A 144,179-nucleotide genomic window follows, 5' to 3' on the forward strand; every position below is an offset into this window, starting at 1 on the left:
AGAAGGAATGGAATAAATAAGATAATGATAAAAACGTAGAAACGTTTATTGCTGTAGCTAAGAAGTACAATCTGACAGTGAACTTGAAGAATTGTAAATTAGCACAAGATACTATATCTTATCCTTGGCTATCACATCAGAAATAAAACTATATGCCCCGACTCGGAGAGATTACAGTCTCTTTTGGACATGTCTCTGCCTCATGATGCTACTTCTCTGACACTTGCAACTTGGATTATTTCTCATACTGCTCCAAACAAATACTAAAGTTTTCAGACAAGATTAGAAGTTTATTAAGCTGTAAAAATTTTTGCTACTAAAACCACCACCTCCTTTGCCGCTATTGTTCCAAAACATTAAGAAGGATATAGAAAGACCATTTCTTGTGAATTTTTAACCAGAAAATTGGTTTGATAGTTGAAAACTGATGATTCAGAAGTTTAAATAGCTGCTACATTGAGCCAAAATGACGTCCACAGTCAACAGCAGAGAGAGAAACACAGGCTATTGTAGAATCAATTAAGATATAAGGTCATTTTTTTAGGGAGGCAATTTATTCTCGTAAAATGATCAAAAAGCTTTTATCATCATTTTCGACCTAATTCATTCTAACAAAATAAAAAACGACAAAATCATGCTCTGGTAACAAGAGCTTTCTCCTTTTTCGCATAGCATTCAATATTTACCTGATAAAGGAAACGTATCTGCAGACGCATTCTCTCGGATCCGTAATGCCTCTACAACTAATAACTAACTTTTTGAAATGCACCAGGCTTTTTGTCATCGAGGAATAACACGTGTCTATCACTGGGTACCAAGGCAAGAATTTTCCAATATTTTTTTGATTGAAATAAAATCAGTGACTTTATCTTGTCCTTTTGTTTCAAAGGTCAAACTTGGTTTTTACAAACAAACTACCAATTTTGATAAAAGTCACTTCATTCTTTGAAAGATTAAAATGAAGTTTATAATGTTGTTTCTCCTCTGAGCTCCTTCATCTAGTTTTTTCCTCGAAGAGAACCAAGAATAAGAAGGACCCCCCGAACGTTTTCAATTACTACCTACTAAATTCAGTTCAAGAGAATGTTGTAAAATGTACTCTTAATAAAACAAAGCTATATCATCTGTTTTGAAAAAATTTAAGTTATTTTTCATACATTGAGATTGTATATTAAGTTTTATCTTGTTGGATTTTTGTTGATTAAAGCCTTTAAATTTTAAAAAGGTTTTCTTGGTTTTATTACCAAGGTTTAAGTCTCACATAAGTAGTGATGGTACACCAAACATGAATATAATTCTCGAGCTAATCATTCCATGATTAGAGAGGTTATATTCCCATGATTCATATGAGTGCCCTTCAGTTTCAGCATGAAATACACTCAAACTGGTCTGTTACGACAACCGAAACGAAGAAAATGAATTATTGTTGAAGTAATTCACTCCATTTCGCAAAAGTATACACAGATAATTCAAATTAACAATATATAGCAAAAATGAACATTAATAATAAAAGGATTTTTATCATAATCACTTATAAAACCTGGAACAAATTTGTAAAAGATTAGATGTAACTATCTGTGATTATCAACCTAGATTATTGTGGCCTCTAAATGTCACAACCAAATCTCACTACATCAGGTTAACTAGGAGTGATCTGTGTTTATGTAGAACTCGGTGGCTACTCTTGCAGTTGTTGTTTGCAGGTTTTCTTAAATTTTAACACTTAATAAACATGTATTTTCTTTGAAGACATACATTGCACCTATATATATATATATATATATATATGTATATTTACTGACATATTGTAGGATTTACATAGGCTAAAAATCTGGTTGTTTTATTTACTTTACTTTCCCGTCGTCTGCTCTGCGTCCTAGTGAGTAGTGCTGCTATCTATCTGACGCATGCTCCTTGAATGTTTACTTCTTGATCATCTGACATTACAGTTTTGTTCCACTGCCCAGTCCCAGTCCCCTCCTCCGTCCAGTGTGTTGTAGTTCGCCATTTTGATCGGGGGTTGTTGTGTTGAGAAGGTTTTGTGCTAAATGTTTTGTGTTTTAAGGTACTTTTTGCATTATGTATGTTTTAAGGTTTAAAATTTGATTATGTTTACCAACCCAGCAAATGTTAGAGTGTGATGCCTGGGAAAGCATTTACGTCTAAATGGGCGTAAATAGCACTTTTGTAGTGAATTGTGTTGCCAAAAGTGTTGTTTATAGGCCATTTAATTTCTATCTGCTACCAGCTCTGTCCAGTGCTAAGAGGATTACATTTTGGATTATTCTACTTGCGAAAACTCTTACGTTATGGCGTTGTAGAAGCTTTCCCAGTGATAAGGTAAGGTAAGGCCAAGTTTTGAAATTATTCATTTCTGTGAATGCTTTTGTGACCTTTATCACTACAGGTAGCCCTAATGTCAATTTATTTGCCTATCTTATTTTTATGCTTGTTAAAATCCAATTGAACTTTAATCAGGTACTTTAAGGCTAGGTTTAATATTATGCAGAGCTACATATTTTTGTCATTTCAAATACCAGTTGTGAATAAAACCTTTTGTCTTACTTTAGCTCCTGTGTTCTATTCTAAATGGAACAGATAGGTTTTTTACAACTGGACAAACTTTGATATGAGGCTTCTTCATCAATTGATACATATACATCCTAGTAAAATGGCAAATACAAATAATCATGAGTACAGAATATGTCCGATCATAAGAGTATTGTTATGCAGGAATCTGTTGTTAACTCATGTATATCTGGGAAAACAATTTAAAGGAAAAAGGGGACATAATGTTAGATAATTCATAAATCATGATACTTAATACAAAAATAAAATTTAAAAACTATACAAAATAACTCTGTGCTTAGTACCACCAGGTTAGGAAGAAACAGATGTATCCCAACTGCTATTTGTTGTGTGCATTAGTCAGTCAGTTGACATATTTACTGGCCTCACTACACACTTATCAATGAGTACACAGGCAATACAACTTTGCCAACTGTACTTGATACACAGACCAAGCATCAGCTTTTGCAATGTTGGAACTGTGCATTTTCATTGAAATTTTGTTATTTTATAAAAATGTAATTTAAAACTTCAAACCGTAGCCTTACTGTAATGTAAGTATTGTAGTGGAAAGTTGTATCCTTAGCTATTAATATTGGATGCTTATCCTGCTGGGTATCCATATATAAAAAATATGTTTGATTTGTCTACTCTTATATTAAGAAGTTGAGTTTTGCATACAAACTTTCTTCTAAATTTTTTTGCAATTACCTGAAAATTAAAATTAATAAATTTAGTAAATTTCAGTTTCTTTATTATTTTAATATGATCCTTAGAGAGTCCTTAGAAGGTAATAAATATGAAAATTAAGTGTCGGACAGCCATTGGTGACCTTGCCAAGCAATAAGAAAGTTCATTCTTCATGCGCTGCGTTGCTTCTTATATTCATTCAAACCTTAAGATGGGTTGATGGTCTCACATGATCTGAGCTTAATTGTTTAGATAGGCTGGGTAGGGTACGATAAGCGGACCCGGTTTTTTTTTATGGAAGAATGTAGTCTTCGATACCTAATATTCGCATCTCAAATCCTAGACTATCAATCCAATATAAAAGTATCTATAGTCCTCAAATAACAATAATATGTTTTAAACTAAAATATAAATTTAATATTTACAGTGATCAAACAAATTATTATATCAAAAATTAGGAAAAACTGAAGACAACCATATTTGCTCCTCTCACAGTTACAGTTGTTTCTTTCCCTCAAATGAGTTCAACATGTTGAAGCCACAAAAACATATTTTATTTATGTCTTATCATCTTTCAAAGCAATGTATTGTAGTTTTTCTAAAATTGAAATATTACCCTACGTGTATTATTTTAAAGTGTTTACAACTGTTGATATAGACTTATTTAAGTTAATAATTCAAAACAATTAATCAAGTTTCAATTGATTATATCGATGGTTATGATTAAGTAATATCGTTTGCCAATTTCAATATAAAAAACCGGGTCCGCTTATCGTTACCCTACCCGATTGGCCTTAGAAAGGGCGTAGTTTTTCTTTTTCTGCCTGCGGCAGTATGCCACATGGAGTTGGATTACTACATTGATTTCAGCCCGCATTGATTTCTTTATTTTACAACGGACATGCATTACATCCAATTATGGTATTGATAGCTGTATCACAGCAATAATTATGTAATAGGTAAAATTTACATTGGCCAATTCTTTATTATCTTTGGATATCCAGTTACCTTTTTGATCGATCTCTATATTTAAAAATTGACTCTACTTTATCCAACAAGTTTTCACTGTCTTCACGGGTTTTTCAGGGCCTTTATTGGGTCCCTATCTCTCCATCTTTGTGAATGATCTCCTGGAGGTAGTTAAGCATTGATGCTTTACAATTTGCAGGTGATCTGAAAGTTTTCACTGAAATTTCTTCACCTGAAGACTCAAAAGCTTCAGGACAGATTTGTAATAGAGGGAATGGTGTAAGAGAAATTAATTGTATGTTGGTGAACCCCAGCAAATGCTCTACAATCACCTTTCATAGCATCAAAGGTCAATCCTAAAATCTCTAACTCTAAGATTCATAGACTCTATAGCATTTAAAGACTAGAAGTTCGTTTCAAACAACGATATGGGATTTTCCTGGGCATATGGTCCCCTTATGCAGTTGGTGCGAAGTAGAGACTGGAGGTCCTGCAGTGGGTGCTTCATCCATTTATTTGGGATCAGGCTTGGCTATAGATTTGTGGGAAGCTCCCTATTGAAATCCTTTCACAAGAACTAGAATGTTCCATCCCTTGCCTTAAGACGTGACATGGCTGATTTACTCTTTGCTTTGGCTACATGCAGTGGTGGAATCTCCTGGCTAAATTAGATTTCAGAGTCGCGATCTACTAAGACACAAGCATCTCTCCACAAACTTTGACTTAAAAATAGTCCCTTTGCGAGATTTGTCCTTCTAGAGAACCAGCTTGCCCCAGATTGTGATTTCTTTTGTGATAGTCTTCAAACAAATGTGGAAGACGAGCCCTTGAAATCTTTACAGACTAATTGTTGAATTTATAGCTTTAATTAAGTACTATCTGTTACTGATTGTTTATTGTTATCTTTACTATTTATCTTATACTGTTTTTATGTTATTCTTATTATTTTTTTGGTCCTATTGTTAGGGAAGGAAACAAGATTTTTTCCGAACATTTACCATTGTTCAGTTGAAACAAAACATCAGTAACCATTACGTTTCGAGATCTGCAATCTGATCTCTTCTTCAGGTAAAATACTGAAGTAAAATCTAAATTTACCTGAAGAAAAGATCAAATTGCAGATCTCGAAACGTAGTGTTACTGATTTTTTTCACTGAACAATGGCAAATGTCCGGAAAAAAAATCCTGTTTCCTTCACAATCCTTCCATCGTAAAAAATGAATTCAAACAAAGAATTGATTCTCGGATACGGACTACTGCTAGTCATATTATTTGTTATTAATTGTTATAATATGCTCTACCACTACTTGTTATTGGCTGTTATATTGTCATTCATATTATTCATGTTAATTATCGTTACTCTAATTATTTATTGTTAATGTACTATAACCCAACATGTATTATTTATATAGTGTACATCTTGTAACTTATTTAGCCTTTGTGAAATGCATGTTTGTCTTTAGGACAAGTACTCATTGTTAATGCATTTACTAATAATATTTTTAATAAGTTGGCAATCAAGAAGTGAATTTATCGTTCTTCGATAGCTGGGATAGCGGGATTGTTTATTCTTTCATTTGATTTTTTTTTTTCCCTTGGGGCGGCCTACTGCCATGCACTTAAGCTCAAGGGCTTTTTGCGCACCCGGTGGGGAAACACACCATGATGGCCCACCAGTCTACAACTTCAGCAGTTCAACAAACCGCCGAAAACAACCTATCAAGTCCTCCTGTGGGAAAATCCCACCACCCCTGTCCAAACTACCAAAGATGGCATACCGCCTCTCTTGCTATTGCAGTACTTGTGATACTATACTCTTTGTAAGGACTGTTATATTATTCTTGCTATTGCTTTTTTGTTGAATTAATTCTTTTTCGCTTTAGGTACTTGTATCTTATGGGTTTTATAATCGCTATCATTTCTTTCTTTCTTAATCTGTACATTACATTAAACAGCATGTATTCTTCTTGCTATCTATTTTTATGATTATGTATAAGTTGGACTACTGCCGGTTGATAAATAAATAAATAGTTAAACATAGTTCAGTTGTTTTATATATAAAGAAGTGGACTGCAGTATAATAAGCCAGTTCACAAAAAGGTTCTAATAAATCAGTTCCAAGGCCTTTAGGTAATGTTCATTACATTACCTAGAAATGATGATTCAGATGATGAAAATAACCATTACCAGTGGAAATTGTACTCAGCAGAATTTATTATGTATTAGATGTCAGTGGATGAATTAATATTAAATTTCAATTGTTGTTAACATTATGTTTTTATTAGGAATTTTGGTACTTACGTATTCATGCCACCCCAGCAAAAATATAATGGTTATTAAGTAGTAGACAATCTAAACCTACATGTATTTTTTTATTTTGGGGTACATCTTGTAAATTATTTAGCCTTTGTGAAATGCATGGTTTTTTCTTTAGGACAAGTACTCATTGTTTTTAAAGCCCTTTTCTTTAAAAATATTTTTAATTTTTGGCAATTTAAGAAGTGAATTTAAACGTTCTTCGATAAACGGGATTGTTTATTCTTTCCCTTTGATTTTTTTTTTTCCCCTTTGGGGGGGCCCATGCCATTTCACTTAAGCCTCAAGGGGTTTTTTGGGCCCCGGGGGGAAAAAACCATGAGGCCCCCCAGTCTACAAATTCGCAGTTTTAACCAAACCCCCCAAAACAAACCCTTTTAAGTTTCCCCCTTGGGAAAAAAACCACCCCCCCTGTCCCCCAAAAACCAAAAATTGGGTACCCCTTCTTGTATTTTCAGTACTTGTGATAAAAAACTCTTTGTAAGGGCTGTTATATTATTTTTTGCTAATTTTCTTTTTTTTTGAATTAATCTTTTTTTGCTTTAGGGACTTGTATCTTAGGGTTTATAATCGCTATCATTCTTTTTTTCTTAATCTGTACATTACATTAAAAAAACATGTATTCTTCTTGCTATCTATTATAAATTTTGATAATTTGACTATGCCTTGATAAATTAAAAAAACCCCCCCCCACCCCCCCCCCCCCCCACCCCCCCCCCCCCCCACCCCCCCCCCCCCCCACCCCCCCCCCCCCCCACCCCCCCCCCCCCCCACCCCCCCCCCATCATTTTAACAGACCAATAGATTACTTTGAGTACAGGCCGAGAGATTCCATGTAGTCCTCGTCCCGACGATGCGCAGTAGCCTACTGGTCATGTGGAGTGGAGGGGGAAGTCGCGAGCTCCGTCATCACTCCCCCTCCTTGCCAGCCGCGGTTCCCCTCTCGCGCATCTAGGAGGCCACATATAATCTCTCGGCCTGTACTAGTTGAGTAAAATAATCAACTAGTCGACTGCTCCAACGCCGTGTGGCTAGAGATACGATAATTATCGTAAACGTGCTATAATTACATGCCCCCCACACAAAGTGTCATTTAGGAAAGATCGCGGAATTAAAATAAAACAAATATACTCTGACTATAGAGTTGAATGACACAATTACATCCATAAAGTACGTTGATGCCGATCCAATTTATCACTAATCTCTAATGGATTCTGGAAAGATCTTCCGTTTTAAGTATTTCTAAGAATTGAAAAGTACTCACCTTCGAACGATGATTGAGTGGGAAAATCCTCTCTCCTTTCCCGCTCATTCTCTGTCTTCGATTTCGAAGTTTGGCGAATTCAAAAATCCAACCATGGACGACAATTTAAGAGCCCCGGGAAATATCTATCTCCAAACTGTTTTAAAAACACAGTACAATTTTCTGACAAGGGTACAATATTCTACTTTTAACTCTTATAAAATAAATTTGTACGTTTTATGAATTTTATAAAATACTTGTACTAATTTAGGAATGATAAGTTTGCATTAGCTTTGACTTTCCAGAGAATATACTTCGCATCTATATGAGGATTGTTTGGCAAAATTGTGTTCGTTAAAGCTAGTTATGTTCCTCAAAGCATAGTCAGCGTTACTATAGTTTACTAAATCTTTTGTTCAGTCCAATGTCCAAATCAGAGTTAAGTCCATTTTAATCTTATAGTATTACCTCTTGTATACTAATAAGATTTATTTGTTAATTGTTTCAGAGTTTGCTCAATGCAGCATGTCTGCAATGCATTTCTGTAATATAATATGTGTAATCGATGTTTCCTTAGTTTGCCGCCAGATAGCGCACAACCACAATATGCAAAGTGGAACAGATTTTAGCGTTAGATGCAATATCTATATTTTCACAGATTAACACATAAATAATAAAATGCATTAGTTACTTACTTCCGGCCCTGAGACTTAACAAAACACCGATCGCTTAACGTTTAATTATACACGTGATTTGTTTGTACAGGGACCGACTGTCCTTCAGAGAAAATCACAACACACTGTCACATATATAAGAGTAGGGAACGTAATGTAATTACATTCTTAACTTATATTTTACATCACTATGTATAGGGACATACTTCATCGCTTTATTAGGTGATAAATACCTCTAATGATAGAAGGAGCTGTGTTGTTTCTGCCCAGTTTCTTCTTTCTTGGTATTGAAATTGGTTTAGGCCTATCTATCTCTTAAAGCGTTGATCCACGTTTTCCAAAATTCTGTATCTTTAATACGTATTAAAAAGCTAGTACAAAATTACTTTCATGATTATACCAGGATTTAGTGGAGACACCGAGGTAAGGTCATACACGGGCTGATTCTATTGTGGTCAGCCCTCGTCTATATCGTAGTGCTTTATACTGGTTTATAGAAAGTGGGAAGTAGAGAAGTTGCTGTGGAATCAGCGGTAGCTGTGAACGAAAAGTTGTATAAAGCTTAAGATGAAGGAGTAATGTTGCTTTAGACCTAATTAATTACTTACTATTTTGTTTGTATTTCCGAAATAAATAATTAGATAAAAACACTAAATAAAGGTAAGTGTAACATAATTTATTAGATAAAACTAACTTAGTTTTTACCGAAATGTGCATGGTATGATATTCTTACTTGAAAGTACGATAATTTTTCGTTAATAGTGCGATAATCTGTTTTTTTTATCTGGTAACACTGATCACAGCTGATCTGTAGTCTACTGTTTGTGTTTAGTCTTTGATAAGACGTGGTGGTGATTGAACTTGTTTCACAGTAGTTAGGCAAAGTGTTCTAGTAAACGATGTTAATGGATTTTTTACGTGGGTACTAACTGGTGTAAAGGATTCAGTTTAAACTCAATGCAGTAAGCTAAGTATTATATTATTAAAGTCACTAGATAATAACACTGTAAATAATCCTATTAAATAAAATATCACCACGCTACGGCACTTTCTAGGGCTGACTTCACACGATTATACACATCAAATTATTATTATTTATTAGCACACTGAAACTTTACTTATTCCGAAAATTAATAATTGCCAGACTTCCATCGTGATTATCTTGCTAATAAATTGTTCTTTCTTTTATGAAGGAAATTGATTATTCCAGTAGAATCTTGTAGAATAAGACAAGAGAAAACTTGTGCATGTGAAACTGCTCGTAGATTCCACTAATAGGCATAATTAACCCTTTATGTTTGTCATTTATTGAAACAATCCTAACCTAGTTCACTTCATTATTGATGTCACTACGTGGAGTTCTCTACTCAAAGTTCTAAAGTAAATGCCATATAACTTAAGAGAATCTAAATATGTTATAAGTAAAAAATAAATTTTCTTTGTGAGTTTGGACCTCAAAATTTGCATTATTACTTAATGGCTTGGTTCTGTAGCCATGGACCTCTTTCTTTGACTGAATTACTTTTGAAGCTATATCAATTTTATTGCTTGAAAATGGAAACTGATTCGGGTTGAGTACGATCAGCGAACATGGTTTTTAATTATTATTAATAAACACTATTCCTTAATTATAACCATCAATATAATCATCTGATACTGATTAATTAGTTTGACAACAAACACATTTTCAGATTTTAAACAAAATTTCTGATTTCAAAGTGATTTCATCTAATGAAAAATGATAGTTAACTTTAGTAAATTAAACTACATAGTCTTAATTGTTTGTTTTGGTTTTATGGTTTCTTTATTATTCAAATGAGATTTTATCTAATTTTCTGTCATAATTGTTTATTTGATAGTTATGGTTAATTTTGGGTTTTATGAGATTCTCATTGTATGTTACCTACATTAATTCTTGAAATTTGTAAATGTTTTTATTTAGTTAGATACATTGATCTTGATTGTTAATTCTGTTATTCAATATAATTTATTAAATATTGATAATTATTTAAAACTGTATAAATTGGGCCTGCTTATCATACTCTATCCATTATTTATAGCGCATTGACATGATTATACTTTCATGATAATTGGGTTTAACTAACTCATTCCAAACATCGTTTAGTTTACAATTGAAGGTTGTTGTTGGAGTTTATTGCTACCACTCCGATAGAAAAAAACTTTCAATGAATTTTATAGTGTGTTTTAAAAGTTTTTCTGTTTCCAGCACAAATGCCAGTTTAAAAGACAACCATGTTTCCAAAATTTGTGCACCAGAAATATTTTAGCCTGAAACAAACTACATCAGACATAGGTGTACACTTTTTGACCGAAATAGGTTTATCTGTCCTACATACTTGCATATATATTCTTGATCGGGTTATAACCCAAAATCAACTTCAGTTTAAAATGACATTATTCATTACATCAGGAGTGTTTTTACTGAAATGCTAAGAATTTAAAAACTTTAGGGTTCCACTACACTGGTCTAAAATAATTTAACTGTTACTGAAATCGTTTATGATGAAATTTTTGAGAGAAATTTGAGTTTTTTTCATGGTACTTAACTCCTAGAATTGGCAAAGTTGTAATTTACAACTCACTTTTCCCTCCGGGAGTAAGGACTTATGCATATTACAATTTGCGTGTTATTGTACTATAAATGGTTTTGAACTCTCAAAACCTATTATTATGGTGATGATTCAATGATAAATGTCTTGTAGAGTATAAAATAAAAATAATTCCAAGTGGTTTTTTTTTTTTTTAATTAGTGAATACAAAAAAATGCAAAACGGGTTAATTTAAGGTGGACCCTACTGCGTCCGAGAGTAGCGCCTTAGATCTTACAGCCATCCTGGATGTCTTTCATATGCAGATAACTCACTTAGGACATCCTGCTGCTGTAGTGCTTGCCGGTTCTAGAATTAAAACTGTTTCACGCTCCAACTAGAGGCTCCCAAACCACTGCTTTTAAAATTTTAATCTAAAATAGACTAGAAAATTGGTACATTTCTCAGGGATAATCACCTAACTCAGGAGAGTTTACAATGTCATTTAATAAGAATGTGCCGACAATGTCCCTGTTTTTCAGTAGGAAAATGCTGGGGTTAAGTGCTAGTATAAAATAATGAGTAAATATCAACATAATTATAAACAGCTGAAAGAATACGGCTACATGAATAATTAATAAATAAATTGTTGACATTCAAACAAAATTCTTTACCAAACTAATTTCTATGAATGGAAAAAACAATAATTGATGATTTTTATTATGTTTTAAATGTGTGCACACTTTACATTGTGCCTATGATGCCTGTGTGCTCTGTGCTGTATGTACCTGATGCTAAGCCTTTGTGTACAGGAAGGATTGCAGATTAGGAAGTACCACCTCCAAGCAACCAGATGACTGATCCAAGTTCAAGGTTTTTCCACCTTTCGATCAGCCAGGTCAGTCCGAGGCTAGCACTGACAATATCGATGTCCAAGTGATAAGTCAGTCGCACTTTTGATATATTGGCCTGAAGGATTTATTTTCATAGTTTTAAGTATTTTTAGGCATTTTAATTCTTTTAACCCTTTTAGTGCCAGCCAAGTATTTCCAGGAAATATTGTAGTATCCCACACCGGTTTATAAACATAAGCAATTAGTAAGACTGCCATGTAAATGTAGTCATGCACAATTTTATACTTATGTTTAAGTTATAGCGTCTTTATTTTCAACAATAACTTATTAAATTTAGACTTCCTTGATTTATTTGAGTATGAATTGCTGTAAATAAAACATTTAACCCTTACGGTTTTTTGGCACCCGAAGAAGAGGATAGACCCCAATTCTCGAAAGTTACTGATCTATTTTGGAACTTACAACGATGACAAATTTCCGAAATCCTGTCAACTTTTCAATACCATTTTATTGACTTTTAACACTGAACATATGTTAGGTGCAATCTCATCCTCATAGTCAGTAACATTGTAGAGCACTCAATTGTGCACCTGATGAGACAATGAGAATGCTAACTCACCTGAATTACTGTGTATTTTATATTTTGTAATCTAGATGTCTCTGATGTCGAAAAAATTAAAATTATTTGTTTTGTTTTTCTTTGTCATTGAATTTCTTTGATCTCTTCAAACGAACATGACTCTAGATTCCAGACGCTACATTAAGAGGAAGGTGAACTGGGGCTAAACTCAACATTCATAGCACCAGTTGTTTGCCTTTACTGATATCTTTCTCAAAGCAGATGGGAGAAGAAAAGTAAGTTCTTATGTGGTCTGAGAAAGCCATAAATGATGACAAAATTTCATAAAACTTTATTATTATGTGATATTGTTAGCATTATTTTGACTACCGGTAATCATTATTTGTCACATTTTCTATTGCTTATTTAGGTAATTATCATTGGCTTCCCATCAATTTATCCTTGCATTTCTTCCAAGTAGTAATAACTAGTAAATAACTATTTGTCCTTAGGTTATGCTTATTGTGCTAGTAAAGAACTGTGCTTATTGCATTAAGTAAATTGGTTTAACAAATCGTGGACATCTTTTTGTTGAGTTCAGAGTGAATACAGTGCATTTAGCAAGTACTAGAGATTTGCCTACTCAACCGTATTTATTTTATTTGAAGACAACAATTTTTTTTCAATATATAAAACATGAAAGGAAGAAAGCTTTCACCTGTTCTTTGTCTGAAGTTTATTTTTGACGATGGAATTGTGAAGGAAACAGGATTTTTCCAGACATTTGCCATTGTTCAGTGATACTAAAAACTACAAAAAAACCATTTATCACTATGATTTTTTGTATCACTGAAAGATGGCAAATGTCCGGAAAAATCCTGTTTCTTTCACCTGTTGATCCAATTGATCAAAATCATAAGTTTTACAGAATCCCTGGATACATAAGTAGATGATGATTGACTTTGTAGGATGAGAAGAAACTGCACATTGTCTGGGAAGGTATACTGGAGTGTATCAGTTACATCAAGACTCCTAGTAAAGTCCACAAAAACTTGAAACCAATCCGAGCTCAGATCTCCATGAAGGTGAGGGATGTGATCAGGGGTGAAGAGGAACAAGTGTAAGTTGTTACGTGCAATGTTGCCTCTCTTATCCTCAGATAGCTAGCTCATCACCGTATGTGTCTGGTTTAGTTCTCTATGTTCCATGTTACAATGCACCAAGTATTGACGTCCATTGACAATGCTGTTCCTCTATTAAAAGCAACTCATTTTAAAAGTTTGATAGAGTTCATATTATTTTTTATTATTCGTGGACAGATATTTTATTATGTCATGTTATAGGCCAGGCCGATTGTTTGTAAGACTGACACTCCAAGACAAACATATTAATTCACCAGTGCAAATAAGTATTGGCTCAGCTATTTTAGTTTGACATATTTCCGCCTCCCTATTTCAGATCATAGAAATAGTTGTAATAATTATAATATATTATAAATAACATGCCCATCTTGGAATAAGGAGACAAGTTTAGCAAACTAAAAACAACATTAAATTATAAAAACGTATGACAATATATTGTCACCACAGATTTAAAATGTCTCAGAAGTTTAATATTCAGACTGGGATTTGAAATGATAACTTTTAAAACATTTCTAATATCTTTTCATAATGAAAGTTTAACATGGAAGTTGTGTGTGATAAGGCATAAGAAACATCCAAACACAAAATCAAAGATCAAGATAAAGGTGATAGATCATATTCCTGGATTAATCATTGGTAAGACAGGAATATCCTTAAGTATTTACTTTAATTCATTATAGCCATAAAATTATTTAAGCTTGTTGAAAGAGAACTAGGAGAGCCAACTTTTATTGCTGTAACTGATTGATGTGTTTTGAAAAATCTGATGTTTGTCTTAATTCTCGTAAGTTTGTAGAGTTTCACGACAGCCTACTATACATTCTTTTGTAGTAACCTTTGGAAAAACACTTTGGGGAGGCAGTAGTAAAGCATACAGAGCTTTTATATGGCAAATGAGAGCTGTAAGGGTTATAACAAATGTAAGTGATAGGAGTTCGTGCTTACTATTTTTTAAAGAACTTAAAGTTGTAACTTTTTTGAACTGATGTATGTATATTTATAATAATTGTGTACTGAATGTTAAAGAAAATTTAAGTAATTATGAAAACCGTCAAGATATACATAGTTATAGTACAAGGCAGAGACATATGCTTGACCTATAAGATTACAGAAAACAAAAATGACCCACATGTACCTGAAAATTAAATTATTTAATAACTTGCCTGAAAGTGATTGGGAAGTTACTATTAATATGTTAAAAATTATTATTCTAAGCAAATGGCTAAGAGAAAAGTTTTTACAGCATTGATGAGTACCTGGTCTGTGATATTAGTGACTTAAGATTTTAATTAGTATTAGGTATTTATTATTTGTGTGTATTTATTAATGTTTTGCTTTAATCTTGTTATGACTTTGTTCTGCACCTGTTTTTGACTGTTTTTGTTGAATCCATGTTGTTAGATGTATGAGTATGAATAGCTTTTAAGACATTGACACCATAATTGTAAAAATTTGACCATATCTATTGCATTATTGTTGCCTAATGACAAGAAATATCTGAATCTGAATAACCATTTGTAAATTTTAATTTCAGTGTCTGGTTCTCAGTGACTTTTGTAACAGTTGTTACAGTTAGTTTCTAAAATGATGACCTGAAGTCAGTTTATATTGATGTAATCCGTGAAACACTTCTTATATTCCAATACTAGAGTCTCTTACCGTACCTATACCTAGTAGATTGCTGTATATGTCAGGTGCTGTGGAATGTTCCTGTTACACAGCTGATCAGAGTACACAGTAAACAGAATGCCAACTGTAACACTAGTGGAAGTTCATCTGAGGGCTTCCCACTCATGTTGCATTGAATGGAGTTAGCTGTTTAGTAACTGTATATTGAAGTCTCTGACTTTAGTATTATTGTATTTGGAAGCAGGGTGGATTTTGCTTCAAGTTTGGAGATTGTCACAAGTAAAGATTGTGGAATACTTCCTATGGAACGTGGAATCTATTGATCCTCCCCCAAAAAATTAAAAAAAATCATATCTTAAACCACATTTTTATACATTTTAGAGTATAAAATCTTTTTATATGCAATGAAAACTAAACAATAACTATTTGGGAAGGGATCATGTTTTCTGTGACCTCCCTAAATCCGCCACCGTTTGGAAGCGTGTTAGTTTCCAACAACACTGATTCGTTTTCAAGTCCCTGCTTTTATATGTTTTTTGAATGTTTAGGAAAGCTGAGTTCTGGCCTCGGAAGATATTACTGCAGCTGTTGCCGGATCATGTGGTATCAGAAGCTATGCCTGATGCCTTCTTTTTTTGCAAAAAGCTTTTTTTACATCCGCAGGATTGTGAAGCTCTCGGGGCTATCAGTGAAATATTGATGAACACTTATGTAAGTACTACCCCTTTTAGTAATATTCTGAGTACATATGTATTCATAGTCCCATAATGTGTTTTTGATTAAAAAATACACATTGCTTTGTCAACCTCGGAACAATGTATTCCTCAAGTAGCTTTATCATATGATTAATCTTCATATTTTATTCCGTAAATAAGACCTTCTGTATTATAAGACAGCTGAGTCAGTGTTGCTGCACTGTTCTAAGTCGTGTTTTGTTGGCAGGTTGGCGTTCTGCACATTAACTGTCAGTCCAGTGACACGATATTGATGATCCTTCTTTACACGCCCTGCAATGAACGGTACGACTGTTTCATCCCCAAAAACCAAACATTATTCTATGACACACTGCAAATGATCATTCAGTACCAAGAGGAAAATTCTCTGCCTCTTAACGTTCCGATTGTAGGCTATACCTGGTTTCACAAGCTGGTATGTGACTGCTATTTTCTGTAAATACTATAGATGGAAGTGGAAGTGTACTGTGAAGGGGCTCAGACTTTTCTAAACTGTTAGAGAATAATAACAACATTTTTTGGATGAATAATGTCTACTTTTACTAATAATTGTAATATTCACATGTATTTGCAGATCCTTTCTCACTCCTAACCCTCACCTGAATGAGTTTCCTGGTGTCTCTTTGATGAGCATGCATCTCGTGCTGCTGCAATGTTTCTGTGTTGTCGTGGTGTTGTGCTACTCTTGTCTTTGGATCTGGTTATCAAGTATATGTTACATCTTTTTATGTACAACATTTATGTTGTCTAATATGTCTTCTGTGTGGTTATCTCCATGTTTTTGTTGATTTGTTGACATAAAATACATTTTAACTTAATGTCTTTAGATTTTTTGTATTTCTGTCCTGAAGAAATTTTGTATTTCTTGAAACAGTGATTTAATTGGCTGAGCTTTAGCAAAGGCTATCACTCCTGGAGCTGAAAAAATTAAGTTCTGTCTGTTTGCATTATATCTGGAAAACAAGCTTGCCTATAGACTTGTAATTGTGAATAGCTTCATTTCCATGTGAAGAACTCTGAGTTTGATGATGGTGAATGACACTCCATGGGATTTGACTGAGCATTAACAATTTTTGTCACATTGGTCTTATGGGTAACCATGATGGCAATGAGAAAGTCACAGAATAAATATATTTATAAACAAACTGATCACAATCATATGACATTGTAATATGTGACACAGTAACACACGTGACCTCAGTGAAGCTTGTCATGCAACACATCAACGAGGTACGTTGGAGTGGACACAGGAGTACAAGTATCCCAGCTACACACAGACAAGCACGTTTTGCAATATAGAAAATATAAACCGTTTATAGGCTGTTTGACAGATGTAAAGAATGGTTGCCTCTGTAGGTAGGACATGAACTGCAGACTACCTGGCGAGGTACGTTGGAGTGGACACAGGAATACAAGTATCCCAGCTACACCCAGACAAGCACATTTTGTAATATAGAAAATATAAACTGTTTATAGGCTGTTTGACAGATGTAAAGAATGGTTGCCTCTGTAGGTAGGACATGAAGTGCAGACTACCTGGTGAGGTACGTTGGAGTGGACACAGGAGTACAAGTATCCCAGCTACACCCAGACAAGCACATTTCGTAATATAGAAAATATAAACTGTTTATAGGCTGTTTGACAGATGTAAAGAATGGTTGCCTCTGTAGGTAGGACATGAAGTGCAGACTACCTGGCGAGGTACGTTGGAGTGGACACAGGAGTACAAGTATCCCAGCTACACCCAGACAAGCACATTTTGTAATATAGAAAATATAAACTGTTTATAGGCTGTTTGACAGATGTAAAGAATGGTTGCCTCTGTAGGTAGGACATGAAGTGCAGACTACCTGGCGAGGTACGTTGGAGTGGACACAGGAGTACAAGTCTCCCAGCTACACCCAGACAAGCACGTTTTGCAATATAGAAAATATAAACTGTTTATAGGCTGTTTGACAGATGTAAAGAATGGTTGCTTCTGTAGGTAGGACATGAAGTGCAGACTACCTGGTGAGGTACGTTGGAGTGGACACAGGAGTACAAGTCTCCCAGCTACACCCAGACAAGCACGTTTTGCAATATAGAAAATATAAACTGTTTATAGGCTGTTTGACAGATGTAAAGAATGGTTGCCTCTGTAGGTAGGACATGAAGTGCAGACTACCTGGCGAGGTACGTTGGAGTGGACACAGGAGTACAAGTATCCCAGCTACACCCAGACAAGCACATTTTGCAATATAGAAAATATAAACTGTTTATAGGCTGTTTGACAGATGTAAAGAATGGTTGCTTCTGTAGGTAGGACATGAAGTGCAGACTACCTGGCGAGGTACGTTGGAGTGGACGCAGGAGTACAAGTCTCCCAGCTACACCAAGACAAGCACATTTCGCATGCCTTGTGAAATCTCTTGCTTCAGCAATAAATCGGAGGCAGAAATGTAAGTTTCTATCTATTGGATCCCTTTTAAATTTCTCATTATATCCTTTTTATAATCAAAGAACTAATGGGCTTCTTTTCTTGATATATAAATAAATCTTGCTACAAAATGGTTCTCTGTTGTTGCTTCCAAGTGCTCTTTTAGTTGTTCTACTTAAAACATGAATTGTACTTATCTCTTCACATGTGCTCGAAACCGAGTCCTTACATCACATTGGCAATAATCATTGGCTAAGATGTCAGGCAGCAGACTTCTTTAAAGTTGGGATCGAACAATTTGTGTCACACTACGATAAGTACCTCAGTTTGATTGGGGATTGCATTGAAAAATAGCCTAGGATGTTGCATTGAAATATATATAATAAAAGTTTTCTTCAAAACGTGTGTTACTCTCTTGTATAAAAACTACTGAGTTGATTTGTCAAGACATGGTGTGGAAGGATAAAGAAAATGTGCCACCAATCCTCTTGTTCTCTTCTATAGTTGATAAAGATTACTCAGTGAACAGAAATACTAATTGTAACACTAGTGGACAAATGAAGAACCTTTATTGTCGTCCCTCAAAATTGAATTGTAATGACAAAGTCCTCATGCCAAAGGAGTTTAAATGTACTCTATAACAATGAACATAGACAAACAATACATACAATACTTGTTGAAAAGTGTAAGTCAGAATAAATTATAAGCTAAAAGGCCAAAGTATCTATACTACATTTTCTCAACACTACAAAAGTCTTGTTGTTTTAGCCATTTAATTACATCACTCTTGAGGTTTTTCAGGTAGCATCTTTCACAGCCACACTGTAGGCAGTTAGTTAAACAGTGTAATACCAATACAAGAGTATCTGTGCTGAGTTTTATTTAGCCTTGGTGTCTAGTGCAGTATTCTTGATTTGAGCCTCTAAGTTTAAGTAGTTGTAAGTTTTTTTTAATGAACATCAAGCTTTGTAACATCGGAATACAAAGAACAGTGAGTATATATTGTGCTTTACAAAAATTGGCTTGCAAGAGTCACATTATGCACAAGGATCTTTTATTGGCATAGGGAAACCTCTTAAGCCCCACTTGAATTTCCTAAGAGAGAAGTTGCATACCAGAAGTGTGAGAAGGATAGTGCATAGTATGCTTTCATTACCAGCTAGAGCTGGTACAAGTTTAGTTATTTTTAACAAAATTATATCTTTAGACAGCCGAGTACAAAGCGCATCTGTATGGTGTCTTCAGATAAGCTTTGAGACTAGATTGGTTCTAAACTGCTTGACTTATTTAGTTACAGGACTGGTGCTTAGGCTAAAGCTATTGCTTTCTGTCTTATATTTATTTGCACATAGACCATTGGCGGAAACTAGGATAGTTCATCTGTGGGCTTCCCACTCATGTTGCATTGATAGTTTCTCATGATGAGCTGTATACCGTAATGAGGAGGTGAAACAGAAATTTGTATTGTATTGAGTTAGATTTCCAAAGTTAATGGAATAATGGGTAATGGCATCTTATAATTGTCCACTTTTTGTTTTCAACAACATATTTTGTACATATCTTTGTATGTTCAGAGACGGTTACAATTGGCCTGAGAAGCTGACTATGGAGCTTGTTCCTGCTCAGGTGATAAAAAATGTCGGTGAAAGTTTCCAGAAGAACAGCAAAACAATTCTGTTACATCCCGAGCCGTCCGAGGCTCTCCATTCTCTCACTTCACTTCTGATTTCTGGTTTTGTAAGTATCACAATGATCTTTTATAATGTTTTTTAATTCACATTTTCACTGTCCAATAACATGCTTTATACTGAACTATACAAATGAATTATTTAAATTTTAAAACTTCTCTACCCAAGTTATTGTATTGTGTGATTAACCCATTGTAGGTCCCTTTGTTTGGCCTCACGTGTCTCAGTGGGCATGAATTAATTATTGTGTTGACAGCAGAACAGTAGGTAATACTGTGACACACATCGAACCGCTTAGTGTTTATATTGTTATAATTTGTAGTATTATTATTAACAACACATAATAATACACATAACCGATACTGTAAAATGTTAACCAGTTGCTGTTGTAAAAATAGCTGAGGATCAGTAGTGCAGCAAAGCGGAGAATAAATTACGCTGATTTTTCAACTTCTACTTTGTACAACTGCGATCTATAAAATATTTACAAAAGTGTTTGAGAAAACTAAAGAAATATTGTAAAAACATTCAGTAGACTAGTAATGGCGCCCACACAGTCTAAAAGACATAAATAAAACAGTTAAGAGGTTAAATTAAAAGCAGATTGCCACCAGGCTCAGCTACTTCATGATGAGTTTGCCAGTGCTACACAATGGGTTTTTCATCATATTTGGAAGTCAGTTACAGTTAGTTGGCTAAACAATAAATAAAAAGCTGAATAAGCAAATAGTATAGTACATTTTTTCAAGTATGATGCCTTTTACATAAATTAGTATCAGTGTGTATTTTTGGCAGGCCGGCTGTGTGCACATTCCCAGTCAGCAGGATTCCCCCAATGACATCAAAGTGATGGTCCTCATGTTCAACACCAAATGGAAGGGACTTTATCAGGGTTTCGCCCCTAACAACCAAGAGGGATTTGTCAACAAACTGTGCAATGCCACCCAGGACGATAATACTCCTCAGACCATGAAGCAACAGAAACAGGTATGTAGCTGCGGTATATCAGGCATGTATTGTACACAGATCCCAGTCAGCAGGTCAATGACATCAAAGTGATGGTTCTCATGTTCAACACCAAATGGAAGGGACTTTATCAGGTTTTCGTCCCTAACAACCAAGAGGGATTTGTCAACAAACTGTGCAATGCCACCCAGGACGATAATACTCCTCAGACCATGAAGCAACAGAAACAGGTATGTAGCTGCGGTATATCAGGTCTTCCCCTTCCCCCACAACTCATGTATTGTACACAGGCCGGCTGTGTGCACATTCCCAGTCAGCAGGATTCCCCCAATGACATCAAAGTGATGGTTCTCATGTTCAACACCAAATGGAAGGGACTTTATCAGGGTTTTCGTCCCTAACAACCAAGAGGGATTTGTCAACAAACTGTGCAATGCCACCCAGGACGATAATACTCCTCAGACCACGAAGCAACAGAAACAGGTATGTAGCTGCGGTATATCAGGTCTTCCCCTTCCCCCCGCAATAGATTAGTTGTTGATTAGTTGTAAAACATTTCATTGTTTTGTTAATAATCTCACTTTTACTATCATGGATACATTAATTAGATTACCAAATAAATCTGTCATAATAAATTAGTGTGCTTATTATTTTGTATTAATACATTGTGGATTATTTAGAGGGACAACATTTTTATTTCACCTTCAGGAACAAGAATTGAGGCTTTACTTAGAAGGACGCACACACACACACACAAGTTTATAAATAATTCTTCACACATAGAAACAAAGCAAAAGGAGATATACAAAGCAGAATAGGAATGAATAATCCAGTTATTGATTTCACAAGGTTTCTCCCATCTTAAGTGTAATATTGTGAAAAGGAGATTTATCTTATCTTACCCCTTCCCAAATAGTAAAGCATATGATGACTATGAGCTCTCCCATTTCTAAAATTTAATCTTGCATACCCTACAAGGTAGAAGGTTCACAGTAAAAACTTGTATTTGAATCAAATATTTACATCCATGGAATTTTGTCCATATTATTATAGTCCTGCACTGTTTATAAACAATTAATATTAACACATCAAAACAGTTCAAATTGTAAACATATACGCTACTGTAGTACTGGCGTTAATAAGTATTTATTTAGGATTATCCAACCAGAGTTGTCATGCTTAATAATTTACAAACACAGTACAAAACACGAGTAAATAAATAAACGAGACACAACACTTGATAGGACTGTCAGCATGACATGACATCTCAGCTGGCAGAAGACAGGACAACTGACACTAGATGATCAGTCAGTTGATGAGACACTATTACGATTGAGTATTGTGTTGACCAAACTGTTGCTTCCCCTTTCACACGAATCTGCGTAAAGCATTGTTTTAACATTCTTATAAATATCATATTCTTTTTAGATGTTTAGTTTACTGCCTTGGTGATATTGATGCAGAATTTCCCAATTGTCAGTTATTCTATTTATTGTGTTGTTGTCTTCCATCAAATGTCAAGTGAACAATTAAATCTGTTTCTATATTTTAGGTCAGACAATGCATTTTTAAATCTTTGGTTAAATGCCCTGCCTTGCACCCAAGGAAGTTTGTTCTGTTACTTCTGTATTGCTTTGCATCCAAGAAAGTTTGTTCTGTTCTGTACTGCCTTGCACCCAAGGAAGTTTGTTCTCTTCTGTACTGCCTTGCACCCAAGGAAGTCTGTCCTGTTACTTCTGTACTGCCTTGCACCCAAGGAAGTTTGTCCTGTTACTTCTGTACTGCCTTGCACCCAAGGAAGTTTGTCCCATCAGTTGTGTACTAAAAGATTTGAGGCAATATGAAAAGCTCCTAACCCTCGCCCGAAGCGCGCAAGGTCCTCAATACATCTGATATCATCGGGGCGAGCGTTCCAAAGGCGAAAAGCCTGAACAGTAAAGGACTTATTAAAAATTGTTGAATATTAAATATTCAAAAATTTTTAATAAGTCTTTTTAATAAGTAATTAAATATCAGAGATAAAGTTGAAATGATCGGACAGATAGACAGTATATTTGGTTTTGATCATTAAATGTAGAATAGAAAGAATGTGGAATTTACGTAGTTGATGAAGTTTCATGAGTGACAATTTTTGAAAATATTGCATAACTCATGACGGCTGAGATTAAAAATAAAATTTGTCCAGTAGCTCTGAGCACGCTGGAGTCTGTCCGATTGCTCAATAGTCATGTCATTTATCACAACACCATAGAAGTCAAAGTGTGGTTAGTATAAGTCGTAATGAGCATCACCTTAACATTGAATGGCAGGTACAAGGCAAATCGCTTCAAACCGTGGACGCCAGCAAAGACTCTTTTGCACGTTATCGTAACTTGGTCAGTCCATTTGAGATTTCTGTTAATAGTGAGTTCGAGATTTGTCAGTTTGTTTTGGTAATTTAGTTCAAAACTGTTAAGTTTAAGTTTCGGTGCGGTATCAAGATTAATTCGGTTTATCATTCTCGAGTTACCAACTATCATTGCTTGGGACTGGTACTACATTTAATAACAGAGTTGCCCAGCAGTGAGTGAAAGGGTCAAATTAATTGTGTTAGCAAGTCATTAGTTGTCTTTTAATTATTAAAAATACTGATCATCAAGTTTTCCCTTTGAAGTTACGTTTAAAAATTGTTGTCACTATTTGAATTTTGAAATATTTTATTTTGGTCTAACATTGTTGACTGATGATAGTTCTCACTAGTAAGGCTGAAATATTTCTAGATTTAAATTGTGATAGCATTTTTTCCATACAATTTCAAATGGAAAACTATGATAATCATCATGACACTAGTCATAAAGAATAACATATAAGTCTAATAAATAAGTATACCATTAAGATTTAAAATTCAACTATCTTTCCAAGTTTAATGTGTGTAATGCATTTAGCCAATAATTTAATTTTTCAAAAATGGGCTTAATTGCTTTCAATTTTTGTTTTCGTAAGACACAGAACATCTTCATCTCTTGATATAAGTAAGGTTTTATGCTTTATTTGGATATGTAAAAGAATGAGTTCACTTAGTAACTGCCACCTTAGGATTCAGAAGAGCGGGCAATTATCTGGCAAGGTGTGTTGGGGTTTCCTGTGTTGATCAACCACTGGCAGACCACCTTAAGATCAGCAGTCTGCCAGGTCTCTGCCAAGAGCAACAATGGACAACCAGAAGTGTAAGTTGTAATTATCTACTAACTGTATTTATACCTTTATGCCATTATTACGATTACTTAATTTGTTTATTATCATAATAGAATAACTATTGTTTCTCTTTAGTTGTGATGTGTCAAAAGTAGACAAAAATATTTTTTATCAATGTATGTGAAATTGCAAGCATTTAAAGTAGGCAGTTTAGGCATGTTTTCAATGAATCACAAAATTAAATTAAATGTGAAATGTTTACAGAATGTACATGTGTTATAGCATCAGGGAGTATCATGTTTTTTTTTTTATTTATGAAACTTAAAACTTAAATTAATTTTGTTAAGCTTTACTTTATTAAAAAAAGATATAACTTCCTTGAATCATAAATTAATAACAATAAATTTTGAATAACAAGATATTTATTTACACTTTTAGGAATCCATTAAAAAAAAGTAAGAAATAGTATAGTTTGTACATTAATTAAGAATTATAATTTTTCTTTCACGATATATTTGGAAAGCTCTCTTAAAACTGAAATAAATAATTAAAAACATGATTTGATGACTTATTGACAGATAAGCCTAAAAATAAAAACTGTCCACTCACTTATTGCACTAAATTTACTATTAACTACAAATTTCACACATTTACAACACTCAATAGCGCCTTTTAAATAAAAAATAACACTAATTAATTATTATTATAACATATATACAAACTAAAGGTGCAGTTACTCGTAATGACCAGAACAACATTGGTGCAGAATGGTGTAACACAAATAACAGCAGACAGGAAGAACGCCCAAGACTCAGAGTGTAACAATCTGTTGGTGTCAATACACTGCCTTAAATAGAGCTCTGCTGCTACTATTCATGTAAATACCTAATGTGGACTTGTTCTTAATTGAGAATATTAATTTTATGGAGGGAAAGATCTCCATGATCTGGAGAATGCATTTACAAAATTAGATTTTTACAATATTAACCCTTAAGCCTCAGCAGGCCACTAAGTTTGGCCCTTACTGATATTTCACAGAACTCAGTTGAAAACGCTAGTTACTCGTAGTTATCCTCTCAGCTCAGTGGTTGGCGGAACATCGTTTCGGCATCAGAGACACCTGTATAAATAGGCGAAGTGGTAGTCTCATTGGAATGAAAGGAAAGTGAAGGTGGTGTGGGAGTATAAAGAAAATGTTTTGCTGCTCACCTTATTCTGTTATACAGAGTATTCAATGAACCGTAACACTAAGGGATAGTTCATTTATGGGCATTCCACTCATGTTTTATTTACTTTGCTTGATAGTTTCATGTGATCAGTTGTATACCGTAATGGAGAAGTAAGAACAGAACTTATTTTTATTGTACCGTGTAGGCTTCCCAGAGTTGTCGTGTAAAGATGTCACTGATTAATTTCATCTGGTAATTGTTAGTTCATCATTTCCATCATTGTTGAATTCTTGTTTCAAGTCTATGAGTTACACATATTTTTGTATGTTTAGGAGAGCTGAGTTATGGTCCCAGAAAGTGATAATGCAGCTGTTGTCGGGAAGTGTGATTAGAGAAGTCTGTACAGCTTTCTTCAGGAACTCCAAATCAGTTCTGTTACATCTCCAGCCCTGTGACGCCCTCATGTCACTGAATCAGGCGTTCATGTCCGGTTATGTGAGTATCGTATTGTCTCTATAGTCATAGTCATAGTCATAATACTTTATTTACATATTCGTCAAAAACAGTAATTGTGTCAAATTACACATAGGTTCAAATATCTTAATACAAGATGTAAAATAAAGTAATTGAAATTACATAAGTATATAAAATTGTATTTTATCCAGTTTACGCTTGAGTTCCTCTCCAATTGTAGAATTCTGCGAACGGTCGGTCCTGAAGCCATGTTTTTACTCGCTGAGCAAACTGTCTCCTGTTAGTCCTTTTCAGGTCTTCTGGAATGTTGTTCCATATTTTCGCCCCCATGTAGCATGGTCTCTTTTCAGTTGCACTGAGGGTGTGTACAGGAAGGCAGTAATTGGTTCATGTTGTGTGTTACAGTCATGTATCTGGGCATTCGTTCTGATTTCTTCTGGAGCCATAGTATAGATGTACTTAATGGCTTCGAAAATGTAAAGGTTTACTATTGTTAGGATTTTTAGCTGCCTAAAGGTCTCCCTATAAGATTCTCTGTGCTGGAGGTTTCCTAGGCTTCTTATTGCTTTTTTCTGAAGAATAAGGACTCTTTGTATTTTTCCAGCTGTAGTACCTCCCCATACTACAATTCCATAGTGAAGGTGTGACTCAAATAGCGTGTAGTAGGCGGTTTTAGCTGTTTCCATGTTGCTTATGTTCTTCAGTCTCCATATTATATAAAGTCCTGAGCTGAGATGACGACACTGGGAATCAATTTGGGGTGTCCATGTAAGACCATCATCAACTGTTACACCAAGGTATTTAGCCGAGGCAGCCTCCTCTAGACCAGGTATTTTTCCTGTGGTGTCTCTTTGTAGTCCTAAAATCAGCTGCTTGGTTTTCTTTTCATTCACAACCAGATCACTGCTGTGACAATACTGAATTGCCATGTTCAAAGCTACATATGAGACAATTTCCAGTTGTTTGGGTTCCTTTCTACTTAGCAACAGTACCGTGTCATCTACATACATCACCGTTTTGCTGTAATTCTGTATGTATTGTGGAAAGTCATTTGTGAATATAATAAACAGCAAAGGCCCCAGTACAGATCCTTGGGGTACTCCACGGGTGATGGGTTTAATTTCTGATTTAATTTGATTTGTTTTCTGTCTGATTGTGTGCTTGATTTCTACCATTTGGCTTCTTTCGGTTACATAACTTGTAAACCAATCTCTTGATGTGCCCTGTATCCCAAAGGTTGTCAGTTTTTTTAAAAGCTGCTGGTGGGCAAGGCTGTCAAAACCTTTACTGTAGTCTAGTAGTATGGCTGTAGTAGTATTTCCTTTTTCATATTCTTCTAGCAAGAAGCCTACTAGGCTTATTAGAGAAGTGATCATAGATTTTCCTCTTAAGAAGCCGTGTTGATAAGGTGTTAAAAACTGATATATTGATAGGTGTTCAAGTAGTCTTACTAGTGCCACTTTTTCTATTAACTTTGAGAAAGTAGGGATCAGTGAAATTAGTCTATAGTTTGATGCATTAGTATTTGAGCCATTCTTGAATTTAGGATAAATTTTGCCAGTTTCAATAATGTTGGGAAAAGTCCTGAACCAAATGACTTATTAGTTATATCAACCAGAGGATTCATAAGTTCTTCTTTGCAGGTTTTTAATAGCTTAAAGGAGATCCCATCATATCCTGCTGAGGTCTTTGTTTTTAATGAGCTAATAATTTGGTTAATTTCTTGTTTAGTTGTTGGCCTTAGGATTAAATTTGGAATATCCATATTCTGGACTGGAAGGTTTATTGCTTGCTTTACATGTGGTCCACTTTTTTAAATTATATCTTCAGCTGTATTGACGAAGTAGTCATTAAGATGGTTCACAATATCGTGTGGGTTAGTCATTTCACGTCCGTCAATATCAAGTTTCGAGGGTAATAATCTGTCTTCTTTTTGCTTTCGTTCATTGTTAATTACATTCCAGACAGCCTTTGTTTTGTTTTCTGCGTCGGCAATCCTTGAGATATTTTCTTGTTGTCTTAAGTGTTTAAGGTGAAGGTCATACTCTTTTTTTAAAAGTGAAGCTCTTCTTTTGTGTTCCTCTTCACCTGTTGTATTATAAAGGTTTTGAGCTGCACTAAACCTTTGCTTTAAATTAACTGCTGTGGGATCACTTAACATATAATTTTGTTTTCTTTTTGAATTTTTTGTTTTAACTATTGGGCATGATAGATTTATTGCTTGGTTTAGAATGTTGCTAAACTTGTCATATGCTTGATCTGTGCCAGTGGAGTTGTAGACCTCTGTCCAGTTTTGTGGTTGAAGTAGATTTTTTAGCATAAGCAGGTTTCTATTACTGAAGTTTCTCCTCTCTGTTGTAATGGTTAAAGCAGGTTTTGTGGTCCAGTGGATACTGCAGATTTGCCCCATGTGATCAGAGATAGCTGTGTTTACTACTTTAATGTTTACAGTATCCGGATGTTACAGCACACACAGTCAATAGTCATGTGTGGGAGGTCGGAGTTATCCGTGTGGCGGGTAGATCTAGTCTATACATGGTGCTGCTCATTAATATGTCATTCATTTGTGCATAGTCTTGTTTCTTGACAGTCAATATTGATGTCACCCATAAGTACTACTGAGTGGTTCCCAATTGGAATGTAGTCAACAGTCTCAGATAAAACTTCAAGGCCGGATTGGAGGTTCATTGGTGGTCTGTACACTCCAATAAAAAAAGAGTATTTCTGCCTTCCTTTAGCTTAATGGCAGCCACTTCACACGTAAGTTTAATACTTAAATGACTTATATCAATCATTTCAGCCTTGGCCTTCAATATGTCTTTAGTAAAAATGGCTACCCCTTCCTTTAAGTGTGACTTTCTGCTATATTCTGCTACTAGTGTGTACCCTATTAATCTTGTGTTTAAAAGTGTTTCTTTCTTCTGTCCATGCCACTATATCTGATTCTAATGAAGATAAGAGTGTATTTAATCTTTAAATTTTATTGGAAACTCTGTCTACATTCTGGTCAAAGATAGTGAGAGTTTTTTTAACGTTTTCTTTAGGGAACGCCTGTGATTTTATGTCCCACCTGCTTTTATTTTGCTCTTGATTAGGCTTGCATGTTCTAAAAAATGTTCTGAGTGATGGGTTTCTTGAAGAGACTGGTTATTAGTGTTTAATGGGGATAGAGACTGCAATGGTTGAGTGTTTAATGGTTTAGTAACAGAAGAGGCCAGTGATAGGTTTGCTTGCTTAGTGTAGCCATAGTGTTGTTTCATGTACTCCTTGTTTAATGTGTTTTAAGAAGAAGTCTTCATAATTTTCATCATTTCTTTTTAATTTAGCATTCTATGTTATACTCCAAATCAGTTCTGTTACATCTCCAGTCCTGTGATGCCCTCATGTCACTGAATCAGACGTTCATGTCTGGTTATGTGAGTATCGTATTGCCTCTATGTTATACTCCAAATCAGTTCTGTTACATTCAAATTCAAATATCTTTATTACATGAACATTAAGTACAGTAATTTTGTCAAGTTTTACAATAGAATATAAAGTAAGATATACATATACATATAGAGAGAGAGTTTATACAGCTTCTTTGAACTCTTCTATGTTGTAGATTGTCTTCTTAAGAAGGAAATTTTTAAGTGGTTCCTTTAGTGCATTTCCAGTTAGACTTTGTAAGTTCTCCGGTAGTAGATTTCTAAATTTTCTTCCTGCATAGGATGGTTTTTTCTCAAAAAGTGCTGTTCTATGCTGAGGCAGTATATATCTAGAGGCGTGGCGGGTAGGGTAGTTGTGGACATCTCCAAGGGTTTGCAGATTGAGTCGGGAAACATGTATGATAGATTCATAAATATAAAGAGCTGGTACAGTGAGTATCCCCAGAGTTTGGAATGCTTCTCTGCAGCTTTGTTGAGGCTCAAGATTGGCAAGGGATCTAATTGCTCTTTTTTGCAGTATCAGAATCTTATTCAGATTTCCATTAGAAGTACCCCAGATGATTAAGCCATATCTTATATGAGACTCAACAAGCGCATAGTACGCAGCCTTAGCTGCTGCTTGAGTACAAACTGTTTTTATACGTTTCATAACGTAAATTACAATACAATACAAATGATCTTTATTGACATAAACATGGAGTACAGTCATGGCGTCAAGAGTTTTTAAACTTGAGTTGCGTGGTCATCAGTGAGAAGGTCTTCCTATCTGCAGGCATTCTTCAACAGAGTAGAACTCCTTGTCCAACAGCCAGTCAAGAAGAGCTTCTTTAAAGTTCCTGTTGCTTTTTTGTTCTTTCAGCGTTGGTGGAAGGATGTTGAAGAGTCTAGCCCCGATATAGGACGGTTTTTTTTCATAGGCAGTCAGGTGATGTGCTGGGAGTCTGTAGTTAGCTCTGTTCCTAGTGTTATAAGGATGTGTATCCAAGAATTGGACGAGTCCATTGTTAACTGCATAGGTTATTACCTCACCGATGTACAGGTTGGCAACTGTCTGCAGTTTCAGTCTCTTAAACTCCAGTGCATATCTTGTTGGAGATAGTGTTTACATGTTCAGTCCACGAAAGTCCACTGTCAAGTGTTAAGCCCAGAAATTTGACTTGGTTGAGGACAGTTATATCTGGGACATCTGCAGGTATTCCTTTTTTCTTGCTAAAGTGCACTTGTGTTGTCTTTTCAGTATTTAATGCCAGGTCATTTGATACACTATACTTAACAGCTCCTTGTAAAGCTGTTAGTGAGTTAGTAGATAGTTCTTCCGTAGAGTCATTTTTAACAAGGAGTGTAGTGTCATCTGCATACATTATACAGTCAGTACTATAGTTTTCAATAAAAGCTGGGAAGTCATTGGTGAATAGTATAAAAAGTATGGGGCCGAGCATGGATCCTTGAGGGACTCCTCTTGTTAGTGGTTTTTGAGTTGATATATATGAGCTAGTAAGGCCAGATTTGGTATCCTGGACCTCCACAACTTGAGATCTTCCTTGTAAGTAGCTTATGAACCACATGTTCTCTTTACCTCTTATACCAAGAGTTTTGAGCTTTTCGGAAATAAGATCGTGTCCCAGGCAGTCGAAGGCCTTGCTGTAGTCAATGAAAAGAGCTGTTACATACTTTTCTTCATCAATACTGTCAATAATTGATTCAACCAGGCTTATGATTGCAGAAATTGTAGATTTGCCCTTTTGAAATCCATGCTGGTTATCTGCTATTAAATTATGGTGTTTAAGGTAAACCATCAGCCTGTTCAGCACAAGTTTCTCTATAACTTTTGAGAAAGTCGATATCAGTGAGATGGGCCTATAGTTTTGGGGCTCTGATTTTAGTCCTTTTTTGTGCTTTGCATAGACTTTAGAAACTTTGAGCTTTGTAGGGAAGTGGCCTTGGGCAAAAGACTTGTTGACTATGGCTGCGAGAGGATGGGAGATTTCTTGCGCACAGTATTTAACAATTTTTGAAGAGTATTCATCTAAACCACTGGATGATTTATTTTTAAGATTCTGAATTACCTTTTGTACTTCTATCCAGGTTGTAGGTGTTAGTTTAAATGATTGTATCGGATGAGTGTGTAGGAGATTCTGGTCCTCATCTATTCTGTCAGTTGGTAGTAAATTATTTTGTTCTATTGTGATATCTGCTATTTGGGTGAAATAGGTGTTGAGGTTTTCAGCTACTTCCTCTGGGTCATCTATAGTTATATTGTTAATGTTAAGCTTAGGGCATGTTTGACTAGTGTTATTGCTAAGTCTCTCACTATTTATAACACTCCATAGTGCTTTTGTTGTGTTGTCAGAGTTTTGTATATATTGAAGGTTAACTTGTTGACGCAGCAATTTTAGCTTTTGGTCATAAAATTTCTTTCTATTCACCATTTCTTCTTTGTCTCTAGTGTTTCCTGTTGTTTCATAAATATTAAGAGCTCGTATATATGAGGCTTTCATCTCTGCACACTCTGAGTCGTAGTAATGTGATGGCTTACTGCCAACTCTGGTTTTGCTTTTCCTCTTTGGACAGGCGATGTCTAGGGCAATGCTGAGTATCTCGTTGAAGTTGTTGTAGGCTGTTTCTGCGTCTTCAGCATTGTTGACAATGTCCCAGTTCTTAATGGATAGTAAAGATTTGAGATTTTCCAGATTTTGTTTGCCTAGTTTGCGCTTAAGACTGATGGATGTATTTTTGTCATGAATAAAGTCCACACTACAAAGCTGGCCTGTATGATCAGAGAGACCAGTTTGTAAGATGGTTGCAGCAACTTTTTCTTCTGAGATACTAGTACATATGCAGTCTATAGAGGTGTTTGTTTCAGCTGTGACACGAGTTGCAGGGAGTGCAAGTCTTCTCATATTTTGCATGGTCAGTTCATCATTAAACATTACACTGCCAGGATTGTTACTTCTAAGACTGTCAATATTTATGTCACCCATTAGTAAGAACAATTTGTTATGAGCTTGGTTATGGTCTAGAATGTTAGATAAGACGAGCTCCTCACGTGTGAGATTTAATGGGGTGATCAACCGAGGCGGAGAGAAAGAGTGGGGACAGAGCCGAGCAGTACCGATAAATCCCGAAAATTCCTGACAAACTCTGTACATGCGGCTAATAGCGACCTCAGTTCGGAACGGTTCTGATTTCTATTATCTTACGAATTAATGAGTCGTTGTATATCCGAATTAATGAGTCTTCAATAAATTTGTGTAATTGTAATTGTATCATAAATCTTTATATTCGTAGCATTAGAGATCAGTAGGACTAAATTATTTTCATCATCCGTATTACATAAAATTTCTGTAATATAAGTGTAATATTTCTTACATAAATATAAATGTTTAAAATTGTAAACCAAAAATATACTCATATATGATCTTAAACTGAATTTGTCAGTTACAGTAATATAATATAATTAGCAAAATTTTGTATTTATTAATGATGTCACGTGCTATGTTAGGTATTTAAGTCAGGTAGTTGTCATTGGTTTTGTCATATTTCTATTATTTTGTTTTTGGTTGAATATTTACTCGCAAGTTTCTTTTTTAATCTTTTTTAATACCCTTAGTTTATTACAGCTATTACATAACTCTTATTACAGATTTTGTAGTGTAATTATTAATTTATTTACTACCAATTAAGGACTCCACATTATAATATGTTGCTTTTGCCCTATTAATTTGAATATATTCCAATAGCACAAAAAGATTATGACATTTTATTCGTTGTGCACCATCTCACATTTTGTAAAGTGTCTTTGGAGTTATAAAGAAAGTTCAATATTATTATAATTAATTCGATATAATTTCAATGTTTTGCAGATATGTTCGTGTAAAGTGTCTTTGGAGTTATAAAGAAAGTTCTATATTAATATAATTAATTCCAATTTAGAAGTAAGTGAAAAGAATACGAGTAAAGAAACTCTAAAACAATTGTGGTTAGAAAAAATGTCACTATCACATTTAGGTTATGTTTATGTTTATACTGATGGATCCAAAACTGACACGAGCTCCTCACACGGGCTATCTGTAGTTGGCAGGAGGGGCCCCTCCATCCCCACTCTTTCTCTCCGCCTCGGTTGATCACCCCATTAAATCTCACACGTGAGGAGCTCGTGTTAGATAAGGCGTCCAGGCTATTTCTTATGTTTCCTGCCGGGGGTCGGTATACTCCTAAAACATAGATTTACTTCCCACTTAGCGTGATACGTATCAGTGCTGCCTCAAAGAGGAGTTCCTCACAGAAGTTATTTATTTCAATAGCCTCTGTGTTACTTGTAAGATTGTCTTTACAGTAAATAGCTGTACCCCCTAGTCTATGCTGAGTTCTGCTAAATTCGGATATAAGAGTATAACCATGTAATTTTGTATTAAGGATTTCATTTTGGCAAAGACCGTGCTCAGTTAGAACTACAATGCTGGGGGATGTCTCATTAAGCAGGTGGTTGAGTCTATTTACTTTGCCAGATAGCCCTCTTATGTTTTGGTGCAGCACTGTCAGGCAGTGGTTTTCCCCTGCTGTGTATGACCTAAAAAAGATTTCTTTTTGTCGGCAATAATTGGTGAGCCCTGGGCAGTTGGATTGTCAGAGCTCGCTGGTGGTCTCGTTGTAGAAGGGAGTATGGGGAGTGGAGAGTTTGTTGTGACTTTTGTAGGATGTATGGAGAAATTTAAGTTTATTTTCTTGTAATTGTCAATGTTAGTTATGAAGAATTCCTCATATGTTGCATTTCCTAGTTTCAGTGCTGTCACCGGTGGGCCTTTACACCCTGTTAAAGGACTAGTGTTTGTAAGAGGTGATCTGCTGGGCGGGTTTTGACTAGGGTGGAGTTGGGGCTGACTCTTATTTCCTAGTGAAACTGTTGTATGTTTTTTACAGTTTTTCCTGTATTTAGATGCCCTGAGAGAAGCACTAAAAATGGTTTTAGTCTTGATGTTAGGCAGTGAAGATTCAGCTTCTGCAGTCGAGTTCTTATACGATGTAGTCCTGGTTTTGGTCATTGGAAGTTCAGTGTTTTTATCGCAGATTTGGCTGACTTCTGCGGTCGAGTTACGGTGAGTCCTGGTCTTGGTCATTGGAGGTTCAGTGTTTTTTATCGCAGATTTGGCTAACTTCTGCGGTCGAGTTACGGTGAGTCCTGGTCTTGGTCATTGGAGGTTCAGTGTTTTTTATCGCAGATTTGGCTGACTTCTGCGGTCGAGTTACGGTGAGTCCTGGTCTTGGTCAGTGGAGGTTCAGTGTTTTTATCGCAGATTTGACTAACTTCTGCGGTCGAGTTGAGGTGAGTCCTGGTTTTGGTCAGTGGAAGTTCAGTGTTTTTATCGCAGATTTGGCTGACTTCTGCGGTCGAGTTGAGGTGAGTCCTGGTTTTGGTCAGTGGAAGTTCAGTGTTTTTATCGCAGATTTGGCTGACTTCTGCGGTCGAGTTGAGGTGAGTCCTGGTTTTGGTCAGTGGAAGTTCAGTGTTTTTATCGCAGATTTGGCTGACTTCTGCGGTCGAGTTGTCATAAGATGTCGCATGAATACAAGGTTTTGTGTGAATATGTAAAGTCAGCTGATGCTCCAATTGATCCTGGCGAACCTTTAGCTCAGCTAATTGGAGCAGGATTGACGAGGGATGACTCATACTGTTTGTGTCAGTAGAGAGGGTTTGTGTTTCTGAGTCTCTAACTAAGGGTTTGTTAAGATTGACGTCACTAATATATGAGTTTTTTGGCTGGTTTATAAGGGTCTGTAAACGAGCCATTTCTTTTTCATAATTATGAATAATCCGTTCTTTCTCAGTGTCTTGATCTAGGTATAAAAGTTCGAGTTCATTACGTAATTCCTTTTCTTTCAAGAGCTGCAGTTCAAGTTGCCTTATGGTATCACCCAAAGAAATGGTTCTATCTATTAACGCTTCTTTTTCCTTCTCCAGTTCTTCAATCTGAGCTTCGAAATTCATCTTGACAAAATCGGTTGATTCAGTAATATGTTTAGTTAGTTCAGAGTTTTTTAAGGTAATTTCAAACAAGTCCTGCTTAAGCTTACTATTTTCAGCAAGGAGAGCGGAACCTACCTCTGCTGCCAAAGTAAGTGACGTTTCAAGGTCAGTGTCACAAATGTTTTTAATAGTTTTAATTTTATTCTCAATATATTCAACTGTGTCTGGACTGTGAGGTGGGCCACAATCAATGGTCAGTACACTGCTGTCTAAGTTATCCTGCTGGTTACTTGAGGTACTGTGGTCTACTTGTTCCATCGAGTGATCATTATCTATACAATTAAAAGCTTGCTCTGCTTCTAATAGAGCTTTGTTAAAAATGTTATTCCTAAAATTGTCCGGTTGTGAGATGCCAAAACTATGAAGATGTTCAGAGTAGGAAAAAAGGCTAGATTCCTTTACTTCTGAAGTTGTATTTTCGCCAAAAAATGATATTTTGAACTTTAATGGTTTATTTTCTTTTCTGATAACTTGAAGGATTTTAGCTGGCCAGTGTCTATATCCTTTTATTTTTGCAAAAACAATGTCTCCTAACTTAAAATTTGTACTTGTCATATTTGGTAAATTCGCTAACATCTCCAGCCCTGTGATGCCCTCATGTCACTGAATCAGACGTTCATGTCTGGTTATGTGAGTATCGTATTGTCTCTATGCTATACTCCAAATCAGTTCTGTTACATCTCCAGCCCTGTGATGCCCTCATGTCACTGAATCAGGCGTTCATGTCCAGTTTTGTGAGTATCGTATTGTCTCTATGCTATACTCCAAATCAGTTCTGTTACATCTCCAGCCCTGTGATGCCCTCATGTCACTGAATCAGGCGTTCATGTCCAGTTTTGTGAGTATCGTATTGTCTCTATGCTATACTCCAAATCAGTTCTGTTACATCTCCAGCCCTGTGATGCCCTCATGTCACTGAATCAGGCGTTCATGTCCAGTTTTGTGAGTATCGTATGTTATACTCCAACAATGGATTTCAGTGAAGTATACATATGTCAAAAGGTTCTTGGATTTGGAATTATTTTTTATATACAAAGATCGTTTTTTTTTTTTTTTTTTTTCAAATTCCCATATCTATGAATTGAGGAGTTTTATTTATTTCCTGCAAGCAGGAAAGAATAGTGCAGCAGAAATCCATTGGAGAATGTGCCGTGTTTACGGAGAAAACATTATGGGTTATGGTGTTGTAAGTGAGTGGTTTAGAAAGCCAAAGATGTTGACTGACACTCACAAAAATCACTAAATGGCTTTAGCTTTGACATTTCTTGAATTAATACTTGAATTTAACATTGGGCTAACTTTAAATTTTTGACACAATTCACGCACAACATCAAAACCACTTACAATGTTTTCTATTTTATTACACAGCACATTCGCCAATGGATTTTGCTGTACTATTCCTTTCTGCTTGCAGGAAATGAATAAAGCTCCTCAATTCACATTTGGTGGGAGAATCTCTAAACAGTGTATTTCTTAAGTAGTTGTATTGTGTGATTAATCCAAACTTTTTAAGGTTGTTAACAATAAATAAATTTAATTGAATAATAATAAACCAATACAATCAAAGGCGTAATCAAGTAAAAATTTTGAGGGGATCAAGACACAATTATAGTGCCATCCCCGGAAAAATCCAATTTTTAAAATTTTCACATTTATGAAGTAAAATTGAATGAATTTTGCACAATTTTTTTACATACTTCAATGGTTGTATTGACGATTGATATTGATAATTGTAGAGGCACTGCTTTAGTAGGCTGTGTAAGATTAATAATTGAAATTGATTAGACTTATACAGAAGAAATAGGCTTTTATTGTCTGCAAAACACAGTACATAATATACAAATCTACGTTGAGAAATGATAATATGTAAGAGTTTTTACAAAAGTAAAATTCTTCATGACTTCTGAGTCACATTAATTTAGGAAATTCAAAAATTATTTGTTGACCAGTCAAAGGATTAATATATATTTCATGTATAATAATTTTATGTACGTTACTATTATGTATAATTGTAACACGAAATGTTTGTAGGTTGGATATGTTCACTTAACCTGTCGTCCACATGACAAGAAACTAATGATAGTTCAGTATATTGCCTGTACGGGGGAGTACAGGGGTTTCATCCCCTGTGATCAAGCAGAATTCTTCGACAGAATCCTCAAAGTCATGCAGAACCACCAGAAAAAAAACCGTTGAGGCTCTGAATCAACAGGGACAGGTATCCAACTGATGTTTTCAACAAAATTATGTAAATGTATCTTGCCTTAACCTTTTTTGGACCTAAGGGAACCTATTTGATTTTTTATTGATTTTTAGTATTTTAAAATAAAACATTTACAGGCCCCCTTTTTGTACTGGATTTAGATAGAGACATCTGGTTGCTCCCTTTGTTCTTCTTTTACAAGGGCTTTTAAAATTAAATGTCATTCGATGGTTACATTTAAAAAAATTAACTTATTCCACCAATCCCCATTTAAACTTAGGCAGGTTGATGTTTTTATTATTCCAAAAAATATTATTTTTTAGTCTTATGATATTGGTCCATTGATATTGGTTGGTATATTTGTATTCAAAAGTTAATTTTGGGACACCTGGTCTACACTAAATTTGTAGAAGTGTTAATTTTGTTCTAGGGTTTTTGATCAAATACTTCCGTATAAATGGAAAACGAAATGAAATTTGATTTAGTTGAATTTAAAAGTAATTGTTTGTTATTTAATTTTTTGGATTACAGGAAATAGATCTGAGGGTTAACATTTAACTATTCTTTTGAATGACTGTCCTCTTGAAATATTAAGAGATATTGAGAAGTACTAAAATCGTTGGAAATTACTAATCTTTCAGGCTAGTGTGAAGGATAAGCCTTCGACCCTACTCTTAGTCCTGAAACGATCTTTGAGTCTCCCTTGGTTCTGTTTAAATGTCAAATCTGAGATTCCTGCAAAAGCAATAGATTTATGGGTTCTTGTTCTGTAATCTCCTCTAAGTTCAGGAAGTAAGGCTTTCGATACATTTTTCATGTTGTACAAATAGCAAGGCATTCAACCCATATTATGTCCATACTAAGTTCAGTATGAATCAATCAGAAATTATGGCATTTATTGTGTTTAATTTTGTTGCCAATATGATACTGAGTTCTCAAGATTCTGTATCGCTGCTTACTCTAATACCTTCACTGCGGCTGTATGCTGAGTGATCTAGAATAGTGACACGAGACTACTGCTCTGCAAGTAGGTTAACATCTTCACTGCAGCTCTATGCTGAGTGATCTAGAATAGTGACATGTGACTACTGCTCTGCAAGTAGGTTAACATCTTCACTGCAGCTCTATGCTGAGTGATCTAGAATAGTGACACGAGACTACTGCTCTGCAAGTAGGTTAATATCTTCACTGCGGCTCCATGCTGAGTGATCTAGAATAGTGACACGAGACTACTGCTCTGCAAGTAGGTTAACATCTTCACTGCAGCTCTATGCTGAGTGATCTAGAATAGTGACACGAGACTACTGCTCTGCAAGTAGGTTAACACCTTAACTGCGGCTCTATGCTGAGTGATCTAGAATAGTGACACGAGACTACTGCTCTGCAAGTAGTTTAACATCTTCACTGCAGCTCTATGCTGAGTGATCTAGAATAGTGACATGTGACTACTGCTCTGCAAGTAGGTTAACATCTTCACTGCAGCTCTATGCTGAGTGATCTAGAATAGTGACACGAAACTACTGCTCTGCAAGTAGGTTAACACCTTAACTGCGGCTCTATGCTGAGTGATCTAGAATAGTGACACGAGACTACTGCTCTGCAAGTATGTTAACATCTTCACTGCAGCTCTATGCTGAGTGATCTAGAATAGTGACACGAGACTACTGCTCTGCAAGTAGTTTAACACCTTAACTGCGGCTCTATGCTGAGTGATCTAGAATAGTGACATGTGACTACTGCTCTGCAAGTAGGTTAACATCTTCACTGCAGCTCTATGCTGAGTGATCTAGAATAGTGACACGTGACTACTGCTCTGCAAGTAGGTTAACATCTTCACTGCGGCTCTATGCTGAGTGATCTAGAATAGTGACACGAGACTACTGCTCTGCAAGTAGGTTAACACCTTAACTGCGGCTCTATGCTGAGTGATCTAGAATAGTGACACGAGACTACTGCTCTGCAAGTAGTTTAACATCTTCACTGCGGCTCTATGCTGAGTGATCTAGAATAGTGACACGAGACTACTGCTCTGCAAGTAGTTTAACACCTTAACTGCGGCTCTATGCTGAGTGATCTAGAATAGTGACACGAGACTACTGCTCTGCAAGTAGGTTAACATCTTCACTGCGGCTCTATGCTGAGTGATCTAGAATAGTGACACGAGACTACTGCTCTGCAAGTAGGTTAACACCTTAACTGCGGCTCTATGCTGAGTGATCTAGAATAGTGACACGAGACTACTGCTCTGCAAGTAGTTTAACATCTTCACTGCGGCTCTATGCTGAGTGATCTAGAATAGTGACACGAGACTACTGCTCTGCAAGTAGTTTAACACCTTAACTGCGGCTCTATGCTGAGTGATCTAGAATAGTGACACGAGACTACTGCTCTGCAAGTAGTTTAACACCTTAACTGCGGCTCTATGCTGAGTGATCTAGAATAGTGACACGAGACTACTGCTCTGCAAGTAGTTTAACACCTTAACTGCGGCTCTATGCTGAGTGATCTAGAATAGTGACACGAGACTACTGCTCTGCAAGTAGGTTAACACCTTAACTGCGGCTCTATGCTGAGTGATCTAGAATAGTGACACGAGACTACTGCTCTGCAAGTAGTTTAACACCTTAACTGCGGCTCTATGCTGAGTGATCTAGAATAGTGACATGTGACTACTGCTCTGCAAGTAGGTTAACATCTTAACTGCGGCTCTATGCTGAGTGATCTAGAATAGTGACACGAGACTACTGCTCTGCAAGTAGTTTAACACCTTAACTGCGGCTCTATGCTGAGTGATCTAGAATAGTGACATGTGACTACTGCTCTGCAAGTAGGTTAACATCTTCACTGCGGCTCTATGCTGAGTGATCTAGAATAGTGACATGTGACTACTGCTCTGCAAGTAGTTTAACACCTTAACTGCGGCTCTATGCTGAGTGATCTAGAATAGTGACATGTGACTACTGCTCTGCAAGTAGGTTAACACCTTAACTGCGGCTCTATGCTGAGTGATCTAGAATAGTGACACGAGACTACTGCTCTGCAAGTAGTTTAACACCTTAACTGCGGCTCTATGCTGAGTGATCTAGAATAGTGACATGTGACTACTGCTCTGCAAGTAGGTTAACATCTTCACTGCAGCTCTATGCTGAGTGATCTAGAATAGTGACACGAAACTACTGCTCTGCAAGTAGTTTAACACCTTAACTGCGGCTCTATGCTGAGTGATCTAGAATAGTGACATGTGACTACTGCTCTGCAAGTAGGTTAACATCTTTACTGCGGCTCTATGCTGAGTGATCTAGAATAGTGACACGAAACTACTGCTCTGCAAGTAGTTTAACACCTTAACTGCGGCTCTATGCTGAGTGATCTAGAATAGTGACATGTGACTACTGCTCTGCAAGTAGGTTAACATCTTTACTGCGGCTCTATGCTGAGTGATCTAGAATAGTGACATGTGACTACTGCTCTGCAAGTAGGTTAACACCTTAACTGCGGCTCTATGCTGAGTGATCTAGAATAGTGACACGAGACTACTGCTCTGCAAGTAGTTTAACATCTTAACTGCGGCTCTATGCTGAGTGATCTAGAATAGTGACATGTGACTACTGCTCTGCAAGTAGGTTAACATCTTCACTGCGGCTCTATGCTGAGTGATCTAGAATAGTGACACGAGACTACTGCTCTGCAAGTAGGTTAACATCTTCACTGCGGCTCTATGCTGAGTGATCTAGAATAGTGACATGTGACTACTGCTCTGCAAGTAGGTTAACATCTTCACTGCGGCTCTATGCTGAGTGATCTAGAATAGTGACACGAGACTACTGCTCTGCAAGTAGGTTAACATCTTCACTGCGGCTCTATGCTGAGTGATCTAGAATAGTGACACGAGACTACTGCTCTGCAAGTAGGTTAACATCTTCACTGCGGCTCTATGCTGAGTGATCTAGAATAGTGACACGAGACTACTGCTCTGCAAGTAGGTTAACATCTTCACTGCGGCTCTATGCTGAGTGATCTAGAATAGTGACACGAGACTACTGCTCTGCAAGTAGGTTAACATCTTCACTGCGGCTCTATGCTGAGTGATCTAGAATAGTGACACGAGACTACTGCTCTGCAAGTAGGTTAACATCTTCACTGCGGCTCTATGCTGAGTGATCTAGAATAGTGACACGAGACTACTGCTCTGCAAGTATGTTAACACCTTTGCTGGATCTCTGTGTTGAATAATTAGAACCATCGCCTTATAAAAAAATATTTTTATTGTTATGGTTTTGGCTTATGATGATAATAATGTGATACCACTGCACATTTCAACCATTAGAGTTGAATTTAACAAAATATTGATTGTATAATCATTTATAATATATTTTTCCAGGTAGTAGCGCCAGCACAGAACCTTAGCATGAACACAACACCGGAGCAGATAGACCCAGCAGAGCAGGAGGTTGGTGCTGTGGGTGGAGTTATGTAGCACAAGTTGGATAACATCGGTACACTACAGAACACATTTAGTGAAATACATTTTAATAATTAATACGGTAGTGTACCTGTTGAGTTTGTAAAAGTGTTGTATTAAGATACAAAAACATGGTGGTTTATGAGGCTTAAATAATTGTAGTTCTCATCAACTATTGACCTGGTGCACAAACTCACTGTAGTAGCACAAGTTTTAAACTACCGTCCATTTCACTCTTAAAAGAAGTAGAACGATATTATATAACTTGTTTTATATTTACTTTTAGCATATTATAGTTTAGCAATGCTTTAAAAACAATGTAAAAATATAAAATGATAAAATTTGACTCCCCAATATGATTTATAGCGATGTATAGTTTGTAAATAGGAAATATTCGCAATAATCCAAATGCCCAATTTTACACTGTCTTCAAAAGTATAGTTTATGTCATGTAAAAAAATATTCTAATGTAAAAATGATCATTCCTGAATTCAGTTTGTGTTATGTCAAATATATAAATAAACAATACATAGATTTAATATAAAATAGTTTGCTGATTTTAGAAATATGTAGTTTTATATGACTTGAAAATTTAGGTTTATGAATGTTTTGTGTATGTTTCAGATTTATTGTGTATTTATTGTTTTCATTTTAGGTTATTAAAAGTTCATTCCTACTACTGATGTCATGTAAATAAGTTTTATAACCTGTTAATAAACAAATCATTCACTGAGCTCTTTTCCGAAATAATCACTTCCAACAACACAAGAAAAACATTTTTAAATAAATACAATGAAGTAAATAACAGCTGTTGTAGCAGCCAGCAACAGGAAAGAAAAATACCAAATAGAAGGATATTTTCCATACTACTAAGTTGGAAAATAATTTTGTTCTGAATATTGATAATGGCACTGTTTCAGATCCTTTGCATGTTGTCAATAGTTTTAATAATTATTTTGTTAATATTATTGAAAACCTACTGCAGAATATTCCATCACTCAATCATTTAAATATAAATATAAGTAGAGAGCAGATTCCCAACTTTAGGTGTCCCCCACTTAATGAAGAGGATTTAAACAGCATTTTTTATTCTCTTAAAAATAAATGGTTTAGCGGTTACGATGAGGTACCGATAAAAATTATTAAACTTGCTAAAGAACGGTTATTAAAGCCTATCTTGCATGTCGTAAATGCTTCTTTTATCTCCGGAATATTTCCTACACAGCTAAAACTTGTTAAGGTGATCTTAATATATAAAAAGGGAGAAGAAACAAATATTCAAAATTACTGTTCAGTTTCAGTTTTACCCCTTTGTATCTAGTTTTTGACAAAGCCATGCATTGAAGGTTAGCAAAACATATGGAACTTTATGATCAAGAACAACATGGTTTTCAAAAAAATAAATCGACAATTGAGGCGGTAGCCGCTAGAAGAGCCTATCTCAAAAAACCATGTTTTGAGAAAACTGCATTTAAATGTTTACTATTGGATAAAAGCCATTTATTTTGATAATTTATTCACTTATTATATTTTTTATTTTACAAACAGATTTCTTTTTTTATATTTCCACAATGTAACTGAGTTTAATTACTTTTATTAACCCTACTACCAGCAGTAATAAAACCCTACATCGGCATGCTGTTTTTTAGCGTCACATAACGGTACAAAGGTTAAATAAAAAAAAATAATTTTCTAACCTAATATTAGGGGCCTTTCTAGTTCAGACAAAATAAAACAAAGCAATAATTTACATCAACATAATTCTTTATTAACATGATACAACCTAAACACATTTTAATGTTAAAATTAGTGTGTGAGAATAGCGTAACTGTTCCCACTGTTCAGTGCTAACTACTTTTCTCTTTACACCTTTTGAGTTAAATTTCAAAAGAAGTTCACGACTCATTTCTTCAGTATCTAACACCAATCTAAATAAAAAAACTCAAATACTACTTGTAAGCTACACAATCACAATACAAAACAACAAGAAGTGAGGTTATATTGTACAGCAGAAAACACAAACACGCAGCCAGCTGATGCCACCATTTGTCTATGCTAGAAGGGCCTCTCGACACATAGATGTTTAAATAGGTTTATCTTGACAACAAAGAGGAATATTTGAATGAGTGAGATAGAGGTTATACTTAAACATATGGAGAAAAAATATAAGCGATCTCCGCAAAAAGGGCCCATCTCGAGATAGGCCCTTCTAGCAGCTACCGCCTCAATTACTGCCCTAGTAGGTTTTATTGAATCATTGGATAAAAAAACATAAAATTGCTAGTATATTAATGTAAGGCTTTCTAAAGCCTTTGATAGTATTTCACATGATAAAATGATACACAAATTAAGTGAGCTAGGAATCAAAAATTCACATTTAAAATGGTTTGACTCCTACTTAATTAACCGAATTCAACATTTAGAGATAATAGAAAACAAAAAAATACTAAAATATCAATCGACATCTGAAATACTTAAATATGGAGTACCCCAAGGGTCTATTCTTGACATGCCAGAATGCCTTAGTAAACTTGATCAGATTAAAAACAGCTTTAAATATAAATATAAGTAGAGAGCAGATTCCCAACTTTAGGTGTTGGGAATTCTTTTCCAAAAATTACATAATTCTAAATACACCAAAAACTGATTACATCTCATTTTGCACTAGACAAAGGATAAATAATGAGAAACTGAATATTTATATTGACAATGAAGAAATTGCCCAAGTTCAAAATAAAAAAAACGTTTAGGTCTAGCTATCAACAGACATTTGAGTTGGGATCTGCATGTTGATTAGATCTTAGGTAAAATCAATTCTGGAATGTACGCTCTTAAAAGGATTTTTCATTTCTGTAATTTAGCAGTATTAAAAAGTGTATTTTACGCCCATGCTCAATCCCACGTGTCATATGTGTATGTGTTTACGAAGGTACATCTAATGAAAACTTAATACAGATTCTAATTGGTCAAAAAGAGCTCAAAGAGCAATGCTCAATTTAAAAAAAAGATGATAATGTAAGACAATATTTGATTTAAATGACAATTCCACATACTGCAGTGTATAATGCTGGTAAAAAATATTGACGAGTTTATAACATATGAAGATATCGACAAGAAATAAAAATAATTTAGTATTACCTTATAGCAAATTGTAGTTATTTAAAAGACAAGCACCATACAATGGTGTTAAGTTATTTTTAAATTTATTCCACAATCAATTAAAAACATTAACAAACAAAAGAGTTTAAAACCATAGTTAAAAAATTCTTAATTGAAAACGCTTTTTCCCTTTAGAGGAATTTTATAATTTATAACTGGATCTGTAACATTTATCAGATAAAATAGTTTAACTATGTACATAAGAACTAATAGCAAGATTTATATTTCATTTATCTGTATAAATAGTAGCTAGTTGCATCTATATACATTTATAAATGTAATTTATGACAGATGCATTTTAGTTTTCTAGTATCATACTAGTATCAAGCCTTTACACTGTTCATGTTATCATATTGTAACAACTAAATGAAGATGATTTGAATTTAATTTAATTGAAAAGGTTGAATCTTCCTCTTTGAAATCATATGAATTTTCTAAACCTCTTAAAAATTATCAATCAATCAATCAATAATATCTTTATTCAAGACATACATAAAATGTACATGAATGCGTCATTCTTAATAAATAAATATTTAAGGTGATGTTATATTAGTTGTACATACATACAATCCTTTTAATGTCAATTATTTTAAAAATCTTAACATAGTTAAAAATAGGTTTAATATTATTTAAATTAATTTTATTACCAAAATTATAATTAATTCACTAGACTTCAGAAATCAAAATCAAAATACAAGGCTCTGGGAGTAAAACTCTTCAAAGTTATAACATGACAAAATCAATTAAAAACTGTTTTAATTTATTTCTGAATCTAACCACTATTGTTTTCATTCCTGATGCTACCTGGCAGGTTCCCCATAAACTTGATTCCCATATAAGTTGGGCTTTGCTTAAATTTTTCTTTATTATGTTGTTTTATTACAAAGTTATTTTTGTTCCTAGTATTATAATCATGAACATGTAGTTGTCGTGGTAATTTAGTCTCATTATTTTTTTACATATAATACTGTTCTATATATATAGAGGCTGTATACAGTCATAAACTCGAGCTCTTTAAAATGTAACTTACATGACTCATCTCTTTTGAGTTTTTAGAATCACCCTAATTGCCTCCTTTTGTAGACGTAAAATTTTATTCAGGTTTACAGCACTTGTTCCCCCCATACACTTCAATCCCGTATGCGTTATGTGAATGAACCATGGCATAGTACACTGATTTCAAGGTTTGTTTATTACAAAAAGGTGCTAGCCTTCTTAGTGCAAACAATTCCTGAACCTAATTTGTTACATATTTTTTGTACATGAATGTTCCCATTAAGTGTACTATCTAAATGTAGCCCTAAAAATTTAGTTTCTTTATCCAGGTTTTTTCATATTAATTTTGTTTGATTCAACATTTTTGCAAGTAAACTGTATAAAAAAGTAGTTTTATTATCATTGAGTAAAAGATTTCTGTTATTTAAATAACTTTTTAACAATGAAACTGATTCGTTACATTTCTTTTTAGTTGTACCTAATTCCATATCGGCAATGCACAAGCTTATATCATCCGCATACAAACAAATTTTACTATTATCAATTATATCATACAGATAATTAGGTAAACCCCCCCAAGTAGCACAAAAAACAGGAAAGGGCCTAATATTGACCCCTGTGGGACATAGTAGGTCACATTTTTTGTATGAGACCTAACATCATGCTGATTATTTTTATTTAAATACTTAACATTAACAAACTGTTGACGGCCTTCCAAGTACGACTTAATCCAGCTAAGTTCTTTACCAATGATACCATAGCTTTTTAATTTTTCTAGTAATATTTTATGATCAACACTGTCAAATGCTTTGGTCAAATCTAGGAAGGCGCCAACAATGTTGTATCCCTCATCTAAGTTCTCTAAAATGTGTTCAATATAATTTCTTAATGCTGTTAATGTGGATCTATTTTTCCTGTATCCATGTTGATCAATGTCAAGTAGTTTATTGTTTTCAAAATAGTCAACTAATTGAATCAGCACACACTTTTCACAAATATTTTAGATAATGGACGGTTGAATAGACAATGGTCTGTAGTTAAGAGGATCAGTACAATCCCTTTTTTATGTACTGGTATTACTTTTGAAACCTTTAATTGAGAAGGATATATTCCAGTTATGAGTGATGCATTAATTACATGTAAAAGAGGTTTAATTAGTGGTAATTTCGCTTCCTTAACAATTTTCATGGGTATGTCATCATACCCTGCTGACCACTTAGGTTTTATTGAATCAATTATCGATATGTAGAGTCTTATCATCAATTGTATTACAAATAAATCTGGATTCCGTTACTTGCTGTATCGAATCCTCTGTTTGAACATCATTTTTTACTTAGATTAGGGATAACATGAGTATCAACCATTTCCACAAAATTGTTATTAAAAATATTTGCAACTTTGTATGGATCCTCTATAAGAATATCATCCTTTTTAAGTACAAATGTTATTAGGTGACTGCTTTTCTTTTTTATTTTTTGTTTCACTATTAATGATATTCCAAATTGTATTACATAAGCATAAGTGGAGAGGAAACAGAATTGACCTGTGAAACTGCTCTCTTTGAACTGAAGCTGAGCAGGCAAACACTCCCAGTGCTGGGAGTCTACAGGCCACCAAGCGGAAACCTAGAACAAGCTATAGACATCCTCTCAGATCAACTTGACAGAGCACTTGGTGCTGGTAAACAAATAATAATAATGGGTGACATCAACGTGGACAATTTAGTTGACAGCACTGAGAAAACAAAAATAGAGGAATTCCTAATACCTTTCAACATCACAAGACTGAACCTGCCGCCCACACGAGTCACCAGAGACACAGCAAAATCAATAGACTGGATATGTACAAACATTGACCCTCAACAAATACAGACATCAGTTATAGTATCAGTGCTATCAGACCACACAGCACAACTAGCCACAGTAATCACCAAATAACCTGCCATAAACAACGTTAAAGAAAAAATACGAATTTTCAACAAAAAAGCAATAGACCTACTCAAAATACAACTACAGGTACATAACTGGGAAAGTGTGATTCTAACTCATGATGCAGATGAAGCCTACAACAAATTCCATAACATAATTCAGTCCATACTAAACTATGCATGCCCATTGAAAACGTCAAGAGCCAGACAACCAAAGAAAACTCAGTGCTGGGATCAAGAATGTACTAAACTTAAGGATGAGTACATAAAATCCCTGGAAATGGAGCAGACTACAGGACTAGCAGAAGACAAAGTTAAAACAGCTGCAAAGAAAAAGGAATATGACCAACATCTAAAAATGCTAAGGAAAGAAAATGCTACAGACCACATCAACAGAGCATAAAATAAATCAAAAGCACTGTGGCGTACAATAAACTGTGAAAAAAAAGTTAAATGCAGTCCAGACAAACCGCTTCACTTACAAATTAACAATAAAATAGTAGACAACCCAATAAAAGTTTCAAACTATCTGAATGACTTTTTTTCAACAATAGCTGAAAGGACACTTCAAAATAGTAATAACACAAGAATTAATATGTTACCAGACTCATCAACAACAAATCATATCTTTCAGCTCAGACCAGTCACGCAAGACGAAGTCCAAACAGCCATTGACTCCCTAAAACCATCTGTCAAATGTTTATAATAATGTGACTTCTGTTTTTTCGTTTACTCATGTAAGTGTTGAAGATGTTTTCTCAGCTATAAATTCTTTAAGTAGCAGTAATAGTCAGGATGTCTTTTATCTCAATTCTAAAATCTTAAAGATAAGCAGTTATTATATTTCTGAAGTTTTATGTAATGTTATTAATTCATGTTTAGATGTAGGTTATTTTCCTGATAAGTAAGGTGATTCCTGTTTATAAGAAGGGCAGTAAGGATGAGTATCATAGTTTTCGACCTGTGTCCCTTGTACCTGTTTTTTCGAAGGTTGTTGAGAGGTTAATAAGCCTACAAATTATTAATTACTTGGAACGAAATTGTTTGCTTTCAGCCAAGCAGTTTGGTTTTAGAAGGAATCGCACCACTTGTGATGCGGTTCGTGCCTTTCTTCAGGCTTGTCTGGATGGCATGGAGAAGGGGCTTTGTGTGGAATCAAGGTTCTTTGACCTTTCAAAGGCCTTTGACACAGTGCAGCATAAATCACTGTTGGTTAAGCTTAAACATATGGGTTTTGATCAGATGTCTTTGTCTTTCATTGAGTCCTATCTTAGTAATAGAACTCAGTGTGTGTTTTTTAATGGGTCGTTATCTAGTTTTAGGGATGTTGTTAATGGTGTTCCGCAAGGATCTATTTTAGGACCACTTTTGTTTATCATATATATTAATGATCTGCCAGCTATTTTAGATGATGATAATACACAGTGTCACTTGTATGCTGATGATATTTGCCTAAATGTTACTTGTGAAGACAAAATCACTGATATTTTTAATTTTAAGATTGGTTTACTCTCAGATTGATGCAATGTTAATAGTATGTCTTTAAATTTAGAAAAGACACAAGATTTAGCAATGTCTTTAAATAGATGTAATGAGATTCAGTCTGTTAAGTTTCTTGGTGTTCTGTTGCAATCTGATTTAAAATGGTTCTCTCACATTAATTATATTTTACCCAGGATCACTAGAGGTATCTTTATGTTAAGAAAATTAAATTACACAGTTTCTAATGATGTTCTTCTTCTAATTTATTATAGTTATATACATTCTTTTTTAATGTATGGTGCCATCTTTTGGGCCAACTGCTCTTACTCTCATTGTCTGTTTGTCTTGCAAAAGCAGGCAGTTCGATTGATTTGTAAAGCTCCAACTAGATCCCATTGTAAGAATTTATTTATTAAGTTACAAATTATGACAATTCCATGTATCTACATTTATCAGTGCCTTATTTATGTAAAACAGAACATACATCTTTTCAAATCTAATAGTGATTACCACAGTTATGAAACCAGAAATAGGCAGGAACTAAGAAATGATTTAGTATCCTACAGTACAACACAAAATAGCTTTAAATATACTGCCATTAAGTTATATAATCATCTGCCATTATACTTTAAAAATCTACCATCGAAAAGTTTTAAATGCTGTATTAAAAGATTGTTAACAGACAATAGTTTTTATAGTGTTGATGAATTTTATGCTATAATTAGTTAATGATTATATTATTGTATTTTTGACTCTGCCTGTACAATTATGTAATGATTGTTTTCTTGGCAATAAAGAAATGAATGATGAACCAAAAAACTCAGCCGGAGTTGATGAAATATCAGCCAAAGTGATAAAATCTTGTAAATATGAAATTTTATTATCCTTGACAGACTTAATAAACAAGTCATTCTCATAAGGAGTTTTCCCAGACACACTGAAAATTGCAAAAGTTTACCCAAAATACAAAACTGGACCAACCACTGAAAGAAATAGCTACAGGCCAATCTCCCTGATCTCAAAATTCTCAAAAATCATTGAAAAGGTAGTACAAACTCCTACTCTACCTTGAACAACACAACCTCTTCAATAAACAGCAACATGGATTCTTGAGAGGCAGATCTACCACCACAGCCATAATTCAGTTAACAGAACATATTTTAGATCAACTAGAAGAAGGTTGCACTGCTACTAGCCTGTTTCTCGACTTTAGTAAGGCTTTCGACTGCCTGAAACATGATCTCCTACTCTTCAAGCTAAGGAACCTGGGTGTGAGAGGGAGAGCAGAACAATGGTTTGCCAGTTACCTTAGTAAAAGAAAACAACTTGTGGAAATAAATTATATAAAAAACAACACAAAATACAAGGCCCATTCCAGAACTGCTGATATACAAAGGGGTGTACCACAAGGATCGGTACTTGAACCAGTCCTATTTCTGTTTCTCACAAATGACATGCCAGGATGGATAGCAGAAAATGGACACACTGTTATGTACGCAGACGACACTGTCCTCACGTTTACAGACAGAACACTTGAAATGCTAGAAGAGAAAACAAACTTACAATTCCAGAGAACCAAACAATACTGTTCCACCAACGACCTAGTTTTAAATTAAAGCAAAACAGACGCAAACACAACCATATCACTACCTGGACTACTTACACAAAACAGCACAAAATACTTAGGCATCATAATTGACTCAAAGCTCTCCTGGAAACCTCACGTAGACCAACTCTGCAAGAAGCTGTGCTCAGGCCTCTATGTCATCCGTAGAATCAAGTAAGTATGCAGCCCGGACTCAGCCAGAGTTGCCTACTTTGCCCTTTTCGAGTCCCACCTAAGCTACGGCATTGCAACATGGGGAGGAGCATCAAAAACAACCTAGAAAGGGTGCTTCTAAAGCAGAAAAGAGCGATTAGATGCCTAGCAGATCTTAACTATCGGGACAGTTGCAGAGAGCCTTTTAAAGAGCTGAAAATTCTAACAGCAGTTTCACTTTGCATCAGGGAAACAATTATGCACACCATCTCAACAACGCAGCCGAGACATAGAGATCTTCACCAGTATAACATTAGACATGCAGCAAACTTCTCACTTCCCCAACACCACCTGAGTCTGTCGGAACAAAACCCCACCTACAAAGGTGCCTTCTTCTTCAATAACCTGCCAGAGCACCTAAGGATGGAACATCCAAAGCGCCTTAAGAAACAGCTGACAGCATGGCTTCTGGATCGACCATTCTACACAAAGGGGGAATTCCTGTATACCTCATTCACGTATAAATTTATACTGAACCTTATCTAATATTGACGCATGGCTGTTCTCTATGAATATGTCAAATAAAGAGTTGTCTATAATATGAGATCAATTTGAATATTTATTGTACCATTTAGGATTCACTATGGGGGAAAAGTGTTGTATTGGGATAAAAAATATGGAGATTTATAAATGTACTACATATGTGTAATTGCCACAAACAGCAGCCTGATTTTCTGTGTATGCAGAGGGAGCCATTTCAATGTTTAATATATATATATATTGTTTTCTCAAATATTGATTTTCCCAAAATACAAATATTTTTACGTGTAATTCTAGAACTTTCCTGTTGTTTACTCATGTATTGGAAAAAGGACAAGGTTTACTCATGTCTGTTTTACAGACGATAATTTGCAAAAATTTGTGGCTTTTTAAATCTGTAATCGCCCCACATTAATACAATGTTTTCTAGAAGTTCAAATTATATAAATGGTTTTTGAAATTGTCACAAAATTTTCTTTTTATCACCAATATATTTGGTATGTCATTATTAAGGAACATCACCGTAAATTTAATATAATAATTTTGCACTGAGAAACTAATAAATGTTATACCTGTATTTGCCTCGAATGTATTGTTATTCGATTTAGTGGAGGCTTAGTGTAATAAATTTAGCTTAGATTGTTAAATACAACACTGCCTTATTTAATAAAATATAAAGACACCAATTTAACCCATTGGCTTACACATATTTTTACTATCAGCTCAACTGGAGTTATCCTATTAAAAATGTTAAAACGTAAGAGTTTTGTTATGTTTATAAAAAATTTATTTTTAAAGTTATTTGGTTATATTTTACATCTTTTTCGATTAACATGAAATGGGCTTTAATAATAAATAGATAGTGATATATTTGGTCATAATTTAAAAATAATAATGCTGTACAAACTAAAAAAGTTTTGGAATTTTTTAAATAAAAAAGTTTTTTTACTCAAATAATATAAAATAAAATACCCCATTGTTGCTTTTATTTTATTTGAAATGTATTTCTCTACCCATCAATCCTAGAATATGTGTATATATATGTATAGTTTGTCAGAATAAATGTCTTTTCTAAATACTGAAAATTCCAAGAATATTGATTTTTTTCTCTTTTAGTACACTAATATTCTTATAATAACTTATTATTCATTTAAATTTCAATTAATTGTAGTATTGCAGTTTTTCTTATGTGTTACAACAATATTAGTCTAATTTATACTAACATTTGGTAGAAAAAGGAGTTAAAAAAAATTATTTAGATGGCGCTGTACTTGTCACGGAACCGTTCCGTGATACAAGGCCAATGGGTTAACTACCCTTCTCATCCTAGAAAAGTAGGTCGTCAGAGTAACAATGGAAGCACACCCACTGGACCAAGACAAACCACTTTTCCATTAAACTTGAGTTACAAGCTAATATTAATTTATATATTTTTTATTCAGTATCATACATCCTGAAAAATATTCTATCTCTCATTTTTAGCAGTAGCATCATAAATATAATACCAGAATACAACAAAATAAAAATTCTAATTTAAAATATCTGTCAAAACCTGTTACAATTAAATTGCATGACTGACTGGTTGCTCAAAACTCCATTTTATAAAGTATAAATTTCTAGTGCATTTGGTGTTGTACAGTATATTTATGGATTTTTTTATGTTCTGTAAAACAGAGCTTTTTACATTGGAGTGTGTATTCACATGTAAATATGTTTAAATACATCCACAAGATGTGAACTTGAACATTGTTTTGACTCCGTATTTTTGGTGTAAACATGATTTTGTCAATGCTCTCTGTAAAATGGCAATTAAATAATACTGCCACCTGTAGGGATTGAAATGGTGTTGCAACCCGTAGAAGGACTATATATGTTTTCCAACTTTCCCATGTTCTGGAAAGATAAAATTTGACAAGCACATGGCTCAAGACTTAAATAGAAAAACTAATCCATTTTCACAAAGATCAATAATTACTCATGGGTGAGGGGTTGAAATGGGGTTGCAACCCTAAAATAACTGTATCTTTGGGTTTCAACTTCCCAATATTGTAGAACAATAAAATTAGACACACTAGTGTTTGAACAAACAAATTCAAAAATGTTCATGAAGAACAATCACCAGAATGAAGAAGGACAATCTGCAGCTCCTCATAAACCATCCTACAAGCAAGTGACAGAGGGAATAAGGATATGGACCTACTTCACTCCTTACTCCTGGAAGGGATTGTAAGAGGAAGAGAGGCGAAATTACCAAAGCTCCTAAGGAATCAACAGGAGACAAGGAGTTCTGATTTCCACCTGCATTTGATTTAAAAATTAATTACTAAATTACTTCACTAGCAAGGCACATTAAGTACCTGAATTTATTTCATTACAGCAAAAACTCCTTTCCAAAACCAAGTCATCTTCTAAAACCAAAGTGATTCTTATGAAATAAAACTTACCTTTCCAAATATCCAGTCAACTGAGAATTAACAATACTTTAAAATATTAAAAAAAAAAAAAAAAAAAAAAAAAAAAAAAACTATGGGACTGAAATTGGGTGGTAGTTTTCTATTTAAGCTTTGTTTCCTTTTTTCAAAGATAGATGTTATCAGAAAATCTCAGTCTGTCAAGAAATTCACACTTCAGAAAAGATAAATTAATTAGAGTACATGGTTGGGTCCAAATGTAGAGTTCACCTTTTTATAAGGAATATAGGAACATCATCCCATCCTGTGGAATTGGTATTTTTTTAAACACATTTTAGCTTTTTGATACGGCTTTGTTTTCAATAGTTTAAAATTGGAACTCACGAGGAACTTGTTTCATTTTATGAAAGATCATATGTTCACTGCAAGTTATATTTTTGGAAGTATTGCATTATTGTCAATAAGATTTTTGTCCTTTTGACCGAATTCCAATTCAGACTTAACAACTGACCTGACAGCATTAGATTTATTTCTTGACTTGGAAATTAGTTCTTCGTTAAAAATTAATTTTGCATTGTTAACAACTTTTCTAAATATCCCTCTGTATGTTGTATAATATTTTTAAAACAATGGGATTTTTGTTTTTAACTTAGTGTGTAACTTTTTTATACTTGATATTCTTATCACTGTAGTACACCACAATTTTAGTAATTTTTTTTGTTTTCACTAACGGGTTTCACTGGAAAAAATCATTAAATATAAAAAAATCAGATTAAAAGCATTACATCATCAGTTGCATTCAAGACCAAATTAAGATTTTTTGCTCTTCATTCAAATTTAAGACATTTATTGAAGAAAAATGTTCTTGTTCTTTTTTAGTTTTATCAGCTAACTGGTTGGAAATAAACAGAGCAATACGAAGAAAAATATGGTGAGATTACTAATTTAACATAAAACGAGAATTGAAGGGATAATGGGATTTCAGACGTTTGCCATTTTTATATGTTTTACAATCCATAACACAATGTAATACATTTTTAACAAATATTACTATGGCAAATGTACAAAATTCCACAATCCTTTCAAAACTTCCATCATCAATAACAAACTTTAAACAAAGAAACAAGAATTTTTGAACTGAACAATTGATTTCTTTTAATAATCCAGAATTCATTGCAATAAGTACAAATTTCTTAAGTTTAACAATTGATTAATATTTAAGGCTAAATATACCTGAAAATAGCCAATTTTTTCCTGTTTTTTGCTTAATTTTTATCCGATTTAAATTTTGAAAACTGATTGGTAAAGTAAATATAAGATTTTATCATATCTGCGGACTTTGGAGTAAAAAATAGCTCTGCTGAAGTCGGCAAAAAACTAAAACTTCTACAAAATTACGTTAAACAACGAAACTTTTGTGTTGAAATCGTATTTGATATAGAAAACTAGTTACGTTTTACTCTTTACTCATACTTTTAAGTCTGTCATTATAATTATTTAGCTTTGCTTTGCACCTATATCAAATGTTGCACCACACCGGCCACAGTGACATGAGTGAACCAAAACCGAATTGAAGACCTAGAGAAAAAGATGTAGCGAGTGTCAAGTTCTTTATGACAGAAATGTTCGAAGAAACAGCGTAGATAACGGATTTATCTCTGACCGAATGTTCAAGGCTAACGACTGCGACTGCCGTGGAGCGTCAGCGCAGCGCACCGAGTACACGAGAGTTCCGCTCCAATCCAGCACAGTCACTGGCTACTGCGTAGTGATGACGCTGTGACGTCACGGGAATTCATTTGTTTGCCAACAGGTATGACACACCATGGCGTCATTGTGAGTGAAACGTCTAGTTGTTGTGTTCTTCCATATAACCAAGAGTTGTTACGGCCTGTAGCTGCATTCCCGGTGATATGGTAAGGAGTTTTGAAATTTGTAAACTCTAATATTTAGCGAATTAGGACATGTCAACTAATTTACGCCTCATTTTCATATTTAATCCAAGAAAACTGTCAAGTAATGAAATGTATACAGGGTTATCGTATGGCAACATAAGAAAAATAGATTAATTTAACTGGTGAGTTAAATCATTTGGTGGGAGGGGTTTCAAATAGTTAATTGAATTTCCTTGTAAATAACAAGTGTAGATATAAAATGTATACAACAAATAATTTTCAACTGTAAACATGTTATCAGCGAGCAGCTAATTGATATTAATATTTTATTTGTAATATTAATATATAATTTGTAGGATAAAATTACGCTACAATGTAAAACCTATTGTAATTAACTTTGCTATCTACCAGCATGACCATTTAGCTTATTGGTCATTAAATAAATGTTTAACTTATTTAAGGATAGGCCTACCAAACTTCCTAACATATTTTATCACCAGTTTTACAAAATACAATTCGTGATCGGGGACAACAAACTTTAAAAGCGATATTTGTTGTAATTTGTGTGTGTGTATTGTCTTTACTGCTCAGGATTTTCCATAAAACCGTAGAAAGGTGAATTCACTTATTACTTCCTTCTGAAAGAACACACAACTCATTTGAGAAATGCAGTGAAGTTAGCAGTGAATCCAGGAGACGACAGATAGTGCCACATATATATATGTGTTGTGAGCAGTGGCGTCGGGCCGGGGGGGCACGGTGGGGCGGGGCACGTGCCCCCCCAACATTATGCAAAAAAAGAAAAAAATAATATAAATTATCTTTAAAATTACGTATATGTATACACTAAAAGTTACGAATGAATAACTAATATAGATCCCCCCGTTAGTCCTATTTTTCTGTATGCATCTAATTTGATTCTGTGTGTGTAAAGTATGCGCGTGTTACAACTAAATTTACAAGTGCCGGTGAGCCGACTCTGGCCGGTTGCGCCCGAGCTGGAGCAGCCGATCGAATGCACCCGAGCCCAGCCGACGCCGGCCGAGGGCCTCCGAGCATTGACGACGGCCTGGCGGAGGGATATCATACCAGCTCAGTGCGCGTGTGTTGTGTTGTGTAGGTGGTCGCCGACGTTTTATTCGTTCAATAAGCTTATTGTTACTAGCTGAGCTGCTATTGTTTGTGTAATTTTTTTTGCGGATGTTCGTTTGTTATCATGTCTAAGAAACAGTCCTCTGTACTAACATTCTTTAAAAAAACTTGGAAATTCAAGTGAAAGTGTAAATGAAGATAGACATTTAGTGGGGAAGTAGCACTGGAGGTAGCGTTGGTGATGAATCGCCATCTTGTTTACGCCCAGATCGTGATGCTACATTCCCAGGGCGAAAGTAGAGATCCTTCATTGGGAGTACAAAGTGCAGATATTGCAAAAGGAGCATTTCAGCCTGTTGATTGTTTTAAGGTAAGCAAGATTCAATCCAAATCGAGGCAGTTCAAAGAATCCTGGTACAGTGAATTTAATTGGGTCGAATATAGCCCCATTTAAAGACGCTGCATTTTGTTACCCATGCCGACTATTTTGTCAACCATTAAGTCTGGTCGCGGGGAGGAGTCATTCACTAAACTGGGCATGAACAATTGGAAGAAAGCTTTGGAAAAATTCAGGAAACATTGAGAATAGTGAAAATGCATAAAAAAATCTAAACAGTTTCTCAATGAGTATAGAAAAGCAGGGAAGCACGGTAGCAGATTCGTTGTCCTCGGCACATACTAAAATGGTTGAGATGAATAGGAGGTATTTAAAATTCATAATTGAAAACAATCCTATTCCTTGGAAAACAGAATCTTGCCTTAAGAGGACATGATGAGAAGTACTGCTTCATTTAACAGGGGGAACTTTATAGAACTGCTACAATTGAGATCTACTCAAATGGAGGAAGGAATCCAAACATTTAATGAAATCCCCAGTCCATTCATACAAAAGTGCCCAGGTACAAAATGAGATAATAGATTGCATAAAAAGTGAAATGCTTCAACAAATTGTCCAAGAGGTGAGTGAGGCTTTGGCCTACTCAATTATTTGTGATGAAACTACGGATATTTCAACCCGTGAACAGCTTAGCATTTGCATTCGATACATTACTAAAATAGATGGACACATTAAAATCAATGAAAGGTTTTTTGGGCTTTCGTTGATGTGTTCAGACACTACTGGTGAAAATTTACATCACACTATTAAACAGTATCTGCAGCAGTTGGGTATAAGCTTAAATAAAATGCACGGCCAGGCATATGATGGAGCTAGTAACATGAGCGGCAAATTCAAAGGTGTTGCCTCAAGGTTCCAAGAAGAAGAGCCTAAAGCTTTTGTACACACACTGCCATGCCCACTTGCTTGATCTGGCATGTTCAGAGATTTTGTGAAGAAATAAGACAGCTTCGGAATTGCTTATCCATAGTAAATCAAATGTATAACTTAATTAATGCATCAGCTAACAGGTTTTCAATATATTGAATCAATATGTAAGCAAAGCGGAGAAACAAAAATGAAAAGACTGGTGAGCTTGTCTCGAACTAGATGGACAGTTCGACACAAAGCAATCCATGTAATTCTAGAGCAGCTCCCTGAAGTGTACGAAACTTTGGAAGTTATTGCAAACGATGTATCAAATCGTAAAAATTGCAGCCGAAGCTGATGGTCTAGCCAAACAAATCAGCACATTTGAATTTGTATTCAGTTTAAAACTATTGCACAGCGTTTTGAGTCAGACTGATAGCATCACTGCATCACTGCACAGTGCTGATGTTATCTGTGTTTCTGAACACTGGGTTCTTAACTCTGACATTGATTTTTTGACACTGCAAGATTATAAAACTGCAAGCTACTTTGTTAGATCAAATGCGATTCATGGTGGTACAGTGATCTTTGTGAAGGAGAATGTGCCGTTTCCAAGTATATAATAAGTTATCACTGGTAGTTGAAGAACAAATTTTTGAACTTACAGCAATACAGTTAGTTGATTTTAATACCATCATCGTTTGCTTTTATAGACCACCTACAGGTAAGACTAGCGCTTTGTTTGACAAGCTGCATGCAGTTTTCTCGTGTGTGCATGGTGTGAACTTTGACTTTATATGCGCAGAGATTTGAATATCGATCTGTTAGCCGATAATAATGATACCTTAGAGCTGTATAACTTAACTAAAACTTTTGGTTTACACATAACGATTAAGGATGTTACCAGGCCAAATCTATCTTCAAAATGCGACAAGTAGGGGCTCCTGTTTGGACAATATTGTTTACATCCTTACATCCTGATAGATGGAATGCTTCCGTTTTGCACACAGGTGTGTCTGATCACAACGCCATCATTTTCAGTACACCAATGAACGTGACTTCAGACAATCTTAAGTTAAAGAAACTTGTTAGGCCTATCAATCCTCAGAACTCTAAGCTATTTCTAACTTACCTTAATAGTATATAATTGGTTAGCTATATATTAATAGTAAGGATGACTTAAACAATAAGTTCAATAAGTTCTTTGATTTGTTGTTATGGGCGGTAAACAGCGCAATGCCTATGAAAACTGTTGGGATAACCAACAGAAAATAGTAAATCTAACAACAAATGGTACAATGAGGACTTAAGAATATTAAAGGTCCAACTTGACAATGCTTACTATTTTATTCTGCAACACTAACTGTAACAGGTCTAAAGAAAATTATATTGCTCTTAAGAGAACGTACAAGGCAGAAATTAAAAAAGCCAAACTTAATCATAATAACAACATAATTGACAGTTCAAAACAATAAATCAAAAAGCTGCATGGTCTGTCATAAATCAGCTTAGAAATGTTAACAGTAAGCCTCCCAATATTAACGCTAAATTTAACGCCTGAGTCTTTTAACAGTTTTTTTTTCTTACCAGTGTAGAACAAATTTGTAATAGCATACCAACTGATGTAAATAAGCCTAATCATAGTGTTTTTCTTGACAATAGTGAGAACTGTGCAACAGGAAACAATTCAGTAGGGTTATTCACTCTTAGAAGTTTTTACAGTAGAAGAAGTCTACCTAGCCATAAACCAACTGAATAATAGCACTTGTCTTGATATATATCGGCAACCAATGCAGCAATACTGAAGTTATCAGCTAGGTCTATTTTGATGAAGTACTAACATATCTTTTTCAACTTGTGTATTAAGCAGGGTATTTATCCTGACAAACTAAAAGTAAGTAAGGTCATTCCAATACACAAAAGAGGGCCTAGGGATGATTGTGCCAACTATAGGCCAATATCCATTGTTCCGACGCTGTCAAAGGTCTTGGAACGTCTCATTCATGAACAACTTTCCTCCTTCTTGGAATCAAATAAGTTATTGTCCAAGAATCAGTACGGCTTTAGACCTAACCATAGCACTGTTGAAGCTACTCAGGATTTGATCTTGAAAATGTTTTTGAAGGACTGGAGAACAACCTGAACGTTCTTTTCAGATCATTTGATATGTCCAAGGCCTTTGACACAGTGTCGCATCATATTTTACTGGATAAGATGTAATTTTTATTCTATTGACAACAGTGTAGTGCAGTTCTTAAGATCTTATTTGAACAATCGATGGCAATCCGTATTCCTAAATGGCTCTTACTCAAAACAGTTAAGTGTAAAACAAGGTGTCCCACAAGGGTCCATTTTGGGACCCTTGCTTTTCATACTCTATGTTAATGACCTGCCGTACAACCTAAATGCTCATTCAGTAAAATCATTTCTATTTGCTGACGATTTGGCAGTGTGTGTCCAGGGTAACAGTGCAGAAAATGTGGGTTACATAATCGACACCAAAACTAAAACCATTCATGACTGGTGTAATGCAAATAAGTTAAGCCTTAATGACGGGGAAAACTCAGGACCTTGCTTTCAGCCTTAGCAATCGGGGGGAAGTAACCCACTCAAAATTCTTGGGGTTCACAGTCCAGAGCAATCTTAAATGGCATCAGCAAACTGACAGTCTTGCGAACAAAATTTCAAAAGGCATTTTCATGATCAGAGCACTTAAAGGCAGTGTCTCTGTTGGTGTTCTGCTCTGTGTTTACTATGGCCACATACATAGCTACCTCTCTTATGGAACTTCAATCTGGGCAAACCATGGATATGTACAGAAGAGAAGCTTTTTGTGCTGCAAAAAAAAGCAATCCGTCTGATTTGTGATGCACACTGGCAGGCCCACTGTAAAGAGCTCTTCATTAGGTTTAGGTGTCCTTTCATTGCCTTCTATGTATATATTTTAGCACACTCTTGTTTGTTAAGAGGAACTTGGCACTTTTGCCTGCAATGTCTGAGGTCCATAACTATGCAACTAGAAACAAAAATAAAACTTATAAGTGAACGATGCAGATACTCTGCAACTCAGAAGAGTTTTCTATACCAAGGCATAAAAATGTTTAATGTTTTGCCGGAAGGTATTAAAGAGCTGCCACTCACTAGATTTAGACAAAAACTAAAGAACTTTCTAGTTGCAACCTGCTTATATACGATGTAACAGAATTTTACGAAGTTGTTAACTCTTTAAGTTAGGTTAAGTAACCTTTTAAGTTGACTTTGTTATACATGTGAACATGTTTACAACAAATAAATATTTGATTTGATTTGATTTGATTTGATATACTCTCCAAAGAACTGCAGAGTGAATCTCTTGACATTTCTAAGGTTTTTGCAAAAGTTGAATCAGTCATTGACTGTTTAAAACTGGACAGAAATGATGATGGCTTTATTTCAGATGTGGAATGAGTCAGAATAACAGTGTAACAAATATGGTATGAAAGGTTTTGTCAGTTTGAAAGGCCTTCACTACCACGCAAACGGAAGATTCCGAAAAAAACTTGAAGCTAGTAGTAGCTCTTCAGATGCTGCATTTCATCAATCACCTGAACCTGAACAGATGTTCAAGACTGGCAATTTACTTTGCTGCTTTAGACACAGTAATTGTAAACCTGCAATCTCGTTTTTCCAAGAACGATTATGATAAAATCAACTGCATTGCCCAGTTACTATTTAATTGGGAACCGAAATTGACAACAACGCTGTTATGGCAATCCAAAAGTTTTATAACTTGTCTTTAAGTTTCTCTGTACATCTTAAGTTTTTTTTCACTGTTATGCAAAGAACAATTTTGTCCAAAACAGACAAAGCAACCACAAGAATAACGTTCCAAGAGTTTGGCTGATTTTTTTATTGAGAATGATCTTCAAGCCAGTGCACCAGATGTTTGGCAGCTACTATAAAGAAATATCACTTTCGTGGCCTATCACAACAGCAAGCGCAGAAAGATCGTTTTCTACACTACGAAGGCTAAAGACATTTCTTCGAAGCACTCATGACAGAAGGACCGCTTAAGTGGGCTTGCCCTGATGTCCTATTGAGCAAGAATTGACGTCTGAATACATGAAAGATAAAAAACTAGATCTGTTAGTTGACAGATTTTCAAATCTAGCCGATAGGAGGCTAATGCTTCATTAGAAGTAACGAAAATTGGTTCGTTGAAAACCATTACTGTAGTTCTGTTCACCTTAAAAACTTTGTCTTGTACACAAATTTGTTTTTGTGTTATAAATGTCCTTGCAGTTATGTCTAGAATAGAATAAACTTGTATAATTTGAAATTGAGTCTTTTTACAATCCATCAATATAGTAAAAATTGATTAAAACCAATGTTTAACAAAAAATACACATATACTTTACTTTAGTTCTTAAGTGGTAGTTTTTCAAAAAAGTTTCCACCGGAACCACCCCCCCCCCCCCCCGGAGTCCCCCGTGCCCCCCCCAAATTATTAGGTCACGCTACGCCTATGGTTGTGAGCCTATCTTGTTCAAAAAACTAGCAAAAGATATTTATAGAGTGTTTGGCAATAATATAATTTAAAGCTATATTTGACTCTAAATGCTCTAATTAAATGACTCTACTGTTATTCTTTTACTTTCTTTTGTCCATTGAGTAGATAAGAGAAATGTACATTAGAGAGAAAACAACTAGGAAAGCTAAAAATACCAATAAGAGAGCTTAGTCTAGGAACTAGGCAAAACTAATTTAAATAAAAAAAATGTGAAAACTTGATGTTCATACAAAAATAAATCATTCCCATACTGAATGAAATCTTTGAAAAAATTTAATTTAATATCACTACGGTAGTAAATGAATATTAAATGAAGTTACCTGATGATGGAATCATTGATTCTGAAAGGCCTCACAAGAATAAAATTAATATTGGAAAATGTGTATATTCATTTACTAGTTAGTAGTTACTAGTAATAAAACATCCACATATTGTTTGGAAGACGTTTTAATGATTTTTCTAAGGTTGGAACAAATTAATCCTTTAATGTTAATTGTAACATTTTGAAAAGGTTTTATACTCTATTCTTTCAATGTAGGAGGGTTAATTGAAGCCATTAACCCATTGGCTTATACATATTTTTACTATCAGCTCAACTGGAGTTATCCTATTAAAAATGCTAAAACGTATTAAGTTTTGTTATATGTTTATAAAAAATTTATTTTTCAAGTTATTTGGTTATATTTTATATCTTTTTGGATTAACATGAAATGGGCTTTAATAATAAATAGATAGTGATATATTTGTTCATAATTTAAAAATAATAATATACGAACTAAAAAAGTTTTGGAATTTTTTAAATTAAAAAACTTATTTTTTTTACTCAAATAATATAAAATAAAATAGGTACCCCATTGTTACTTTTATTTTATTTGAAATGTATTTCTATACCTAGCAATACTAGAATATGTGTATATATATATATATATATATATATGCATAGTTTGTCAGAATAAATGTTTTTTCTAAATACGGTACTGAAAATTCCAAGAATATTGATTTTTTTCTCTTTTAGTACACTAATATTCTTATAGTAACTTATTATTCATTTAAATTTCAATTAATTGTAGTATTGCAGTTTTTCTTATGTGTTACAACAATATTAGTCTAATTTATACTAACGTTTAAAAAAGGAGTAAAAAAAAAATTATTTAGATGGCGCTGTACTTGTCACGGAACGGTTCCGTGATATAAATTTTGAGCCCAGACTAGCTGTCAAGGAACCGTTCCGTGATACAAAGCCAATGGGTTAAATCAATAGAAAATAAATCATTACTATTTGGATGGGATGAAATATATACATACATATATATTATATTAAAATTACAATTTTCACTTAGAAGGTTAAATATAATATACAGCTATAAAACCATTATTTAATAAATGTGACTCTAATCAAATGGGCCATTATTATCTAATAGCAAGCACTACCTTTTTAAGATTTCAGACTTTTCCAAGGTTCCAACCTTTTCTAAGATTGTGTTCAATCTTCTTCCCAACAATGTAGTATATGTCAACTTTTATTTTATAATGTCATCAAGAAACTCCTGGTAATTGAATCACTACCAGAAAATATTTATCGTGATAAAAAGCAATCCATTAAGTAACTTTTGTTATCAAGACACATGTTAACATCTGAGTTAGTTATGTTAGCAAATCAAAAACTAATCCCATATTTAAATATATTAATTTTATTAAAAAATGTTATACATTAATTTTAATTTTTGTTTGCTCAATATAGATGATATGTAAGGCAGAAAGCCTCAGTCTAACCCATCAAACAAACTTAATAGGAAGAGAACCTTAACATTTTTCAAATTTGGAAGTGTAAATAACTGAGTATTACATATTGTTTTGTGTATATGAAGAATGATAGTTCCAGCAGACTAGTGAAGGATGGCACATTATCTGACTGAGTGTGGTTATACATCTGGCTATTATCATACAGTTGTTAGACATGTATGAAGAATGGTAGTTCCAGAGGGCTAGTGGAGGATGCAGTGGCGTAGCGAAGGGGGGGGGTCCAGGGGGTCCGGACCCCCCCCGAAATTTTAAGAAATATTAAAAAATAAAGCATGGAGCAGGAGACAAAAGGACAGTTATCATTACTCTTGTCTACAAACATTAAATTGATTGATTTCACTGAAGTGACCATTGTTAAAAATATAATTGTCCTTTCGTTTAAATCATAAAGTATCAAACGATACTTTTGGGCTCGGTCTTTCGGATAGTGTAGTGTAATCACGGTATTTCTATAGGGCGCGGTCACGTGACGTCGTAAAGTAACCTGAACCGTAACACGGCGAACAGTTTAAATTAGCGACCACTTCGTTCAAATTCGTCGTGGGGACGTAAAGTGACTACATAGAATTAAGTTAAGACGTTGATTTTAGGTGTCATTAAACTGTAAACGTGTATATAATTATCGAAAAAAATCACTTTCGGTCGGAAAATACACTTGAAAATCTCTACTGATTAGAACTTCAACTACTTTGGACTTATATGATTGAGGTAAACGTGGGGTTTTCGATTGAGTTAGGCGACGATTTTTGTTATCATTAAACTGTACACCACACCTATATAATTATCGAGAAAAAAAATCACTTCCGGTCGGTAAATACCGAAGAAAAGCTCTCTACAGATTCAAGTTTTGCCGATTTTGGATTTCATTGGTTGAGTGGTTGAGGTAAAAGTGGTACTTAGGATTATGTTAGGACGGTGATTTTAGGTATGAATTCAACGCCGACTAATACATATATAATTATCGAGAAAAAAAAACAATTAAATCATTTTAAATTAGCGACTTTCTTCCTATGGAGTCCCACAGGGATCTATACTTGGACCAGTCTTGTTCCTTGTGTACATCAGCAGGCGGAACTCATCGCTCCTGAGAGGGAAAATGGTCCAGTATGTTGACGATACAACGCTCTGCATTAAAGCTCCAACAAAACATGAATTAGAAATCATTTACTTTTTAGAACTGAATTCATGTACCTATTCAATTTTTTTCTAAATTAAATCTGAGGACCAACAACTCCAAATCAAATGCACTAAATTTCTGTTTGCGGCAAAGAGAGATTGAGGATCGCGCTGCTGTGATGGCGGACGATGTCCTCATAGAGGAAACTGATTCCACCAAGTTCCTCGGAATGTACCTTAATCGAAGTCTGACTTGAGACAATCACATTGAAAGTACCTGCTCAACGGTTTCTTCAGGCATTTATGCTCTACGGAACCTTTCAAAATTTTGCTCCCGGGATGTACTAAAAATGGCCTACTTCGGCCCTGTACACCCCCATCTAATGTACGAGTTGAGGCTATGGGGCAGCTGTTCTAAATACAAATTTGAGGGAGTATTTAGAAGTCAAAAGAAAGCTGTCCGCATCATTTCAAAATTGAAATCCCGAAATTCATGCAGAGATGCCTTTAGGGAGCTTGGATTGCTAACTTTGCCCTGTCTCTACATCCTCGATGTCGCCCTGTTCTGCCGATTTAAGTGCGAGTTCGTCCGGGGCAGGGACGTATATCAATACGGGACAAGAGGCAGGGACAACCTTCGGTTACATCCGCACAGAACAGCCACATTTAAACGTTTGCCATCCGAGGTTGGTGTTAAGCTGATCAACAAGCTCCCTGATGAAATCAAAAATTTGAATGAACCAACAAAATTTAAAGCTCGATTGAGACACTTTTTGGTGTCGAGGGTGTTTTATTCAGTGGAAGATTTTAAGATGAGCCGCTGGGATGAAATTTAAAGTAATTCGATCATCCTCTATTTCTGGTGGTAAAATTTAGAAGATTTTAAAACGTATGGCTGTAAGTATGTATCAGTCTTAGGAATAAGTGTGGACTGCGTATGAACGGGTATGAATGGGGGCAATAGATATACATATATCTAAATAATTTAATTTGACGATTGTATGCAATTTTTATTATTGTTGACACAATAAAAAGTATTATTATTACCTCCGGTCGGAATATACCGAGGAAAAGCTCTACTGATTCAGATTTTGACGATTTTGGGTTTCACTGGTTGAGTCGTTGAGATAAAAGTGGTACTTAGAATTATGTTAGAACATTGATTTTAGGTATCAATTGAACGCCGACTAATATCTATATAATTATCAAATAAAAATTGAAAAAATCGCTTTATGTCAGATAATACACCGGAAAAACTCTACTGATAAGAAGTTCCGACTACTTTGGATTTCACTGACTGAGGTATTATTTCATTTTCCGATCGGAAGTGATTATTTTTGTTTTTTTTTCTCGATAATTATATATTTATTAGTCGGCGTTGAATTAATCTCTAAATTCAATGTCCTAACATAATTATAAGTACTACTTTTACCTCAACCACTCAACCAGTGAAATCCAAAATCGTCAAAACGAATCAGTAGAGAGCTTTTCTTTGGTATTTACCGACCGGAAGTGATTTTTTTCTCGATAATTATATAGGTAGTCGAGTACAGTTTAATGATAACAAAAAATCGTCGTCCTAACTCAATAAAAGAATACCACGTTTACCTCAACAACCGAAGTCCGAAGTAGTTGAAGTTCTTCAGGTGTATTTTATTTCCGACCGAAAGTGATTTTTCCGATAATTATATACTCGTCTACAGTGTAATGATACAGAAAATCGTCATTATAACTCATTCATAAATACCCCAATCAGTGAAATCCAAAGTGGCCGAACTTCTAATCAGTAGAGTTTTTCCGGTGCATTTTCCGACCGTTAGTTTGATCTGTACCCGAGCAACGCTCGAAAATCGCCCTTCTTTTATAAAGGGTTTTCGGCCGTCACCAGTGGCCCAATGTCCCCGAAGGAGTATTTCATTTTCTCCACAGAATATAGTTGAGTCAATTATACGCTTGAGTGAAGCTCTGTTTTGATCTTTTTATTTCTTATCCAGTGAATCCAACATCACTTTGGTGCTTTCTACTTGGCCAGAATCGAACTTCGTAAAGTTTCTGTAGCTATACAAGAAAATTTGTGGTACTAGAGTTGCTGTGAGAGTTTAATTTGCCTATTACTTCTTTCCACTTTCTATACGGCGTAGTTACTAAAGCTCCATATTTTTGGTATTTACCTTTTACCAGTGAATTCATAGGCAAATAACACACAAAACGTCCCCCGGATCCCCCGGTTTCGGACCCCCCCCGAACGAAATTTCTGGCTACGCTACTGGGAGGATGGCACATTATCTGACTAAGTGTGGTTAGACATCTGGTTATTATCATACAGTTGTTAGACATGTATGAAGAATGATTATTTCTGCAGGCAAGCCAAGAACTTCACACCATCTGGCAGGGCATGTTGGAGTGGATCGAGAAGTCCAAAACACCCAACGATGCCCAGAAGAACACAAGACATGTGCCCTGTCAAGTTTCTGCCCACAGCAAAGATGGAGAGCCAGAACTGTAAGTAGTGTTCTTCAGTTGCATTTCACAACATTACTCATTCAGTTGTTTTTATACATAAAGAAGTGATACTGCGAGATCTAGTAATCTACTGGGTTCTTCATCATGTTGCATTTAGTTTGTGTCAGTCAGCCACCGATTCTCTGTATAATGGGGTTGGTAGAAACGGGATAGAGTATTACATTGAATTATCAGTGCAGTAGAGAAGTAGTCCTTATTATCACTATATTGATATCCTTTTCAAAACTTTGTTTGAATACAAATTTTTGTATGCTTAGGAAAGCTGACTCCTGGCCTCAGAAGCTGATTATGCAGCTGATACCCAAACAGCTGATAGAAAACATTGGCGGAGCGTACCTCAAAAACTCCAAATCAGTTCTGTTCTACCCCCAGCCCTGCGAGGCTCTCGAGTCCCTCACTAGAATGATGTGTTCTGGTTTTGTAAGTGTCATATTATAATATCTTGTAATTTTTTTAGCTCACATCTCCATAATAGAGTAATGTGATTTTATATAAATAATATATAATACAATGATTTGTTATCATTTAAACAACATTTTTATGCTAATTAATGTCATTGTTTGGTTGGACATGATATTTAATAAATATGTCAGACACTGTTTATTATGAGTTAGTTAACACCTTTGCTGTGTAAGTCATATACCCACTCTAGGTCAGCCAGAATGGTAGTAATGTGCATTGACCACAGTTATTGTGTTTAAGCTACAATCCACCTCTAGCTACAGAATCAGGGGGTCAATGTCTTGGCCCAGTCAAGATGTGAAATACTCTCTTCCACAACACTGTACATGTCATATAATTTACGATAGTCTGTAGCACCCTTTAGTCACCCTTTTTTGTTATCTTAGGACAAGCAGCTTATAAATTGCACTTAGTCCTGTAAGAACCTTTGCGATGCTTCCGGAGTGAGTGACAGCATATTTAGGATGGGTAAGGTTAAGGTATGTAGTGTCAAGTAGAGTCCTTTCTACTAAGTAGCAAAAGTCGCTATACTGCTAGTCCCAGTGGCGACGGTTGTGAAGACACTGACAAGAGTTGCGCTGGTACTTCCCTGTAGTGCAGGACGGGAAACGCTTTTTCGGTGGGCTTAGCACTGAGGAAGTAGGCTAGAGCCAGACAACTCAATCTGCCATTGGATTGCAATGGACTGGTCCTCCAGGTTGGGGGTTGGGCGTAGGGCTAACAACCTTACCCCAGAAAAACCTATTGTTCAGAACCGTCAACAAGCCTCGGAACAGGATGGAAACTATGGAAATAGACTCCAGATCAGACAAAAGGACTTGAATTTTGGATCATGAAATGTTAGATCCCTGGCTGTCCCAGGGAAAATAGATATTTTGAATGATGAATTAGAGCTATATAACATGGACGTAGTAGCTCTACAAGAGTGCAGATGGCCATTTTGTGGCAAAATAAACACAAAAAGTTACCAAATTCTTTATAGTGGCTGTGATGATGGTAGGCATTATGCAGGAGTAGGCTTTGCCATCAAAAAAACTTGGCTAGAAGCTATGATAGACTATAAACCAATTAGTGAGAGAATGTGTTACCTTAGGTTAAGAAGTAGATTTAACAATATATCCGTCATTAGTTTTTATGCCCCAACAGAACAAAGTGATGATGAAGATAAAGATATGTTCTATGCTCAACTAGAGGCAGTAACACTAGACATACCAAATTATGATACTAAAATTTTGATGGGAGATGCTAATGCAAAAATAGGAAGAGAAGCGGTGTGGAAGAAGACGGCAGGATCGGAAAGTCTACATGAAAAATCCAATGACAACGGTGAACGGCTATTAAGCTTTGCAGATGCATTAAATTTTTCAATAGCCAGCACACGACTTCCCCGTAAAAACATACATAAGCAAACTTGGACCTCACCAGTGGACTGACAAAAAATCAGATTGACCATGTCTTGGTGGATGCAAGGCACGCTAGAGCTGTTACACAAGTTAGAAGCCTGAGAGGAGCAGAACTAGGATCAGATCACTATCTAGTCAAAACCAATATTAGACAAAGAATAAAGATAGAAAAGAGGGAAAAAAATAAAGTGGAAGGAAAGATAATCTTTGAGAGACACAAAGTGGTAGAGTACCAAATAGAGGTGAGTAATAGGTTTGCTGCACTACAAACAAAAGAAGTAGAACCTGAATACAATGACCGGGAAGGACAAGTAGAAGAAGTAGAAGAAGTTTGGTCAAATTTCAAAACGGCTATAAAAGAAGCAGCAAAGAAAATCTTTACTCAGAAGAAAAATCCAAAGAAACCATGGTTTAAAGAAGAATGCAGATTGTTAGTAGATGAAAGAAGGAACATAAAGAAGAAGATGCTGACAAATGCAACAATCGAAAACAAAGAGGAGTATCAGGAGATCAACAGATGTGTTAACCGTACATTAAGAACAGAGAAAAGAAAATATATAAATAATACCCTCCAGAAAGCGGAAGAAGATCTCGCTAACAACAATACAAAAGATTTCTATAGAAGAATAAGATTCTTCCCAAAAGGTTTTAAACCAAAACCCCAGGGTGTTAAAGATGAAAGAGGAAGAATAATACATGAACCTAGAGAAGTACTCAAGGTCTGGGAAAACTATTTCAAAGATCTTCTAAATTCGGAAGAACAAGCAATATCAGAAACAGAAGAAGAGCAAGAGAAAGCGGAAACAGAAGAACAACAAGAAAGACCACCAGGTTATGACAAACAGATATCAGAACCTACATTAGAAGAAGTAAAGGATGTGCTAAAAAGCTTAAAACAGGGAAAAGCACCAGGAGATGATGCAATACCAATAGAGTTAATAAGACATGGAAGTGACTCACTTTTAGAATACCTCCACAAAATGATAATAAAAATATGGAGAACGGAATTAACCCCGAAAGAATGGAAAGAGGCAGTTATTGTACCTATTCACAAAAAAGGCGACAAACTGGACTGTAAAAACTATAGAGGTATATCTTTACTCAACACAACCTACAAAATATTATCCAAGCTAATATTGAATAGACTCAAAGAGTATGCGGATAGAAACATTGAAGATCATCAAGCAGGCTTCATGAAAGAAAGATCTACAATAGACCAGATATTTATAATGAAAGAGCTAGCTTCTAAATACTATGAATACAATAAGGATCTGTATATAATATTTATAGACTTTAAAAAAGCATACGATAGTGTCTCTAGAAGTAGTCTATGGAACATTTTGAAAAGGTTTAATATCCCAAATAAACTGATAAGTCTAGCAAGACTCTGTGTAAGCAGCTCCAAAGGAAAAGTACAGGTGGGAAAGGAGTACACAAACTTGTTTAATATAAATACAGGAGTGAGGCAAGGTGATGGAATATCACCAATTCTATTCAACTTTGCTTTGGAAGAAGCACTAAAAAAGATAAAGGGGATGCCTGAAGGAGTAAAATTAGGAGATAAGTTCAATATCATGGCATTTGCAGATGATGTAGCCATTCTAGCTGAGAGAAAGAAGGACTTAAACAGACTAGTAGAAGCCTTTTTAGTTGAGGCTGCAAAAGTAGGATTACAAGTAAACGAAGACAAGACGCACTACATGAAAATAAGCAGAAGAATGGAACAGGAAGGAGAAAAGCTAGAAGTACTCAACCATGATTTCAAGGCTACAAAGGAATTTAAGTATTTAGGAGTGACGATAACACATGACAATAGAGAAGAAGTTGAATTCCAATGTAGATTAGCAGCAGCAGATAGAACATACTGGAGCCTTGCAAAACTTATCAAAAGCAAACTATTAATGAGGAAAGTTAAATTAAGAATTTACAAAACCATGATCTAACCAGTTTTGATGTACGGGTCAGAAGTATGGGCACTCACAAAGAAATCCCAAAAACAGTTAATAACCTTTGAAAACAAAATACTAAGAAGAATTTTTGGACCAGTTCAAGAAGGAGACATTTGGCGGATCAGGAAGAACAAAGAACTAAGAGAAATATATCAAGATCCCGATGTGATTGCACTGATCAGGAGTAAAAGAATGAGATGGATGGGCCATGTTGCCCGTAGGGGAGAAGATAAAATGATAAAGAAGGTGTGGCGAGGGGAACCAGAGGGAGTGAGGCCATTGGGAAGACCCAGGATGCGATGGAGAGATCAGGTGGAGAAGGATTTAAGAACGATTGGCGCTACACTGGAAGTGGCTCAAGATAGAGGAAGTTGGAGAGACATTGTTGGCGAGGTCAAAAACCATCTGGGTTTCGAGTGGCCACAGGAGTAAGTAAGTAAGGTTAAGGAGTAGGGGCCGACTCCTATCGAGATCCATGAGGAAGAATTAGGGCACTACATCTCAAAGTCATGTCTCCTCGGAAGAAGGGGAGGCCAGCTCTGAACCAGCCTCTCCAGCCAAAGCAGGCAGGGGGTAGCACACCCTTGTTGAGGTTAACAAGAACCTCTGAGGTTAGGGAACAAACCCCACCAACTCCAACAGTCATCTCCCACAGTAGACTAGACCTATCGAATTGTCCATGAACCCCAGAATCTCGACATTTGCGTTAGTGATGTGCCGCTCCTGGACATCCATAAGGTTGCCCAGATTGAAGTGACACATCGGTTTTTGCTGTACCCAGTGGTGGGTTCAACTGGAAGGTATAAACCCGCCAGAAGTAATCTCTGCTGGGTAGTGTCATATGAGTTACAGCAGTCTGTAGCACCCTTTAGTCATGGTTATGTCTGTTGCCAAATCTATCCAATTTGTAGCATTTTTACTAGGAAATAGGTTGTATGGGTGACAGTGTTGTGAAATGAATTAAGAAGCTTAACAGCGCCTTGGATCACATCCTCAAAATAAACAAAAATCAATGAATTTTTACTAACATGCCAAGTATTTCAAAATATAGTACAGTAACTGTAGGAGACTTGCATACACAATTTTATCGCTTTTGTGATTTTTGTCCATTTATTATTGGTACAATATGAATTTGTGACTACAATAATGTAGTACTGACCAATTAAACTCAATTTTCTGTTGAAGTATTAGTATGGTAGTACCAAACTTGTTATAATAATTATTGAGTTGAGCGAGAAGTGAGATTACCTGCATTTTATGTAAGTTAGTGTAGCTGTGCTGTTGTAACACGTGTTGACAGGCTGGCTGTGTGCACTTTACCAGTCTGCCGTCGTCTACCTGTGACATCAAAGTGTTGATCCTCCTGTACACCGCCGAGAAGCGAGCGTACCTGGGTTTCATCCCCAATGATCAAGCAGCATTCGTAGACAGTCTGCACAATGTCATTCAACACCAGAAAACTTCTCAGGCCTTGAGTTGACAGGGACAGGTATGTATGGAGGGGTGTCCCCCTCTCCCACAAGTAGCGGTACAAAATTAATAAGTTTCTTGACAAAGTCATACTTTTACCAACCAGTCCTGTAACTGGAATGAAAATCCCTGAGATAATTTCAGTTAGAGGCATACCTCTGTGCTGAGTCATGGTTTTTATATTATAGTGGTAGTGATACTTTTGTTTCTTACATCAGAACCTCCTTTTTATAAATATATTGGCATATCACATAGTTTTTGTATGAATAAAGTTAGTGTTTATTTAAAATCTTTAAAACCATTGCATCCTTATCAATAAATCTTGGGTGCAAAATGAGTGCAGACATTATTATATATACATTATTCAGGGAACAACCAGAAGTAGTGATTTTTCTTGAAAGAACACATATCAGCGTACAATTCATTTATAAGCATAGGTATAGTAGACTTTTCATATTAGATTATTAGTACATAGTAGATAGATATTATCTAGCCGGTAAGCTTTCAAAACCTTTAAAATAATGACTGTAATTGGCCTCTATATAATGGAATCCATCCTGTATGCCGATGGGAAAGACTTGCCACAGGGAATTAACATGCATGACCACAACACAAGAAATGGTTCCAAGTACATCCAAATCTTCCAGCTCATTACCTCTCTCTTCACACAGGCAGGTAAACTGTCAACCTTTTTCCACCACTAATGAGAAAACCCTTCGACAGCCTGGAAGAGTTCATACATCATGACCAATTTTAGCGCAGTAAAATTATAACATACCTTCTGAATTATTACATGATTGTTTCACATAGCTTTTACCAATGACACCATTGTATTTCTCAAAGAAATAACAAATAAAAATTATTTTTACCTTAACTTCAAGCTGTATGTGTTCCCATGAGGGGGTAGGAGATAGATTTATTAAGATTTATTCCACAACACTCCCTCCTGCAGTGTGTTGTGCTCTTCAATCAGATTCATTATCCCAAAGCCAAGTACTAGTTACACCACTGTTCCCCATGATGCTTCTGCTGTTCTACAGAGTCTGCATTCACCAACACTCCCTCCTGCAGTGTGTTGTGCTCTTCAATCAGATTCATTATCCCAAAGCCAAGTACTAGTTACACCACTGTTCCCCATGATGCTTCTGCTGTTCTACAGAATCTGCATTCACCAACACTCCCTCCTGCAGTGTGTTGTGCTCTTCAATCAGATTCATTATCCCAAAGCCAAGTACTAGTTACACCACTGTTCCCCATGATGCTTCTGCTGTTCTACAGAGTCTGCATTCACCAACACTCCCTCCTGCAGTGTGTTGTGCTCTTCAATCAGATTCATTATCCCAAAGCCAAGTACTAGTTACACCACTGTTCCCCATGATGCTTCTGCTGTTCTACAGAGTCTGCATTCACCAACACTCCCTCCTGCAGTGTGTTGTGCTCTTCAATCAGATTCATTATCCCAAAGCCAAGTACTAGTTACACCACTGTTCCCCATGATGCTTCTGCTGTTCTACAGAGTCTGCATTCACCAACACTCCCTCCTGCAGTGTGTTGTGCTCTTCAATCAGATTCATTATCCCAAAGCCAAGTACTAGTTACACCACTGTTCCCCATGATGCTTCTGCTGTTCTACAGAGTCTGCATTCACCAACACTCCCTCCTGCAGTGTGTTGTGCTCTTCAATCAGATTCATTATCCCAAAGCCAAGTACTAGTTACACCACTGTTCCCCATGATGCTTCTGCTGTTCTACAGAGTCTGCATTCACCAACACTCCCTCCTGCAGTGTGTTGTGCTCTTCAATCAGATTCATTATCCCAAAGCCAAGTACTAGTTACACCACTGTTCCCCATGATGCTTCTGCTGTTCCACAGAGTCTGCATTCACCAACACTCCCTCCTGCAGTGTGTTGTGCTCTTCAATCAGATTCATTATCCCAAAGCCAAGTACTAGTTACACCACTGTTCCCCATGATGCTTCTGCTGTTCTACAGAGTCTGCATTCACCAACACTCCCTCCTGCAGTGTGTTGTGCTCTTCAATCAGATTCATTATCCCAAAGCCAAGTACTAGTTACACCACTGTTCCCCATGATGCTTCTGCTGTTCTACAGAGTCTGCATTCACCAACACTCCCTCCTGCAGTGTGTTGTGCTCTTCAATCAGATTCATTATCCCAAAGCCAAGTACTACTTACACCACTGTTCCCCATGATGCTTCTGCTGTTCTACAGAGTCTGCATTCACCAGTGCTTAAATAAATAAATAGTGCTTCGTTAGATATTTCCAAACAGGGCTGTAACTTTATGTATATATATATTACAAGTTTAGTCGTATCATCTGTATGTATATATATAGAAGTTTCATCCAGCCTATAGAACAAGGAGCGATAAAAAATTTTTAATATCCAAGTCCAGAGACCCAAAATGCATTGTTTTTACACGCTAAACAGTTGCAAGAATAATTTCTTTTTCAATAACATAAATGGACATCATCTTCTAACTTTTATTGGTTGATACTGACTAGTAAATGACCCAGGTATGTGTAAGTATTACGAGTTGTGGCTAGAAAACAACCAGATTAGTATTGAACACAATAAGGCTGAATATCGTACGGCCAGTCAAGTGACTGACCCTCCCAACCCTCCGCGAGTATTGTCAGGCTCCCGTACTTATTCCGCCCGTAGCACCAGTTTTAAGCAGTAACCCTTTTGTCTATGCATCCGGAAATATTGAATATCCAAAAAGACCAGCTTGAGAACATAAAAATTTCTTTTCAAACCTGGAAAGTCTACAAGTGAAACATTTGTAATGTTACAACAAGTGTACGGTGCAACATAAATCAATTCATTAGAAATCCCTTGCTTCTTCACAGCAAAATAGTACCTTACGTGAGTGTGTACAGAGAAAGAATGATTTATTGAAAACAAGTCATGGATCCTCTACCAGGACATTTGTGAAGATGTTTTTGGTCAAACACAACATCCCCATTTTAGGTCATCCATCATACTCACCCTCGGCAACCTGTGACTTTTCGTTCCCTAAAGTCAACTTAGCTTTGAAAGGAATGAGATTTGAGACTGTTGAAGTAGTAAAAGAAAAAGCGACAGAAGTCTTAAACAGGGTTACGAAAAAATGATCTATAGCATTGTTACGCAACGAGCTCCTCACGCCTGGAATTTAATGGGGTGATCAACCGAGGCGGAGAGAAAGAGTGGGGATGGAGGGGCCCCTCCTGCCAACTACAGATAGCCCGTGTATTAGAATAGTGGAATGGGCAGTCCGCGCGTTCTCGCTCTGTACTCATCTGAATTTAATTTAGTTCAGCACCTGGCAAACCTATTAAAATGTATCACTGTATTTTCAAACCCCTTTCCGTAGTTTAGTACAGCATACATATATTTAAATTACATTTTCAAAGCTGGATGTTGCAGGATGCAGGACAATTTAATTATTGCAGGCAATCAATGTGACAAGCCTCTTAAAATGTACCACTGTGTTTTTAGCTTCTACTCTGAATTAAACACATTTCAGTAATTTGGTACAACAACATATATATATATATATATATATATATATATATATATATATATATATATATATAACATTTTTAAAGCTGGATGCTGCAGGACTCAGCGCAATTAAATTTATTTCATTAAACCTTGATTTTACAACGTAATTTAATGGCAGGCAATTACTCTTGTCTACATACAAATAAACCAATACAACGGAGTATCGAAAGACCCAAAAAGACGTAAGGAAGTCTAATGTAACAAAGTAACCTCGTTACATTCAGTGGCGTAGCTATAAAACAGACAGAGAAATATATTGCTATTGCTATAAGTTAAAATTTGATCGTAATAATTTGAGGTTACTAAAATATGAATACTTAACAAAGTGTTTCAAATACTAAAGTTCTCAAAAGAAAATACGATAAGATATCAAAGGACATGCCACAGAAAGGAGATATGAGTCAACCAACACTGCAACCCTGCACCTGGCGTAGAAACGCTGGCTTGACTTATCAACTATCCAGCCACTTCCGTTTCATCCCAAATTGGACTGGTCTTCCCTCCAAAATTATAAATAGCTCAGAACTAACAATCAATAATTTTCAGAACGTCTCATCGGACAGTAGCAGTGGTGTGGTGTGTGTACTACACACACACACACACACACACACACACAAGTTTCTTTTTTAATCTTTTTTAATACCCTTAGTTTATTACAGCTATTACATAACTCTTATTACAGATTTTGTTGTGTAATTATTAATTTATTTACTACCAATTAAGGACTCCACATTATAATATGTTGCTTTTGCCCTATTAATTTGAATATATTCCAATAGCACAAAAAGATTATGACATTTTATTCGTTGTGCACCATCTCACATTTTGTAAAGTGTCTTTGGAGTTATAAAGAAAGTTCAATATTAATATAATTAATTCGATATAATTTCTATGTTTTGCAGATATGTTCGTGTAAAGTGTCTTTGGAGTTATAAAGAAAGTTCTATATTAATATAATTAATTCAATATAATTTCTATGTTTTGCAGATATGTTCGGATATAAAACGACTCATTAATTCGGATATAAAACGACTCATTAATTCGTAAGATAATAGAAATCAGAACCGTTCCGAACTGAGGTCGCTATCAGCCGCATGTACAGAGTTTGTCAGGAATTTTCGGGATTTATCGGTACTGCTCGGCTCTGTCCCCACTCTTTCTCTCCGCCTCGGTTGATCACCCCATTAAATTCCAGGCGTGAGGAGCTCGTTTGTTACGCACAGAGGAAAATTCACAAGGAGCGGTGAGGAGTACATTACAGGGGATAACTCAATCTGTAAGTAAAATTTGTTTCCAGCTTCAGTTCAGCTATTGTCGAACCACACCTTGTATATTATAGGATGCTTCCTATATCATTGAATTATTTGTAGGAATATTTTTATTTTTAATTAAGAGAATTGTAAACTTATATAATAGTTGAATTGTAAGATTGTGAGCCTTCCAGCAGTGCTGAATTTCTTGTCAATTCGGGTTCAAGGAATACTAGAAGCTTCCTTTTGTATGTAGGTATTGAGCACAGGTTACATGTCTGGGTTGGATAGGTACCATTCAACACAGACATTGTGTTGCTCAATTTTGATTGGCCAATGTTAGCTTGATTAGATGGTGGGAGGGACTTCTAGATCCTTCCGGTGGCTTCAACCATGTTTTCAGGGGATTCTTTGCTGTGTGCTCAGAGAGTGTAGTCGTGTTAAGTGATAGCCTACTCTTGCCGTATTGATTTTTCGGGAAGAAGGTTGAGTTGTAAGATTAAAATTTCTTTTCAAAATTTAAAGTCTCAAGTTTGAATTAATTAATCTATAATAGTCATTTTGGTTACTTGGTGAAGTCTTCAGGAGAAGTGCGAGGTACTGTGAAAGTTAGAATTTAATATTGAAATAGAAAATTACTTGATGATATTTTCCTGTTCAATTTGGTTTAATCAGGAATAACCTACTGAAAAAGAAAATTTATTTAATCTTCTGAGATTCTATATATATTTTAACAAGTTCCTAACTTTAACATTCAAAGCCAAGCGGATAATTCTAGATAATTCAATAATTTGCAAATTGGAAATTTACAGAAAATAAGTAGTTTGAAATTGATACAATTTTGAGTTTAACTGGTTGGACATTGTGTTTGTTCATAAATTAAATATTAATATTACCTTAATTTGTTTGATTTTTATTTTGAGAAGAAGTCTTATTTTATTGTTTGTTTTATTTTATATTAGAAGATTATTTTATTTTGAAGTTTAATGAAGATTTTTATTTTGAGTTTGTGTTGAAACATTAGCACTGAGAACTTGAAGGACACAATTATTGAATGATTGATTGATTGTTAGTTTTAAGACTGGACTTGTGTAGTTTTGATGGGTTAAAAACATGAAATAATTGAGAATAAATTCTAAGTAAAAAAGATAGCTTGGCGTTGCTGTATTATTGATTTTAAAATTTCATTAAAATTAATATTATTTTATACTGAGTTTAATTATTGAATTCCATTGGAACTTGTGCATTCTTAAGATAAAGGGTTATTAGTTCAGAACACAATTGATCGCTCTTATACTAAAACAAAAATAGTTGTGATTTGTTTATAGAAGATAACCTTACTATAGACATGTTACATATATCCATCCAAATATTAATGTGAATTAATTAGAAATTAAGGTATTTATCTTGTTGCCTTTATGTTATTAAATATTTCCCAAAACTGATATGGCTGATATCTTGAGGCCTTAGACAAATGCTAATGAGTGTCATCTTGGAACAATATTTCAGTTAGTTCTTTTGGCTTAACAAACTTATCAAAGGCACATGTAGGTACTATATCTACACCAAGTTCTTTTTGAAATTAACATGATAATCAAAAGCCTGTATTATATTGTGTGAACTCACACATATGAATATGAGCTTATGCAAACAGTTTTGTATTTTGGATGACATGATCAGAGAAAATGCAAAAAATGTCCATTAGGCAGAAGGAATGAAATCTACCTGGATTCAGCCATTAGAGTTAAATTGAACAAAATATTGATTATACAAATTCTTAATATATTTTTCCAGGCAGGAGCACCAGCACAGAACCTTAGCATGAACACAACACCAGAGCAGATAGATCCAGCAGAGCAGGAGGTTGGTGCTGTGGGTGGAGTTATGTAGCACAAGTTGGATAACATCGGTACACTACAGAACACATTTAGTGAAATACATTTTAATAATTAATAGTGTACCTGTTGAGTTTGTAAAAGTGTAGTATTAAGATAAAAAAATTGTGATTTATGAGCCTAAAAGTACTTTAGTTTTTATTAACCATCAAAGGGCACCAACTGTATACTAAGAGCCATTTTATACTTTGATTTGGTACATTCTAATTTTTATTTTTTTTTTTTATTTATTTATTTATTACATGAACATTAAGAACAGTAATTTGTCAAGTTACAATAAGTAGAATTAAGGAGATTGTGTTCATTAATTCCAGGAACTCTTCTATCTTGTACACAAGATTCTTCAACAGGAATTCTTTAAGCAAGCTCTTCAGTCTGTTGCCAGTCAGGGTCCGGAAGTGGTCTGGAAGGAGGTTTTTTTCAGTTTTTGGCCTACGGTATGACGGTTTTTTTCTCGAAGAGGGCTGTTCTATGTTGGGGTTAGGACGAATCTAGAGGCATGGCGTGTGGGGTAGCTGTGAAGGTCCATGTGAGTCTGCAGGTTTAGTGTGTCTGCATATAAAATGGCTTCATAGATGTAGAGCGCAGGTACTGTTAGTATGCCTAGGGTCTGATAGGCTTGACGACAGCTTTGCTGGGACTCCAGGTTTGCAATTGTCCTAATTGCCTTCTTTTGTAGTACAAGTACTCTCTTCAGATTTCCCGAGGAGCTTCCCCAGATTGTAAGACCATATCTAATATGAGATTCTACTAGAGGCGTAGTATGCCATTTTTGCCGCTTCCTGAGTGCCACACCCATTTAATGCGTTTAACAATATAGACACCAGTGCTGATTTTATTGCAGATGTTGTTTACATGGTTTGTTTGCCCATGTGAGAGTCCATTATCTAGAGTTATTCCTAGAAACTTAATCTGATCAGCCACTGCTACATTGGGGATACTAGTGGGTAGAATTTTTTTTCTGCTAAAAATGTACTTGTGTTGTCTTGTCAGGGTTTATTGCTAAATCATTTTGTTTACTGTAGGCTATGGCTTTTTGAAGAGATGCAACAGAGTTATCGTACAATTCTTGAGCTGTGTCATTTTTTAAAAGGAGGGTTGTATCGTCTGCATACATTATGCAGCTGGTACTGTAGTTGTGAATTAGAGCTGGGAAGTCGTTTAGTCAACAAAATGAATAGAATAGGTCCCAGCACGGATCCCTGAGGAAACTCCTCTTGTTATTGGTTTAGGATCTGATCTGAACATGGTAGTAAGGCCAGCTGTAGTATGTTGGATGTCTACAACTTGGGATCTCTCTTTAAGGTAGCTGACAAACCTTTTGTTTTCTAAGCCTCTTACTCCTAAAGTTATAAGTTTTTTAGCGATCAGCTCATGTCCCAAACAGTCGAAAGCCTTGCTGTAGTCTAAAAAATAAGGCTGTTACAAATTGTCTTGTCTTCATCTATGCTGTCGATTATAGACTCAACAAGGCTTATGATGGCAGAAATAGTTGATTTTTCCTTTTTGGAATCCATGCTGACAGTCAGTAATTAAGGCTTGATTTTTGAGATGGGTCATTTAACCTGTTTAGTACTATTTTTTTCTATTAATTTTTGAAAAAGTTGAAATTAATGATATGGGCCTGTAATTTTTTGGGTCGGTTTTTGGTCCTTTTTTATGCTTTGGATAAACCCTGGAGACTTTCAGTTTGGTTGGAAACTGCCCTAATGAGAAAGATTTATTTATTATGGATGTGAGAGGGGTAGTTAATTCTTCTGCACAGTGTTTTAAAACGGTTTTTTTTGATGAGAATTCATCTATGCCACTGGATGGTTTGTTTTTTAAGCTATGTATGACTTGATTTACTTCTTTGTATGTTGTGGGAGTCAGATAAAATGACTGTGTTAAAGGAGTGTTTGAAGGGTTTTGATCCTCTTCCAGTCTGCAGCCCCTCCCAATTGCTGATTGTTCTGTTGAACTGTTACTTCTGCTATTTGAGTAAAGTAAGTGTTGAATTGGTCAGCTACACTGAATCGGATTGTCAACAACTGTATTGTTGATGTTGAGCTTAGGGCAGTTTTGACTAGGTTGTTTGGCATTTCTTTCTGTGTTTATAAGATCCCATACAGCTAATACCACGTAACTGTGTTTGGCGTACTGTTGCCACATACAATGTGTTAATATTGAACTCATCGACTATCACTCTGATTACAAAATATATGAATGATCATTCGAATATGTTAAGATTGGCTCTTTCAATGTTTATACTTTTTAAATTATAATCCTCAATGTTTTATCTATATGCTATTTTTGGTACAGAAGTAATTCTTCCTGTATTTGGATAACAAATTGTTTCCATGTTTTACATAATAATTCTAAAAATTGAACATCACCAGTGTTCAATTTGTAACTAAAGATGTACCTATTATTAAATACAACCGCGTTGATAGTGAGAGATATTCGTGGTTAGACTCAGGAATTCCAATCTGTTATTTACAAGTATCTTGAGGGTTTTCTCTATAATTTAAATAAATGAGGAAGGATTTTCATTTTTTTAAATTTTATTACATGGTAGGTAAATTTATGAATTCTCTAAACAATCATATAGGTTGTTTATTTCTAAAGTAGTTTTTAAACTTTTTTAAGTTGGCCGGATTAGACCTATTTAATTCTCTTTCCTAATTTTTTACCCTACAGTTCTGTTCCAATTACAATTTCTACAGTAGTTTTTAAACTTTTTAAGTTGGACGGATTAGACCTATTTAATTATTCTCTTTCCTAATTTTTTACCCTACAGTTCTGTTCCAAAGTCAAAGTCAAATCATCTTAGTTTAGTAATTGCGTCAACAAATAAGGGTTTAGGTTTAGTTGTCTTGTTGTTGAAGATTTAAAAAGAGGTAGAGAAATAATGCTAGGTTATTTTGATGTTTTTAAGATTCTTAGAAAAACTGGGTCTCAGCATATGGAAGCCGCATATAACCTTTATAAATTCTTCAAAAAAGAGTATAGAAAAAAGCTCAACCTAGCAAAAAGGGCTTGTTTTGAAAAATCATCTAGAGGGAGCTAGTAATAAATGTAAGGCTGCTGGGAGGTAATTTCCTCAGAAACACAAAACAACACAGGTGTGACACAAACAACACTTGATCCACACCTAACTAACCAGTATTTCATACAGTCGGTGGCAGACATTCAAACTAACATTGATAACACTGACATATTGGCAACCAACCCTACTGGCTAACACTTTAACTAACTGTGTACCTCAATTTACTTGGTCATTAATCACCCCAACTGATGTGACTAGGGTAGCTGCTAAATTGTCAAACTCTAAAACTTCCGACTTTTATGGTATATCTAATTATATTGTCAAGAACACAATAAAACACATCAGTTCACCATTAGCTTTCATCTTCAATCAATGCTTATTACATGGATATATTTTCCTGATCTTCTAAAAATTTCCAAGTTATTGCCAGTCTACAAAAAAGGGGACAGATCTCTTGCCCCAAAGCTATCGCCCAATTTCTATAGTCCCCATCTTAATCAAAAGTTTTTGAATCTATAATGTATCATCAACTTAATCAACATTTTGAGTCCAATAAATATAATCAGTAATAACCAACATGGCTTTCGTACCAATAAATCTACAACTTCTGCCGTTACAGAAATAGTCGTTGAAGCACTTCATGCTTTTGAACAAAAGGAGTCAGTTGCTTTAACACTCATTGATATTGAGTAAGGCGTTCGATTGCGTGAATCATGGCATCCTCCTCGACAAACTTAAGATCTATGGTATATATCAGAAAATTCCATTAATATATTGCAGTCATATCTATCGAATAGAGTACAATATGTTTCTGTTCAAGCTCAGCAGTCTACCACTCTTTCTGTGGCCACAGGTGTACCACAGGGTTTCAGTTTTAGGACCATTCTTATTCATCATTTTTATAAATGAATCTGCCCTCTAATGTGTTGTCTAACATTGTTATTTATGCTGATGACACCACTCTTTTTTTCATCTAATAAGCAGTTGAATACTCTGAAAGAAAACATGGATGCATCTCACAGCTTGGCTTTAAATTGGTTCACTTCTAATAGACTGATATGTAATCAGGAGAAAACGCAAAATCTGCTTCTCAGCTTATCTGAAAATTAAGAAGATCAATCTGTAAAAATTGTTGGGTTTTCATCTTGACAGCAAGCTTAATTGGAAATCACACATTGACCATGTATGTAGAAAAATATCTAGAGTCTTGTATCTAATGTGGAAACTGAGGGATTTTGTTAGCTGTGAATATTTGAGAGTGGCATATTTTGCCTTTTTTTTCAATCACACATTTCCTATGGCATTGTTTTGTGGGGTCACTCCAATGCTGTGAATGATATTCTTCTCATTCAAAAAAAAGTAGTTAGAACCATCAGTAGAAGCAGCTCTCTAGAACATTGCAAACCACTTTTATCAATCTCAAATTCATGACAGTTATTAACCTTTACATTTTTCATATACTAGTCTATACAAAATTACATATTACAGATTTCAATACCAGAACAAGATTTTTCATCAACACAATACCAGGGGTAAAAACAAATTAGATCTCCCTCAGCACAGGCTAGTCAAAACCGGCAACTCTTTTAAATTCAATTGCATAACTTTTTAATAATAAGCTGTCTGCATCTGCTACAATGACTCCTTTCAATATTTTTAAACTAAAGATAAGTAACTGGCTCATATGCAATCCATTCTACTCTTTAAAAGAATTTTTAGATTCTGACATAAATATCATTTTTTGATTAGTTTGATTTGTAGATTTCTGATTTTTTCTATACTGTATTAGCTATAACGTAATTAACAAACCATGTGCACACTCTTTCATAGATTATATTAAACCTGTTACTTGGTCATAAAATTAGTATAATTATAGTACAATATTGTAATAACTAATTTTGTTGTTGTAAATATCAGTGCTGTATATTTTGACGATGCCTATTTCATATTGTTTGTGACCAATGGCTAATAAACTTCTTGATTCTTCTTGTTGGTCTTAGGTCCTCCTTCCGTAGAATTCGTTTAGCGAGTATAATGGTCGATCCAGTAGCCAGTTCTTGAGGGTTTGTCTGAAGTGTTTCCGGTCCGTCATTTTCAAGTCTTCAGGAAGTGCATTCCACATCTTGGCACCAGCAAAATTCCAATTACAATTTTTTTCCCTACAGTTCTGTTCCAATTACCATTTCTAGAGTAGTTTTTAAACTTTTTAAGCTGGGCAGATTAATTTATTTTTTTTCTATTTCTTAACTTTTCCAAATTAGTTTCCATACACTTTTTTCAAGATTAACTTACTCTGAGATGGGATTTTTACTTAAAATTCAAAATATCCGGGTATTTATAAACATTGGGAATTTAACCTGATTCATAAGTACCTGGTTATTTTCCATCATTAAATGTGCCTGTTTTTCTGTGCTATGTGTAGATGATAATACCTTGGTTTTTTCAGATAGTGACTTCTATAATGTAATGTTTTTGAATCAGCAAGCACTTGGTTCTGTAATAATCTAGTCATAAATGAAAGTTAATCTGAATTAATCAACTTCACAGTGAACTACTGCTTACTGATTCCCTCTTAAAAATATGCTTAATAACAATGGTCCACAAAACAATGTAAAACTTTTGGGTATGATGTTTGATAGCACCTTAAATAGGGAACCACATACATCAGTCCTATGTAAGAAACTGGTGAGAGTTGTGTTCTTACTTAGAATAATGAAATGATCAGTTACCTGGGATACCTTATGGCTAACCTATTACGGTTTTCCCCTCTTTTATTAGTTGTAGTATAAGGCAAGTTTGGGTAACTCAAATCATTCTCTTAACACGTTCACGATGACGTGTACCCCAACAGTTGCACGCAATCTTTCATAACTGCTATCGTGTACCCCATCAGTTACAAGCGATCTTTCATAACTGCTATCGTGTACCCCATCAGATACACGCGATCTTTCATAACTGCTATCGTGTACACCATCAGTTACACGCGATCTTTCATAACTGCTATCGTGTACCACATCAGTTACACGCGATCTTTCATAACTGCTATCGTGTACCACATCAGTTACACGCAATCTTTCATAACTGCTATTGTGTACCCCATCAATTACACACAATCTTTCATAACTGCTATCGGTACCCCATCAATTACACGCAATCTTTCATAACTGCTATCGGTACCCCATCAATTACACGCAATCTTTCATAACTGCTGTTGTGTACCCAGTACCGCATTTCCCTATAGGCCCAGGCCTAGGGCGCAAAATTTTAGGGGGCGCATAAATTTTAAAGTACACAAAAGAAAAAAGTTGCGGCGGTGGGTGGTGTTGGCGCTCGGCGGGGCGGGTGGCCAAGGTCAACTAGGTCCGGGGTGCGACGTTGACTCCCCTTTTGACAAATGATTGAACTCGTCCAGCCAGCCACTCCGCGAGACAGTAGCTAATTGCATTGCACCTGTTAGTCAGTAGTCACTGTGTATGTGTTTTGGTTGTTGGCCATTGACCGCGTCCCCGCGTGAAGTGTTGTCAGCGTTGTGATTGTGATGTGAATCTATATAAGCTGTTAACTACAAGCAGGTCTTGGTTTTATATTTTTTTACTCATTATTGTAACTGTCAGACTCGTATATTAATCGTATATTATGCTATTAAGAGTCAATTCTTGTTCTTTATGATAGTTAGTTATTTTTAGTGTAGTGGCTTGAGATGCGACGACTGTTTTAATTAAGATGTCTGCGTGTGAAGAGTGATAGGTGAAGTTTTACTTTTTCACATATACTATAGTATAGAGAAAGTATTGTGATTGACGTGGTTGTAAAAAAATCGAATTTGAAATTTTAATGGAATTATCCGTTTTAGGTCCCCAGAGTAAAAAAATGGGTTTTACTTTTACAAAATGTCTGTATATATGTCTGCCTGTGTGTCCGTGTCCCGATGTACAGCAAAAACTACTGGTCCAATTTTGATGAAATTTGGTACATTTATGTCAATTGGGCTTGGGCTCTTATGGATGCACGAGGAAGGCTTTTGAAATATTCCACAAATAAAATGTAATTTTAGGGAAAAACGACTTTAAAAACAGGTTTTTTTGCATTGATCAATAATTTTTACTTTATTGATTACAAAATTAATACCACCATTCAAACTAGCGTAAAAAATACATAAACAAGGACTTGAATTTTTTTAATACCTCACTTAAGATTTACTCAGCAAAGCAGCACATCACTGTTTGTTAATAAATACAACGTTTTAGAGACTTTTAATTTACAAAATTAGCTTTTATCCTAGGCCTCACGACACGTTGCCGGATACCACTATATACGTTTGTTTTGAGGCACAGGAGGAAGTGAGCCAAAAATAATTGCCATTAAAATTTTTATTTATCTAGGCCTATATGGGGCACAACAACTGTTGACCGAAACATACACTTGTGAAATTTTGTATGTAGATTACTTGTTTGATTCCTGATTTGTAGGTCTAAATTAGTTAACTGGTTAAGTGGTAGAACGGTAGAAACTACCGTAAGTTGGGTTTTATCAGTTATCACATTTTTTTTCGTTAAAATACGTTTTGATCGATTGCAATTGTATAAAAACATAACAGTTTTTTAATCGTAATTTTAACATATCCTAAACGCAGTACTATTGTTTACAAAGTATTCTTTATCGGGTAAATATTTACATAACATGGCTCCTTATGAGTGAAACTTCAGACATTTTCTTAATAACATATAATTATTTTCAATAAAATTGCACATTTAAAAATAAGGGTGGGGTGAATTATTGTTTTTAACTACTTTTATAAATCTTAGGGATTATATCTGTTCATCCGAAGAATTACGGATGGGCTCGAATTATCTTAAATGCAAAGAAAGTTCTAATGCTTCCAGTAAAGTGTTCATGTTTGAGTGTCATAATATTTGCGAAACTTCAACATTTGATGAAAATTCAATAGACGCATGTTCTCTATCTCAAGCCACTGAAAATCTGTATACCGGTAATAATAATGAGATTGCAATAATCTGCTTGTGGTTGATAGCTTAAGTGTGTACGTTCTTACTGTTTACATAATTTATCTTGGTATAGGTTACAACAATTTAAGTTGAAATATGTTTTCTACGCCACATTAATATAACAAAAACAACAATGTCTAAAAAACTAAGTGGTGCTGGATTTCGAAAAAGAGCTAAACAAAAAGAAGAACAGAATGAACAGATATTATCTAAAGTTCCGAAAATTAGTGGTTATTTTCTGACAGGAAAGAAACAACCCTGTTCAGTTGCTGTTGCTCTTGCTAGTGAAAGTGTAACGGCACCCAAAAGTCAGAACCTGGACGATGTAGTTGAACATGAAGGTGTTGGTGTTGTTAATGCCAGTGTAAGTGTTGCTTGTCCAGTTACTGGAGAAATTAATGTAGCAGAATCGGGAAGTCAGATCGTGGATGATGTACTTGAAGATGAAGGTGTTGTTTGTGTTGGTGTTGCCAATTCAGAGAACTTGCAAAGTCTATCGGACATTTTAGAGGCAGAGCCAGAGTCCCAAACAGAAATAAATATATCTAATGACCCTGCTTTGTGGAACATAGACGATAAAACTAGAGAACACAGTTAAAAATGGGTTCAAACAAAATGTTGAAGCTGATTTTTTGGCTTCCGAGAGGATTTACGGGGTAAAAAAAAGGTGGTGTACTAAGGGTTATTTTGAAAAACGCCTTAAGAATGGTGAAATTAAAACCCGTGATTGGATTGTTTACTCTTCTTCAAAGGCATCAGTGTTTTGTGCTTATTGCAGACTTTTTGGGCACCCTGCACCTGCATCCTCTTTATGTGAAGAAGGATTTAATGACTGGAAAAATGCTGTAGCCGTACTACAGTCTCATGAAAACTCTCCCGCCCACCGAAATTCGGTTTTATCTTATGTTAGTAGAGCTACAGTAGAAAACCGCATAGACAAAACTTGTTGAAGCTTGTGAATCTGATATAAAATATTGGCGTGAAGTTTTAAAACACGTTGTTGCGACCATTAAATACCTTGCTACTAGAGGTTACCCCTTCAGAGGATCAGACAATTTATTCGGTTCAAGCAGAAACGGTGCATATATAGGCGCACTTGAACTATTGGCACAATTTGATCCATTTCTATCCCAGCATATATCTAAACATGCCTACAAAGGCCAAGGTAGTACATCTTACCTTTCACATTTCACTTGCGATGAAATAATTTTAATAATGGTCAACACTGTGCTCAAAAGTATTATCCGAGAATTGAAGGAAGCTAAATACTACTCCATAATTGTGGATTCCACCCCAGATATTGCCCATGTAGATCAACTTACTGTAGTTGTGCGATATGTCTTGCCCAATGGAAGGGACACTGCGCCAGTTGAGAGGTTTTTACAGTTCCTCCCAAACACTGGCCACAAATCGGAACAGTTGGCTACAGCTTTGTTGAAAATCTTAGAGTGTCATGGTATTAATATAAAAGATTGTCGTGGCCAGAGTTATGACAATGCGTCTAACATGGCAGGAGTGTACTCTGGTCTTCAAGCCAAAATGAAGGAACAATGTCCACTGGCAGATTACATTCCATGCTCTTCACACTCCTTGAACTTAGTTGGAGTAGCTTCAGCAGAGGCATCAGATAAAGCTGTAGCATTTTTCGACCTAGTGCAGGGGATATACAATTTTTTTTCTGCTTCAACTCATTGCTGGGAGATTCTCAAAAGTATCCTTAAAGATAGATTCCCAGTTGTAAAATCACTTTCAGTTACCAGGTGCCGACGCCCTCAAAGCAGTTTATAATTCATTCACAGAAATAGTAAAGGCTTTAGAATCCATAATAAATAATGTAAATGAAAAGCCTGCAACTCGACAAGAGGCCAAAGGAATAAAAAATAAAATGATGAAACTTGAAAACTTCTTACTTATCTTTTGGAAAGAGGTAATGGAACGATTTTGGAAGGTAAATGCTACTCTGCAACACGAAAGTATCGACCTTGGAACCGCAGGAGCACTATTTGACTCGCTCAAATCTTATGTCAATCAACTAAGAAACAAGTTTGACGTATATGCATCAGCATCAGAAAAGTTGTCTAACACAGGTGATTGGGGAGAAAGAAGAGCAAGAAAACGGAACATTTTTTTTGATGAAATTGCCAACAACAATGAAAATAACGAGCCTGTTCACCCCAAAGAAATGTTCCGAGTCAACGTGTTTTTCGTAATTGTAGATAGATTATCTACAGAACTCAACAAAAGGGCAAACGCTTACACGGGCGTCGAGCACAAGTTTGGATTTTTGTTGAAGTTGGAGACATTGGAAGACAACGTCATCAAATCAAAATGCAAAGAGGTAGTTGAACTCTACAAAGATGATTTGGAAGAATGCTTCTTAGATGAGTGTGTCCAATTTAAGTTCTATTTAAAAAGTGAAAACTCAGAGAGGGAAAGGGAAAATAAGACGAAACAGAAACCATCCTTCAAGACTCTTCTCCAATTAATTTATGGCAAGAGCTTGCAGCACATATTTCCAAACATGGAAATTGTTTTAAGAACAGTTTTAAGTACAGCTGTCACCAACTGCAGCGGTGAACGCTCGTTTTCTGTCTTAAAACGAGTGAAAAACCATTTACGAAACTCTCTAAGCCAGTGCAAATTAAATGCACTTTCTGTTATGGCGATAGAATCCGACCTCACTGAAAGCCTGGACGTAGAAGAATTAACACGTACTTTTGTTGAGTCAAAGCAAAGAAGAAAATTGTAATGACTTAATGATTTTGAGCCTTTGGCTAATTGGCTTTCTTTTGGGCATTTGGATGTTTGCCCAAAACACCAAACTTTCTTCTCTTGTACAAAGTATTTATATCGTAGCTGCAAAATTAATTTTTTCATCAAATATAATATGTTTCAAATTATCTTATGTGTACTCATGTTATTATTTCTAGCTGTATTTTACGTTTTTTTCATTTTTTGATTGAAATCAAATAAAAGACTTTAAAAACTCATATGTTTTAACTTATTTTTACACCATACAAATGACCACTGTTATTATAACAATAGCTAGAATATTATGTTGCAACTGGTTCATTGCTTTTATTTATTCAAAACACTCCTATATTTATATATTTATTTATACTATTGTAATTATCTTTCATCAAAATTACGTAATTAAGAAAATTACTGGATTTCTACGTCAGTGTAATCAGAGTCCTCTTGGGGGGGGGGGGGCACTCTTTGGTCTGTAGGCCTAGGGGCGCCGAATTTGTAAATGCAGCCCTGTGTGTACCCCATCAGTTACACACGATCTTTCATAACTGCTATTGTGTACCCCATCAGTTACACGCAATCTTTCATAACTGCTATTGTGTACCCCATCAGTTACACACGATCTTTCATAACTGCTATTGTGTACCCCATCAGTTACACGCAATCTTTCATAACTGCTGTTGTGTACCCCCATCAGTTAAAGACTGGGCTTTCGTAAATTGTTGTGCGCCCGATGGGGGGTACACATTGCTACGCATTTCCTTACTCATTTTTTATTGTTTGCCTCTCTTGGTGGTTTGTTAAATTTGATCCCGAGCATAAATAAATACCTCAGACTATTGTGTACCCTGTTGGATGGTCAACTGCTTAATTTTAAGATAAATTAATATTTTTAGGTACCCCAAACACGGAGAAACGTGTTAGCCGTTGTCGTGAACATGTTTATCCAGCAAAAGAAGCAATCAAAATTTTGGACAATTCAGCAAGCAGAGACAATGATAATGTTAATTTAGTTGCTCAAAACTCAAAGTTATGACTGTTCCCTCTCTATATTTTTATCAATTTACATTTTGCTCATTATAATACTGATAGATTATCTACTCAAAGTTGTAGTCATAGTCATTTACAAAGACTATGTAATATTGTAACTTGACTTGTAAGGCTCTCTATAACCATCAAGTCATGTATACCAGTAGCTCACAACTTACCAAGATAACCAGATCAAGCAATGTTGAGTGTGGCGGCTGCTTCGATGGGTGACCGCTGAGCGATCCTGTCCTTGCAAGCAGTCCGGCCATTGGTAGTGGTTTGGAAGATACCTTTAAGCCGTTGATCCCCAGGTTAAGTGTTAGAGAGGGCTTCTTAGCCATAACTTCACCAGGTAAAATAAAACATCTTTACTTTATTTTAATTTTTTAATGTAATAAATTTGCCTTTTGAGAATTTTAATATGGTTTAAACTAAATGGATATAAAAAATCAAACTCTCTACTCAATTGATGAATATATGAATAACAATTTCAATTTTGTTCTTTGTGTTAGTCAATGTTACCTTGCTCATCTAGTTTTCTTTTTTATTTTAACCTGATGTATGAATGTTATTTACATTACCTCTTTGTTACTATAATGTTTGTACCACATATGACAGTATTGCCCATTTAGTAAAATTTTACTAAAATAATTTTTTTAAAGAATATTTTATCCTATTAATAATTGTATTGATAAAAACGAATGTATATTTAACTGATATTTAGGTTACATATATGATACGTTATGTACTGGAACTGTACTTTTTAATCTGGCCTGTCAAATTGTAAACAACATTTAATGGCATTAAACTATTTTCTGTTGTCTACAAGTTGTTTAATTTCTTGAGAATGCACTGTTTAACTTTTTCTATTCCGTTTTACAGTTTAAATTTTCTTTGTTCATTTCGTGATTTGATTATTGAAAACATATGTTATCGCCCATGGGTTATCGCAATAGTGATAACCTCTGCCGCACACGGGTTATCGTGATAGTGACGCCCTTCCCCGTCCATGGGGTATCGCGGAAGTGACTCCCTCTCCCACACATGGGCTATCACAACAGTGATGACCTCTTCCAGCCACGGGTTATCACAATTGTGACACTCTCTCCAACACTTGGGCTATTGCAATAAGTGATGACCTCTACCGCCCATTTTGACAACTACTTTAAAATTCTATGCAAGGTTGTGTACTGCTTTAAAAAGAAAACATTAACTATTAAGAATACGGTACCTAAAGAAGATTATTGTTACAAATTATATGTTACAAAAGGCATAGGTGTCGTACCTTTAAAAACCTTATATAACGGTGGCAAATGTCTGAAAGTCTGTTATCGTTTCAAATGTTCCATCTGTTCTATAGTCAGTAGCTAACTTTCAACAAAGAAAATATTATGATTAAAGCTTTTTTTCGCAACTGTGGTCATTATACAGACTCCACAGCAGCGGTGGCAGCCAACAAGACTTCGACATCAGTCATGATCCTTCTGCACACAGACAGACTGGAGCTATAGACTCTGTGAGCGGAATATAGAACTGCTATTTACAAATTTGTTAGGTTATCTTAGAAATTCCTTTGAGCAATGCTGTCCTATAAAAACTAATAAATTCAAGCATAATAAAACAAAGCAAACAAATAAATGGTACAACAATGAGTTGAAAAAAAAAATTAAAGAAAGAGTAATTGTACGCAATAATTGTATATAATACGCAATTATTGTACGCAATAATTGTATAATAACTTGTACGCAATATGTCCGATGTAGTAATGATGAGTTGGATAAAAAAAAACAGTTAAAAGAACTGTATCAGAAGGAAAAAAAACATAGATATAAAATTAATGAGGCTAAAATGTTACACAATAATGAATTTATTGCAAATTCTAAAAACAAGAGCAAAGCAGCATGGAAGGTATAGTAAGATTTAATATTATTTTAATTTTTACCAGATTTCATTGTTTTTAATTTTGTTCATATTGATGTAACTCTACCTCAATTTATTTGTGAATGTATGAGTTTTTTTAATCTGTTATGTTCTTATTGTCACAAAATTACATTTTTAGTATTTATGCATGATTTATAATATTATTATATATTAAATTTTAATTTTTACCTAAACATAGAAGTTAAAAAAACAGAATGCAACACATGATGAAAAGTTCAAATTGTTTTATATTAGTATTTATGAAATCTATTGCATCACTGTATGTTTCATCATAAATACAGTACAATCTGTTTTTGTCCGCTTGCTAAGCACATTAAGATATAAAATTAAGGTAATAATTCATTAATAACACATCTTAATCAGCTGGGTTACTTATGTGATCAGCATAATCAGTGGATTAAAAGATTGTAAACCCTCTTAAGCTCGTGACACCTACTAAAATCAACATTAAGTAAATGGAGGCACTTCAAAAGTTATTGTATTCGTGTTAGATAATGTTCTAGATGATCGAAACTGCTGTGGAACCTTGTTTGCCATTTATTTGTTTGTACCTTTAAAGTGTGTTGAGTCCTAGTGAAATAAATTTATATCCAAACAATATACTTCACAGTGAAGAGATCAGACTCAATCTGTTAGTGAATTGAATAAAATTCCTGAACACAAATAGAATATACTTCATTCGATGATCTCATCTGATGAGCAGAGTTATGATGAAATGACACCTTTAAACAATGCAGGAAGGTCTACTGATGGCAGATTTCTTTTTGTTTAGCGATATTGAAACAAACCCAGGACAGTCATCACAGATGACACAGTCAGTAAATGGGTCTAATGTGTGTCATAACTGCTCTTGGAATCACAGCAATACTTTTGATAAAAAATTTATATTTTGACAATTAAAAATTAGGCTTCACATTGGATAATGGGCAAGAATTTGAAGGAAAGGAATTGATTTTGTTAAGTCTCTTTCATTATAAACTTGCCACTCACATTGTACAGGAAACAAATAAGTATGTCCACGAGCGACTAACATTTGAGGGCATAAAATAATTTTCTATAGTAAAATGCTGGACTGACAAACACTGGTTACATGTTTCTTTATTGGGAGTTATTATGCACATTCCTCACAGTAGAAAAAATGCACTAAAACTGTACCTCATCACTAATCCTTTGTTAAAAAATTCAATTTTCATCACAGTATTTGGTCGAGACAGTTTTTAATTATTCTTAGAATCCTTCACTTGAACAGTGATTAACTATACAAGATGGGAACAGACACTGAAGCTCTTTTCTTCAAACTTCGCACTGTAAAATAATATTCTGATTGATAAAAGGTTCATTCTGTTTAAAGGGTGGGTTGTATTCAAACAATACTTTCATAGCAAACGCAAATGCTTTCTATAAAAACTTTGGTCCTGTATGATAGCAAGTCAGGAAATGTTTTTGATTTTTTTGTACATACAGGAAAAGCCACAAACTGTATCACTGATAATGGAGACTTTGGGATCTCAGCCGAAGTGGCACAAACACTTAATCACTGTTTAGAACAAAAGTCACATACTTTTTCTAGATAACTGATATACATACATTTTCAATGGCTCTTAAAAATTACACTTGTGCTTGTGTCACTGTAATCTTCAACAAAAAAAAGGATATACTATGTCTGCCTCAAAAGATTAAAGAAGAGAATGTGTAATTCGTAGTCGAGAAAATGATTGCCGTGCTATTGTATGACCATTACCCAGTAATAATGCTCTCTACAGTACACAAGCATACCATGGTTTCTGTCACTAGATGTGGAAAAACTATAGAGAAGCCGAAATCGGTAATGGGTACACCTAGGATAGGGATCCCGTGCATAGAACAGACACGGTGACATCATTCAATGATACAACAGAAAGACTAAGTGGTACAGGAAACTCCAAATGCGTGGCATTTATAACCAAACAAAGATTGCAGTCTCTGACTTCAGAACAACAATTATAAGTCAGCTATTTGAAGAGCACCATAAATGTAGAGAGTGAAATGTTGTCCCGCACCAGTCGTGACAAGCCTGAGAGACCGCATTTTCTCCCACCCTATTCCGCCTCGTCAAGGTCAAAAGCAGCGCTATGTATGCTACAACATGAAAACTCGTGAAAAAGAGGAAAAATAAATTTGAATATACAGACTGTAATGTAACGTTGGGTATCTATTACTGTCTTGAGATATTTTACACACAAAAAAGGATTTTGTCAATTTATAATTACTAAAATTGTAAATTCTCTGTTTCCATAATTTTAATACATATATGTTTGTTTCTTACTAATAAAGACTATATTTATGTTGAAGCTGTTCAGAAGACCTCTAGAACACCAGGTTGTTCCTGGACATCATTACTCGTTGGAAGGATTTCCTAGACATCATTACTCATTGAAGTATTAATGGTTAAAAGTAACTATGGTGTGCCAGGATTAAACACAATAAAAATATAATTCAGCTTTTCCATGCTTTAACTGCACTGTTCCAGAAACAACACATTTGCTTGCTTTTTGAACTTATTGCGCTTTTATGTGGAGATATATCCACCTTATTATTGTTCCTCAAACTGTAATTGTGGTCGAGCCCCAGTACTGAAGAGACTCATATTATTCCTAATAAACAAGACACAAGAGAGAATGGATATGGAGGAGAATGTGAAGGTGGTATTTTGTCTGAATAGAAATCTGCAAGAAAATTGGCAAGTCAACTGGTTTTTTTGTAGTTTGAAAAAGCAAGTAGTAGTTTTCATGTTCCTAAATCACAATTCTGTTGGACAATCGAGGGAATATCAATCCGTAATAAGTATATAACACCACGGTACAAGTGAAATATGTAATTAGACCTATCCAACTTGAGATTTTTGTTTTGATGAGTTGAAAAGAAAATAATTATAATAATTGTGTACTGCATAGTGTACAGGTGTTGTTAGAAAGTTAACCAGTAGACCATGACAAGTGGTGAATCTGATTAGGCCTTACATAAGATCTCAGTGCCCCAACCAAACTAGGTTTTTAATTGTACATTGTTGTTAAATACATTTTTATAACAATTAAGGATATGTGTTCACAATACAGAATGTGTTTAGTGGATAAATAACATTTTTCTTTCTTAAATGAGAAGAAAATTTGAACATTGTTTCTAACTTTGAAGATATAAATTTTGACATGCAAGAAAATTTATGCTTTCCAGATTTATAAATATAATGAGTATGCTACACAATTTTGTACTTGTACTTGTTATTGATAAATTATATGTTATTGCTAACTCTTGATGTGATATAACACTGTTTCATATAAGGACTAACTATTGTAGTTGTCACATTGTATGTTACCAAGGAAATTTCCATAAAAATTTCCATAAAAAAATTCTCTGTTGAAAGTTTTATCAATATAAAAATAAATATTTATTAAATAAGTTCACCAAACTATATATTTTCTGAAACTAGAGAAATGTGAAAATAATTTTTAAATTTTTTGGAATTTTGATTTAGTACTAATATACCACTGTAGGTATGGTCCTAACCCTAAACCAAAAATTAAATTGAAAAAGTTTCAAATTTTCAAGAAAACAAAAAGAATTTTACTTATAAAAGTATGCATACTAAAAAATAGATTTTAATGAAAAAAATTATATATGACAATGCATGATCAAATAACTTTTAGTATTTCTTATATTATTTTGCAAAACCTGGTAAGTGGCCTACTAATAGAGGTAATTTAGTAGCCAGTTCTTGGGTTAAATCCAAACGGTTCTATTTGTAATGAGGAGACTTTTTAACAATTTAAATTTGGTTTAATGACTATATTAAACAATCATATCTATTATGGTTGGAACCCAACACCTACTGTCTTTGGTAATAAATTAACTTAGTCTTGTCCGTCATCAGTATTCATACAGAAAATCTCCCGGTATTTTGGAATTTATCTTATTTATGGAAGAGTTTTTCTTACCTGTGCGACTTTAAAAAATTACTATTATTATAAAGAACAGAACTTTATAATTCTAACTTACTGTGAAAAATAAGCTCGTTATTGTGTATGGGGTTCTTGTTTTCTGCCTGGTAAAATGGAAGTTTTATGTCAGCAAGGAAGTTAGAACCACTCTGTCCCCATTCTATACTATTTGTTCATGGACTATACAAGTTAAATAACTTTCATATTGGTTAATTCATAAATAAGTGTTACTAGTAGAGCCAAAGTTAAAGGTACTTCTTTTATGAGGCACATCACATAATCTGAGCTTGTAATTTTGGGTACTATTCTTGAGGGACTTTTTTTCTCGCTATACCCCAGAAAAAAACCATGGTACTTTTTCCCGACCTCAGATTAGTTGTACAATATGGTTCATTGATCTGAGGGTTGGGAAAGTATTCGATTCAGAAATGCCCCTAGCCAAACAGTGTTGGATTAGGTAGCAACCCGCATTTGAAGCGAAAAAAGAAAAATCATTCCTCGATAGATAGTACCTAAACTAAAGCTCAAGATTACTGCGGTTAGAGAGTTACTTGTTTAAACCTTTTAATATTATACTATGAGTGTATGTATTCTACCCTACTAATATCTAGCCTTTTTTGGTTTGTTAGGTTGCAGTTATAGTAAGCTGCCACCAACCACAATAGGATCTGGGTACTCAAATTATCTATCGATTTAGATAATAGCCTTCCGCTCATTCCATGTCAAATTATACCTTCGATATGGACCATTGATAATTTTTTTTAGTATAGAAGTTGTTAACTACCAAAGACTAAGTTAAAAATGCAAAAATTTTACATTTTTCTGCTTTTTGGTTTTTTGAGGATGTGATAAGCTTTTAAAAAATCCACCAAAAAGGCCAGTTTTTGGCTCACGTACTTAAATGTTTTCTAAGTAATGTAGCTTAATGGAAACTAGTGCCTCAATTTTTTGTATTCTTTTCTATTTGAAATTGCTCTTTAATTTGATGATATCACCCCATGACTATTTCATACATTTTGGAAATCTTCCTCTCCCCAAAAAAACGGTTGGCCGAAGGTTGCAAGTGGGCTATGTACAGGTGTCGTTATTTTGTGGTCTCAATGCTGTCCTCCGACATGTTTATCCTCTCCTAAATATAATTAAAAAGTAACTGAAACATTAAAAACCTTTTGGTTTGTTTACATTTTATAATATAAAAATAGCTTGAAAACTATACCATAATTTGAAAAACCTGTAACGTAGTTCGGTTCAACATTTTGGGTTTCAGAAGTTTAAGGATAATCATGAAATATCTTGATGATCCCAATTACACGGTGCCAGCTACTAAAAAATATCCAAAATAATCTATTTTAGCTGTAATTGCTGGTTAATAAAGCAAAGTGTACTATCCAAATAATGTTCAACAATACACGGACAAAAATTGTATACAATTTTTATTTAACCATTTCCCAAACCAACAATAAACATAACTATCTATAACAACTTGAAATTAACATTAATCCTACAAACTGACATCCAACAACTATTTCTGGGCTGAGTAGAATTTCCATTTGTAACGGTTATTTTCATCATTCCTGAATCATCATTTTCTAACGTAATGTATGAACATTACCTAAAGGCCTCTTGAAGCTGATTTTTGTAGAACCTTTTTGTGTGAACTAGGACTGATTACGCCCACCCTGTATATGGTGCTGCTTTGTCTTCCCAGATCGGTTGGTATTATCCATTAGATCATCATTATTAGGAGAAAAAGCTATTCCAAACCCAAAAACCAATGAATCCCTGTACATAATCGAAAAACGGGATGTAGTTCTGGGGCCATTACACTATGCAAGCCATTGTTAAATAAGCATACTGAATGCTGTTATTGTTAAACGCGCACCAACATTTTTAACAACCAACAATAATTACTCCATGTATGGATATAAAGGCTAGACTTTATGGAGATTTTTTGTATGTATACTTACTCTCTTGAGAGAAGGACTTGGCGATTGAAAGTTTTAAAGTCAAAATCTTTAAGATTATGTTATGTAACGCTAATTAATTAAAACCCAAAAACTTCTTGCAATGATTGTCATCATCTATCCAAATTTTTTGGATCACCTTGTCTCCATTGGGTATCACAATTCTTAATTCAGTTTGGACATTGGTTGGAGTTTATTTGGATTTGGTACAGTTTCGGTCAGTTTACTGTCCACTTGACTGGTTGTAGGTATAGAAGCAAGTTCTTCGGAGATTCATGGAAATTCATGACCAAACTGTGAGTGAGCGAGTAACCACCTTGGGTAAACTTTCTGAAAAATGTTTGCTTTGAATTAATTTACTGTTGGTGCCCTTACTTCTTTGCTATTCAGACATTAAGTGCGATTACTGGACTCAAATATCATTCTGAGTAGTCTTAACTTACATCATATCACTATGGAATTCGGTTCAATTTGCAGTTAATGATTCAAATGATTCTTATCACATTTTGGGGACACTATTCAGCATGATTTATTTGTTTCGAACAGGCAAGGGGAAATTACCTTCATTATTTACAACAAACAGGTGTAGCAGCACCAGTTACTTCAGGCTCTATAAAGTTCATCAAAATGAGACAAAAAAAATTGTTCTGTGCCATGGTAAGCACTTGTAATTATTAATAGTTCATCATTTTTTCTTTTCTCCAACATTTCCAAATGCAGTCTCTAAGGCATTTCTTACATAATTTTATGTCTTTTCTTTTTTATACACACTTAGCTTACCTTCAATTGTAATATATAATTATCCTTTGTCATGAGAGTACATCAGAAATTTCTTTCAATATTATGGAAAACCCATTTCTGCCCTAGAATATTAATTAAAGGTTTTACTGGAGGAATAATGTGCTGTGTGTTTCATAATCTTGGGGCAATTAACTTGGCACCAAAAAGCACTTAATGTTGTTATAAAAAAATAGATCAAAAACCTGAATTATTTTAATTTTATGAAATTCAAATTAAATGACTCCACAACTATGGATATTTGTACACTTTGATAAAGTTTCAAAAAAATTGGATAAACAATAACAAACAAATTTTCACTCTATCCCACTGGACGTAGTTTTAGATTATTGTCAATGTTCCCACCATCAAGAGTGATTGGAATTGAGAAAAAAAAAATACGGACTGAAACAGTGCAATAATTGACAATGACCAAAACAAAACACCTGACAAAGCTTCCCGGTGGCTGTTGACACGGATTAAACCATAGATATTTGATTTAATGTTAATAAAATTTTATCGGTTCGGTCTGTTTTGGATATTTGCTTATTTTAGCACTCTCGGTATCACGTGAAAATTCTTCTTTAGACTATTTACCAATTATTTTAGAGTAATATAGGACGTCTTAGTCTGTGAAGAGTGTTATTTGTGCAAACATTTTACTAACTTACACAACAGTTAACATTGTCAGCCCCACGTGAAGATTTATAGGATATTACTCTTATAACATAGTAACACCTTGGATGATTATTAGGTTACACTACACTAAGTTTCAGTAATCTTAATTCAACCAAAAAGTAGGTATAGATATTTGTGTCTGAAAAGCGTTCATGGACGTTTAAGGTGTTATGTTGTGTTATATAATACATATAGAAAAACAATGATTTAATTTAACCAAGTTGTTATATTATATGTTTATACTAATATATAAACCAATTGATTTATGTCTATTATTAGTGTATTTTTACTACATAAACCAATCAGGTAATAATTAAGATGAATCCGACCAGATCAGAGAACGTGTCTGGGATCCTGGATATTATGAGACCTGGATTAGGACCACTATTTACTGTTTTTAATTACATGGTTTCTTATATAACATTTCCACTGTACCATAAATTATAAGGTTTAAGAAGTGTATATAAGATGGCCTTTTGGCTAGTTACTATGACAAATATTTACCATTGTTCAATATTAAATTTGTTTCGCTTGATTGCAACCAGGAGTTTACAACTACAATGGTTTGGCAGCGTACTACCAATATTGGACACTGCTAGCGCTTGGGCCGTTAAATTTATTTAATAACTAAGCCAATCGTTTCTATTTGATTGTTTTCGATATTTCGTTATTATTGTTATTCGTGAGTGTCACAACTCGTACAGTTGGATAACCAACATTACGTTGGCAGGACTTACAAAACGTTGATTACTTGTGGATTAATTTGGGCGTATGCTGTTGATATTGAAGGCAAACTGGACATTTTACCCTCTCAAAAGCTATAATCTTTATCTGGGGCACACCTTATTACTTATGTGATACCTGGAGTCAAACGTTTTTGAGAAGAATAATATAAAAAATTCGTCACATCCAAAAAATTAATAGGAAAACCCTTCATGTTTTGGGAATGGTGTGGATTGGTATGTTGGTTGTTGTCTTATAGTTTAATTTAATACTCAATTATACCCTTAAATGGGACTATTAAAGAAGCTATATATGCTATCTCAAATGTCTGTGGTTTAAACAAAAAGTTTGAGAACTTCAACATATTAAATAATATTACTACGAACTATTATAGTCAATAGTCAAAAACGGTCTTTATTCATGAATCATGTACATTGGTGGGTTACAGGTGAATAGTGTCAAAATAAAATATATAAACTATAAAAATTAATTTACATACTACATACAAGAAAATGTTGTGTGAACTACAGCAAAACTATGGGAGGTGGAAAAACTCATCTAATGAAATAAACTGACTAAAGTTATTATATATTCTTTGGAGGCTATTTTCTTAATGTTGGACATCATTCTCTTTTTTTAAATATTTTTGCAGGAACACACATGTTTAAAAATGTGTTACTTGCATATGAGGGCTTTTTTCTCGGAAAACATTTTAACCTGTGAGGCTCGAAACTATTTCATTTCGCCTCTCTAAAATTATAAGGAGGTGGGATATATGGTATTGATTTGCCCTCTTAGTTTCTTATTTTTTGGCTAATTAAAAATTTTTTCAAAAATATATATTTTGACCAAAAACTGTTAAAAATCTTTAGATTTTAAAGATGTTTCTATGCATGAATCATCACGTTTCAAGCTTAAGCACAATTTTATGGCCCTTTTTAGTTGCTTCAAAATGTTTTTATTTAGTTTTTATGGCTTTGCTTGAGTTAAAACCTAATCCGCTTGCTAATAAATTTCGTAAACCTTAGTGGCAAACTTTGTATTCGAACATGAAGCTGCCGCCAAATGGAATAAACTGCCATTTTTTATCTCCTTTTAATTTTATCTGGCAACTAGTATGTAAACTTAAATTATTGTTTTGGTTTTTCGTGCTGGGTTTCATATTCAAACTGGAATTTGTTGTTTATTTTAAAAAAATAAATTTATATTTTTTTAAATCAGTTCATTATTTTCTTGTATATAGTTGGAAACAATAAGTTAAAAAATTAAAAAAAAAAGTAGAATAAGGTTAACCAGACCTGTTAACATTTTGATTCTCTATGGTCTCTTTAATTTTTTTTTTTTTTTTTTTTTTTCAAAAAGCTATATTTCTGGTTCAATTACTTACAAGTAAATTAATTATAAACAGAAGGTTTGAATTATAGAGAAACAGAAGAAACATAGAAATATTAACATTTAGTTGGCATCCTAGTGCCTCGTTCTCGTTTTTCTGTTTGTTTTTTTTTTTTTTAGATAGTTTTCTGCTCCAATGGAGGACACCCTATAAAACTTAATTACAGTTAACAGAAAATAAACAATAAAAATTTGGTTACTTGACAAGCAATTTGTAAGTTTCAAATTATAATAAAATGTCTTGAACAAGGACGTGCTTTCAGTCTTCTGTTGGACAGTTCTTTGGCCAATGTTTAAAAATGGACAGCACCTGTTGATTTGGTCCAGAGGTTTCTAGAAATGTAGCACTTAGTTTTCGGGATGTAGTCCACAAGATGGTCGGGAATTTCTAATAGCATTATGGAATCTGTCGGTTTTCTAACAAACCTATGGAAGAATTTTGTTGCTTATTTCTCAAAAAACAATTGTTTTGGAAATACTTGAAACGTTTGGGTTCATTTTTGATTTTTGGATGGCCCAAGGGACCCCAAACTGGACAAGCCATAAGTTAAGAGGGGCTTCTAGAATATTCCTTGGTAGATTTAAAAGATGCGCATTTTTAAGTTTTAAGATGATGCATTCTTCTATTGATAATTGGGTAAATTTGTGCCAAATATGTGTGTTTGCTTGAATTTTAAAGTTTGGAATTATGTTTGACTCTGTTTATAAGTAAGTTTAGAGTCTAATAAGACACCCAAAATATTTAACAGTTATGTCATTTTCATTCCATGGGTATGGATGGTTATCGTGTAATTTGCTATATTCCTTAAGGGATTGTATTTTCTTTAGCGAAAATATTTTCGCTTCCACATTTTAGAGGGTGTAAGTGCGATTTGTCCAATTAACGAAACCAATCCAACAGTTGGGTCATACAGGTGCGAATGCGGGCTAGCCTGCGCGTCTTCTGTGGATCATCCCTTCCCGTCTATCTCTTGTTTTTCCTTTCCTTTTTCCTTTTTTCTTACTGTATCAGTCTGAACAGCATGTCACCTGCTGTGTCAATGTCTTGTTGTTGGGAAATCAAGGCAGGTGTCATCAGCGATAAGAGCTAAGCGTAGAATGAGCTGGAATGGGGTAGGGGTTCATTGCATATGAAACATACTTAAACAGGAACTAGGTCCTAAAATTGAGCCCTTGTGGCATCACAAGCCCGGATACTGGCCTCGAAACAGTGGAATTGAGTAGAATTTATTTTTACTGAAAAAGTCCGGTTTTCTAAAAAATGATTTCGATGATTGTTTTGCATAGTTAATTTGGAAGTCCAGTTTGAAATAGCTGTATACAGAAGGCCTTTTGTGCCCATTACTTTGGTCAAAAGGTCCTCTGAGCATACATCCTCGAAACAAAGCTGCAGACGTGTCTTTTTTTTTCAAAAACCCTAGCCACTATTGTTTGGTGTTAACCCTCGCATAAAGTTGCTGGCGTAGTAGAAATGTTTTGCCCTAGAAAACCGAATTGGTGGGGAGGGAATTACATTGAGCATCTTCAATTGACGAATCTGCATCCATAGTCTTCTTCTGTATTAGTTTTTCAAATACTTTTTGCACGAGTTGGGTAGTAGGCAGATGGGTTCTGTAACTAGAGGGATTTCTTAACAGGCTTACCGGGCCCCCTTTTGTGGAAGATTAAACACTAACTTCAGCATGTGTTCCAGGATTTAGGAAAGGTAACCAACGTGTAGGCATGCATTAAATATAGTTTTTAGTAGCTGATGGGCTTGCTTGGCGGGAGTTCCTTTAATATTAAGTTTGTTCATCAAGTCATACCCAGGAGCTTTCTCCTCAAACGGTAGGGTATTGGATGAAACATTTCTAATGTCAGATGTTGAGATATACTGAGGTGGGATAGCTTCAGCAGTTAGAGTTGTGCTATTTTTTTTAATACTTGTTGAATTATCTTCAGTTTGCAAATTAACAGTAGGGGTTAGGGGGAAGAACAAAGCTTTTTCAAAATTTAATTAGCAAAAAACCTCACATTTTTCAGGGAGTGCACTCTGGTACGTTCTCCTGGCCTTGTTGAAGGGGGAGGGATCGTAGAAGGTCGTATCTGAGAAATTCTTTTGGTTGCCAAGCCTACATTGAACTATCGCCATGGGTGGATTTCACTCAAATATTTCTGATCGATGATAGCATTAGATAGAAATTAGTTGAGCACATAGTAGAAATATACATAATTATGATTATATATGAATAGGATGGAAAGTCTGAACATATAAAGAATAATAGATAGATATTTATTTAGTCGAGCACGTATTAATTTTGGAAAATATTATTTCTGTTTTTTATTTTCTGTGTGAGCCTGATAGCTGCATGCGATTCTTCTGGATGCCTGTGGTCTCTGCCACCGTCTCCTAAAAACATGTTTTTTCTTTAATTAAATTAAGAATTCTTTGCGGGAGGGCGATTAGGACCAACAACATGGTTTTGTGATTGTTTTGCGTCTGCTTTTGTTAACCGAATTTTTAATTCAGCTCAGTGAATTGTAGTAAGTACACAGTATGTCAATATCTTCGAAAGTCTGTTAATCCAATTGCGTGCATATGATAATATTTAGTTTCTAAATTCGTTCTGAAATACTGCCCAGTCAACATAACCATTTATTAGTTTCAATTGGAGGATTGGTATTACATCGGGTTTAATTGAAAAAAGTTACAATTACTGGTAACCGTGGTCAGACGTTAACTCGCATAAGGTTTGCTGTTACTTATCGGTTCCATTGTAATTATTAAAACAAAACAATATTCTAATATGTCAGGTTTGTGTGTTTCTTATGCCACAGATAAAATGTTGGTTCTACAGGAGAGCAGAGTATATTAATAGTTGTACGCATCAAGTAGTCATTCAATTTATTACCCACTTGGGTTATTAGTGCGTACATCCCATTTAAAGTGTTTTGTACTGTTTAAGATCTCCATTTAAACAATAGTAGGACTATTATTAATAGAGAATCCCTATTAAAATCTTCATCAACAAAACGTTTGTTTAGGAGGTAAGTATGGTGGATTACTAATGGGAAAAGTTGAGGTCCACTTTTGCTAAAAAATTATTTTTATGGAAAACAGCCTTCCTTAAAACTTTGTAACTGGGGGAGCAAGAAATTCGTGGTGATTTTATGTTTCTTTTGATCAAAATTGCGACACCCCAGACGTGCGATCTTGAGGAAGCCACTCGGGTCACCTGTCTGTAAATAGAATTGCCAACTTATTTTAATTTATCTTTTGGGCGGGAAGTGAGTGTCAGTTGACACATGCAACATCTATAATTATGTCTTATTAGAGAAATCTGTAAAGAGGATGTTTTTTGTCTTTCAAAGGGCCATTGGCATTCCAATTGAGATAACAATTAAGTTTTTAAAGAGAGTTGGGGCCTGATTGTTTCGTAAGGGCATTTTTAAAAGAAAGAAGCAATAAACCTGCTGAATAACCTTTTTCAACTGGGGTATGAGTATTTTTTACTACATTTGCTTTATTATTTTCGTCAAGACCTGAGATGACCTGAGATGTTACCTGCTTCCAGAGATTTCGTGGCATCCTCTACGGAGTTTGCAGTTGAAGGAATGTACGACGGATGAGCCCACGCACTCAGCATAGCTGGGGGGGAGTTCATATTCTACGGAGATCGAGGTGGAGTTGATTTTGGTTGAGTTGTTTTCCCTAGGTTCGTTGATGGGTCTTTCGGGTTCGTTGTCGTTGTAACTTGTGGGACGAGATTCTTGGTCGTTACCAATATGGAGGATTTCTTGCGTGATCAGGTCAATTTCTGCTTGATGCCCTGGTTGTATTTACCACCTCCTGTTATATTTGAAGTATGTTCCTCGCCGCAGTTAACACACATCTGGTTTGGTCTTCTTTACTGACCGGGCAGTTCATGAATAGAGATGGGATCCCGAGAACGCACACAGCGAGGGTCAGTTTGCATGTAAGTTTTTGTGTGTGTGACCTCAAAGTCTTGGCATTCTTCAGGGAACACTGGTTGGGATGTTTTCTTGACTTTCCTTTTTTAATTTCCAACTGTTAACTATGGCGTGAAACAAGTGTGTTCAAGGTTTCATAATATCACGACCACTTTTCAGTAATTTCTCCAGCTCTACAAAAACAGAGTGGGCATTGGGACTTTTTGTTTTTTGTTGGAACAATCTTGATACTTTAATGGGTAGGCGTAAGCCCCATGTCACATAACTCTTGAATTTGATTTCTTTCGTTCAAGTTAGAGAGTAGGGGAAACATTACGAATGATCACTTTCAAGGTTTTTGTTCACTGGGGTAGGTTTAAACGTGAAAAAACTTTACTTGATTTGTTTCATAAAAAGTTAGTTAGTTTCCTGTAGTCATTTTATTTCTGTTAGGTTTATCTTGATACGATTTAGCTTTGATTTTCAGTTGTGAAACTTGATATTACATTACAACTTGATATTCTTTTATTATTTTCTTGGTGGTTATTTACGGGTCACGCAAAAAATTATTGGGTTTTGGGGGATCTTAGATCGTGATTTATTTTATCTTTATATCATCCAGGAGATCCATGTTCCATTTTCATGTCATTGGTTGTGAGGATGATAGGAAGGACAGTAGCTATGATCTGCAACATTGGTATGGGTTGGTTCAAAGATATCTTTGACATTGGTTTTTTTGAATGAATCTCACTCACATCGAGGTAGTACTTCTTAGGAGGCTGGAGAAGCATTTGCAGTTTTAGTAATATGTCGCTTTTTTGGATTCACGAAGTCGTTGTTGTTATCGGGATGAGGAAACAGTTAGCATTTCATTCATGTCTAAACGTCGAACTTTGGTCCGAGCGGGAACAATTCATTAAGCCTGGCTGGCTGTCATAGCGGTAGGGGAGTAGGTTTAAAACATCTTTAGGTTAAAGCCTTTGTTTACAATATTTGAATGAACATCAAATTTCGTGTAGGTGAACGAATCTTGTGAATTAATTCAAACAAAATTACCATCTAAACCACGTGTTAAAAAGTTAAAAAAAACAATAAATTAAAAAACACTTAAATAAAAACTTTTTGATAATCCAAAACAATTCGAAGAAAATTAGCGGGTACTAGAAAACACTAGGTAAAACTGTTTTTTTCCTCTTTAATTTGAAAACAGGATGGAAGGCTCCGAAATGCGAACATTTATTTAAGCTGTCAGAGTGTTATTGCACAGGAAAAGATTCCCTTTCGCGCTGCACCAATATGAAAAATTCAGATGTGTTCACTGAGGAATATAAATTTCGCCGTTCATGGTACACTCTTCTCACTACAATGGCTCTAGGAAAGGATCCATACACCACCTTTGACTTTAGAAAGCTCGATCGTTCTGTCGGAAAACTGAGAGCTCCTCTCATAAGGGTTAAAACTAAATAGCAAACTTGACTTGTTTCTGACACTACTAGTCTGGGTTGTACTCCAATATCACAGTACTTTGGGCAAAATTTCTCTTTTCAATAATTTATGGAGCTGCCCATGGATCCGAAAAATATGCCAGACCCCGTCCATGTTCTTGTCGTATTTATTCAAAAATGATAATAGCTGCTACTGAAAACATTAACCCAAACGCTTGACCGGAAAGGCGATTTTGAGATCTCTATTTAAAGTCCGTATTGCCTTCATCAGCAAGGGGTTTGTAAGTTTTCGAAAAAAACCAATGAATGTTAAGGGGAAAAACCCCGTCTTCTTATGGTGAAGACAAGATAACATTTTGTTAGGTTGTTATATAATTTACGTCTGTCTAAAAAAAAACTAGTACCAACTGGGGCGTTAAAAAACATTGAGTAATTGAGATTCTAACCTTAGGGTTATCTAGATGGATTTCGTTTGATTTAAAGCTTTAATTTTTGAAAAAGGTAATCCTGGTTATTAATTACAAATTTAATCCAGATTTTTGCTATATTATAACTTTTAATACTCTGTAATAGAAACCCTACTGAAAACCTGAAACTAATTTCGCCTGCAGTCCTGATAACTTCTTCTAAGCAATCGAATATATTTGTTTCCAACCCTCTATACGTTTAGGAAAAATGCTGAACGTTAAAGAAGATATGAAAAATTTGGTGTACTAGTCAATTTTCGATGTCTTATAAAAACTATTTTGAATTTTTCAGTGTAAAATATTACAACAATGCTATAAAGACTTATTCACAAAAAAATTATTAAAATCCTGAGAACATTTTAACTTTTTGCTAGTCATTTGGCGGTTTTTTAATCTTAAACAAACAAGAAGTTATTATGCGGATAGATCACTATGTTGCTAATGCTTTAAAATATCTTATTAATGAGTGTGGAGTTCTATAATTGTTGATGATAAACATGTACTGATGAATCAACTCAGAATGCCTTTATTTGTTGGTTTATCCCATGACTTCTCACGTGTCCCTTAACCATACTGATCACAATTGCTGACATGTTGTAACATGTCTTTTTTTATTTGGAGAGGAAAATATTTTTAGTTTAATGGACATGTCATGGAATTTTCTATTTCTTCCCCCTGCAATTTTATTCCAATAGCCCAACATCAACGCAAGGAGACGTCAGCTGGCGTGGGTCCGATTCGACCGGGTATAGACACGCAGATTTTCAGGATAAAGTCGCCGGGAGTTCGCTTCTAAGGGCTGCAAGCGCCTTTCAGCAGAACTCGGCTCAGGTACTACAGTTAGCGTAAGTACGCTGTGCCTGGCTGGGGCTCGCATCCTCTTCGGTCGGACGCAGGAGTCTCTCAGTCGGAAGTCGTCGTCGAGTCGGAGGTCCGTCGTCACACGCCCCCAACATTACCGACACGGGATAAGGAGCAAGTAAGTCCTATGCCGTAGGAGGTACTTAATTACCTCCCAAAACACAATGTTTTTTACCTGCACTTGACAGGTTCACCAACTCGATACGATAAGTTTACAATGGATTTTACGTACTTTAAGTTGCTAATAGAATTATTATTTTTTAGATATAAAAAGTATAGCAAGAAAATAAATCTGTACGAATAAGTGATTAGGATTCTTATTACTTGTTAAGGAGTGAGTTGTAAATTTTTTTAATTTAGTTTTTCGTTTCGTTTCGCAGGGCCGCTGGGTTGATTGGTCGTACGTTGGAACTAGCGCGTTCCTGTAGTTTTGGTGACTAGGCTGTTGAATGTAAGTTTTAACATAGTTTTAGATTATTTTTAGGTTCTATCGTTTCGTTTCGAGGCCGCTGAGTTGCTTGGAGACGAACTTTTCGGCACAAGGTTCCTGAGCTTCGGGGCGGAGTGCCGAGATTTAATTTAGCTTTACTTAGTTTAATCGTTTCTTGTTCGAGGGCCGCTGGGTCGCTTGACGTACGTTGGCAAACCAGCCGTTCCTTAGGTTTCGAGCTACTAGTCGAGCTAGGCCGCGATTTTCAGAGCAAGAACTAGATGTTCGTAGTTTGAGTTTATCGTTTCTTTATTTTCGAGGGCCGCTGAGTCGCTTGCTCGATACGTTCGGCACACCTAGTCGTTCCTTAGTTTCGAGCACTAGTCGACGCTAGGCGCGATTTCGAGCTAAATCTAGTGTTCGCATTTAGTTGTTAATTTTAGTTTTTCGTTTCATTTTCGAGGGCCGCTGAGTCGCCTTGACGTACGTTGGCACCAGCGTTCCTTAACTTTCGAGCTCTAGTCGAGCTAGGCGCTGATTACGACGGAACTCAGTGTTCGCATTTATGTTTTTAATGTAGGTTGTATCGTATCCTTTTCGAGGCCTCTCTGGGTCGCCTTGACGTACAGGTTGGCACCCAGCGTGCCTCTTTTTCGTGCTTCAGATTGAACTAGCAACTTTTCGTATTATGGAACCGGTTTAGGTAGTGGAACAGTCCTCCTAAAGCATAATGCTGGACGCTCTTCCCTTTGTCCTTTCGTTTTCCGATATGTCGCCGATGGATGAAAGGCCTGTTGATCCGTTGACTCAGCGGTGTCTTGTTTTATGCTTCGGCTTTTGGTTTTTACATTAACTCGGGTCTGCGCTTGAACTTGGGAAACTACCTCTCCCTTTCGAACCCTGGATTGTAACCCCTCTTCAGACTGTTTCTATTTCCGGTTTTGTTATAGGGTTATATTTATATTATTTAATTAAAACTATCCTGACCCGATTAAACGGTTATACAGTACTTTAAAGATTCTTTCAGGACAAAACTAGTAAACTCAAAATTGACAATTCTTTACTGCTGCTGTTATTAGCTCACAGACCCCAACAGAGGCGTTAATTTTATAGAGAAGGAAGATACATTATCAAGTGATGACGGTTCTGGCAAAAGATACTACTCGTAAAGGCAGCTCAAAAAACATTCATTTTCTAAAGAGCTTGTTTATCTAAGGAATTTTTATTAAATGTTAACATTAAATTCAGGCTCTTCACAAACGTGTTTCTGTAACGAACTTCTTCAGTAATTACCAAAAAATTTAAGCTAAAGTATAATTGCATCCTGGAAAATGTAATATGGAATTTTTTAGCTTAGATTTTTAATTGGATGCTTGGATGTTCTTATAGTTTTATTGTTTCGTATAGGTTTTAGTATCTGGCTAATTAACATTAAAACATTTTCCATAAGTCAAACAGGTGTCGATAATATCAACGTCACTCGGTTCACCAATTAAAGAGCATGTATGAAGGTAGATCTGTATGTAGAAGAGATTGATGCTTACAACAACAAATCAAAATTGCTTCATGAAAGACTAGATACTGGATAACACATTATATCATAATAAGTATACACATTATATATAACCGTATGTTTGGGGAACCAAAGGATGTATATTTTCTCCGCTTTTTTTAACCATTGTCTGTGCTAATTTGGAACCACTTATTTGTTATTTCAATACGATGAAGATAGTAGACCTGTTGACGACTTAAGGGACAGTGCGGCTTTGTTTTGGGGAATCGATAAATGTTTATTATAATCTTAAAATACAAGTCTCTTCTGGAAAAGAGGGTATTATCGAGAGAGTGTTTCTCCATTTGCGAGCTCAACTAGTGCTCATTGCCAAAATGGAAAACCACAATTAAAACGCTTGTGATAAACCTATTATCAGACAGAAAATAATTTTACATTATGGACGCTATCCTTTAGCTAGATATCTCAAAACACGTATAAAATTGCTAATTTATACTTTCAGTTCAATTATATTCCAGAAGCACGAAAAACATTTACCTCCTTTTAAAGAGAATGGGCAGGTTTTTTTATATTCGTTATATTTTCTGTTCAAAGCATTTCTTTTGGACAGTAACCAATGTTGTTTCAGCTTTCCAAAACAAAAAATAAATTAAATTAATTTCAGAATAAGAAACTGCAGGGGTTACCTTTTCGCATGTTTTGACACTATGTTACAATTGATGGAAATTGGATAAATAAGATTAATGATAAAAACGTAACGAAAAACGTTTTATTGCTGGTAGCTAAAGAAGTACAATCTGACAGTGGACTTTGGAAGTATTGTAAATGTAGCACAAGATTACATTTATATCTATACTTGGCTATCCACATCAGAAAATAAAAAACTATATGCCCGGACTCGGAGAGATTTACGCAGTCTCTTTTGGACACTGTCTTCTGCTCTCATGATGCTACTTCTCTGGACACACTTGCACTTGGATTATTCCTCATAACTGCTCCAAACAAAATTACTAAAGTTTTCAGGGACCAAAGATTAGTAGTTTATTAGCTGTAAAACTTTTTGCTACTAAAACCACCACCTCCTTTTGCCGCTATTGTTCCAAAAACATTTAAGATAGGATATAGGAGACCATATCTGTGTGAATTTTTAACCCAGGAAAAATTGGTTTGGCATAGTTGTAACTGATGATTCAGAAGTTTTAAATAGCTGCTACATTGAGCCAAAAATGACGTCCACAGTCAACAGCAGAGAGATGAAGACAACACAGGCTATTGTTAGAATCAATTTAAGATATAAGGTCTAATTTTTTTAGGGATGGCAATTTATTCTTCGTAAAATGATCAAAAAAGCTTTATCATCTTTTTCGACCTTAATTTCTTTCTAACAAAATAAAAAACGACAAAAATCATGCTCTGGTAACATGAGCTTTCTCCTTTTTCGCAATTAGCATTCCAATATGTACCTGATAAAGGAAACGTGATCTGCAGGGGACGCATTCTCTCGGATCCGTAATGCCTCTTCAACTAATAATCTAACTTTTTGAAGATGCTCACCAGGCTCTATTTGTCCATCGAGGAATAACACGTGTCTTATCATTGGGTACCAAGCAAGAATTTTCCATATTTTTTGATTGAAATAAATCTAGGGGACTTTATCTTTGTGTCCTTTTTGTACAAAGGTTCTAAACTTGGCTGTTTACAAACAAACTTTACAATTTTGATAAAAGTAATCTTCATTTCTTTGAAAGTTTAAAATGAAGTTTATAATGTTGTTCTCCTCTGAGAGCCTTCTTCATCTAGTTTTTTCCTCGAAGAGATTCCAAGAATAAGAAGCACCCCCCTGAATCGTTTTCAATTACTTACCCTACTATAATTCAGTTCAAGAGAATGTTGTAAAATGTACTCTTAATTAAACAAAGCTATATTCTTCTGTTTGAAAAATTAAGTTATTTTTCATACATTGAGATTTGTATATTGGAGTTTATCTTGGTATGGAATTTTGTTGATTTTAAAGCCTTTAAATTTTAAAAAAGGTTTTCTTGGGTTTGTATTACCAAGGCTTAAGTCTCACCTAAGTAGGTTGAAGGTACACCAGAACATGAATATATATTCTCGAGCCTAATCCATTCCATGGTTTAGAGAGGTTATATTCCATGATTTCATATGAGTGGCCTTTCAGTTTCTGCATGAAATTACACTCAAAACTGGTATGTTATGAAAACCCGAAAGGACAGAATATGAAATTATAGTTGAGAGTTAATTCACTCCAATTTCGTCAAATAGTATACACAGATAATTCAAATTAACAATATATAGCATAATATGAACCACTTAATAATAAAAAGGATTTTTTATCTTAATCCACTTATAAAACCCTGGGAACAAATTTGGTAAAAGATTTAGTATGTAAACTATCTGTGATTATCAACCTTAGATTATTGTGGCATCTAAATGTACACAACCAAATGCTCACTAAATCAGGTTAAACCTAGGGCCTAGGATGTGATCTGTTGTTTATGAAGACTCGGTGGCGTACTCTTGCAGTTGTTTGCAGGTTTTTCTTAAATTTTAACACTTAATAAACATGTATTTTCTTTGAAGACATACATGCACATATATATATATATATATAAATATATATATGTATATTTACTGACATATTGTAGGATTTACATAGGCTAAAAATCTGGTTGTTTTATTTACTTTACTTTCCCGTCGTCTGCTCTGCGTCCTAGTGAGTAGTGCTGCTATCTATCTGACGCATGCTCCTTGAATGTTTACTTCTTGATCATCTGACATTACAGTTCCACTGCCCAGTCCCAGTCCCCTCCTCCGTCCCAGTGTGTTGTAGTTCGCCATTTTGATCGGGGGTTGTTGTGTTGAGAAGGTTTTGTGCTAAATGTTTTGTGTTTTAAGGTACTTTTTGCATTATGTATGTTTTAAGGTTTAAAATTTGATTATGTTTACCAACCCAGCAAATGTTAGAGTGTGATGCCTGGGAAAGCATTACGTCTAAATGGCGTAATAGCACTTTTAGTGAATTGTGTGTTGCCAAAAGTGTTGTTTATAGGCCATTTAATTTCTATCTGCTACCAGCTGTCCAGTGCTAAGAGGATTACATTTTGGATTATTCTACTTGCGAAAACTCTTACGTTATGGCGTGTAGAAGCATTCCCAGTGATAAGGTAAGGCCAAGTTTTGAAATTATTCATTTCTGTGAATGCTTTTGTGACCTTTATCACTACAGGTAGCCTAATGTCAATTTATTTGCTATCTTATTTTTATGCTTGTTAAAATCCAATTGAACTTTAATCAGGTACTTTAAGGCTAGGTTAATATTATGCAGAGCTACATATTTTTGTCATTTCAAATACCAGTTGTGAATAAAACCTTTTGTCTTACTTTAGCTCCTGTGTTCTATTCTAAATGGAACAGATAGGTTTTTTACAACTGGACAAACTTTGATATGAGGCTTCATCATCAATTGATACATATACATCCAGTAAAAGGCACATACAAATAATCATGAGTACAGAATATGTCCGATCATAAGAGTATTGTTTGCAGGAATCTGTTGTTAACTCATGTATATCTGGGAAACAATTTAAGGAAAAAGGGGACATAATGTTAGATAATTCATAAATCATGATACTTAATACAAAAATAAAATTTAAAAACTATACAAAATAACTCTGTGCTTAGTACCCCCAGGTTAGGAAGAAACAGATGTATCCCAACTGCTATTTGTGTGCATTAGTCAGTCAGTGACATATTTACTGGCCTCACTACACACTTATCATGAGTACACAGGCAATACAACTTTGCCAACTGTACTTGATACACAGACCAAGCATCAGCTTTTGCAATGTTGGAACTGTGCATTTTCATTGAAATTTTGTTATTTATAAAATGTAATTTAAAACTTCAACCGTAGCCTTACTGTAATGTAAGTATTGTAGTGAAAGTTGTATCCTAGCTATTAATATTGGATGCTTATCCTGCTGGGTATCAAATATAAAAATATGTTTGATTTGTCTACTCTTATATTAAGAAGTTGAGTTTTGCATACAAACTTTCTTCTAAATTTTTTTGCAATTACCTGAAAATTAAAATTAATAAATTTAGTAAATTTCAGTTTCTTTATTATTTTAATATGATCCTTAGAGAGTCCTTAGAAGGTAATAAATATGAAAATTAAGTGTCGGACAGCCATTGGTGACCTTGCCAAGCAATAAGAAAGTTCATTCTTCATGCGCTGCGTTGCTTCTTATATCATTCAACCTTAAGATGGGTTGATGGTCTCACATGATCTGAGCTTAATTGTTAGATAGGCTGGGTAGGGTACGATAAGCGGACCCGGTTTTTTTTATGGAAGAATGTAGTCTTCGATACCTAATATTCGCATCTCAAATCCTAGACTATCAATCAATATAAAAGTATCTATAGTCCTCAATAACAATAATATGTTTTAAACTAAAATATAAATTTAATATTTACAGTGATCAAACAAATTATTATATCAAAAATTAGGAAAACTGAAGACAACCATATTTGCTCCTCTCACAGTTACAGTTGTTTCTTTCCCTCAAATGAGTTCAACATGTTGAAGCCACAAAAACATATTTTATTTATGTCTTATCATCTTTCAAAGCAATGTCTTGTAGTTTTCTAAAATTGAAATATTACCCTACGTGTATTATTTTAAAGTGTTTACAACTGTTGATATAGACTATTTAAGTTAAGTTAATAATTCAAAACAATTAATCAGTTTCAATTGATTATATCGATGGTTATGATTAAGTAATATCGTTTGCCAATTTCAATATAAAAAACCGGGTCCGCTTATCGTACCCTACCCGATTGGCCTTAGAAGGGCGTAGTTTTTCTTTTTCTGCCGGCAGTATGCAATGGAGTTGGATACTACATTGATTTCAGCCCGCATTGATTTCTTTATTTACAACGGACATGCATTACATCCAATTTATGGTATTGATAGCTGTATCACAGCAATAATTATGTAATAGGTAAAATTTACATTGGCCAATTCTTTATTATCTTGGATATCCAGTTACCTTTTTGATCGATCTCTATATTTAAAAATTGACTCTACTTTATCCAACAAGTTTTCACTGTCTTCACGGGTTTTTCAGGGCCTTTATTGGGTCCCTATCTCTCCATCTTTGTGAATGATCTCCTGGAGGTAGTTAGCATTGATGCTTTACATTTTGCAGGTGATCTGAAAGTTTTCACTGAAATTTCTTCACCTGAAGACTCAAAAGCTTCAGGACAGATTTGTAATAGAGGAATGGTGTAAGAGAAATTGTATGTTGGTGAACCCCAGCAAATGCTCTACAATCACCTTTCATAGCATCAAAGGTCAATCCTAAAATCTCTAACTCTAAGATTCATAGACTCTATAGCATTAAAGACTAGAAGTTCGTTTCAACAACGATATGGGATTTTCTGGGCATATGGTCCCCTTATGCAGTTGGTGCGAAGTAGAGACTGGAGGTCCTGCAGTGGTGCTTCATCCATTTATTTGGGATCAGGCTTGGCTATAGATTTGTGGAAGCTCCTATTGAAATCCTTTCACAAGAACTAAATGTTCCATCCCTTGCCTTAAGACGTGACATGGCTGATTTACTCTTTGCTTTGGCTACATGCAGTGGTGGAATCTCCTGGCTAAATTAGATTTCAGAGTCGCGATCTACTAAGACACAAGCATCTCTCCACAAACTTTGACTTAAAAATAGTCCCTTTGCGAGATTTGTCCTTCTAGAGAACCAGCTTGCCCCAGATTGTGATTTCTTTTGTGATAGTCTTCAACAAATGTGAAGACGAGCCCTTGAAATCTTTACAGACTAATTGTTGAATTTATAGCTTTAATTAAGTACTATCTGTTACTGATTGTTTATTGTTATCTTTACTATTTATCTTATACTGTTTTATGTTATTCTTATTATTTTTTTTGGTCCTATTGTTAGGGAAGGAAACAAGATTTTTCCGAACATTTACCATTGTTCAGTGAAACAAAACATCAGTAACATTACGTTTCGAGATCTGCAATCTGATCTCTTCTTCAGGTAAATACTGAAGTAAAATCTAAATTTACCTGAAGAAAAGATCAAATTGCAGATCTCGAAACGTAGTGTTACTGATTTTTTTTTTCACTGAACAATGGCAAATGTCCGGAAAAAATCCTGTTTCCTTCACAATCCTTCCATCGTAAAAAAATGAATTCAAACAAAGAATTGATTCTCGGAACGGACTACTGCTAGTCATATTATTTGTTATTAATTGTTATAATATGCTCTACCACTACTTGTTATTGGCTGTTATATTGTCATTCATATTATTCATGTTAATTATCGTTACTCTAATTATTTATTGTTAATGTACTATAACCCAACATGTATTATTTATATAGTGTACATCTTGTAACTTATTTAGCCTTTGTGAAATGCATGTTTGTCTTTAGGACAAGTACTCATTGTTAATGCATTTACTAATAATATTTTTAATAAGTTGGCAATCAAGAAGTGAATTTATCGTTCTTCGATAGCGGGATTGTTTATTCTTCATTTGATTTTTTTTTTTCCCTTGGGGCGGCCTACTGCCATGCACTTAAGCCTCAAGGGCTTTTTTGCGCCCCGGAAACACACCATGAGGCCCACCAGTCTACAACTTCAGCAGTTCAACAAACCGCCGAAAACAACCTATCAAGTCAAGTCCTGTGGGAAAATCCACCACCCCTGTCCAAACTACCAAAGATGGCATACCGCTCTCTTGCTATTGCAGTACTTGTGATACTATACTCTTTGTAAGGACTGTTATATTATTCTTGCTATTGCTTTTGTTGAATTAATCTTTTTCGCTTTAGGTACTTGTATCTTATGGGTTTATAATCGCTATCATTCTTTCTTTCTTAATCTGTACATTACATTTACATTAAACAGCATGTATTCTTCTTGCTATCTATTATATTATGTATAAGTTGACTACTGCCGTTGATAAATAAATAAATAGTTAAACATAGTTCAGTTGTTTTATATATAAAGAAGTGGCTGCAGTATAATAAGCAGTTCACAAAAAGGTTCTAATAAATCAGTTCCAAGGCCTTTAGGTAATGTTCATACATTACCTAGAAATGATGATTCAGATGATGAAAATAACCATTACCAGTGGAAATTGTACTCAGCAGAATTTATTATGTATTAGATGTCAGTGGATGAATTAATATTAATTTCAATTGGTGTTAACATTATGTTTTATTAGGAATTTTGGTACTTACGTATTCATGCCACCCCAGCAAAAATATAATGGTTATTAAGTGTAGACAATCTAAACCTAAATTTTTTGTGAGATAACATAAAATTAAACACTTTGGGTGTCCATAAAACTATTTAAAAGTGAAGTATTCATATTGGATTTTGGATGGAAAATGGACCGATCAAGAATTTTTTTGAAGTTTTGTTTACACAAAATAAAGTTTCATGTCATGGTAATTGGTACATTACCGTATCTTTTTTTAATATTTCGCTCCTGAAAATATAAAGTGCCATACAAAGTAACAATTTTTCATAAACATGGAATGTTTGTCATATAATATTGAAAGTGTTTGTACCACCTGTGCATTGAAATATGATTAACAGTTTATCTTCTCTTTGGCAGTTCAATTTGATCACTATAGCCCTTTATGCAATGTAGTCCTTATATCGTGAAAAAAAAAAAAAAAAAAGTACAGCCTTGACCTAAGGGCTGTGAAAAATTATGAGGCCAGAACCATAGATACTGATACTGGGGTCTGGAGATAAAGTGATGAGAAATAGTTTTTTGAAATTCAGATTTTTTTCTCTATAAGTATAAAATGTGTTTAAATTCATTACAATAGATTTCTGTTATTGTTAAAAAAAGTATTTTTAAATAAATTAATAAAAATATCAAAATAATCGGTTTATTGTGATAGATTAGTTAATTTTTTCATTTTATACATTAAGAAGGATAAAACTTGCAATGGTGTTTATAACATTAATGTTATCAATTTTTCTCAAATATTTAAAAATTAAGCTACCTTATGATTTTCTAAAATAGGAACCGTTATTTCAATGCAATTTACTCATTAGTATTGTTTTATCACGTAAATTATTTGGCTTATTATTAAAAAATAGCTTCCTTAATTTATATTTGTATTATCAGTATGTCTAATTTTTAAGAATTTAAGGATTACTGTGTTACTTACGGATGGTCCCTGATTCCTCATGTCTTCTACACTTATTCTACGTTTTGTCTAAGCAGGCAAAAGCTCGCTGCCCCTTTTCTGTAATTTGAAAATTCTGCCAGTGCAACACCTTTTTGTCTTCAAAGTATTAAATTTAAGGATTACTGTGTTACTTACGGATGGTCCCTGATTCCTTATGTCTTTTACACTTATTCTACATTTTGTCTAAGCAAGAGAGAGTCCGCTTCCTCTTTTCTGTAAATTGAAAATTCTGCCAGTGCAACACCTTTTTGTCCGCAGAGTATTAAATTTATTTTATAACAAGATACTTTTAAAAAGAGCTTTTTATTTAATTTTTATTCGTTGAAAATATGTGAAAAAAACTTTTTAAATTACTAAAGTTAGTCTATTTAAGATTTGTAGATAGTTGTCTTCGTCCCAAGTATTTTAATGAATCACAGTTAGAGTTAAATTATGCTCATCTAAAAATAAATTCACTTTCTAAAAACTGTTTAATTTACTAATGAGAACTGTAATTTGTTAAACAATATTCTAATTTACTACAACGGTTTTAGGTACATTCTTACTGTTTAATCTTCTCTCTGTCTTTATTATACCCATAGGTTTTAACTATTATTATTTTTATTCTTAAAAGATCGAACTGCACAGAAAACAGCAAATACTGTGTTAGAACTGGACTCTTCTTTTCTTATTATTATATTATTGTTATCATTATGTTTTAAACACAATCTCTAAATACTGTGGAACATTCCAGGCTAACGTAGTTGGGTGGAAAAGGTTGATTCAATATTAATGTTGACTTTAGTTCCAGTTCACCCTCTTCTTAATTCAGCATCTGGAATTGACACTGTCATAGACTTGATTACACCTATTACACTCTTCACCTAGATTACACTATATTTTGCAGTCTGTGTCTGTGCTGTCAAAACTATGTAAAGAGTTAATTTTGACCTTCTTTGTTGCCGACTGTTTCGTGACAGCAACAGATCCCAGACACTGCACTAAGAAGAAGGTGAATTGGAACTAAACCCATCATTCACAAACTCGTACTGTTGCTCATAGTATATCCATGTAAATAAAGTGAAATCTTCAACTAACTTTTGTGCACTTTTGATCTTTATAAGTATTAGTCCTGAAGAACTCAGTGGTTTATTATACAGTAATCAACTTAATTATAAATAAGCTATCTCATTTTAATGCTCAGTATGTAACAAATGCTATAACTGATAAAAAATAGACTACCGTATGAAAACTGCATTACAGATAAAATATTAAAACTTTACACGTGTGAATATTGTATAATTAAATATCTACCTTTTGGTAAAAATATCTTATTTTTTATCATATCAGGGGACGGCCAACAAGGAGTCAGACGAAAGTTTTAAATGAGAACATAGAGAGTAATTAGGTACATGACGAGATTGAGTAGTATATCTAATTAAAAGTCTCATTAGGGGAACAATGCCACAAATCTGACCTCAAACAGTTCGACCTCAGTGGTTTTAAGTTAAAAAAATGAGCTTGTTGAAAATTTTGTTGAGCTTTTTTGTTATTCTCGTAATTTAGTTGTAAAAGCCCGCAATTGACACTGGATTAAAAAAAGCCATTCATAGTTTTGAAATATGAGTATATTTTGGTCACTGAAAAGTAGGTGACAATAGTTGTTTTAACAATAATGAGAAACTAAATACAAAATATGGCTGTACTGAAAAACTACCTTGTTTGCTCATTGACCCAACTTCTCTTTAGCACAATTACATAGTTCACATTTTCGGTATCCGAGCACCAATTGAACATTTTGTAGTCTATCCAATATGAAGAAAAACTTCATCTTCAAGAGCATCTTTAACTAAATTTGTCAAATGAATTGCCATATTAAACAATAAAACCTGTATCAACTTAACGTTAGATCTGGAAGTTGGAAATCCTGTAACTGGCAGGCACTTTCTCTATTTGTGCATGGTAACCTAAAAAGAAATCTGTTTGCGAATATAAAAATGTCAGTATAGAATACTTTTGCTGTTTATTAATTCATTTATTGCACTGATTTTAACTTGTTTTTTTTTTCATTAAGTAGATTTGGATCAATTATAGTGGCTTTTTCCCTACATGTTTGTTATTTTAAATTTTTATTTTTGTTAATTGCTACACACTAATTTAGCTTCATTTCTGGTTGCTATGGATTACTTTGTTGAAATAGAATTAATTTATTTTTATTAAGTTTAAACCTCTTATGTTTGTTAAGTTTATATCCTGCACAATATTGTATAAAGTCTATCTAATAAGAAATCGTGAAATAAATAAATAAATCTTACCACAAAGCCTTAAAACAGATATGTAAGTAGATCAGTGACAGTTGTACACCGTTTGTGTAATGACTAAATTTATACATTTCTAATAATGGTACTTGAATTATAAAATGCCATCAAACGTAATGGAAAAGCAATAAACTTATTGGAACAACATAAAAGTGGTTGGATGCATATTTATCAGTTAATCTTTAAAATGAGACATTTTTAAAATCTAAACAATTAAGGCATGTGCATGTTTGAGGTTAAGCACTGTTATTATGTGGATAAAATCAAGATCTAGTACAGCTGGCTATAAAAAAAGGCTGTCAAGTGTTTTTAATATTGATTTAACTTTATTCTTAAGTTCCACCATGGTTTATTGCGTCAACTATTTTATATGTTATGTCTATTTGTTGCCTAGATGTTAAAACAGTATTTTAGTTTTAGTCGACGTTAGTACCTCTGTCTAGGAAATTGTAAGGGTTGTGAATGACAGTTATAAATCAGTGTGGGACAGTTGGATAGAAGTAATAATGCTAAGAGCTGTGTGACTGATGTAGCCTACGCCAGCATGATGATGTATCACACACAACACAGTGCAGCCCCTCGGCTAACTGTCACTACACTTAATCCACATCTTCCCAACAACAGTGAAATTCATTTAGCTGTCCCTTTATCTTAAAGTTTTTTTCTATGTTATTTTAACTACCAAAATAGTTATACAAAGCGAGAAAAACAATAAAATTAAAAAAAAAATTATTGTGAAGAATATTAATTGCCTTTGACAAATTTGACATACTCGAGGTGTCAAATTTGTTATCTTATAGTAAGTACATACATTAAAATAACTATCAATTAGGTCTGATACAAATTGCCATATCAATGGGTTGGATAATCCTTATAGTGCCATAGTTAATTTTCCAGTTGTACTCTGCCAGTGCCAAGCACTTACTACAAGTGTGTACCTGCCAATGCCAGAGGATTTCTATCCTTTTTGCAATTTGTTGGTAAATTAAGTCTTTCTATCTGATTAAACAGAGGCCAACGATAATAAAAGGGATTTAGCAACTTTGGCTGGGCAGTTACACAATAAATACTAACGGTTAGGTTAAGTTAGATTAGGTTCTTCTTCTTCTTTGGGGCAGCCTACTGCCATGCACATAACACTTTGAGTGCTGGCCATAAATAACATGTAACTCTAGAATGCTGGGCGTTTTTGGTGGTTTTCAAAAATGTATTTAAAAAAAAGTATTTAAGGCATAAGAAAAATACTTCCACACCTTAATTCAGCTTACTTTCTTCTTTCTTGTAATGTGAGATTGTTTGTTTTTTTTTTCAAAAACTTCATATAAAAAATGTTTTTGAAAAACATATATTTTTTGAGACAGTTTTTTTATCTAACAAACTAAACTAAGCATATATACAATTATTTACAGTGACCCATTTACAAATATAAACTGTCCTTTAAATAATACAAATCATGTTTTTATGTTTTGTAGTTTTTTTGTGTGGTACACCTTAAAACATATGTTTTTGCACAGTGAGATTTTACACTCACAACACCAATAACAAGTGTCTTTCCTTTTGGCCCTTCCGCACTCTCTGGCCTTTCCGCTTTCCAGCGGTGAATTGTGTTACTAAAAACCCAAATAACATTGTAGAGTAGGCAAAACCTGTTTAAATACGGACAATGTAATATAATACCAATTGAAATGACAACCACGTAAAAATAAAGGATTAGCATCCTTTGGAAGTTTTGCTGTTCCATAAAATTACGGGATTAGCACTCTAAGTGTTGAGCTTCAAGAATTTTTTGCGCACCATGGAAGCACACCATGAGGCCTAACAGTCTATGATTTCAGCAGTTCCACAAACCGCTGAAATCAACCTATCAGGGGAAATTCACCACCCATGACCAAACTACCAAAGATTGCCAAACTACCACTCCCTTGCTATGGAAGGGCAATCAAAGAGCAAATGTTCAGCAGTTTCATCCTGCTCATCACACATTCTACAGAGCGGATCCTCCTGAAGGATACCAACTCTGTGAAGATGCTTCCTCAGGTGACCATGTCCCATGATCAGACCTATAACCCGAGAAGACATGATTTATTTAGGTTAGGTTAGTAAACCTAAGTTGCCTAACCACATCAGTCGCAGCGTGCTTTGAATAGGTGGCCTCCGTTTAATCAGAAAGTACCAAATAATTTGTTTCTCTGTTATTTGGTACACAAATTTATTAATTTTTATCTGATTATGGATAAAAATGTAATATATTTTATTACAAAAAAAAAATATTTACATGAATAAGTTTTCAGTTTTTTATTTTAACTTATGATGATGAGCAAAAATAGTTGGGCTCTATTCAATAAATATCACTGTAAAATCCACTAAATTGTAAACACTTTGTTGAAATTTAATTATATAATAAAGAACCGTTACAGAAATAATAAAATTGCCTTATTATCAAGTGATTGCCACCATTATTGAAGACGAATGTAACTGAGACAGAAGGAGGAGGGGCTGACCGCTCCAGCAGTCTACACATGTATGTAGTTACAGGACAAAGCCGACATTTGAATAGGAAGCAGATTTATTTACCTATTGTGCAGGGACACATGTCTTGCGGATGTTGGTTTGATGTGGAACCTGGCTGTCAGTCATGTCCTAATGAACCAGGCCTCTGCTCTGCAGGAATCTCTGAACATTGAGCATAGGAAAACGTTCACTGATGGTTGTTGTGTGTTTCGTACCTATTTGAGAATACAAACGGTTAAACATTAACTATTTATTCAGAAATAATTATTAAAAATGGTTAGATTTCCTTGTTATTTTCAACAACATGCGTGACATAATCGTTAACTGTGCATAATGGCTAATGGACTGATTCTTGGTTATGTAATATTTTTACCACAAGTTGTGTCATTAACGATGCCAATTGACATAGCATAAATCTGCTTACCATATAATGGTGTATTAAATTTGCATCAGTCCTGTTTAGTTAATCTTGAATATTCTTGACTATTTTACAGTTTGATTTCAAATCAGATAAGAAAGAATGCACACTGTTTTTATTTAAGTTTTGGCTTACAGTAAAGTTTTTTATTAAAACATTGTTTTACTTCTAGCAATATTTGCAATTATTTTGGCTAAACAAAGCACCACTTTGTGTTAATAATGTATATAAACAAAGGAATGATTGAAGTAGAGATTATTTTTATGGTGCCAATTTCTCTTGAAATTGTTATAAAACGTTATTTATCATTTGAATATGAAGTAGTACAGTTTCATTGTAATTCAACCACATAAATGTCCATTTCAATCAGTTGTGTTCCGTGTTAAGAGCAGGTAATTAGTGATAATTTGCTTTTCTAATAAAACTAGTCATAACAATATTACAGCACACCTTCAAATAATATTGTATAGCCTAATAAAGAAGTAAAAATATAATGAAATTAGGTTATTTGTCAACATTAAATTTGGTCTCCAATTGTTGGTCAGTATAGAGTAAAACAAGGTAGAAATATGCCTAACTTTTAAAATTCCATTTCATTTAAGGAGACTATAAAATATATTACACGTAATATCACAAGAAAAATCGGTACCAACAGTTGTAATTTTTGTTATATAAATTTTTAAACCTTTCTTTTTAAATTCATATTGCCAGTTATATAACTTATTCTATATAATTCAAATAAGAATGTTTGTATCATATATTACAAATATTGTACAAGCACACACTTAGCCCTAGAAAAAATATTCAAAAGGAGGTTTAGAGGCTGGAATCAGGTCTTCCAGGCTATTATCTTGTTGGAAGTATAATGGCAACCAATCTATTTCTCTGTGGGATTTTACCAATTCTTCTTTTCAATTCTTTGAATCTTAAATGTAGGACTCAGACTATCAGTTTGATCCTCGTTTATCACCTTGACCTCTTTGTCGTATCAGTACAAGTCACATGTCGCAGTAATCCTGACACAGAACAGAGTAGGCTGTGTGAGAATACTATATAGTGAGAGGAACAGCTGAAGAGAATTGGATAATAGAAGCGATTTCACTAGTTGTATAAATACTGTATTTACCCTGTTCTGAACAGCTGAAGAGTATTGGATAGGAGAAGCGATTTCACTAGTTGTATAAATACTGTATTTACCCTGTTCTGAACAGCTGAAGAGTATTGGATAGGAGAAGCGATTTCACTAGTTGTATAAATACTGTATTTACCCTGTTCTGAACAGCTGAAGAGAATTTGATAGGAGAAGCGATTTCACTAGTTGTATAAATACTGTATTTACCCTGTTCTGAACAGCTGAAGAGAATTGGATAGGAGAAGCGATTTCACTAGTTGTATAAATACTGTATTTACCCTGTTCTGAACAGCTGAAGAGAATTTGATAGGAGAAGCGATTTCACTAGTTGTATAAATACTGTATTTACCCTGTTCTGAACAGCTGAAGAGTATTGGATAGGAGAAGCGATTTCACTAGTTGTATAAATACTGTATTTACCCTGTTCTGAGCAGCTGAAGAGAATTAGATAGGAGAAGCGATTTCACTAGTTGTATAAATACTGTATTTACCCTGTTCTGAACAGCTGAAGAGTATTGGATAGGAGAAGCGATTTCACTAGTTGTACAATACTATATTTACCCTGTTCTGAGCAGCTGAAGAGAATTGGATAGGAGAAACGATTTCACTAGTTGTATAAATACTGTATTTACCCTGTTCTGAGCAGCTGAAGAGAATTAGATAGGAGAGAAGCGATTTCACTAGTTGTATAAATACTGTATTTACCCTGTTCTGAACAGCTGAAGAGTATTGGATAGGAGAAGCGATTTCACTAGTTGTACAATACTATATTTACCCTGTTCTGAGCAGCTGAAGAGAATTGGATAGGAGAAACGATTTCACTAGTTGTATAAATACTGTATTTACCCTGTTCAGAACAGCTGAAGAGAATTGGATAGGAGAAGCGATTTCACTAGTTGTATAAATACTGTATTTACCCTGTTCTGAACAGCTGAAGAGAATTGGATAGGAGAAGCGATTTCACTAGTTGTATAAATACTGTATTTACCCTGTTCTGAACAGCTGAAGAGAATTGGATAGGAGAAGAGATTTCACTAGTTGTATAATACTGTATTTACCCTGTTCTGAACAGCTGATGTATTGGATACAAGAAGCGATTTCACTAGTTGTATAAATACTGTATTTACCCTGTTCTGAACAGCTGAAGAGAATTTGATAGGAGAAGTGATTTCACTAGTTGTATAAATACTGTATTTACCCTGTTCTGAACAGCTGAAGAGAATTGGATAGGAGAAGCGATTTCACTAGTTGTATAAATACTGTATTTACCCTGTTCTGAACAGCTGAAGAGAATTGGATAGGAGAAGCGATTTCACTAGTTGTATAAATACTGTATTTACCCTGTTCTGAACAGCTGAAGAGAATTGGATAGGAGAAGCGATTTCACTAGTTGTATAAATACTGTATTTACCCTGTTCTGAACAGCTGAAGAGAATTGGATAGGAGAAGCGATTTCACTAGTTGTATAATACTGTATTTACCCTGTTCTGAACAGCTGAAGAGAATTGGATAGGAGAAGCGATTTCACTAGTTGTATAAATACTGTATTTACCCTGTTCTGAACAGCTGAAGAGAATTGGATAGGAGAAGCGATTTCACTAGTTGTATAAATACTGTATTTACCCTGTTCTGAACAGCTGAAGAGAATTGGATAGGAGAAGCGATTTCACTAGTTGTATAAATACTGTATTTACCCTGTTCTGAACAGCTGAAGAGAATTGGATAGGAGAAGCGATTTCACTAGTTGTATAAATACTGTATTTACCCTGTTCTGAACAGCTGAAGAGAATTGGATAGGAGAAGCGATTTCACTAGTTGTATAAATACTGTATTTACCCTGTTCTGAACAGCTGAAGAGAATTGGATAGGAGAAGCGATTTCACTAGTTGTATAAATACTGTATTTACCCTGTTCTGAACAGCTGAAGAGAATTTGATAGGAGAAGCGATTTCACTAGTTGTATAAATACTGTATTTACCCTGTTCTGAACAGCTGAAGAGAATTTGATAGGAGAAGCGATTTCACTAGTTGTATAAATACTGTATTTACCCTGTTCTGAACAGCTGAAGAGAATTTGGATAGGAGAAGCGATTTCACTAGTTGTATAAATACTGTATTTACCCTGTTCTGAACAGCTGAAGAGAATTGGATAGGAGAAGCGATTTCACTAGTTGTATAAATACTGTATTTACCCTGTTCTGAACAGCTGAAGAGTATTGGATAGGAGAAGCAATTTCACTAGTTGTATAAATATTGTATTTACCCTGTTCTGAACAGCTGAAGAGAATTGGATAGGAGAAGAGATTTCACTAGTTGTATAAATACTGTATTTACCCTGTTCTGAACAGCTGATGAGAATTGGATACAAGAAGCGATTTCACTAGTTGTATAAATACTGTATTTACCCTGTTCTGAACAGCTGAAGAGAATTTGATAGGAGAAGCGATTTCACTAGTTGTATAAATACTGTATTTACCCTGTTCTGAACAGCTGAAGAGAATTTGATAGGAGAAGCGATTTCACTAGTTGTATAAATACTGTATTTACCCTGTTCTGAACAGCTGAAGAGAATTGGATAGGAGAAGCGATTTCACTAGTTGTATAAATACTGTATTTACCCTGTTCTGAACAGCTGAAGAGAATTGGATAGGAGAAGAGATTTCACTAGTTGTATAATACTGTATTTACCCTGTTCTGAACAGCTGATGTATTGGATACAAGAAGCGATTTCACTAGTTGTATAAATACTGTATTTACCCTGTTCTGAACAGCTGAAGAGAATGTATAATACTGATAGGAGAAGCGATTTCACTAGTTGTATAAATACTGTATTTACCCTGTTCTGAACAGCTGAAGAGAATTTGATAGGAGAAGCGATTTCACTAGTTGTATAAATACTGTATTTACCCTGTTCTGAACAGCTGATGTATTGGATAGAAGAAGCGATTTCACTAGTTGTATAATACTGTATTTACCCTGTTCTATATTTTGCTAGTATTTTGGATATTGTTATTCAACCTGTTCTGAACAGTTGACTGAATTGGATAGCAGAAGGCATTTCACCAGTTTTTTTAGATATTGTTATTCAACCTGTTCTGAACAGTTGACTGAATTGGATAGCAGAAGGGATTTCACCAGTTTTTTTAGATATTGTTATTCAACCTGTTCTGAACAGTTGACTGAATTGGATAGCAGAAGGGATTTCACCAGTTTTCTTTAGATATTGTTATTCAACCTGTTCTGAACAGCTGACTGAATTGGATAGCAGAAGGGATTTCACCAGTTTTCTTTAGATATTGTTATTCAACCTGTTCTGAACAGTTGACTGAATTGGATAGCAGAAGGGATTTCACCAGTTTTTTTAGATATTGTTATTCAACCTGTTCTGAACAGTTGACTGAATTGGATAGCAGAAGGGATTTCACCAGTTTTTTTAGATATTGTTATTCAACCTGTTCTGAACAGTTGACTGAATTGGATAGCAGAAGGGATTTCACCAGTTTTTTTAGATATTGTTATTCAACCTGTTCTGAACAGTTGACTGAATTGGATAGCAGAAGGGATTTCACCAGTTTTCTTTAGATATTGTTATTCAACCTGTTCTGAACAGCTGACTGAATTGGATAGCAGAAGGGATTTCACCAGTTTTCTTTAGATATTGTTATTCAACCTGTTCTGAACAGTTGACTGAATTGGATAGCAGAAGGGATTTCACCAGTTTTTTTAGATATTGTTATTCAACCTGTTCTGAACAGTTGACTGAATTGGATAGCAGAAGGGATTTCACCAGTTTTTTTAGATATTGTTATTCAACCTGTTCTGAACAGTTGACTGAATTGGATAGCAGAAGGGATTTCACCAGTTTTCTTTAGATATTGTTATTCAACCTGTTCTGAACAGCTGACATGAATTGTAGTGGAGGAACAATTTACTTTTGGTCTGTTCAATCTGCTTTTTATTATAGCCTATCTTATATACAGTAAGTTACATGTATGAAATGAAAATGATGTATTGTGAAAAGAAAGATTTCTGCTGGAATGTGTTGAAGATGAGGACTCGCTTGAGTGCAGGTATAGCCAGACCAGAACACGGTCGAGTAGCCCACTTTCTCCTGCTAACCGCTAGCAGCTGGGAGGCGTACATCTGCTCTACTACTCTTTGTTCATCCACGCTACAGTTACTTGTCTATATCTCTGGTCTGCTCTCAAATCAAGAAAAATGTTATTGTTAACTTATCATATCACGTTTCAAGATGGCGGACGGTTCAAAGATTTTAATGTAAATTATGTAATATATAATAAGGTTATGAAATATTTTGTAAAACTCCATATCATAATAATCGGCCAGTAAATAATGTAGATATAAACTTTCAACTGTTGTAGTTGGCGTTGATGATGCTATAAACCTCGAATATGATTCTGTAATATTAAACTATATATGATATTTTCTTGCTAACTTTGTGTAGTTTTCATAGTCACATCCGTAATCACGATTATTATGAATCCTAATGTTTATCGCGAGTAGTTCTTTGAGACAATAACGAAGACAAGTATGGCAATGTTAAATATCCTACTTATTATTGTTAGAGAAGACCACGTGAAATGCTAATCAAGAGAGGCGGGCCACAGTAACGATATGTTATCGAAGACAATTTGCTAACATGTTTTTCCTCAGATCGATATTTACTCACTCCTACTTCACTTAAGCTCTCTTGTTATACCTCCTTCTCTTTATATTATCGGATATAATGTTGATCTCGAGATCTGTCTGTTATCCCACCACTTTTTTTTATACTACGGAGAGTTTGTTTTTCCTCGTTCGTAGGTATAGATTATTATCTCTAATGCGATCTACAGCCGCCCAAGCCCGCCTCGAGGTCTCCAGAACTGCCGATAGCTGGGAGCATGAAGTAGTTCACCTTCGCGCAGGATGGAGCCGGCCACTTAGACCGAATTGCGGGTACTCTGTGTGGCGGTAACTCGATTGCTTTCAACAATGCATTTTTAAACCAGAAATTCTTGAACTTATTAAACTGTAAAACTTACCAGGATTCAGTAATTCTATTGTTATAAATGACGATTTCCCACACGATCACAAATCGCCTTGATCCTTTCCTTTAATCGACACCATCATAATCGCATTCGGAACGAGTTGCGTTGCAGAGTCAGAGTATGGTGTGTTGGGAGCTAGTTTTATTGTAAAATAATTCCCATTGAAAACAAGTAGAATGACAACGCCATTGGGTACGATCGCCGAGCTATTCCAATAGTAATAGCTCTCACTGCATGGAAATGGGTGTAAAATGGGCAAAGCACCTGCGTCTATGTGTCGTTCGACACGAGTGGAAATATAACAATATTTACGCCTTGTTGTGTAACCGATGTCAGGCCTGCCGAGATTGTCGAACTGAAACTGTATTTAACCCGACCCTATCCCTCGGTTGTGGCATTCAGGTAGCCTACAGACGGGGTTGTTAGTGGCCCCCGGCCGTCCCTACAAAAGCGAGCGGCAGGACTTGGGCAGGATAGCGAAAGAGCCCGAGGGGCTATTAGGTCCCGGTTATTTGTGGTCTAATGGCGGACCGACATAAATTCTGGCCCGGACCTGCCCTGGTCACTACGCCCACTACCTGCTTCTCCCATCGGAGGATCGACCCTCACATTCCTCTTCGTGACAGCGTGACTCTCGGGGAGGATACAACTATCACTGCCGTAGTTCATGCAGTTTTCGAAAAGCGTGTGTAATAATATGTAAAATCAACGTTTTCTAGCCCTCGTTACTTTGACGAAAACTGTGTTCTCGGTCACTCGATCTTTCTCAATGCACTTTGTTTTCTCTTCTGTGTAACATTTCTTGTCGTTTAAATTGTACATGTTCGAAGTATCGACAGTTTGTCGTCAAGGAAACGACTTGTTTACATTTGCGTCCATGTCATTTGACACTCTCCTCTACAATAAGAACTCACCGGACTTTAACGCGTTTGTGCGCGTTCAAGCACCGATGTGTCGAGCAGTTCCAGGTGTAACTCGTACAGTGTAACTCATGAAACTAAAACTGCGATCATACAAATCATAGAGCTCAGTTACAGGAATCTAGCTGTTGTCACTTATTCCTTAGTGCGCAATCGTTAACTCATGAAACTAAAACTGTGATCATACAAATGATAGAGCTCAGTTACAGGAATCTAGCTGTCTTCACTTATTCCTTAGTGCGCAATCGTTAACTCATGAAACTAAAACTGTGATCATACAAATGATAGAGCTCAGTTACAGGAATCTAGCTGACTTCACTTATTCCTTAGTGCGCAATCGTTAACTCATTAAACTAAAACTATAATAATAATAATAAATATTTTATTAAATAAGACATTTTTACAGGAAATGTATCGGAATCGTCAAATTTAGAGATCTAAAATTTTCCATTCACTACCACAAAATTCTCTTTCATACATACATTGTTTGCCGTCACACTCTCTCACTCATTCGAATTTCCATCTCTAGTCCCTAGTCAGTCTGCCAATCGAGGGTCTCCCAATTGAATGCCATGAACTCGTCCGTGTTGTAAAAAGCGTTTGCTACTAAAGTTGATTTTAGACGAGGTTTAAATGCCTTCGGCATTGGGGCATTTTTTATCGAATTTGGTAATCTGTTGAGAAAGAGAACTCCTGCCTGGGAAGGCAAAAGTTCAAACAGTACCGTCCTGTGTGCCCCAGTTCGGTAGTTGTTCCTTCCTCTAGTTGCATAAGAGTGTATGTCAGTAGACCTAGCGCCCCTTGCGGACCGGCCTCTGATTGGTCGAGAGGGGGTCACGTGATCCAAGATGGCGGCCGCGCATGCGCAGAGGGAGGGCATGTGCGGGAGAAATTCCCTCATGTGCGGGAGAAATTCCCTCATGTGCGGGAGAAATTCCCTCCTCACACTCTTATCCTAGTGTTTTGGGGTGTCAAAATCGGTGATTCGGTGGGTCCAGGAGGGACGGAGGGAATTCCAACATGGCTGCGCCCATGTATCACGTGATCAAAAAAAACCAATATGGCTGCGCCCATGTATCACGTGATAAAAAAAAAACCCATTATGGCGGCGCCCACGTAAACATAACCTCACTTTCTTTCTCGGCGGGAACCAAGATGGCGGCGCCCGTGGCGCGCGCTGGCGGGAAAAATTCCCTAGGGTTCCCCTCACACTACAAAATAATTATTTATATATAATAATAATATAGATAAAAATTAAGTAAGACGTTATCTGAGAGTTTCTGAGTGTGGTTGCGGAACACTCGTACTGTGTATGGAACACAGTACCCAGGTTAAGCATTACCGAGGTATAGGAGTCCGTCCAGTAACTGGTTGTCACTCCACGACCCGATAATGCCCCGTCCCTTGGAAAGTGAATTTTTGAAACCAATTGAAGAATTTAAAATGGAAAGTGAATTTTGAAACCAATTGAAGTTAGAGCTAGAGTTACCTCGGGAGGTATATGTTGAACCTCCCCACGATTAACGCTCGGCACGTGGGACATGTGTGTACTCTGTCGGCACAGGTCCGACAGAGAGTATGACCGCACAGCCGAAGAGCAACCGTGGGAAGATTCACCATACACACAGGACACTCAACTTTACGCGGCTGTGACAGAGGTGTCTCCTCGGCGTCCGGGGGTGGAGGAGTGGTGTTATTACGCCTGGCATCCTCCATTCTTCCACCCGGAGGCTGACCACGGTGACCACTGATTATGTAGCAATAAATAGCTTATCTTTACTGAGTCGTTTTATTTGAAATCCCCGCCGAGAAAAAAGTGAGGTTATGTTTACGTGGGCGCCGCCATAATGGTTTTTTTTTTGATCACGTGATACATGGGCGCAGCCATATTGGTTTATTTTTGATCACGTGATACATGGGCGCAGCCATGTTGGAATTCCCTCCGTCCCTCCTGGACCCACCGAATCACCGATTTTGACACCCCAAAACACCCCAAAACACTAGGATAAGAGTGTGAGGAGGGAATTTCTCCCGCACATGAGGGAATTTCTCCCGCACATGAGGGAATTTCTCCCGCACATGCCCTCCCTCTGCGCATGCGCGGCCGCCATCTTGGATCACGTGACCCCCTCTCGACCAATCAGAGGCCGGTCCGCAAGGGGCGCTAGGTCTACTTATGTCACTACCTCTTATGCCATTACATTTAGATTAAAAAAAAGACAGGTCTCTAAAATATAGAGGCAGGGCAATGTCAACAGTTTTAGGTCTTTGAAAGCTTGCCTACACGACTCTCTGCTATGCAATTTGGCAATAATTATTCGGATCGCCTTTTTTTGAAGAATGAAGATTCTTGAGAAATTTGAGTTTACGCAACCTCCCCACAAAGCTAATCCGTAGGATAGGTGTGGGTAATTACTCCATAGTATGCCGTCATCAATATCTGGGTCTGGCAATACTCGGATAGTTTTCTCAAAACATATATTCCTGAGGATAGTTTTGAGCAAACGGGGTCTACGTGACAGTCCCAAGTCAACCCTTGATCAAGGTGTATTCCAAGGAATTTCGTTGTGTAGACTTCTTTAATCTCAGTATCGTCTAACATTACTGTCGGACTTTAGTCTGAGTTTGTGTTGTTTAAACAGAATTGGATGAAATTTGACTTTGTTGAATTGGTTTTGAGATTAAGCTCATTAAAGTGTTGAACTGTGTTGTTGAGCTCAATGAATGTTACTTTTTCGAGTTCTTCGATGGAATTCGCGTTGAGAAAGAGAGTCGTGTCGTCTGCATACTGGACGATTCGTCCTTGTTGAACAGATGAGCTGGCATCATTAACGTAGATGAGAAAGAGTAAGAGACTAAGAATAGAGCCCTGCGGAACTCCATACTTCAGTATTTCCTGTTTTGACTGAGCGTCTGAAATTCTTACCAATTGAACTCGATTACTGAGAAACGATTCGAGCCACCTGAGGGGGATTCCTCGTATCCCGTAATACTCCAATTTGGAAATGAGGATACGGTGGAGACAGCATACGGTGGAAACTGCGATCATACAAATGATAGAGCTCAGTTACAGGAATCTAGCTGTCTTCACTTATTCCTTAGTGCGCAATCGTTAACTCATGAAACTAAAACTGTGATCATACAAATGATAGAGCTCAGTTACAAGAATCTAGCTGTCTTCACTTATTCCTTAGTGCGCAATCATTAACTCATGAAACTAAAACTGTGATCCTACAAATAATAGAGCTCAGATAGCTGTCTTCACTTATTCCTTAGTGCGCAATCGTATGCCAGTCGCTTTGAGTTTCTGGTTAGCGAGGTTCTGCTAAATTATTCGAGTCTAATTACAGCAAGTGTTGGCGAGTATTCCCTCGGTAACGATATTGGTTGTGATAAAACAACATCGAGTTCGTGCAGTGATATCGATCGTTCTCTCTGTATAATCCTATCGTACCCGAGAGATAGTATAATCTTCAAACATGTTTGAATTGTGTGTGACGCTGTACCGCGAGCCGTGTCCCGAGATTGAGGAGAGGAAAGCGGGTCAGTGAAAGTGCTATGTGGGTCTCTGCACCATCCTTGTCGTGTCCTGTCCCGTCTTGCTGGATCCTGCCCTTGCTTATTGGCCTTACTTAGGTGTCATATAGAATTAACTAAGGAGTTTCTAGAAATAATACAGGGAACAACATCAATATAGGATTAAGTATCAAATCTATTATAGTTAGAGGAACACTAATCTGTCAGCAGATCACGATTCACAGACTACGCGACGTGACTACAATGGAACGAATCGTAAACATTATTTTGGTCGCTTAAAGTTAGTTGGATATGTTAGTTAAGCGTATCACGTCACAAACGTCAATTTATGTCCATAAAGAACTGGTTTATTCCATTGTGTGGCTATTGGGTAGTCAGTTTAAACGGTTCGAATACTTTGTCATTTAAGTATGGGCCAGAACGAATTCTGTAACATTTGTATGTTGTATTTAATTAATGTTATTTCTGTGGAGTGTATCTAATCTCTGGTGTTTTTTTTTTCAGGTAATATCCAGTCACCACTTACTTTCCAGTTGACTTTTGGTAAGTTAGTTTTTTCGAATTCAATATTGTGTACAGAACAGTGTTGGCGTTGGGTCACATAAAATAGGTGTTTAGGCGCTTTACTGGTGTTCGTGGCTGGTACCGAGGTCAATCAGGTCTGAGAGGTTAGATTTAGGGGGTGTTTTGGGGCGAGGGAGTATTGTCACGGGCTTCCTTTACCACCTGGCGTCTTCCCTTCGGCCATATGATACATTACAATGGTGTCCCTCACGTGTGAATAGTGAGGGGACGGCATCCGGCATGACAATCTGAACCAAACTTACGTGGCATAACAGTCTGTCTTGGCTAGTAACGAGGATTGGTTACGTTAGCATCATGATGTTGAAATGGTTGATAATCGACCTTGTGTGTTTCCTATTTTACAGCAAGTGTAAAGAGATATGTGTGAACCATCTACTGTGTTCAGGTTTGGCAAGCAAATAAACACACACAGTAGTCCAGCTGTGCACCCTGCCACTGCAGTAACAGCTGAGCTGTATTCCCTCCCCCCCCCCCGCCCACAGTTTTTGTGCCCCAGTTTTTGTCCACACGCTCGCGTGTAGGCGTGTCAGCCAGCTTTTATCCTATCTCTGCCGTGCTGTAAACGGGTAACCCCTTATTTTACGTTTCCAGATTGGATTACTCGGTCCCGAATTCCAGGTTTAACAGCGGCTGTGAATGTACTGCTGTGACACCCGTACCGTTGGCCAATGACACTCAGGATGTACTGCATTGTTATGTGTACTATATGCAGTTGTGCAAGAATAAAACAGGTCATTCGATGAGACATATAATAAAATGGGTTATTTGGTTCTAAACCGAAAAGAAACCATCAATCAGTTTGATATTAACGTTAAAACTGATCTGAGGTAGTTGGACGTATTATACGTTAGTCAAGCAGATTGTGGATTGCATTTATGTGTTTATAAAAGCATGAAATAAATATAGAAGTTAAACAAATATATGTTTGTGTTTCACCACAACATTGATTTATTTTTGTGAGAACAGTTATTTTTATCGACTTTTATAGTTCAGTATGTTCAGGTTTACTATAATGTATCATGTAGATAATATCCAAACTGAAGCTGTGGCTGAGTAGAGCAGATCGTGGGGAGAGGGAACATTGGTTTTGTTGGAACCGAGCGTGCCAACTTCAAGTATTTGTAGTTCCTACTTTGGTTAGTAATAATTTTATGAATGAAACATTTTGGTTGAGGGGAAGGGTATCAATTTTCCACCCTCTTAGGTACACAGAGGAGAGCAGATGGTGGCTGACACGGTGGCCTGCTGCGTGTGGCGCGGTGGCGGAAGGGAAGTGTTTAAGCGGGAGAACAATCGTGCACGGCGACATACAGCCGAGGAAGTGGCTAAACAGCTGTAAGGTAAACAAAGACAGATGTGCTCACGTGTCTTCTGCACGGGTTCGCCGAGGTTCAAGTTTTATGATGTTTGAATTTGTTAGATTATTTGCGATAACGTGTTGACTCGCTGTCGTGCGTGTCCGTGTCGTGTGTGGACGATGATGACTCACGGCGCTGACTCACGGCCTCTGTTAGGCTAATATCTATTGTTATCGGTCCACGTGCACAGTGTAACCACGTATCACTGTCCAAAGGTTTATGTATCGTGTAAAACCTGATTCTCTTTGTCGCCGGTTACAGAATCTACACTTTACTGAAAGTGAAGAATTCTACAAACATTAAGATCGGTTCGACTGCACAGTGGTGAAGGTTTCTGGTTTAACGTTCATTTAATATAAAAACGAAAGTGGAGCAGCAGCCGCAGGTAGCGGAGTACGGCCGGAGTAGGCCTACTGTTACACGTGACACCAGTGCCAATGTCTACTCTCCGAGGCCGGCCTCTAGCACGAGTCGTAATTAATTTGAATTACAAATTTATTTGGTGAATTTTAATTTTAAATGTTTTCTTAATGTATTTAACGAAACTATTAAAAAATGTATTTAAACTCCTTATATTGAATACTATTATGTAAAAAGTGTAACGTTACCGTGCCACAGTGTGATGATTATTTGTACACATTCCCACATGCCGACTTTCTCATCAGTCACATAATCTGTAATTACTATCGCATTACGCTGTGGTCAGTGGTCAGTATTTTATAGCCTTACATACGATAGACTTAATCTGTGGCAACATAACGCGCACCATTGTGTAATGGAGAAATAAAGACTCTATTGAGTATGGAGAATCATGGAAATGGGGTCAGGTAAAATGTTGTGTAAGATAGAGGCATTATATGAATTCTCTGTATAACCCTTCAGAATAGACTTTTTTATAGTTAGCATGTTGTGTAAGCATCTTATAAATTTAGTATAGAAATATTCTCTGTGTAAGCGTATTTGGAAAACCCGCTTAAAAAGTAAAAGGCAATTGCGTTCCATATGGAATACAAATGTACTTGTAGGATTTATGTTCTACTTACTGTCCTCTACTCGTATGTCGCAGTTTGATACAGTGTACAAGTGCCCAGAGTGAGTATAGTCGACTAGTTATTGCACGTCCGAGCACGCAAATGGTACAACGTACAAGAACTAGAGCCTGTTTATAGGCGGCTGTCACACGGCTGTGCTCTACTCGTATGTCGCAGTTTGATACAGTGTACAAGTGCCCAGAGTGAGTATAGTCGACTAGTTATTGCACGTCCGAGCACGCAAATGGTACAACTTACAAGAACTAGAGCGTGTTTATAGGCGGCTGTCACACGGCTGTGCTCTACTCGTATGTCGCAGTTTGATACAGTGTACAAGTGCCCAGAGTGAGTATAGTCGACTAGTTATTGCACGTCCGAGCACGCAAATGGTACAACTTACAAGAACTAGAGCCTGTTTATAGGCGGCTGTCACACGGCTGTGCTCTACTCGTATGTCGCAGTCACTAAATTGCAAATGTACAACGTACAAGTGAGCCTGTATAGGCGTGTTATAGTCGACTATATTGCACGTCCGAGCACGCAAATGGTACAACGTACAAGAACTAGAGCCTGTTTATAGGCGGCTGTCACACGGCTGTGCTCTACTCGTATGTCGCAGTTTGATACAGTGTACAAGTGCCCAGAGTGAGTATAGTCGACTAGTTATTGCACGTCCGAGCACGCAAATGGTACAACGTACAAGAACTAGAGCCTGTTTATAGGCGGCTGTCACACGGCTGTGCTCTACTCGTATGTCGCAGTTTGATACAGTGTACAAGTGCCCAGAGTGAGTATAGTCGACTAGTTATTGCACGTCCGAGCACGCAAATGGTACAACGTACAAGAACTAGAGCCTGTTTATAGGCGGCTGTCACACGGCTGTGCTCTACTCGTATGTCGCAGTTTGATACAGTGTACAAGTGCCCAGAGTGAGTATAGTCGACTAGTTATTGCACGTCCGAGCACGCAAATGGTACAACGTACAAGAACTAGAGCCTGTTTATAGGCGGCTGTCACACGGCTGTGCTCTACTCGTATGTCGCAGTTTGATACAGTGTACAAGTGCCCAGAGTGAGTATAGTCGACTAGTTATTGCACGTCCGAGCACGCAAATGGTACAACGTACAAGAACTAGAGCCTGTTTATAGGCGGCTGTCACACGGCTGTGCTCTACTCGTATGTCGCAGTTTGATACAGTGTACAAGTGCCCAGAGTGAGTATAGTCGACTAGTTATTGCACGTCCGAGCACGCAAATGGTACAACGTACAAGAACTAGAGCCTGTTTATAGGCGGCTGTCACACGGCTGTGCTCTACTCGTATGTCGCAGTTTGATACAGTGTACAAGTGCCCAGAGTGAGTATAGTCGACTAGTTATTGCACGTCCGAGCACGCAAATGGTACAACGTACAAGAACTAGAGCCTGTTTATAGGCGGCTGTCACACGGCTGTGCTCTACTCGTATGTCGCAGTTTGATACAGTGTACAAGTGCCCAGAGTGAGTATAGTCGACTAGTTATTGCACGTCCGAGCACGCAAATGGTACAACGTACAAGAACTAGAGCCTGTTTATAGGCGGCTGTCACACGGCTGTGCTCTACTACACTATGGAAACTTACAGGTCACTAAGTATAGCACGCAAATGGTACAACGTACAAGAACTAGAGCCTGTTTATAGGCGGCTGTCACACGGCTGTGCTCTACCACTATGGAAACTTACAGGTCACTAAGTATAGCACGCAAATGGTACAACGTACAAGAACTAGAGCCTGTTTATAGGCGGCTGTCACACGGCTGTGCTCTACCACTATGGAAACTTACAGGTCACTAAGTATAGCACGCAAATGGTACAACGTACAAGAACTAGAGCCTGTTTATAGGCGGCTGTCACACGGCTGTGCTCTACCGCTATGGAAACTTACAGGTCACTAAGTATAGCACGCAAATGGTACAACGTACAAGAACTAGAGCCTGTTTATAGGCGGCTGTCACACGGCTGTGCTCTACCACTATGGAAACTTACAGGTCACTAAGTATAGCACGCAAATGGTACAACGTACAAGAACTAGAGCCTGTTTATAGGCGGCTGTCACACGGCTGTGCTCTACCACTATGGAAACTTACAGGTCACTAAGTATAGCACGCAAATGGTACAACGTACAAGAACTAGAGCCTGTTTATAGGCGGCTGTCACACGGCTGTGCTCTACCACTATGGAAACTTACAGGTCACTAAGTCGAGCACGCAAATGGTACAACGTACAAGAACTAGAGCCTGTTTATAGGCGGCTGTCACACGGCTGTGTTCTACCGCTATGGAAACTTACAGGTCACTAAGTATAGCACGCAAATGGTACAACGTACAAGAACTAGAGCCTGTTTATATACGGCTGTCACACGGCTGTGCTCTACAACTATGGAAACTTGCAGGTCACTAAGTCGAGCACGCAAATGGTACAACGTACAAGAACTAGAGCCTGTTTATAGGCGGCTGTCACACGGCTGTGCTCTACCACTATGGAAACTTACAGGTCACTAAGTATAGCACGCAAATGGTACAACGTACAAGAACTAGAGCCTGTTTATAGGCGGCTGTCACACGGCTGTGCTCTACCACTATGGAAACTTACAGGTCACTAAGTATAGCACGCAAATGGTACAACGTACAAGAACTAGAGCCTGTTTATAGGCGGCTGTCACACGGCTGTGCTCTACCACTATGGAAACTTACAGGTCACTAAGTATAGCACGCAAATGGTACAACGTACAAGAACTAGAGCCTGTTTATATGCGGCTGTCACACGGCTGTGCTCTACAACTATGGAAACTTGCAGGTCACTAAGTCGAGCACGCAAATGGTACAACGTACAAGAACTAGAGCCTGTTTATAGGCGGCTGTCACACGGCTGTGCTCTACCACTATGGAAACTTACAGGTCACTAAGTATAGCACGCAAATGGTACAACGTACAAGAACTAGAGCCTGTTTATAGGCGGCTGTCACACGGCTGTGCTCTACCACTATGGAAACTTACAGGTCACTAAGTATAGCACGCAAATGGTACAACGTACAAGGACTAGAGCCTGTTTATATGCGGCTGTCACACGGCTGTGCTCTACCACTATGGAAACTTGCAGGTCACTAAGTATAGCACGCAAATGGTACAACGTACAAGAACTAGAGCCTGTTTATATGCGGCTGTCACACGGCTGTGCTCTACAACTATGGAAACTTGCAGGTCACTAAGTATAGCACGCAAAAGGTACAACGTACAAGGACTAGAGCCTGTTTATGTGTGGCTGTTACACGGCTGTGCGCTACAACTATGGAAACTTGCAGGTCACTCAGTCGAGCACGCAAAAGGTACAACGTACAAGGACTAGAGCCTGTTTATGTGTGGTTGTTACACGGCTGTGCTCTACCACTGTGGAAATTTGCAGGTCACTAAGTCGGAGCATTCATCAACTCCAAGGTTCACAAGCTTCACAAGTTCCTGTACAGTTACAGTGTATTTGGCGGACTGCATTATTTGACATACTCGACTATTTGTTGAAATTAATTTTGATCCTTCTAAAGAACTTGCTACTTTTGTATTAAAATGTTTAAAGGATCTTGTGATAAAATAGTCCTATTGTCATCTCTTTGGTTGTGGTCACATGACAAAATAGTATTTATTGCAAATGATATTTCTAAACAAAACAAAATTTAATTTAATTCATTGTGTTAAATACGCCCTGAAATCCTCCTAGATGATAAACCTCTTTGTAGAATTTACAAAATGACCAATTCGCCATAGATTGGTAGTCGGTCGGGTCACAGTGCTTCAAAGAAGTTTTTTGGTGGAATTCGGATTTCCTCCTTTGAAAGTCATGGCCCAGTGAGTCGTGCACAATAGCCAAACGGATAATGGGCTGTCTGAGCTTTCTGACCTGTCAGGATGTTGTGCAGCTCACATCTGTGCTGTTGTCTCCTCCCACCTGCCAGCCCAGCTCTCCCATTGTATCCTGCTCTCCTGCTGTACCGGTACCGTTAATCATTGACTCCCACTCGACCTGCAGCTGCCGTCCTGCTCCTGCCTGTCTTTCTGTGCTTGCTGGTGAAAACCTTTATCTGTCCTGCTACCGTCAGAATATGAAGAGTTGAAGGGGGGATTTTGTTTTACGTATTGTTTACATTTTAGTTAAGAAAAGTTATCGTGGGGATTCATCACAATCAACGCAAATTATAATTTCCTTTTTCTACTTATGTTCATTTTATGGAATATAATTTCTCGAAGACAAGTCAGTCAATATACCGAATAGTACTGTATTTGCCCCACCCCCTTTAAAACTGAGAACTTCACTCATCAGAGGTTTGTGCCCACAACAACGTGCATCCGCTTGTTTTGGATGCATTGGGCGACAAAATGAGCTCAAAATAAATATGCACTTAGAGCTTAATAGAACTGAAAATGTTGACGAAATACGATTTTCGTGTGATCCTAAATATTGGCTTATTACAATCTAAAGGTGAGAAAATCGTAGTCTATGTTCACCGACTGCATCAGAACTAGTGACAGGCGTAACTTGCATCGGTCTGGTCTACAAGACTGAATGAAGGAGATCTAGTGACAGGCGTAACTTGCATCGGTCTGGTCTACAAGACTGAATGAAGGAGATCTAGTGACAGGCGTAACTTGCATCGGTCTGGTCTACAAGACTGAATGAAGGAGATCTAGTGACAGGCGTAACTTGCATCGGTCTGGTC

The 144,179-nt window shown here is 35.6% G+C and overlaps 1 protein-coding gene across 1 annotated transcript; it reads left to right on the forward strand.

Annotated features, from left to right (window-relative positions):
• Positions 1 to 9,291: 9,291 nt before the first annotated feature.
• LOC124358574 lies at positions 9,292 to 93,065 on the forward strand. Its single transcript, XM_046810877.1, has 18 exons — positions 9,292 to 9,422; positions 11,822 to 11,907; positions 13,391 to 13,542; positions 15,742 to 15,904; positions 16,136 to 16,342; positions 18,226 to 18,365; positions 19,918 to 20,080; positions 20,827 to 21,018; positions 24,073 to 24,203; positions 25,673 to 25,835; positions 30,102 to 30,258; positions 34,462 to 34,715; positions 41,852 to 41,920; positions 68,270 to 68,409; positions 68,688 to 68,850; positions 73,545 to 73,733; positions 80,326 to 80,394; positions 85,455 to 93,065. The coding sequence occupies exons 2-16, from the start codon at positions 11,863 to 11,865 to the stop codon at positions 73,722 to 73,724; spliced, it is 2,319 nt and encodes a 772-aa protein (XP_046666833.1). The 5' UTR covers positions 9,292 to 9,422; positions 11,822 to 11,862; the 3' UTR covers positions 73,725 to 73,733; positions 80,326 to 80,394; positions 85,455 to 93,065.
• Positions 93,066 to 144,179: the final 51,114 nt, after the last annotated feature.

This window comes from Homalodisca vitripennis, chromosome 3 (genome assembly GCF_021130785.1).
Source record: "Homalodisca vitripennis isolate AUS2020 chromosome 3, UT_GWSS_2.1, whole genome shotgun sequence".
Lineage (NCBI taxonomy): Eukaryota > Metazoa > Arthropoda > Insecta > Hemiptera > Cicadellidae > Homalodisca > Homalodisca vitripennis.

Coding starts and splice junctions, on each gene's coding strand:
- LOC124358574 (XM_046810877.1), top strand. CDS start 11,863: ATGACTGATCCAAGTTCAAGGTTTTTCCACCTTTCGATCAGCCAG. Junction 13,543..15,741: donor AGGGGTGAAGAGGAACAAGT/GTAAGTTGTTAC, acceptor TTGAATGTTTAG/GAAAGCTGAGTTCTGGCCTC. Junction 68,410..68,687: donor AAAGATGGAGAGCCAGAACT/GTAAGTAGTGTT, acceptor TTGTATGCTTAG/GAAAGCTGACTCCTGGCCTC.